General features: G+C 38.7%; 1 protein-coding gene and 1 pseudogene across 1 annotated transcript; both read right to left on the reverse strand.

Moving 5' to 3' along the window:
- Positions 1–20977: 20977 nt before the first annotated feature.
- SLC10A2 (solute carrier family 10 member 2) lies at positions 20978–38196 on the reverse strand. Its single transcript, XM_001493450.4, has 6 exons — positions 37708–38196; positions 31009–31127; positions 26780–26868; positions 25599–25774; positions 23732–23889; positions 20978–21118 (listed from the first exon to the last, which is right to left on the reverse strand). The coding sequence occupies exons 1-6, from the start codon at positions 38082–38084 to the stop codon at positions 20991–20993; spliced, it is 1047 nt and encodes a 348-aa protein (XP_001493500.1). The 5' UTR covers positions 38085–38196; the 3' UTR covers positions 20978–20990.
- Positions 38197–56285: 18089 nt separating this feature from the next.
- On the reverse strand, positions 56286–57609 carry LOC138918475 (zinc finger protein 709 pseudogene; annotated as a pseudogene).
- Between the last annotated feature and the right edge of the window lie 86570 nt (positions 57610–144179).

The raw sequence follows: 144179 nt of genomic DNA on the forward strand, positions 1-144179 counted from the left end.
CAGTAGTAGATGGAGTAACTGATGGGCTAAAACAGTAGACAAGAAACGTAGAAGGAAGACAAAGAGAAGTACAGGCTGGTATAGATTTTGGTTAATCCAGCATTGATTGCAAAGAAAACATTTGAAGCAATATCATTCCCAAAGAAATAGTTGAGCATAAATGAGGGGGACAGGTTTTCCTGAGGTACGTCAATCAGTCTCTGTTTGGCTCAGTTTGAGCAAGCTGTTAAGAGGACTGTGACCCTAAGAGAAAAGGCTGCCTGTTGGGATGGGTCCTGTAGGAAACTGTGGGAGTCATTACCCAGAGCACAGACAACACAGACAATTCACATGGTAGGAACAGTTTTCATAGATCTTTTCAAACACAATTAGGTAGATCTGAAATAGAAGTTTAAGCTCTCGCAGCACCTTGACATCAGAAAACCATGAATAAATAAAATTACAAAATCAGAATGCAATTCAAAAGGATTCCATGTGATAATGCCTTTTTCAATAAACATTGCAGAAAGAAAACTGTGTGATAAACCGTATCATTTCAATTTTCTCCTCGGGGATTTTTATATCCATATGCTTTTATGTAGAAAAATGTGATTAAAAAAAAGCTCGGTCACCATGACTCCTGAATCCCTGGTAAGCGTTCATGGTGGGACTAGGCGTGGAGGAGCTGCGGGGGACCCGTGCTAGGCTGGCCGCATTTCTGAATGACATTTCCTGGGGCTGGAAAGGCTCTGCCTCTTGCCTACTCCCTCCAGGGACTGTCAATTACATAAGATTTTCCCTTCAGGGATTATTCCCTTGGGTTAAGGTATATTTCTAGAAAGTTCAAGTTAAATTACAAATACATTAGCTGGGACAAGTGGCACGTTAATCCAGTTACAGGCATAAAGACCTTAATGCAAATTTTCCTAAAATGCATTCTACAGAATATTATTTCTGAGGAATATATATAAACAAAGGGGTCTATGGTCAGAGATGCTTGTCAAACACTGGGTTAAATAGAAACAAATTCTTCTTCCCTCTCTTCCTCTTATTCCTCCTCCATCTCTTGTTTGTATTTTTAGCTATGTTTTTCCCCAAAGCTTTAGTGTGTGTAGAGTGAATTTTCAAGAAGACAATACAGTCAACAAAGTTTCCAAAACTTATTTGAACATGAAAAGCTTTTTATTTGTGTGTTTAGAGAAGCACATTTTGGAAAATCCTGTCTTTGTAACCATTAGATTGTCACACTTGGAACTTGAGAGAGGAGATGTCAGAAACCAAGGTTCTGATTTTGAGGGAGGCAGGGGGCTGCACACATGGGGAGATGCAGAAGGTGGACCTGAATGCACAATCTACACCAAGAAGGCACTGGCTCTTGGGAGGGGCCATGTAGGACAGGTCAGAGAGCAAAGAAGGCAAGCCTTTCTCAGCTCCCAATTTTACCTCCTGAGGAAAGCCAGAGGAAAGGGCGGGTAGTAGAAAACAGGGGTTATGTACTTGTTTCGGAATTCAATTTCAGGTTTGGTTTTGAGTTCAACTCAGTAATTGCACGAGAAATCTGATCCGAGAAGATGTGGTTAGGGCTGAGTTTGGATCTTCTCTATATCGACTGGTCCTCTTGGAGAGTTGATTGGCTTTATGTTTCTTGGGATTTAGGCTCAGGGTGGCTTTGGGTTCCTAACATTGCCTTTGAGATTACAGGCTGGAAAGAAGACAAGCAGGCAGCATGACATAATGAAATGATCACCAATTTGGGAGTTAGAAAGAACAGGTTCTGAATCCCAGACACATACTTTAGTCTGAGCTCTGCCACTTACCCAAGAGAGGACCTTGCGAAATCACTTCAACTCTCTTGCCTCAGTTCTTTTCTTCAGTGAAATGTGAATATATAAGCTCAAGTCTCAATGGTTTCCTCTGTCAAATGAAAGCATCAGTGGCCTTTAAAATTATTTCTAATTCTAATGTTCTGAGTTAGGTTCTATGTATCTATATCTATATGTATATGTATACACATACGTATATATTTATGTATCTCTCTCTCTCCATACATACATATAAATAAACAGTTGAACAATTTTTTAGTAACAAAGAAAGGTCTAACATAATTTCTTTGTTCTAATGAAACTAATATTTTCTTCTGCTTACATTTTAGGTATATTTTGAATGACTGCAACAAAAACACAGACTCAGAAGGAAAGAAGGCACTTTACAAATTTGAGGTAGTATCTATTAAAATGATTTAATTAAGTAGGGAACTTTTAGGATTTAAATATCTAAATTTTAAGTTTATTTTTTGAATAACTAATGTGTAGCCCAATAATGAAATTCTGTTATGATTCCTGAAGTTCTTGACTGAAAACATTGAATTTTTAAAGGTTAGTTTTTCCTCTGACCATGAATACTTATTAATAATGGTTGTATGTCTCAGCATACTAATTTTTATTTTTGCATGGCAATATTTTTGCAAGGCTCCAGTTATTCACAAATGCTATTTCATTCATTTACAAATAAACGTATGAGATAAAGAAGGGAGTGTTTGGCTATTCTGGTTTTGCTAGGTGTGGAAGCAGGGTATGTAGCAGCGACTTTCTTGGAAACTTAGAAGTTATAGTTAGGACTGGGAATGAAACCAACTGAGCATGGTTGTTCTGGCTTCGCCATCATTGATTGGCCAACCCATGAGTAAAGACTTAGTGCTCTAGATTAATAATGAAGAAGAAGACGATTATAATAGTAATGCTTGAGCTTCTTATTTTGAGCAATTCAACATGCTCACTCCAAGCCTCTCATTCATTTCAAAAAAATGCAAATATGAGCACCAAATTTAGGATTCAAGCCAACTCCTCCCTCTCCTTTATTTCCAATCACTGGATACTGTTGCATGAGTCTTAGAAATGCCTGCTAGATTCACTCTCCCCACTCTCATTACAGTTTCCAGTCATTATTTTCATCGCACTATATATGGATTGTGGAAACAGCTTCCTAGATTGCCTCTCTGCTTTCAGCCTCATTCTTTTCCATTTCACCCTGTGCGCCATTACTAAGATATTCCAAAGACACCCCTTTCATTTTGTCGGTCCCCTCAGGAACCTGTAGCCTACTGTGTTCAGCCTGATCTCTCTGTCTGATTTGTGAGGCTTTCCCCGTTTGGAGCTGGGTTAGTCAGCTCGGGCTGCCCTAACAAAATGCCAGAGACTGGAGGCTTGAATAACAGACATTTATTCCTCATAGTTCTAGAGGCTGGGAAGTCCAAGATCAAGGTGACAGCAAGGTCGGTTTTATTTTGAGGTCACTTTTCTTGGCTTGTAAGTGGCACTATCTCTCTGAGTGCTCACCTGACCTCTTTGTGGGCAAGTGGAAAGAGAGCAAGCTCTCTAGTGTCTTTTCTTATAAGGGCCAATCCCATCAGACCACCACCTCACCCTCATGACCTCATGAACCCTAATTACCTACCAAATACCATCACATCAGGAGTTAGGGATTCAAGAGAGGAATTTGGGGAGGGCACAAACATTCAGTTCACACAGGGCTTCTTTAGTTTCCTGTCTCATTTCTGATACTTCTGCATGTGTACCCTCAGCTCCAGTTTTCTCACTGCCAGCACCCCTCCTCCATACCCAGTGATTTTTACCTGTAGACTTTTGCATCTGTTGCCCAGGAGCCCCCTTTCTCCCCCACCTCCTTTCCTAGTCCTCTCATCTGGAAGACTTTCTTCTTCCCCTGTACTTTCTGCAAGGTCCTGCAAGGTCCATCTCAAATTGCCACCTTCACCAAAGAATACTTTCTAATCCTCTCCAGTTCATAGTAACATCTTCTTTCTATGAACTCTTAGTTATAGTCACATCATAATTTAGCACTTCATTATTCTTTAATTCTTTTATAATATTAGTGAAATATCTTACTGGGATTTATGCTCTACAGGGTACTTTCACATCTATAGTCTCATAGGATTCTCTTAAAAACGCAGTGAGGTAGAAGTTATTATAATTTCTATTTTACACATAAGAAAATTGAGGCTCAGTGAGGTTAAATGACTTACCACTGCTTATAAAGCTGCTAAATTGGGATTCCAGAGCTGTTTTCTGACTCTCTAAGATCTGCAGTCCATCTACTCACTCCTTCTTCCATTTTATGAATCTCTATAGGAGTTCCTCCTTTTTTGCCTTCTAATTTAGGTTATCTTGTATTTTATGTATCTCTATAAGCTGAATTTAATTCTTTTTCAGGGAAAGAAACAAATACAATGAATTTCCCTGAAGGATTTCAGAGTTTATTCCAATTGAGTTCCTTCTCACTAAATCATAAACTGGGTAATTCTGTAATAAATAGTGGTCTCTCCATTTAATAAATGAAAAACCAACAAAAACAAGGACTTAATTTCTGCATTCTATCTACTGGATTAGGAAACTCCTCTATTTTTTTCCGAGTGAAAACTGTTAATGAGAAGCTGTTGGCAAAGATAACACATTTATTCAACAAAGCAATATGTCATTTTTGTTTTGTTGTAATTCCAGTGTGTGGATCTAACTTCTCCATGCCTGATCTCAGGATATTTTGGCCGCCCACACAGAAGATGAACTCTGAGGTGACAACCATGAAGTTGGGGTGAGGGAGTGTGAAATAATTTAATAGTGGAAACCCACCAATCACACCTAACCCCAGACTGTCCAGACATTAGTGCAAAGAAACCACTTACAAATTCTTTGAGAGTGATACCAAATCAGAAACATTTAATGTGTGCTGGAAAAGCCAAGTTAAGAATCAAGTTCAGACATGCAGAGGTGTGATATCTACCACCAGAGCCAAGTTAGAAAAGGGTTAGCCCTTCACATGGCCAAGTTAAACAAGACGCAATCGAGGATAACTCATCCCTCTAGGCATTTATAAACCTACACATGGGAACTTTTGAAAATGAAGTTAGCACCGATTGTGTCTTATTTTGCTTGGCCATTTCATGGGCCTACCCTTTAGGAATTTGGCTCTGACTGGGGATATCACACTTTTATGTGTCTGACCTCCCCTCTCAACCCCTCAACTCTCCTTTTTTTGTGTATATATAGAATTTTAAAAATCAGATATGGTGTTATATGCTTAAGTTTAATAAGAGCGAAAGATAAAAACAAAATATAAATAAGAACAGAATGTGCTGGAATAACAATGTAATTAGACTACCAAGGACTTGCTTCTTCCTTTCTGGTCTGCTTTACATCTTAGGGCTGAAATGCATCGTACTGGTCAAGATCGACGGTGAAGCTCGTTGGAGGAATTCCTGAACTCAACCTCGCCAACCCACTGCTGATAGACTCAGAAGCAGGCGTGCTGAAAAGGGGCCAGCCGAGCATGTGGGCACACTATAGCACGTATCGAGAGTCACACAGTGAACAGATAGTGTAGTTAAGTCTAAAGGTGGCTGAATGTCTTCAGCATTTGAAGCTAATAGATTGTGTGTCGTTCCTGAAGAGCTGGCAGTTCCTGGGGCTGTGTGCAGAGCTGGGAAAGAGGATGTTAAGAACATGAGGAAAAAATTGCTTTCAAGGGTGTTTTCCTAAGATGTTCTGTGTCATACCTGTCAGCAAACTTCCCCTGCTTTGAAGCTGTAAATTTAAACAGCTACTCGCCAATGCAGTGTCGGCTGCATAGATTATCAAGGAAAAATTTCATGGCATTTGATTAACTTGTAAATTTTTATTGCAATGTAATAAAGAAGGCATCTCTACCGAAATCCCTTAAGCACCCAATTCTGAGACGCTATCCCAGCTGACCTCATACTGAGATACATTTCCGCTGAAAACTATACTTTATTTTTGGGTCAATAACCCAGTAATTGTACTTTACCATTCCTTTAACAAGGCATTGAGTTGAAAGGGACATAAAGCTTAATAAGTTAAGATACATATTTACCCTACGTTTTCTGGATTTAGGTCCTGCAAATTGCTATTTTTTCTTTTAACGTTTATGTTTCTCAGCATTGCTGTGCCTGTGTGACAGATGCACTCAGCTACTTTTCGTGGTTTGATTTAAGGTCTTATCCTGGAGTTGATTATGACACAAAACTGGTGAAATAATATTTTCTACTGTCAGACATTAGGCAAGACTCAATGCACTGAGCTCAGGAAAGGGCACCATAAATACGTGCATTTTAATTCTTGCTCAGCCTTCTGACTCTTATGCAGCTAAGAGTAATTCTCTTAAAAACCAGTTGGCACTTTTTATTTGGCAGCTTCATGCTGAGGTAAATGTTGGCAAATGAACAAACTGCTTCTGTTCCAGCTTCCCTATGGTTCCATTCCAGGTCAATTCCAAGATTCTGGCATAATCTGAGAAGTTTCTGCTGGTCTCCACCATTTCTGGCCAAGGAGACCTCTGGGAGGCCAGCTTAGAACTGTAACTGCTCTGTGGTCCATGTCCATTGAATGACTTGTATGGTGATCTATTTTGCTCGGTGCAAAGTTCCTGTATCTAGTTATCTATTACTGAAATTCCTAGACACAGACACCGTTTATGATTTGACTAGTCATTATTTTTTGTTTGTGTGTGTGTTTTCCTAAGAAAACTGGGGCTAGTTTTGCTAAGCATCTGTTCTATTTGTCTTAGTCTATATTCCCCAGGACTCACTTCTGAAAATCAAAGACCTCTTTGAAGTGGCTCAAATGGTAGATCCCCCCTTATCCTAGTTTCACTTTCCACAATTTCAGTTACTCGGGGTGAATAGAGGTCTGAAAATACTAAATGGAAAATTCCAGAAATAAACAATTCATAGGTTTTAAATTGCAAGCCATTCTGAGTATCGTGATGAAATCTCATGCCCTCCCACCTGGGACATGAATCATGCCTTTGTCTATCAGATCCAGGCTGTAAATGCCAACCGCCCACTAGTCACTCTGTAGCTGCCTGGGTTATCAGATCGACTGTTGGGTATAGCAGTGTTTATGTTCGAGTAACCCTTATTTTACTTAATAATGGCTCCAAAGCACAGGAGTAGTGATGCTGGCAATCCAGATATGCCAAAGAGAAGACACAAAGTGCTTCCTTAAAGTGAAAAGGTGAAAGTTCTCCACTTAATAAGAAAGAAAAAAAATTGTATGCTGAGGTTGCTGAGATCGATAGTAATTTTTATTACAGTATATTGTTATAATTGTTCTACTTTATTAGTTATTGTTGTTAATCTCTTTCTATGCCTAGTTTATAAATTAAACTTTGTCATAGGTGTGTATGTATAGGAAAAAACAGCGTATATAGGGTTCAGTACTGTCCGCGGTTTCAGGCATCCACTGGGGGTCTTGGAACATATCCCCTGTGGATAAGGGGGGACTACTGTACTATTAAATGACTAAACTTTTCCTTCTCTCTTTCCGCAAACCCTATACAATTTTTCTTAGTATCACTAATGGCCTTTATAACTTTGCAATTGGCTTGTCTTCATAACAAAACTGGTGATGTGCCAAAATGTACTCTAATGGAGGATGATAGCATATTGGAAAGACTCTTCATGTAGAGAGATGAGAAATCAGAGGAAATTTTATGTACTCATCAGATATTAATTATACAGCTGCTCTGTACAAGGTGCATAGTAAATGCATATTTACATTTATATTTTAGGCTAGTCTAGATATTGTATGAAATTGATTGGAATGGCTTCTATTTGAGTGAACATCGAGACTGAAACTATGTGTACAGGGATTTCCTAGGAGAAATGAATTTATTGCTTGAATTTGAGAAAAGCGTCTTGATTTAGTAGACATAGAGGGGAAAGAACATTTCCCGATTGGGGCGAAGGATGGCAAAAAATCGTGAAGTAAGTAAAAGTTTAAAAGGGCTAAATCAAGTATGCGTTTATGGCATAGAAACTATGACTAACGGCCTTTAGCTAAGATAGAACATTTGATGTTTTGAAAAATATGGAGAGTTAGAGAATGATGTTGGAAGGGTGCTCTTATGGAATAATTTTAAAGGCCATGGTCAGGAAGTTAATTTGACCATATCAAATTGTTGAGAATTTGATTTTAGACTCTTCCTTAAGTTCAGGTTGATCTTCTGGAGTGCCGAGGTTTCTTTCTTTGATTTGCTAATCAGATCATTTTAAGAATTACAAATGTAAAAGGCAATATACAATGTCCTTAAGAAAGGCAGTTGATCTGCTCCCAATGCCCAGCACAATGCCTGGAATATAAGTAATGCTCAGATCAATGAGAGGTCAGTTCATCTCCTGGGCACGCAAGTTTATCGCACGCACTTATGGTTGATCAGCAATTCCTCTCTCTCGCTGAATAATTACTACTCTTTATATTTTGAAATCTCACTCTTAATCAATTCACAGAAACTCAGAAACTTTTCTGAATAGAAACACTCCATCTGAACAGTGATAAACAAGATGTTAACGTCTGCATAATGGAAGACAATTTATGCAGAGGAACTGTGTGCAATGACTTAGAAAGAAAAAAAATTTTGACAATTTTTAACCTACTCCTGCTTTAATTGTTTTGGCATGTGAGAATCAGAGAGTCACTCAGGCATGCAAATTTTAGCATCCCGGAAGACTGCCACTTGGCTGCTCAGATCCCTTTTTGGTATACTTCTTTGCTGCAGAAAAAACTCCACGATAGCAAAAAGCAAGTAAATGTTGTTATGTTCGAAATGACTGAAGGTGGTCTTGAACTTTTTCACTGGAACAAGTGTCATGGGTTAAACACTTTGACCAAGACTGCAGTGAACCATACAATCGTCTCCAGAACCCAGCGTATTGTTCATAACCAAGGTTGGATGCCCATCAGGAATTACAAAGTGATATTTGACAGTAAAGACTGTTGCAGTATCATTTGTTTGGGTTTTTAAAAGTGAACATATATATTGTGAATGTTTCCTTTCCTTTGTTTTTATTGCTTTCCCACACTTTTCTTTGATGAGTTTGGAAGAAAAACTTCAGAAAAATACAGTGATAAGAGTCAGTAAATTTTCTGCAGAGAGTTTAATGGGACAGTTAAGATTTCTTAAATAAAGAATTGCCTTTTGCCACAGACATGGCTGTTCTTCCAGTTATGGATGGAGGGAGACTGCTAACAACCCCCCCATCCTGACAATACCAAAAACAGTACTGACAATGGCTGATGGTGCCCACATTTTACACACGTAGCAACTCAGGCTCGTGGACAATAAACAACAATGCCGTGGTCACACTACTACTACTAGTAAGAGGCAGACCCATAATTTGATTCCAGGTCCTCTGACTCTAGACCACTCTGTTTCATTTATTAGACAGATATTTACTGAGTCCAGTTATTTCTTAGTACATGTATGATACTACTCATCTTGGAGGTTGAGTCCTACATTATAAGATGTAGCCCTGCTCTGAAGAAGCTTATACTCTTGCCAGGGAGATAAGAAATGTTTAAACAAAAAGTAACCAAAATAGAAAGCAGAAAAGAAGATGTGGAGACTTAAAAAGAACTCCACAAGGGAATGTGGATGAGAGAATTAAAAGAATAGGTAGGTATTTTAAACAATGTAGGCTCATATTCTGGGCCCAAATCACTTGTCTTTTGAAATATAAAACATGGTATCATTCTACCAGGATGTGCAAACCTACTTGACGAGAGAAGGCATAGCACATGCATGAATGTTACGGCTTTGCAGCATTTCGGCAGACTCTGATGTGATCAGAGAGGGCTCCACAGAAGAGTTGGAACTTGAATGGGACCTAGAAGGGTGGGTGAAATTTGGATAGTCGGCAGGCAAGAGGGAGATGTTGGAGGCTACAGAATTGGTTCTCATTTAGTTGTGGAGTCAAGAATGTGTGTGGAGAACTGTAAAATATTGAGAAGATCGGCCTTATTGGAGAATGAGTTTTCTGGGGAAGTGATGCAAGATAAGACTAGAAACTTAGAATGACCCTCTGCGAGCACCTGGCAGGAAGAGGGAAGCAGAATGCAGGGAAAAAGAAGACACACCATTCACCTCACAGGATGGCTTGGGGCTGGCTCTGTTCACATCTTAGTGTTTTTGTCTGGGATCTTTCCTCAAAAACTCTTATTTCATTATTAAGCACCAAAGCTAAATGAATACTGAAAAAATTATTTGAAAAAACAGGGGTTAAAGATTGAGGAATTATTTCCATAAACAGCAAGGTATTTCCTGAGGCCAAAAAATGTGAGTTATTTCCTTTATTATTTTTAATACTTTACTAAATGCCTGCTAGTCTTTGGAAGGTCAGAAATAAACTCTTATCTTCAGTCATTCTTCTTATCTTTGAAACTTATCCAATAAGAGCATTTTCAACTTCTCAGTTGCAGGAACAAGCATCCTTAATAAAATTATATGGTACTTTCTTTGATATCTGATTTCTATCTCTGTTTATTGTCTCTCTTTTGACGTTACTCTTACTGGATGTTTTTAAAAAACAGATTGTGCAGATTTGTTATTCTTAAGCACATAGAAAACCATCAAATTAAATACATTTCTCTGAATATTTATTATATAAGAACAGGAGTAAGTTTATATATATTTTTCCCATTTCAACTGACTGCTAATAAACAGAGTAAGTCAATTTTGGCATTTCAGGAAACAATAATAAGAAAGTAAAACATCCTGTTTCTAATTCTGATTTTTTACTTTTTTTTTCCTATTTCATGGTTATAAATGTAAGCATTTAGGAAGCTCTGCTTATAACGGTCCTCTTGAGTTATATGCTTCATGTTAATCAGTTGGTATAGAACACGCAGTTTTCTCTCCTTTCAGAAGCCTGTTATATGTAGATTTTGTTCTGCTTTAAAGTTTATTTCCTTTTTATTTTTCACAGGAAGTATACAAAGGTGAAATGAAGTGTGTAGAGAGTTAAAGAAATAAATGCCTAGTCCTTTAAATCATTGTAGTCAGTCAAGCAAAGATCTTAAGACATAGTGTCTGTTTTCTAGGATTACGTAAATCTAGCTGAGGGAAAAAGACATATGTGCAAGAAATAGTGAAGTGCCATTGTAGATTAGAATGCCAAAATTTATTGCTATTGTATAGTGACTGTTATAAGAATTCAGAGAAGATGGACAGCTAATGAAGGGCACAAATCATTCTAGACATCTCATCATGAAGGTAATAGGGCAAGTTTTGCATTTGTGAAAGAGGGATGGGTGCATTTCAGAGCTAGAGAAGCTTGAGTCTGGCCTGCTTGAGGAAAGCTGCTTGGGACCGTGGGATAGCTTGGAAATAGTGGACAAAAGTTGGAGTCAGACTGTAGACAGATTTGAAGTCTAAATTGAGACGTATTGGGACAGGAGTGACTACTATGAACTAAAAATCTAAGGGATATTGTGTGATGGGGCATTTGTCCATTAATCCATTCTTCCATTGAACAAATAGTACTCGACTTCTAATATGGGTTAGACTTTCTGTCAAATGTTGGGAGCACAGGATTTTGAAGGGAAGAGAAACTGGAGGAAGGGAAATCAAGATAGTTGTATTTGTATTTGTCCAGATATTAGAAAATGAGGGCCAGAATTGGAGTATAGTGATGGAAATAAAGAGGAGGGGCTGGATTTATGAGGTTCTTTGAATTAATACTAAACTAGTCATTTTAACTGGGTGGCTATAGAGGATAAAGGAAAGGGAAGAGTAGAAGATGGTTTCTGATATTCAAGCTGCGCTGAATTGGAGAATGCAACTGATAGGAAGAATGGAATCAGGTAAGTGGGTACAACTTCGGTGTAAAGAGGACAGGTATCACTTTAAAATAGCAGTGCCCCGTGTACAATCAGAGGTATAGGACTGGAACTTAAATGAGATATCAGGAGTGGAAATAGAGATATTAGAGTCATTAACAGCATGAAGGTAAAGCCACTAAATCTAATTTAATGAAACAAATTGCTTGTTTACTATAGCTGAAGACCATGGAGCCAAGAAATAAGCACTGGAGATGGTCACAGCTGGTATAAGGGATCGTGCAAAGATGAAGAGAAGACTTATAAGGAGCAGAGTAATTGGAAGAAAATGAGAGAAGCAAAATATTTCACGTGTCAATGTTTCCAACAATAGATTTTCATAGACCTTTATTTAACAAATATTACTGAGCACCTGTTAGCACTATTTTAGGTGCTAAGAATATGGGATTGAATACGAAAGCCCCTGACCTCATAGAGTTGTTTATTGGTGGAGGGTATGCATTGAAATACTCTAATGCCTTGTGATACAATACACAAACATTTTAATAAACTGATATGCAATACATTATGAAGATTCAAAATATGAGTGTAACCCCCAAATAGTATAAAAGATATTTTTAAATGGAAGGTTTTTTCCCCCTTATGTTTATGATTCAATAATCTCAATGACAATAAAATGGAGTCATAAAAAGAGAGATAAGATGGAGTGTGGAATGAGCACAACTTTAGGTGTGTGACTGATAGGCATCATCATCATCAGATATAACACAGTCTATTTACAAGTCCATAAAACACTCAGGTCCTTGAACAAGGGAGTTGTAGAAGAGGTGTGGCAGGGACTAGGTACTTAAGGCTGATTGCCTTGGGAAAGGAAGCTGCTGAGTAGATTTTAACTGTTAGACACAGCCTTTTCTGAATTGTCAGAAAAGAATGTAATAAACAAAGGGAAGCAATCTTCAGAAGATGAATGACACGTACCAAAGTTATAATCCAAAGGTCTCTTCTTTGCAAATATGCATCTTGCCTTTGCAAGGATAATATTGTTTCTCATGGAAAACATCTTCCCCATAAATACCAGGATCCTGTTTATACTGATTAGACATACGAAATGTGCATGTGTGCACACACACGCACACACATACATAATTGCAAAGTTTGCCCTTTGGTAATTAATGCCCATCCTTACTTGGAGGTCTTTCCAAGGGTTTGCCCCAAGAAACTTTTGGTATGAATAAGAAGGTGTAACTGTAAGAGGTCTGCTGGTGACTGTGTGTGGAGCCAATGTATGTTTTGTGAGTTATGAAATAATATGTTGTAGGACTAATGGATTTTTGAAACACAAGAATGAGAAACCTTTGGCCAGGTGGCATGGAAAAGGAATAAAGACACTGTAAGTCTTTTAAAGATATTTAATACTTTAATATATCCATTATTCAATGAATATTCATCAAATACTATTTATGAGGCTTGGAGAAGGAGAAAGAAAACTAACCAAACAAGGCTTTGGGAAGCGTCAAATGATAGTGCAGATAATAAAAACTTTGGGAGTTGAGAATGATGAGATAACCAAATCTAAAAATTAAATAATTTTCACTATCTTAGTCAATGTGGTGTATGTTATGTGAGATAAAATGATTCCTTTAGAGATACCAGTTAATGCTGGAGAAGTGATTTTATTCTCATCTCCTTTGGCTCTAAGTAGATGGAGGATTCTCTCAAAGGGAGACCGTGTTTGTTTGAAGAAATTTCTCGGGTTCAACAGTAGAATCTCCAGGTGAAGAAGAGATAAGTTTCTAGCATGAATGGAGAGGTAGGGGCTGGAAGAATTTGGGAAGACTACATAAGAGGTGTTTAGAGACCAAAAGTAGCAAAACTCTTTATGATGTTGGTGATTCATTCATGGTCCTTTGAGTCATAAAAATTAACACCTGAGTTATAAAGTTAATCATATTATATCACTTCAGCATTTTAGAGAACATCATTTGACACAGTACATTAAAATCCCTGGCATAATGAATATATTACTTTAGGATTCTAGTGAAGTCTAATGAATAAATATAGTGTTTAAGCACATTCCTAAGAACCTAGTCTAGATTCACTTGATAAAGCAGATAAGCTCACTGTTAATGGGTTTGTTCTGGTTGGCTGAGTTAATAATGAGTGCTTAAAATTGCACCTAATGCATATTTACTCAATAGTCAAAGGATAGTGTGGATGATAACTTTATGTGCAGCTGGAAACCCCATGTAATATGCACGTATTTGAAAGCTTTAATAACGATTACTACGCATCAGAATTAAGAAATTTTTATTTTTGTTTTCTGTCCTTCCAAGCCCACCTGATCACTATCTAGCAGGATTTCATTTTCTTTACAGCAAATAAATAATGTAATTATCCTTTAAAGACATTTGCATGGCTTAGGGAGAATTAACAAACTTTATAATCATGCCACGTACACAGTGAATATTTCAACCCACAGCTGGGCAGTAACTACTTGGAAATAACTAAAAAAATTCCTATTCCTTGTATCTGCAACTTCTGTGTTTATTACTTTTAAATTTAAGTCTATGGGCAAGATTCTTTTGGCTTCAAAATGAGCAACATTTTTCATAATCTGATTCGGGGCAATGTACTCAATTTCATAAGCATATATTGAGCCTCCTTTGTGATAAGAGAGACGGCAAACTAAATATTATAGTCATTGCCTTTACAGAACTTGCCCCCTTGTCAAGTCACGAGGAAAACTGCATATGGAAACTTTGTCTTGATAGCCCCCTACCACTTTCAGCCTGTTGTCCACTGCTTCCTCAGATGTTTGTTTGTGTGAGAACCTTATACCTGAGACATCTCCAGGTGTAGTAATCACCAGGTCTATAAGTTAGAAATGCTTCTAGTTGCAAGTAATAACATATCTGGGTGACAGCAGCAGAAGTAAGTAGGTGTTTATTCTTCTCAGTATCAGTAAGTCCAGAGGAAGGCAGCTGCTGGCATTGGTTCAGTGGTTTGACAGTCCTAGAGCTGGTGTCTTTGCTGTTCTATGTTCATTGTCTTATGGTCACTGTTGCAGCACCAGGCACCCATTTTCCTTTAAGGCAGAAGGATGTGGAGGAAGGTGCAATGCTGGATACATCTATTACCTTTATAGCAACATCAACAAAAAATTACCCGAGGCTTTACTAGAGTCTCCCGGGACCTTTCTACTTATGTATAATTGTCTAGAACTGTGGAATATGGCCTCGTGACTGCAAGTGAAGGTGGGAACATGAGTTTTTATCTGAAGTGGGCATGCGAGAAGGGAATCGGAAATGTGTATTGGGTTAACCACACAATAAAGTCTGCTGCACCTTGAGAGTCTGTGCTTTACCTCTTAGGAGCCATTGGGCCAGTTGGGGAGAGAAAGGGCACAGATGGCAGAAGCTGTTAGAACGGGTAGAGAGGTGTATCTCTCCCTTTCAGTCTTACTCGTCCAGATCTGTATGTTGACTTGAGGGGACCCATGTTAACTCTCAAGACTAGTCTTAATGTTTCGTTTTTTCTCTTGATTTTATTTAGTTCTCACATATCATATAATAGTAAGGAAAAATATTGAAAAATTATCTCGCAGTCTATTTCCCTAAAAAAAAACCCTTTTCATTTTCCCATTTCCCTTTAGATCCCTATCATTTGCATGCATTTCAGTATAAAGATAATTAAATACTAATTTATTTTTTCACTTAACATCATTTCATAACTCTTTCCCCATTGTGGTTTCATTGTTCTTAATGAATGTCTGTATCATCTTCACTGATTCCTTTAAAGGATTGGTGTTAGCGATACTGGCTTAGTAGCCGTAGCCATTATAATGTTCCTTAGTTCCAAGAGACCACTTAGAGAGGAGTCATTATAGCCACAGTAACAGAAGGACAGAATCGTATTTGTTATTTTTTAAAAAGCTGTTCTTTTTAAACTCTCCTGGTTTGAGAATGATGTATCCGTGATGACTTAAGAACTTAGTCATAACGTTTGGATCAGTAACTCTGCCGGAAACTCTACAGGTCCAACATGTGAGTAGTCTTTGTGTTTAAACATCCTAAAACACTATTTTAATTTTGAATAGTAACACTATCTCTCTTATTACTTTTAGCACTGCACATATATATATATATATATATATATATATATATGTGTGTGTGTATGTATATATTTGTGTTTGTGTGTGTATTTTATTCGCAGAAAAGATGACCATTCCTTACCTTCCCCTACCATCTTTATATACTGACCAGGCTTTTAAATACCTGGCTTTTAAGTACTTAGCAAGTTAATAGAAGGCTAGAAAACTGGAATTAAAAAAAAAAAGAAACTAGATTGCATGCCCCTAAAATAATTTTTCAAACTGATGTATACTTTGTACATACTCGACATTTGTCATCATAAGATTAAATAATTACACATTCAATTCCTGACAATAGTAGCAAACGCAATTTTGTAAATACTGAAATTTTAAAATTAAAGTGTTATGTCAATTTTAAATGTATCCCATGGACTCTGCATACTTCATAGGTATGATACCCATTGTCAATTTTCAAAAACGTGGACAAGTTCTGCATTCATTTTGGGGAATTTCATGTTGTTTTACTTTCTAATTGAATTTATATTTTAATTCCACTTCCACCGTAGGGTTTTATTCTAATGTAATGCATTCATGAAAAATTTGAAATTCCACGTATCTGTGGATGAACATTATGTGATTTAGCTCTGTGGTCAGCAGTGCAGAATACAGAGCCAGATTTCTTGAGTTCAAATCAAGTTTTGCCATGTGCCAGCTTTGTGATATTGAGAAAGTTACTTAACTCTCTGTGCCTAAATTTCCTCATCTGTAAAAGGTGGGGAAATAGTACATATCTCATAGAACTGTTGTGAGGACTAAATGAGTTCACAGAGGCACAGAAGTTAAAGGAAGCCAGGAAAGTAACAAGCACTATCTAAAAGTTTGCTGTTATTGTTAGCTAGACTGAGACAGGGCTCAGCATCTATTTTGTCCTTCTTTTTTTATTTTTATGGATTTAAGTGCCAATCGTCTGTTTTACATAAAGAGATAGATGACAGTGGAAGGCCTTTTGGTGTATAATGTCCCTCAGATTTGAACTCTTTCCAAGTTACATGCTAAAAAATACACAGTGGTCTATCATTAAAACATCTTTTTATTGCAGGGGTTGACAACTTCATAGGAACCTCTTTAGTTTTGTTGAAAACAATGATTTGGAAATACCTGTTTTTCAAAACGTTTCTGGAACTCAGGCTAGTCACTGTTTCAGTTTCTAGGAACAATGTAACAAAACACTTTCCTAGACTTGTCAAACAGCTCTTACAGCCTGTGACTCCTTCACTTAGAGGCTCAAGTATAACTCAATATTCTCAGAGAGGGTTGGGGAAGTGAAAAAAATTTCTCGGCTGCATCTTGGCAAATGAAAATTTTAATCAGCCTTATTAATGGTATAATTTACATAGAACAAAATTCACCAATTTTAAGTCTATGGGTCTATGCATTTTGACAAATGTTTAAAGTTGTGTAGCTACCACCGAAGTCAGCATTTAGAACATTTCCGTTACCCTGAAGTGTTCCCTCGTGGCTCCTGTGGTCAATCCCCTCTGCAGGTTCCTGGCTCTGACCTTTCTGTTAGCATGTTTTACTTCTAGTAACTGGGTAAATATCTAGGAGTGAGATTGCTGGGTTATATGGTTAGTGTGCAACATTTAACTCTATAAGAAACTGCAAACTGTTTTTGAAAGTGACCAACTGCCAGCAATCCAGGAGAGTTACTGTTTCTATCCTCATCAATGCTTACTATCATCAGCAATTGTTCATGTTAGCTATTAATTGGGTACGCAGTTGGTGTGTTATTGTGGTTTTAATTTGCATTTATCTAACTATTAATGATTTTGAGCATCTTTTCATGTATTTATTTGCCATTGCCATGTGCTTATTTGCTCTATTGTCATTCTTTGCTGAAGTTTGTGCAAATGTTTTTGCTCACTTTTTAAATTGAGTTACTTACCTTATGATTGGGTTATAAGAGTCTTTATATATTCTAGATCAATTATTTCATAATGTGCTTTTTCATCACGTGTTCAATATATTTTTTAAAAACTTGGAGCTGCAGATTTAGCTCATCCAATTTATGGAAAATGTCCTTTATATGCCCTAATTGTCAAAGCAAAGGCCCTTGTCAAACCAATCAGCCAGATCAGACTTTCTCTCTGTCAGAGAAAATATCTGACTTCATTTTTCAATTCTAGAAAATAAATCAACATGGTTGCCTGTGTTAATCACCTTGCATCCAAGTTCCAACTCCAAGATAGATAAGGTTCAGGTTATAAGTTTGTTATCTCTTGGATGAGAAAAAAATGGTGGCCTCGTACAATGTTTCTAACCAATGCTCCTTCATTGCTCTCACAGGATTACCATCAAGACTGTTGCTTTTTTGGGGTAAATAGTTAGGGGTGCAAGTGCTAGCATGTGAACCAAAATTTGTCTTCCCTCCCACTCCACTTTATAGTATTCCTGTATTCAAAATACTCCAACACAGGTAAAAATACTGCATTTTAGAATTCTTAAATAAATGTGTATCCAATTAAAAAGATAAGAAGCCTTTCTCAGACATCAATTTTCTGAATTGTTCCTTTAGTTGGTGTTCAAAAGTCTTTCCACCCTGGGCCAATGCACCATAGTAAGACTAAGTAGATTAGATAATAGGAAGATTAGAGAGTAAGGTGTGCCTTTTTTTAAGGGGAAGAACTCTGCCAGGAAAGAGGAGGTGGGAAGGGAGAGTTCAGGACAACTCAAGCGTTGGGGCATTTCAAGCTCTGTCTGTCTCTATCTCTGTCTCTCCATGTCTCTGTCTCTACCTCTCTCTGTCTGTTTCTGTCTCTCTCTCTCTCTCTTTGTGTCTGTCTCTATCTCTCTCTGTCTCTGTCTCTCTCTATCCTTTTTCACAGAAGGCGGGAGTGGCCTTCTAAGTATATGTAATGCTTTTATTATTATTTTAAATCAGCTATCATCATCACACCGTTTTTAAGAGTCTTTGATTAATGTTTCCCAGTATGATTTTCTCAGGGACAACCTCAATCTGTATCAGTAGGAGACCTAATCACTAGAGGATTTAATTAAGACTTTCTTTCAGGCACTTTTCAAAGAACAATTTAATATTTGAGAAACTCCACCTTATTTATATCTCTAGAATTGAATAGTGAAGAAATCTTGACAGTTGTCACAAAGACTCAAATAGGCCAAACATTATAAAAATTATTTTCATTTATTCAAGCCTTTAAAATAAAATATTCATTTAATATGATACTCACAGAGGCAATAAAATACATAATTTAATCGGCTTTTCAAACTCATTTAAAAATAGAGAGCTGTCATTTTAAAAAGCTCAGCTATTTTTCTTCCCTCTAGCACATTAGGAAAAAAATCCACAACTCACAAGATACCACATCGTGTTAAGAAAGCCAAGTTCTGTCTTACTCACTTCACTTGATCAACAGGGAGGAAAAACCTGCTCGCTGCAGCTGCTGGCATCCAGGCCCTTGGCTTTGGGTGTGTTGAAATTATGATATGAATTCATAGTGTGTCTTTACTGCACCTGCCTGTTTTCTGTTTGATGAAGAAAATGTAGGAGGCGCTTAACACAGAGACTGAAAGCTTTCCTTTTGAACCACTGGAAGCGTGTTCTTTGACACTCCCTAATAAGGAAATCTGTACCACCTCTACCCTACTATCTTTTAATAAAAATCCTTACTCCCTTTTAAAATATTTGTCTAATGATGGAAAAATATAGGGGCCTTATTTAATTGTAAATGTACCTTTCATAAAAAGGTACACATGTTATAATATTTAAAAGCAGAATTCCTCACCTCTCAATTGAAAGCTAAGTCAGGAGTTGATGTTCATGGTCCTGGACTGCTGAGGTGCACAAGCAGGGTCAGAATTCACATCACCCAAATGCAAAAGGCCATTTGGAGACCAAATATTTAAAAGGGAATTTATGAGGCAGCAAAAATTTGCAAATGAGAAATGAGTTATGAAGGTGCCCACATCTTGCTGTGGAATAAGGAAAAGGAGATTAAATTAGACCCATAATTGAGAACCCAACACTTGGCCAGTTGTTTTCCCCTTGCCATTAATCAAATCCTCCTGGCTTCCTCTTGTTACACCTAACTTACAGCATCCAAGGAGCTCACTTGGCAATGCCCTTCCTACTTCTGGAGCCCTGGGCTTATCCTCTTTTCCCTCAAATACTGTATAACACTCACTTCCCCCATGGCTCCCTGGTTTCATTCTTCTTATTGCGACCTACTTCTGCACGTCTAATTGACTCTAGTCATTAGAGTGGGCTTCTGTTATTTGTGCTTTTCCGTGTTTTTCCTATTATCTCACATTGAGTTGAATCCACTTACTTGAGAAGTGGTGTTTTCTTCCATTGCTTCTGCTGTCTTTGAGCCTCCTGCCACCTCCCTGCTCCATGATGCCTACTGTAGGGGCTTCCTATGAACCGAACAGCTGTTGTATTAGCCAATGTGGACCTGCAAAATGCAGGTAAAACTTGAGGAAGTTCCTTTGCAGGGCTTGAAGAGCTCTTTGCCAAATTCAAGACATTTGAAAGAATTCTGTTTTCATAAAATATCTAGTGGGTATCATTGGACTACTGAGGCAGAGCAACTGGTGTACAATACCCATGATAAGTTATGGGTTTGATTGTAATTTGGTTATTGAATTCTATTTAGTAACTCTTTTCTCTTATTTTTGCTTTTGGACTGTCATTGGAGAAGGCTAAATTTTTTTTTTAAGTACAGCAAGTCAGATATCTGCCCATGTTATTACAAAGTTATATAAATAGGTTGCAATGTTTTCAAAATAGTAATTAATATGTCAGTGGAAGACATTCATTTCAATCTTTTTACAATCATAAATATTGGAGAAATTCTTGATCACTTTATAATAATAATTCATTGCATCTATTTTAACATACAAAAAGGTGCTTATCTCTGGGTTATGAGATTCTGGGTAAGAATTCAGTTCAGGAGTTACAAGGCTGTCAGTGTTACCTGTGTCAGGTTTAGTCTGAGCTCTGAGGATATTTTGTTGGGCATATTTCAAAGACAGTACATATATATATATATATAAATATATATAAATATATACATATATAAATATTTATCACATTAAAGATTTGGAGCATAGTCACTTGGTACCAAAACCAGGATATGGATTCAATTAAATTTTCACTTTAACTTTTTCCTGACAAATATCTCATCAAAACAAATAATTTAGTATTATTATAGCTGAAGCATGTTCTTTAGAATTCTTCTTTGTTGTCCACTTGGTATCTATTTTTCATCTGGTTGAAAGCCTTCGTTCACCTTGTGGAGCGATGACTCGGAGACTTTTTCACCATCTTTGCTCTCTGGAAATTCCTCATTGTTTTTTCTAAAGTATTTCTTATATCCAAAATAAACTAGAAGACAATATACAGGAGGTTAGGCAAATTTAAAAATAATTATCTGCAAACTTACTTTGGATAGTGATTATAATTTATGGCTCAAGAGGCAGTTTGCAATTTCTGTAGGCTGGAGGCTACTTAGAGAAAGCAATCATCATTCTTAGTTCCAAGACCACTCATGGTAAGAAGGATGGCTGCTCTTCAGGAAGATGTAGCATACAACTTTAGGGGAAACTTTCTCAGGGCAATCACATGACTTCGTGAAGGCATCAACCTTGCAGGTGGTCCTCACCAATAACAACAGCAGCAAGCATTTATTCCATACCTACCACTTCCCAGTTAATGGGCGAGTCCTCAATAAATATGCTACAAGCTAAGTGCGTTGTCCAGGACCTCGATCTGTGCGGGAGGACTTGAACTGGAATAAGACTGTCTCTCCCTGCCTTCACTCACTCCTTCCCAGTATGGGGGAGCCTTGGCTGCTTGGTAATCAGCCTTCCTCTCTTCCGTGTAGCTGCTAGTCTCTCGTGGCAGAGTGCCCTGCCTGGACAGATGGGCTTGCAAGGGGAGACCTGCAGTGTACATGTGTTTAAGTGTGTTATATGCACGTGTGTGAGGCAGTGGAGAGGAGTGGTATTAACAAGCCCATTTTGCTGCAGTTTTCTTTTACCTCTCAATTGGTTGCAAAGTCAGCAGGGGAAGAGAAGGTATTATTTATGGAACTCTCAAATTCCAATACCTCACACTTAAAATTGGTGTAATAATATTGTCTATCTCATGGGGCAATTGTGAACTTTAAGTGGGATAAAATAGTGAAGTACCTGGCATGGCCCTGACAGAGAAGTAAGTGCTCAGTGAATGGTAACTGTCATTACAATACACAGCTGAGAGAGACAGTGTCCTGCTTCAAAGATCTTTATATGTCAGGATCAATATCTCCTTGAATTAGTCCCTGCACTTCTAACAGTGTTAACTTTGAAGCCACTGAGCTAGTGAATCTGGTAAATTGTGCTTATGGTTAATTAAAATATCTCAGCACTTTTATCATAATTATTTTAATCTGTGATTCCCTCAACTTATGCTTATGCCACTGATTTCATTTAATCAAACTTTTCTTCCTTCCTTTCTTTCTCTTTCTCTTTCCTTCCTTCCTTCCTCCCTTGCTCTCTCCCTCCCTCCCTCCCTCCCTTTCTTCCTTCTTTCCTTCCTTCCTTTCTTTCTTTTCTCTCTCTGTCTCCTTCCCTTGTTCCAAAAAGATTTAGACTTCTACTCCCATCACTAAAATATGTTTCCAGGCATTGCATGTACTTCATAAAGATGCCTTCTCTGTTTTCACTCTTACTGCTAAAACTCTGGGTAAGTATAAGACCAGTGCTGGTGCTCACCTTTGCATTATCCCTTCAACTTATCTATTAATCCCTTCTGAGTTAGTTATTCAACTAGTAAATCTACTTAATGGTACTCTCAACCAGTCCACTTTCTCTGGCTTGTCTAGTTGACATCACTAGCTAAATTATCTGGAGTAATCTCAAGGTACATCAAATTGGGTGTATTCTGTCATACAAGCAAACAGTGTAATTAGGCCATGGACCTCTGTCTCCTGTGTCAGTGATAAATCAGCAGAAGGTTTCCAGCGGATCCAGAGAATTCTCTTCTAGAAAACAACACTCTGCTTTGAGAATGACATCCAAGACAGCAGTGCAGAGAATGATTAACACTCAGAGGCAGGTTGAATACCAACTGGAGCTAAGTAAAAATCAAACCAAACCCAAACAAAACTATCTCAGGCATTTCATAACAACGTTCACAGTGCTGTGTCATTCACCTTCACCATACAATTTCTGTTAAAATGTCACGAAGCTTAAAAAGACAGTTTCTTTATTTAAAAAAAATAAAATTTAAAAATAGAGGTTAAACATCATCTGCCTTTAGAACACAAATTGCAGAGAAAATTTTCAACTGGGTCATGGCCAGCAGGTGGCAGGGGCTGATGGATCAAGGCCATATGCCACATCAGACGAAAATTAAGAATCAGGTTAGTTATCCTAGTACTTGAAATAAAGGACATGGCTGCTTCAATTGTTTCAATTATTTGGGTATTAAGAACGTATACACATACACACATACACATATCTATTTCCAACATAACTTAGCCTGATAAATATCCTTTGCATACCAATTTTCTGATAAATATCCTATACTTACAAAGCATATCAAGACTACATTTTGAAAAAACTGACCACTGCAGGGTTCCTGGAAGCGCGGAGGAAGACACGCAGTACAATGGTCCTCCCAGGTTAATAAGCCTCCCTACTCAGTGGTAGTCCCTAACTACTGAGGAAAAGAAAGTCACTGGAAAGAATTGAGCTCCGTTACTTTTCACCTAAAAATAAGCTTTACTAGAACTTTTTGGTAAAATTACAATCTTTTCATCAGCAGTGGGGAAGTCACAATAATATTATGGGTGGCTTTTTCCACCCATTTATTTTACTGCCAGAGAAGGGAATTTAATTTAATTTATATAATTCACTGACAGAAAAAAGAAATAAAAAAAAATGCCCTATGAGCAAACCCAGGATTTCTCAAAAAAGAACCTCATAATGAAATGTGATTAGCATTCTTCCTTACTTGCTAAGAATATTGCTGCAAAGACGAGCTGGAAAATGCTGTAGATGAGTGGGAATGTAAACACGTAGTTGAGCTCCTCGTAGGTGAACGATAGCTGGACTATGGTGGAGCACAGCTGAGTGTTCTGCATGCCTGTTTCCAGAGCAACTGTTCGGCACCTAAAAGGAATGTTAAGAGAATATATGTTTTTATTGGATTTTGTTTGTTTTGCTTTGTTATTGTATAATATTAAAAGCAGATATAATGAGAACAAGTACATATATATGTGTGTGTGTATATATATATGTGTCTGCTGTTAATGTATATATATTCAATGTATAATTTTATTTATATTGAATAAGTATATAACTTACTAATATATATTATATAATAAATAATAATATTCTTTATTATTAAAAATAAATTCTTTATTATTAGAAATAAATATTCTCTCTCTTTCTCTTTATATAAATAGATAAAATCTTGCTCTAGTCACTTTTTATGGTTGTTTTGATAATGAGGAAATGGATATGAAACTCTATAAAAGTTAAAAAGGCATATGCAAACTAAAGCTGCTGTTGTTTTCTCTTTTTCACATTAAAAAAAATCTGGACATTATAACATCTTTCTGTTCAGAGAGACAAAGAGTACTGACCAGCTTATCTTCCCCCTGAGCAGTGGAATATATCAATATCTATGACATCTATATCTATATGAGTATATACATACATCGAGAGAATATTTATTTATATTATACTTAATATGTTATATAATATTTATTAATAAGTAATATATATTTATTCAGTATAAATAAAATTATGTATTGAATAAATATATATACATTAAAAGCAGATATATACAGAAATAAAAGATACATATATAAGAAAGGAGCAGGTTCCTTTATATTAGCGTCCCACAAATGGCAAAGAGGATTCATTTTGCTCTTTTCAATTATGTCCTTGGTAACAGTGCAGAGCACAGAGAAGGGGCTGAGAAAACACTCAAGACAGAGTATTTGTTATAATTGTTTTATTGTTAAATTGGTTTTGTTTCTCTGATTAAATCTTGATAAAAATCTGTGAGGTAGGCATTACTGCCCCCTTCTACAGATAAGAAAAGTCAGAGAAGGAGGAAGTGCCTGGCCACAGGCCCCACGGTCGCTAAGTGGGAAGCCGAGTGCAAGCCCAAGCAGCCTGACTCACATGTCACACTCTTGCCACTGTCCTGTGCTGCTCGTCTCTTTCCCAGCCTCCTACATACGCCAGCCCCTGCTCTTCTCCCTGCCTACTGAATCAGATGGGCTGGTAGGAGAGGCAATATCTTTTCCAGTACCAAACCCGTAAATGCTAAACCCAGTTCCAACGTGCAGCACCTCTGGATGATGAGTTCATCCTGTTGCTGGCTGGAGAACCTTTGTATACTAGAAGACCAAACTAAGTGCTTTTGTTAAAGTTGCGCTGCTTGGAGAATAAGGATGCAGGACAATGATGGAGCTCAAACTGCCTTCTATGCGGAATGGTCCAGAAGAATTTGAGCAACAGAGAGGCAGGTAGTATTTTCTTTCTGGGAGACTTGCATAAATTAGTCCTTGTAAAAAGGGGAAATCTGATCACAAAGACATGCATAGAAGGAAGGCAATGTGAGGAGACACAGGGAAAAGACGGCCATTGACAAGTAGGGGAGAGAGGCCTGGGGCTGATTCCCCTCACAGCCCTCAGAAGGGACAAACACAGCTGACAGGTTGATTTTGGACTCCACAACTGGAAGAAAATACATTTCTGTTGTTGAAACTACCCGTTTGCGATACTTTGTCACAGCAGCTCTAGCAAACTAATACAACAGTCATTACAAAAGAAAATTCCTGGTCCAGTTTACCAAAACACCATACCTGTGCCAGGGCTGACCAGCTATTCTAGCCAGAAAAAACCCTAGGGAGTAGCCGGCCACAGGAAATATTGTTCCTATAATCCACAGCTTGGGATCGATGATCCAGGCACTTTGGTACAGTATTCCTCCCACCACAGCTATGAGCACAATAAGGATTGCACCTGTGATGGACCCGATCTGGAAGAAAGACACAAGCAGACGCAACCATTGCGATAATGCAGTTACCTCTCTGTGTATTCTTCCCCTGATGGCCGCCATTTGCCCACCAGAAATACTGGTGCTTGTCCCACGTTTTGATTTTTAAGAAAATAGGACTTCCATGCTCAATTAGCCTGAAGAAGATATTTTAGCTTGCAAATTATCTTTGCCTGAGAGGAAGAACCAGAAGCCCTGGCTCCAACATTCAACTCCTGCCGTCTTTCCTTCAGTAAATCCCAAAACCTCTCTGAGTCCTAGTTTCTTCATCTGTAATTGAGGATAAAATCTTGCCCTAGTCACCGTTTATGATTATTATGATAAGAAAATGCATATAAAACCCTACAAAGGTTTAAAAGGCATATGCAAACAAAAGCCATTTTTGTTATTTTTTCCTCCTTTTCACATTGAAAAAGAAATTTAGAGATAACATTTTGTTGTCCAGAGAAACAAAGACCACCAGCTAGCTTATTCTGCCCCCGATCAGTGGAATATGTCTATGTCTATATCATCTATCTCCATCTCCATCTCCATCTCATCTAGCTAGAATATAGTTGGGGAAGGGAATAAATGTTTACTAATTATATATATATATACGTCATCTACCAATTGCCAGGCACTGAACTGGCCATATGGATACAGAGATAAGGAAGATATGATCTATTTTCTAAGACAGCTGTTTAGATGTATTTTATAATACAAACCCAAGTAACAGAGATAAGAGCAAGGTGCTGTGGGAGTTCAGAGTAGGATAAAACCAAGAGGTGACGTGTGAATTGGGTATCTTAAAGGGTGGACAGGAATTTGCCCTGTGGATGTGAAAGGGAAGAGCATTCTAGAAGAGCATGCATGTTTAATAATTTTAAGTCCCCCTAGAAGGAGGTTTCTAACATAATGAGAAAACCAACTTAGGAGATGGAAAGACCTATCATTTCAACTCACAGTGTGAAGCATTTGACCCGGCAGCCTATGGCCCGGGACACTTACCTTAAGTATGATCTTGGCTTTTTGGGGCCATTTGTGATTAACGAACATTCCAATGGAGACAGGAACAACAAGAGCGACCAAAGATGTACCTAAAGATGACATGACAGAAGGGTGATTTCATCAACAGAAAACATAGCACACGAGAGAGGAAAACAGAAAAGTAAGCTGCCTGGAAAAGGCTTACATAGCATTTCAGTCGCTCTTCTTGAAGACACAACACAGAACTGGAACAACATCAAGCTCTCCTTTACCCCCTCCAGTACGTAATTTAGTAGTACCCGTGGAGAACTGATACTAATGAAGATATATGTATCCCTTCCCTAAACCCTGGGTTAATTTTTTAGAGTTCCTTACGCTGCCAATCAATCTCTTTTAGTTTCAGTTTCTCAAAATATTGGCTTATTTGGTCCTTGGATCTTTATATCCTAGGGAAAATACTTTTCAAAGTTTGTGTGTATATGTGTTCTTGGGGTGTACGTAGATGATATTTTACATCTGTCTGTTACTCCACAGTAGTAGAAACTTTTTAAAAAGTTCAGAATTCTCCAGGCATTCTGAAGCTAATGACTTCTGGTTAGGATTGACTTCAGTTAGTCAAATCTACAGTGGAGAGATGAGAGAATGGGTGGAAAAGCACGCTTTAAATTTTCTGCGAGATAATATATTTGGCGACCTCTCAAGTAATTATAATTCTTTGCAGGAACGTGCTCACCCAGCCAGATAAAAGAGTCATACTTTAATTTCACTGTGCCAAATTTACTGCTGTTCTCGTGACATGTGGTTTGTTTCGCCATATTATTTTACACTCATTTGTCCAACAGCTGCTTTTACATAATATAGCACCAACAACTTCTAACTTCTTATGGGCTGTTTCTTTTTCAAACATCCTTTAAAAGTAGTAGGAGAAAGTGGAATTGAATAATGAAATTCTGAGAGTGGATGTTGCTTAGTATTGGAGTAGATTGAATGAGGACTGGAAAAAGGATTCTAGATTCCAGGGCTGTAAATATGAATTTAAAATAAGTATAATAGTGATGAAAACAGAATGTCTTTGTAGGCTTCTGGCCCTCCTGGCAATATAAGGATTGGAAATTACTTTTTCCCAGGAATTACTCCATGGGATTAAGTAACAGCTAAGGATACCAATAGCAGGAAAAAACAAAAAAGGATGGGAGGAGAGAGTAAGGAGAAAATGGTGGAACAGAGGCTATGGAAGAGTTGTTGATAGATGTACTAGAAAGAGCCCCCAGAAAAATCCCCTCTGAGTATCCTAACATTCTACTACTTTGGGAGGAGACTTCCTCCACTGGGTCTGCAGACTCCTTCCTAAATTGTGTAAAGTCTGGAGGCCTTCAGTTAAAACCATCTTGACACAAATTGTACTATGGTACTATGTACTTAAGTCTAGGTACTAATACTGTGCTTGGAATGTAAGCGGGCTTAGGTTTTGTAACATGTTTTTAATGGGTTGGATCTATGACAGTGCAGCCCATCTGCCACATTCAGCCACTCTTGCAGAGTCTTTATCTCCTTGGGGCAGCCCGAAGCTACAGTATAAACACGAAAGCAGGACCATGTGCCAAAATCCGTGGCAGAATTGCGTTTCCTCTCCTGACTGGAAGAGGCCAGATAAAGCTTTTCTGGGACTTGAAGTTGACTGGAAAAGACATTCGTTGCCCTTGGTCACACTCCCGCCTGGAGAGGTGGCTTGTAATTCTCCAGTGAGCGAGAGGTCCCACTCCTCTCTTCCCCCAGCTCGGTTCAATTTTCTTCTCCATCACACGTCTGTGCTTCTGTGTCAAACACCTGTCTATTTAGATGAGAAAGCATCTGCCTACTGTCACACCATTTGAAACCTAACTTGGTCTTTAATCAAGTTTACACAGCAGGTGTAGGAAGAAAGAAAAGTAGAAAGAAAGAAGAGAATGTGATGGTGATGAACAGTCACACAGTGCAACCTGGAGCCAGATGGACTCGGAGCTAAACCTTATTCACAGACGGTGGGAACTGGGCACATCACTGCAGCCCCCGAGCCTTGGGCTCTCCTGGGAGCTGAATAGAATGATGTTTATCTCACAGTGCCGCTGGGAGAATTTGACGATGAAGTGGCTGTAGTTTGTGGTCCTAGACACTAACAAACGTAGGACAGAGAGGGGTGGGAAGAACAACTGGCTGCAGCGTGTTTTCAGTGGTATCAGCCGTGCAGCCTCCTCCTCCTCCATACAGATGTCATCATCTGAAGGGGCTCGGAGGGTGTTTATTGAAGCGTCAGAGCACAGTGAGCACCGTGTGGAAACTCTGCCTAAACTCCTGCCCCACAGAACATAGTGGAGAGCAGACCGCGGGGCTAATTTCAGCTCCCCAGTCATCTTGGACAAAGTAAACATTTGAGCCTTAAACATCCTGTGAAGCAATTGGGTTGTTTGTTTTCTATGTTAAAGGACTAAGAAAACCAATAGCAAGAAGATTAGATGGGAAAATAGGCCTGGGCAAAACAGTGAGTAAGTGGAGTTAATATCTTTGGTAATCAAACTTTCATTTAAATTTTTTTTAACTTTTCCTCTTCTATTCCATTTTCTTTTTTCTTTTCTTTTTGCCCTTTACCTCTTCCATGATGACCTTTTCCTCCATGGAGGTGCTAATTACTCTTTCTCGCTTTTTCTTCCTATTAAAATTTATTTACATTAAAAGATGTGATATATATCATTCACACCATAATTAGAATTACTCAATATTGCCATAGGGCATTTTCCAGAGGAGAATGAATATCAAAAGGAGGATATTTTAAGGCTTAAATTATTTCCTTAAACAGTAAATAATGCAGAATTAATACTCTTCAGTCAGCCGGCAGTTTCTTTGAGAGGCCTACAATGTACACCACTCACACAAACTATATTCTTTAACTATAAGGAAGGTGTCTTCTGAGGGAGCAGACTGAGAGTTAGGCAGCAGGAGGCATATGTAAGTGGTTGTGGAAGGTCCCCTACAACCTGTTTGCAGGACATTATGTCTGATATGAAGGAGTTCCCCAGGGTCAGTAGAAGAACCTTGTACAGGGAAATCCCATACTTGAACAGGGTGTGCCAAGGAGGACTACTTTTTTCTTTTGCTCTAATAGCCATGGTAGAAATAGGAAGGGAGACGAGGCTATCTAAAAATATTGCATGACAGATTGTCCCCAATTAGTGTTCCCAAAGTTTGTTTTAATTCAGTTGTGTGGGCTCTGAACCATGTTTTATCACAGAAACAATCTTTCTTAGAAAAGGAAGGGATTTTAGATGTCATCCAGTCCAGCTTCCAATGCCAACAGGAATTCTTTTTACAAACATCCTGACAAGTTACCATTTAGCTCTTGCTTACATGCTCCCTTCAATGGGACACCCACACCTCTTTGAGACAGCCCATCGGGGAGACATTCATCTCCAAGGTTAGCTGAAAAAGACAGTTTAGCATGTAATGTACCTGATGAATGGTACTGATGTCCTATTTCACCTCCACGTCATTTTTCATGAAGATAATTCTATGGGAACTGCCTGATTTTGGTAGACCAGGAACCATCTTGTCCTTCCTTTGACCCCATGTTACACCACCAACTAAGTTTGTTCTGCCAGAAACAGAAAAAAGCTCCTTTTGGATAGGGGTGAACATCTGGGAGTTAAAATGAGTGGAGACAGAGTCATAACTCCTCGGGTGTGACACACAGCCTGTGCCAGTAAATCAACTTCTGAATCAAGATGTGGCTCTCAGTCGAGTGTTATGAACGGGTGTTTCATCTGATAGTTTCCTATTGCCAGACTCACGATTGCTTACTTGGTGCCCTCTCTTTCAATCACTAGTGGAATGTGCTTTGTATTTCTTCAGTTTGAGTGTCTGGGTGCAAATTCCTGTTCCCATGGACTAGTTGCACTCTGGGTTAAGGAGCAGGTGGAACCTCTCACGCATCAGCAACTTTGGCCTCCTCTGGTCCAGAAGCCTGTGCCAAAGGATCCCTTAAGTGGGCCCCTCTCCCTGGTGATTTCAATAGAGGAACAAAACAGGCTCTCCCATGGGGTCAAGGTTTGGAATTTAGATTCTTCCAACCCTCATTCAAATGAAATACTCATTGGGCATAAACAGCTGCTGGTGCAAGAGGTAAACACCAGCTGGCTCTGAGCCTGGCCTGAGATCAGCTGGGAATAAGCACAGAGTAGGGAGGTAATAGTCAGAAATCTTGCAGAGGAATGACTTACCTATGTTATCATAGGGAATTACGATCGTCCCAGAGTCGACCCACATTTTGGTATAGATATAGAGGCACAGCGGCATCATCCCCAGGGCCAGCAGCGTGGAGCATGTGGTCATGCTGACGCTGAAAGGAAACGGGTAAATTGGGTTTTCTAAGGGAGAATTTGTTTCATTTTTCAATTCATGATTAGAAAGTCCTGCAAAAGACTCTCTCAACTAGCAGCACCCTCCGGTCTGAGGGACAGAAATATGCATGTGCCTGCGTTTGTGCAGGGCCCGGCCTTGGGCAAAATGGTGAGACCTATATTTGGTGTCATCCAATTGTGTCTTGTGCCATCCCTCCCTCCCCACTGGTTCTTAAGAATCAGAGAAGATGTTTAATGACTGTTTAAATTCATTATTCGACAAGGTACAAGGTGCTTGGACATGCCACCCTTTGAACTTCCAGTCAGAGAATAGCACACACATTTCTACCAGCCAGGGCATCAGGGGCTTCACTGTGTCTGTCTGTGTTGGGATGAGGTAGGCCTCCCTGGGCCCTTGGAGGAGAGCACAAGTCCAAGTGAGGAAGCTTCAGTGTCTTTCCCTAAAGCAGTGTCTTTCCCTAAATTATTGCCCCAGTGCGCATAGCTTGAGAAAAGAAGAGAAAGTTGACTTAAAAAACCAAAGAAAACATGCAACCAGGCGTGGATTCTGTTCCTGCTGAGAAATTTACCAAATGTTTGTTCACAAGAACCAGGGTCTGGTACATTCTTCCTGAGAGCATCTGTGTTTTAGGGAATGGACCTGGCTGAGCAAGTGGACTTTGGCTTTCAATATGGAGGGATTAATCTGGAATGATGCTATTTCCTGCCCTGTGACGGTGGATAGAAGAGAAAGTTTTGGATAATGGGTCTTCTTACTTCCATCAAAGTTTCCTGTGCAGAGGGGCAAGTCCTCTGCCCGGGGAACAGTGTTGTTAAATGGCTGGGTCAGACAGTAAAGGCGGACACTGCCTGGGTTGGAAGCAGGTATGGCCACTTCCGACACGACTTTGAGTAATATACTTGACTTCTCTTTGACAGTTTCCTTAACTGTAAAATGAAGATCATAATTGTTGCCACCTAATAGGCTGTGAGGACTGAATGAGCCAACGAGTCCAGTACTTAGAATAATGAAAGGGGCTCATGAAAAGCTAGTTAGTGTTATTATCAATCCAGCCATAGTGTGTATGTGTGTGTGTGAGAGAGAGTGTGTATTGTATTCCAGCATAATACAGTATTAGGAAAACAGAGAAAATATTCTGAAAGGCCCTTTCTTCAACAGCTATAGCATTGAGACTATCAGAGTAGTAATTTCTTAAAGGTGTTATATGTGGACTTGGAGGAAAATGCTAAACTACCTACATCACCCACCTCCTCCCCAAAACAACAGAAACAACCACCCTATACAATGCTAAGGAAAACAGCTGGAGGGGAGGAATTTCATTTCAATGCACCTAACTAAGCACAGTTTTGGCAAAATAAGGAGTGGAGGCATTGTTTATCAGGGAGCTTTACTTCCCTAATTATCCCTTTCTTAAAAACCAGGAATGACTTCGCTTACAATGTGTTTAAAAGATTTAGGAAAAAAATGCTTGTTTTAGTAGAGCTAAAATAGTATAACAATAACCAATCCTGGAGGTGTGCATAAAACTTGTCTAAGAAGTTCAATTTATCATGGTGACAACTTAACACCATTTACATACAAAACAGGATGTGAAGGCAGAGCCCTACACCAGAATAATCAGTTAATGTGTTACAAATAATGCTTTGTCCTACTTACAGTTAAAGTATTAGAATTTGTCAATGCTTCTCCCCTCTCTCCCTTCCTTCCTCACTTTCTACGTTATTCTTTCTTTTTACTTTTTATTTTTTAAAGTAAATGGGAATGGATTTAAAGTTATTCCCATAGTAAAATCACTTTTATTCCAGTGTCTGCAATATGATTTCTAGATTGGAGAGAAGCGGAGGCAGGGTGGAGGAGGGGCAGTATTCATTACCTGGATCATAGTGAAGAGAAGACTGAGAATTTTTTGCTTTAAACCATGAGAACAACTTTTAGAAGAAAGTCTGTTTCTCTCCTTGTTTTTCTTTCAGATTTCCTTGTGAAGGTTTCAATTCTGAGTTATTGCTAATACAATTTATGAAATTGTATCATAGTTTTGAGTTTGGCAAGAACGGTTTCTTAAAGACCGCAAGGCGGGACAAGACGGGAGTTGGAGAAGGAAATGGTTTAGATTTAGCGAGCCATCTTGCCTGGGGTGCGCTGCAGAGGGACAAGAGAATAGGTAAGTGGAAGTCTGTGCCATTTGAACTAATATGAGAACAACATCCAACCACTCAAAATGAGATGAAAAACAATTCACGGGTAAATAATTTGAAGGAACAATGTAGGGGAATAAATTAGCAAAAGAAAAAATCATTTTACATGAAGAAAATCAAGTTTTATCAAGAGCATAGATGTCAACAATGGAAATACTACCATAAATTTATATCGGAATAAGAAAAAATGCAAGAAAAGAAAAAAACAATCTCTTGGCTTATTTTATTTTATTTTTTTAAGAAAGATTAGCCCTGAGCTAACATCTGTTGCCAATCTTTTTTTTCTTCTTCTCCCCAAAGATCTCCAGTACACAGTTGTAGGTCCTTCTGGTTCTGCTCTGTGGGACACCCCCTCGGCATGGCTTGATGAGTGGTGCTAGGTCCTTGCCCAGGATGTGAACTGGTGAAACCCCAGGCCAGCTGGGCGGAGGGAGTGAACTTAACCACTAAGCCATGGGGCCTGCCCCTTCTCTTGGCTTTAATTCTTGGCTTTGGCTCTATTAACCACCAGGGAGATTTTTTTCTTTTCCTTTTTGGAAATAAAAGAAAGCAATCAATGAGAATTCAATGAATGTTGAGGAATTTGGTGAAGTTAGTGATGAGGAATGCAGAAGATTGTAATCATTTTAGAAATGAAACACCAGGTTTGAAAGATCAAAAGAATTGTATATAGGTGGTGCTAGAACGTGGAGGTGTGATAAGTGATAGAAATCGTGTTGAGCAAGAGTTAAGAGTCTGGACAGGGATAAGTGGACAGGTCTGGATTCCAATTCTGACTCTGATGTGTACTGACTCTGTGATCTCTGTCAAGGTTAGGAGCCTTAATTTTATCACCTATGAAAAGCAGAAAATAATAATATTGACCTCAGAGGATTATTCTGAGGATGAAAATGCATGTAGAGTACTTCTTTACGTGGCTTATAGAGTGCCTACTAAATATAACTAGTAAATAAAAACTACACGAGGGAAACAAAGCTTGGTAACTTTGAGGGAGAATAAAGGAGAAGTCAAGTAGTATTGGTTTAGTTCTTAGAGTAGAGAGCAGCTGTGCATTTAAGTGGTAGAAATGGGAGGGATTGCTTAGAATTTGTCATAAGCTAGAGGTCAGGGATTTAGAACAACTGAAATAAGAGGGAACACTGAACTGGAAGATGCAAAATGGAACAACACTTGGCCAAAGAACAAAGGATGTGGTAGGAAAATCCAGAAACTGTTAAATCTAGAAAATAATAAAAGGAGTGTAGAAAGTGCATGGCAGTGAAGGAATTGGGGGAAACCGAGGAAAGCATGCATAAGCAGGGATTCCCCAAAGAAGTAGGAAAATGAGAAGGAAAGCCTTTGTGTGGTATGGCTGAGGCCACTGCAAAGAAAGCAGAGACGTGAAAATAGGGACTCTCTTGGGATAGAGTGACACAGGGAGGTGGGAGTTCTCTGGCGCTGAACCATGGGCCCGGGCCACCAGCGGATTCACCTGAAAACGCCACCTTCATTCTTCCCTGAAACATGTTGTCCATCATGTACCCGCGGCACAGCGAGAACAGGAGAAAATACTTGTGTGCTGATCAGCATCCCACAACAGCTTTCTAGGCTGGAGTGGTCTGAGAAGGAGCTGAAATATCACTTGCTGCTATTTCCATGAGCAAGGATTCAGCGAACAAGGTCTGTTATTTTTATTTTTTTAAGTCACTAGAGATTGTAAAATGCAATGGCTCCCCAGATTTGGAAGAGATGACAGGGTGAGGAAGAGATGATTTGTCTTCTCCCAGGAACCACATCCAGGAAAGTTCAAGCCAGGCGGAGTTGTCGTGCTGGCATTGTGTGTTGTCTGCTCAACTAGGCCAGATGCCTGTTGGGACCAACAATCATGTCTTGGCTGCCATTGCTAGAGTTCAAGTGGGAATGAAGAGGGTAAAGTTCCAAGAGGACAGAATTGAAAATATGAATGGTGGATAGGATTGCATCTAAATTATCCTGAGACTTTAGTTATCCAGTGCTCACTCCGAAGAATAAAAGGCGTTGGAGATCTGTTTCCCGGTAGCTGAGGTGTTACTCTTAATTTGTTATAGAGAAATATTTGAAGTTTTTCCCCTAACATATGCAGCACATAATGTCATCATCATATATAATGGCATAATTAACGATTATGGGTCCTTGTGATAAACATTATTATTATTTGCTCCATTAAAGTACAGCCGTATCTCCTGGGTGATTGTGATGACGGAGCTGTTTGTCTCTAAAAATAAGTGGTGCAGAGGCTGCTGTGCTCTGAGAGTTGTCCTCTGTGCTTTGTCTTCTCTCTTGCGGTCAGGCTTTTGGGGCCACTTGCTGCTGCAGGACACCGGCCTGCCTCTCTCGTAACCCTCCCCACTGCTTGTTTCTCATCCCCTGTGCTGGGAAACAGCACAAGAGAGCTTTAGAATTTAAAAGGAGAGTAAGTAGGTCCTTTGTGAGGAAGGTTTATGAGATTAAGTGGGCTTTATTTTGGGTGTGCAAAGTCCTTTACTGGATCTTGTTTGAGTTATGGATAGGTGAAATTGCCCGAGAGGTGACTATTGGACTGAGAGATGTTGAGGTTATTTGCAAGACAAGGGGGAGCTGTGGAGTGCACACTTTCTAGAATAAAAACTAAAATTTTCAATGCCATGTATCCCATTATTGGGCTTATTCTGACTTGCTGAAGGATTCATATACACTTATTCAGCTGGATGTTTTCCACCAAGGTTTCAAATTCGACTTTTGGTTCTTATTTCTTAATATTTTTATTTTTACTAGAATTGTTACATGAGGTAGACAGGGTTACATAATCGTCTTCTGTTTCAAGAGAAATAAGATTTCCCTAAAACCACAAAGGTGTGACTTGGAGCTTTTAAATTAGGTTTTTATACTTTTAGCTTGCAGAAGGGAATCCATTTCAACAGACAAACGACCCAGTATCACACATATTTTTCTATCTTACAAAATGATTACATGTGTGGCATTATGTTGAGGTATAACACTTTTCTGTTTGGTTGAAAAGTTATAAATATTATGTAAAAGCTGTTTAGTGGAAATCAAAGCCACATATACAATTTATTTCAATCCCCTTGCTTTAGCTGGTGCTAACCTTTAGAGTTCTTACCTCTGTGTTCCTAGTTCCTCACGTCAAACTAAGTTAAAGTCTAAAAAGAACTTATTGCTATATTGTGGTTCACAGATTAACCAAACCTGAACAGCACTTATCATTCTTTGTTCTTTATGAGACTTTCCTTAAAAAAAAGTCTATTGCAAGGAAGATACAGTATTTCCTTATGTGAAAAATATGTAAGGTGAAGCTACATAGTTTGTATGGCTTTTCTAAAGCTTCTGGAGAAATCAGTACCAGCTGAGAGGAGGTGGCAGGCTCCCAATTGCTCACTAGGCACTGGATCAATCTGGAATACTGTTTAACATTTCGTAGTGGTTACATTTCTACACTTTGAGCTTCTCTCTTTTGAGTATAGTAGCTGGTGATTAACAGAGCTGATTGCTTACTGTACAGTATTTAATAAGCACATGTTACATTAACACCTGGCCGGTTTGCAGAAATGCATACCTTTCACAGGAAACGAGGAATTGTGAGGTTAGGAAGAAGACATTTGTCTATTCAACTTGCAGCATTAAAATTCTCAGTCTTGTCACATTAATGCTTCGTCTTATTTCTATTACTTTTTTCCCAGTGCTAGTTCAGACTGGCACAGGATGAATTGGGCAAACATTGCAATTTAGATTACTCTGTGGTAAGCAGAGAAATCATTTTCTGTTTATTTTACAGTAAGGTAAGCATAATTTTTTTTAAAAAAGCTGCCACAGGTTCTTTTTTTTTCTTCTAATGCCAGTAGAAGTGAAGCAAATGTACAAATTCTTCCTTAGATTTTATACCAGGAAAAAGCTTATCCAAAGAACTGGCTGTGTCCATTGTGTCTAGTGTTTATGAACAACTTGATTCATTGCGCTCAGAACTCTTCATCGTCACAAAGAAACATTTTCTTTTTCTTTTTTCTTTTTTTGCTGATACCAACAAGGAAAACTTTCTCGGCAGCAGCTTGTGGCTTGGAAAGGATTTCTTTTTTGAAAAACTTTGAATCTTTTCCCAAAGATAAACAGCAATTATCCAATTCCCTGTTAACTGAGTTAGATTAAAAAACACAAACACAAAGTATAACCCTCAAATTCCAACAGCTAAGCAGCTGTGTAGGAAGGTGAGTGAATGCATTCCTTTTCTTCTGTTTAGTTCTTTAGTCTTATCCCAGATCAACGGCATATCAGATGGACATTCACAATGCATAGGCTTCTGAAAAGATTCATTAAATGTAATTGTGGTATGTGGAAGTTTAGATATCTTACCTCAGGTCCATGTCGCCATCCACCCAATAGGCCAAGATGTTGGAGGAAGTTCCCCCTGGACAGCATCCCATGATGAGCACCACTACAGCTTGGATGGGGAGGATGCCAAAGGCCACTGACAGGATGAATCCTGTGAGGGGCATGATTCCAAACTGACAGAGGAAGCCAATACATATGCCCCACGGCCGCTTTATATGCCCTAGGAATTTCTTGATTTCCACATTGCATCCCATGGAGAACATTACCATAGCCAGGAGGATGGTCAAGACCGTACTGAGGACCACACTTAGAATGGCATTGAAATCTCCGGGAGATACAACACAGGATGCACCATCGCAAACTGTTGCATTGGCCGAACAGCCCGTTGAATTATTCATTGCTTGCTTTGTTGCTCAAATGGTCACAGAAGTCCACAGAAGCACCAGTCCTCCGCTCCTTGCCGGACAAGTAATGCCTAGTCCAACCACGTCAAACTTTTAAACCCTTCCTAAACATGTCACTTGATGTCTCTTTCAAAAGCCACCTCAGAGAAGCAATAAAAAACAGTAAATGCTAGTATGTCAGTTTCAAGACGTAACATTACAACACAGCACAAATGATGAATCATAAAAGTCCTGCCAAATTACTGGTCCAGACAGAGAATTATAATTAATCATTTATTGGCATGATAATGAGCCATGCCATATAAAAAGAGCTGTGTTAATGTTTAATGCTGGGAAAGTTTGTTAAATATTTTCAGTTAAGTGACCCTTAAAATCAACTCAGAATATTACAGAACATTGTAGGGGGTGAGCTGTAGAAAAGCATGTTGCTTACTCATCTCCTTTAAATAGGGGAGATCGGGACCTGAAAAGTCAAGTGCCCTGTGCCAGTTAACTTGCAAAATAGTGTCGCACTCTGAGCTGGAAACCAGACCTCCGATTTCCTCCCCAATAGTTTTCCTACTATACCAATCTGTCTGCTCCTATGGGTCTGTAGTGTTCATAAAGTACGTGTAAATTCGAGAAACTTGTAGGGCCTTGATGCAAACTTATGGGAGAGTGACATTCAGGAAGACAGAATGTTTTCTGTTTTGTCTGATGAGGAGGCGGCTGACTAGGAGAGCCATCCTCAGTTACTTACACACACAATTGTGTATGTGTTACCATAGCAACAAAGCACTTTACAGGTAGAGACAGTATAATTATTTAGAGGGATGAACCTCAGAGGATTAGGTCAAAGGAGCTCTTTGTGCTTAGAGTCAGGAACTGAAATTAGAATATTTTGAAAGGGGAGCACAGTCAGAGGTTTGAAGGGAGGTTGATTTTTGTAAATGTTCAATCGTCAACCTCATTATGGGCAGAACACTGCACTTGGTGTATAGGGAAGATAAGAAAGAGGTAGAGGAGAGATTGTTCCTGTTCTCAGAAGGTTATAATCCAATTATTGAGTCCAGATGCAGCATAAGAATAGAACTGAAGGGGCTGGTCCCGTGGCCAGTGGTTGAGTTCATGCGCTCCGCTTTGGCGGCGCAGGGTTCCACTGGTTTGGATCCTGGGCACGGACATGGTACCACTCATCAGGCCATGCTCAGGTGGCGTCCCATGGAGCACACCCAGAAGGACCTGCAACTAGAATATGCAATTATGTATTGGAGGGCTTTGAGGAGAAGAAGGGAAAAAAGAAGATTGGCAACAGTTGTTAGCTCAGGTGCCAATCTTCAAAAAAAAAAAAAAACTGAATATTTTGATCATGATTCACAATTTATAGGATAAATTCTAATTTATTGTTCAATTTAGTCATCTTAAATTAAGTAGGACTAGTATCCCATTTCACAGATGAGGACTTGAGGGTCAAGGAAACGAAGTGCTTTATTCAAAGTTACTCAGCTGCTAACTGGAAATACTGAAACTCAGTTTGGCTTGGCGGAGATTTAGAGAAATACCTTAGAACACAGCTTCTCAAAACTCAGCGTGCACCTGAATCCCCTGGAGCGCTTGTTAAAATGCAGATTCTGATTCTGCAAGTCTGGAGTGGGCCCTAGATGTCTGCGTTTCTGACAGGCTCGGAATTGATAGTGATGATGCTGGAGTATCAAGGTTTTAGAATACCAATGTCAGGATGTCAACAATTGTACCCAAGCTGGTAAAAACCGAAGTTACTGGTCACAATTGAAAGCAGCATCTCCAGAGCAACTCAGTACGGAAAATTAACCTTTTTCATAACTTGAGGAAATACGAGCTGTGGGCAGTGGAGTGGGCCACCAAGCACAGCAGTCAGTTGAGCCAATTGTCCCAACTGCTGGGGGCCTAGGGCTGATGTCCCTTTAACCTGGAACTGAGCTGCTGGAAAAACCCTGAGCCATCTCCTTCGAGGTGATAATGATTCACACCCACCCACCGCTGGTGCAGCTCCCATCCCAGGAGTGCTCCTCGTCAGCTGTCACCTCCACCGCCTGCCTTTCCTTGTAGGGTGGGCTGCCATCAGCTCTCCCTGGCTGCCTGCCAGTTCCTGGGAGATCTTCCTGTCTCTTCTATCACCCTTCTCACTCCCACAGTGAAATGATTAGCTGGGTAATCCCCATAGGGGCTCCCCTCTGACTCTTGGGCGTGGAATGACTTGGCCTTGCCCTGCTGGCCCCTTCCACGCATCTCCTGACCTCTGGCCCACTTCTTGGCTCAAACGCCAGCCAGACAAGGGCAGATAAGCCGAATACTCCCCCTGCTGCTGCACCTTGGCACCTGTCAGCACTGGCTCTTCTCCCTAGGCCTGGGTGAGGCTGAGTGCAGACCTGCAGAATCCTGAGTCTGCCTCGAACGCCGTGTTGATCGGCTTTCAAAGCAGCTGCTCTGCTTTAACCCCAAATGATACCTGAGAGCCTCTTTTTACCTCACCGGGTCTGGTCTGCTATGGGAAAGTTGAGGGCTGCAGGTTAGGGGGGGTGATTCGGACTTTTCCCAGGCTGGGTTTCATGTTCTGGCCATGCTTGGGGTTGCCAGGTGAAAATTGTACTGAGCCTTTTGTCCACACTGCTGGAAGCAGAGAGGAGAAAGTGAAGAGAGCAGAAAGCAGGTTCAGAACAAAGCTCTTCTCAAATTTCAGATGACACAACTGCTAAGGAGATTTGAGGCTCCCAGGGGCAGAATGCTTTGCATATAGACAACTTGCAAATGAGCAGTCTGTTTGACTAGACAAAGTGCTACGGTTCTGGTTAAAAAAATGTGCCAATGCATTTCTAATTTTCACATTGTTTTTACATAAATTTGCACATTAGGCTCGAGAGGACTTATATTCAAGTATTGGAGTGATTCACAATTAATTAATACCCTTAACTTCAGCTGCATTCAAATTCAGGCATCAGACCAGGATAAATGAAAAATATCTAAATATGTAAAAACCACCCTCGTTAATTACAACACAGAATCGGGGAACAGATGCGCACCTGAGTGCGCCGTCAGGAGGTTGGGGCTTGATTTCCATTGTCATCTTTCTCAATCTCTTCTGCTCAGTTTCTCGAGGCCCTGGGCTTAGGTACAGGCGATCTTCAGGAAATCAGCAGCAGATTCCTGCTCCTGGCTCCTGAGTGGAGACACAGTGGGTTGTGGGTTAATTCGACTGCTCAGGCTTCCCTTTGGTCCGGTGTACCACTTTGGAGAAGTGAGGGTTTAATAGCTTTCTAAGGTGTTTGCCCTAAAGTTCACATGATGAAAGCCAGCTTTCTACTTCTTATTGTGTTTAGTCAGGGACGGCTGTCTTCAGATCAACAGTCATTTGCGATTTGAGTGATTCTGTGAACAGTTCCCTCTGACTGAAATGATCTCCCTCTCTCCTTTATCCCATTCTTTCCTGTGGACTGAATTGTTAAAGAACCTGAAAGTCCCACAATGAGAGTTATTATTTGGAGTCTCCACTGACCCTCTTTGAGGCAAAAATACCCTGGGGAGAAGAGCCTGTGAACGACTAGCTGCGCATTCATCTGAGTGGCATTAAAGGAAAATGGCAGCAGAGTACCGCGGAGAGGAAAGTAGTGTGGTGGGTTTGGAATCCACCGCATGTAAAAACTGCTGGACTTGGAATCAGGAGATCTGAGTACTAGGTCTGCTTCTTTTGGGAATTCTTTTGTGCCAACTGTTAAGGCTTTTATGAATGAATGCTAAGGCTTCTTAGAAGTCTGGAGGATGGTACAACCACTTTTGAAAACTATTAAAGCTAAATATACTCATGCCCTATGATCAGACATTCCAGTCCTAGGTATAGATCTAAATAAGTCCATAAATGGAGTTCCCCAAAAGATGTGAACTAGAATGTTCATAGGAGCCCCACTCATAATATCTCCAACCTGGGACCTATCCAAATGTCCATCACGAGTAGAATGGGTGAATATATTGTGATCTATTCACACAACATAATTCTATACATTGGTTAGGATGAATGATCGACCACGACAAAGCTAATGCTGAGTGAAAGAAGCCAGACACACAAGAGCAGATACAAAAACAGGCCAAACTAATGTATGGTGTTGGAAGTCAGGATGGCCATTACCTTTGGAGTGCGAGAGAGTGGAGACTGAAAGAGGTTGCAAAGATGCCATACCTCAATATAAAGTTAAAAAAAAGACCCACTCTGTTCTGGTAAAAACAGACTGGGGAGAGATACACGTCCCTGCCTAGACAAGGCAAGAGAAAGGAAGATAAGACTGGAGATGATGAGGTGGGAGAATAAAGTGGGAGGTAGAAGTGGGGGTCTGGAGGGGAGAAGGACCCGGAGGGAGGTAGGGAGGTGGATATTTCAGTCTCATCGTTTAACAAGGATTGGTTCTGTTAACCATCCCATAGCTTAGTAATTTTGTTGTTGTCAATCAAACATTTTCTAAATGTCTAAGAACACTAATCTCTGCGAACCTTTAGTAAAGGACTTTTTGGTTACTCAATTCTAGTAAACCTTCAAGCAAATCCTCCTTATAGAGTCAATGCTTGTGTTCTTTTTGGTTCATTTATAACTCATAATCTTAAAGTGGAAAAGTGAGTCATGCATTTTGCCAGTATCTCCTGTTGTCTCTTGTGAACTTGATAAAACTTTCATTCCTTACATTTTTGACTTTGCATTTAGATTCTTGATGAACAGTACATTCTAGGAATCCTTGACATACTTTGTGGTAGATTGTATTTTTGCTCTCAGTTAATTGCTTCCTAGTCCTTTGTGATGGGATTACACAGCCACGCCTGTTGAAATTGACTTGCGGCACTTCCCTCTTGAAGGAGGTACCCCATTGTTAAGCTTGGGTGTCAAAGGCACGTGCATTGCTTTGATCAAGTAAATGTTAGTTGATAGTGATGTACATGGAACTTCCAAGCAGAAACTCTTGAGAGTCATTGTGTGTTTACACCACATTTTCCCCCCTTTTCCCTTTGCCATGGGAATGGCAAGTCCTAGGTAAGAGTTGCTCCTTTATCTGTTCCTTGAATGAGTAAAATGCATGGAGCAGAGCAACAGCTGACTACAGCCACTATATATAAAGAGGTAAACCTTGATGTTATAAACCACTGATACCTGGGGGGCTTTTGTTACGTAATACAACCTAGGAAAAACAGTTGCTTATCTGCTGTAATTTTCAAGCCAATCAGATACGTTTCCTGTGAGTTTATAGGAATTGCCCCTGGATGGGGCTGATGCATGTCTCCTCTCCTCCTCCAGTGAATATGTTGAAACCCTAATCCCTGTACCTCATAAGGCAATCATATTCAGAGATAAGGTCTTTAAAGAAGTGATTAACTTAAAATGAGGTCATTCAGGTGGGTACTGATCCAATCTGATTGGTGCTCTTATAAGAAGAAGAAATTGGAACACAATGAGAGATACCAGGAGTTCAAAGACCATATGAGGACACAGAAAGGGGATGGCTGTCTGCAAGCCAAGGAGAGAGGTCTCAGAAGAAACCAAACCTACCTACACCTTGATCTTGGACTTCTACCCTCTTGAACTGTGAGAAAATAAATTTCTGTTGTTTAAGCTGCCTAGTCTGTAGTATTTTGTTGTGGCAGCCTAACAAACTAACACAACTCTTAATGAAGTAAATGCTCTCAAAATGATGCTAAATTTGAAAGATGGCAGGACCTCTGAGGGGATCAGGGGCTTGGCCACTGCATACCAATTGTATGTCACTCATGTAAGGAGGCCCATGGTCAATGCTACTTTGGAAAACAAAGTTCAGGGTAATAACCTCTCTCATAAAACATGTACCTTCCCAAACCAGAACAATGGGTTTCTGGTAACAGACCTTTCCAAGAGGCAGGGAAGGCTGATCGAATGGATGAAGCCACACTGGAATGTGCTCTTTAGTTGTGCCTTCTTTTTCAGATTTAATTCTCCCTTTGGCTCCTTCTGAGTATCACCTTCACCATCTCTTCACCATCTCCGCGTACTCTACCTCCTTTCAATCTTCTAGGTTGGGGAAAACTAAGACAAAAAAGTGGACAGACAATCTTTCCTTGTTTTCCTCCATACTTCTGAAACAGGTTTGGCTTTTCAGAGGGAGCTTTGTTAAACACTGAGAGAGAAGAAAACAAAATCAGTGAAATACAGGGAAGTCTAAAAATAGGGCAGTTGTCTGGGATTTTAAGAAAGGAAGGTGGGTATTGAGGCTGGGAAGATATAGCGACTGAGGTAGGACAGGCTGAAGGACAGACTCTCCAACATCTGAGTGATGTGGGAAGGAATCGGGACTTCTTTCTGTATAGGGCTTTTGATCACGGCAATGGAATTGAGAAACAGAAATGGATTTGAGACACTGATTAAAACTAGAAACAAAGAGCATTTGATAACTAGGTGCCTTGTTAAGACAGAAGGAATCAAAGATAGATTTAAATTTCAAGTTGCAATTTGATAAGCATGACTTATCCTTGATGAAGCTGAAGAAAACAAGCTTGGGATAAAAAGGATAAGGTGAGTCATTTTTTCCTTTTTTTTTGGATATATGTTGAATACGAGCTACTTTTGGGTTATTTAGGGAGAGACACCTCACTAAGCAGTAATTTATCTTTTAAATTTAACTTTATAATTTTTATAACTGATAAATATTTATTATAAAAATTCAATTAATGCAAAGAAGTTCAAAGAAGGAAGTAAAAAAAATCCAAATATCAGCCCCTAGAAATTCCTGTGTTATGTGAAGTGAGGGTCAATCCAGATGTGTTCCTATGCAGATAAATGGAGGGAAGGGTAAGGTCTTTCTGTCTGCGTAGAAAGAGATAAGCTTACAAAAATGGGACCATGTATGTGAACTCTTGTAAAAATTAGATGTATTAAAATTATTTCATATGAGTTTGACAGAAAAATATCAAAGGAATTATAGAACTTCAGATAGATATAGAGAGGCTTCTATGGAAAGCATAAGATGTGAGATGCATTTACAAGTGCTATTGAATTTCATGCAGTGTTTCCTCCTTGGCAAAAAAAGATAAGAAAATCGACATTGCCACATTTCTTCCCTGCCTGACTTCCAGCTTCTAAATTGTATTAATTCACATATGGTGAGAACCAACTATGGGCCAGGAAGTGTTCTAGGTGTTTGGGACTCATCAGTAAATACAATGGACACTAAAATGGATTCTTGCTTTGTGGAGTTTATAGTATATTCAGGGGGAGACAGAAAATAAATAAAGATAAGGAAAACATGAGAATAACTCAATAAATAAAAACAGACAAATAATGAGTAAGTAGGAGCAGGAGTGCCAGGTGTGGGAGTGAGAGAAGGTTGTATTCTTAAATAACTCATCATGAAGGCAAGATTGCAGAGAAGAGGTGGGTGGAGTCAGATATCTGGGATAACCATTCTAGGCACTGGAAAGCTAGACTAAATCCCGAAGGGCATGCCTGGAAGTTCTAGAATCAGCGAGGAGGACAGCATGGCTGGAGTGGAGAGAGTCAAGAGGAGACTAATGGAAGAGGACAGATGTTTACAGGACAGAAAGGCCAATCAAGTAGAGTCCTACAGGCCATTGTAAGGACTTTGGCTTATGCTCAAGGTGAAATGGGAGCCATTATTAGTTATGATATTCTTTTTCTCATTGCAATCATTATAATATTTACATTCTGCTTCATAACTATAATTTTCACAGATGTTTAGTCTTTTTTTTTTTTTTTTGAGGAAGATTAGGCCTGAGCTAACATCTGTGCCCATCTTCCTCCACTTTATATGTGGGACGCCTACCACAGCATGGCTTGCCAAGTGGTGCCATGTCCGCACCCAGGATCCGAAGCAGCGAACCCTGGGCCACCAAAGTGAAATGTGTGCATTTAACTGCTGTGCCACCGGACGGCCCCTGTTTAGTCTTTTAAAATGGATTTAGTGTTTACTATCAATCTTTCTATATTAGTGTTTTAGTTTCCTAATGCTGTGGAACAAAGTACCAAAGCTTAGTGATTTAAAACAATAACCATGATATTATTGCCCATGATTCCATGGTTGACTAGAACATATAAGGTAGCTCACTCGTGTGCGGGCAGTTGATGCTGGCTGTTGGCTGGAAGCTCAGCTGGGGCTATTGACTGGAGCAATTACAGGTTGCCTCTCTGCATGGCTACGACTTCTCACGGCATGGTGCTTGGGTTCTGAGAGAGCATCCCAAAAGTTGCCGGTTCTCTTAAAGCCTAGGTCTGGAACTGCCACAGTGCTGTTTCTACTGTAGATTCCAGGCAGAGGAAAAAAGTCCACCTTTCACTGAGAAGAATGACAAAAAAATTGTGGCCTATTTTAATTCACCACAGATGACTTCTCTATTTTTGAGTTCTTCTTTTATGTTTTTTTTGATTTTGATTTTTCTTTTTAACTGTGTGTGTTGCATTGATTAGCTTTATCTAGAAAGGCTCATGGTGTTTACATTCCCTATGGTTCCTGTTTGGGAACGTCTATCTTTTTGCCTTCCTATTGGAATAACGACTTGACTGGGTTGTTTCTTATTCTTATTTTATTAAATAAGGTAATTTACTAAATTTTCTTATTTTATTAAATATTTAAATACTAAAATATTCTTATTTTACGTTATTTCCTCAGACCTTTATGCCATTACTATATTGTGTTCTGGCACTAAATGTTGCTGTGGGGAAGTCTGAGACTGGCTTATTTTTTTCCTCTGTATAAGCAGTAATTTTTTTTTTCTATCTGAAAACTTGAAGAATTTATTCTTTGCCTTTGAAGTTCAGAAATCTAATCAGAACATATCTCTGGGTTGGTCATACTATATTGACATATCTTGGAACACTATATACTCTTCATGTTTAGACTCAAATATTCCTCTTATGTCAAGAAAATTTTCTTATATTTTATCTCTGTGTACTTACCTTGTTTCATATTTTAGCTTTTATATTTAAGAAAAAAATCAAAATTTAATTTGGATTAACTGTATTGGCCCTCATTTCTGTTATCTATTCTATAATTTTAAAAATATCTTTTCCTCCTTCTGTTTCATTTATAGCGATTATCTCAAGTCTTTTATGTATCTGCTTGATTCCTTGTCATTTCCGAATTATTTTTTTACCACGGAAGTGATATATTTTTGTCTTCAAATCGTTTCCTCAGTTCTGCAATATCCATTTTCACCTAATTCTGTATTTTTAGTCTGTTAAATTTTATTTTATTGAATTTGTTTTTAGTTATTCTAAAGTGGGAAGTGCTCACACGGAATTTCATTCTGTTCCTTGAGTTCGATTTTCTTCCAGAATCGGTTCTTCATCTGTGTCTTGCATGTACTGTTCTTCTCCTTTCCTTCCTTTTTCTTTCTCTCTTTATACTTTCCTTTCACTTCTTTCTTCTTTCCTCCAATCCTCTCACATTTGTATCTTTAATATGCCATTTCTTCATATTTTACTCATGTTTGAGTATGAATCTTCAGGAGTCCATATCTTATATTTCCTCTCATGTAATTTTGCTGATTTTTTATTTACCTTTAGATACTTTATCTGGCATATTTTTCTTTAATTCTCTGAGAGAGAGTTTTTGAGTTAGTATTGTTAAAGGTTTTGTGATCCTTAAGGTACAGGAGGACTTGGGGGAAGTGATGCATTAAAATACCTGGGTTCTGTTTCCTTTCCAGATTTTGCTAAATATCCTTGCCAGAATGTGTTGCACCTCTTGAGGAAGGCATAGTCTATCCTTTAACTTTGAGTTGTTCCCCAGTTCAATTGTACTTAAAATAAACACATTGACACAGGCCCATGTGGTTCATATCCTCACATCCACCTCTTTCTCCTGATTAGAAAAGAATCTGGATATAAAAAATATAAAGATATCACTTGAGCTTGCTTGCTTCCTTATTTCAGAATATTAGGTACCAGTTTTAGGACATTGCCTCCTCCTTATGGGAATAAGAATGGATGGTGGTTGAGAACAGGTTTAGGAACCCTGCTGCAACAGAATCTAGAGTCTTCTTTTCCTTATCTTTAATACTACACGTTGAAATTCTTAGCTTTTAGTTATGTATCTCAACTTCTTTGTTTCCCAAGAAACAATGGTTTTCTGGGGGAGGGGGCTGGGGAGAATGCTGGACTTTATTTTTTGAACCAAAATGTTACATTTTGAGATCTGTTTCTAGACCTCATTACATTTTCTCTTGGCTATGAGTCACATTTTCCTGTTTCCTCACGTCTTACATGCATACTGTGTATTGTCTGTTATACATTGCAGGAGCCCTAGTTATGGAGTCTTTGAAAAGTGTTGTTTATTGACCCAGCAGGCACTTAAATTACTGACTTATTACGTGCAACTTGTACGGGTTTCTCACTTTGCAAGGGTGAGCCTCTTGGTTTTGCGCTTAGTCTAGTCTTATGGCTGGACTCTCGGTCCCGAGACATCAATTTTATTCCTGAAGCGTAGCCCTGCTTTGATTTTGATGGAAACCTGAGGTATTTACAAAACCCCTCTAATCTGGAAGAACTCAAATGCAAAGTTGTTTCTTCTGTAGTGGGCAGTTCTTTCAGACTTTCAGCTCTTGTTTTCTGCTTTTCCCCTTGAAGTCTTCCCTGAACATGAGCACAGGGGTCATCCAAAGATTTGGGGGGTGATTATAGGAAGAATTGGGGAGCACTCCCTATATCTTCCTTCTTATTAGGATTTCTCCCTTAATTTTTAGATTCTCTGGCAATCTCAAACTCTATTCTCTGGGATCACAAATCTGTATGACTTTTTGGTTTTTTTTTTGTTTTTTTTTGAGGAAGAATAGCCCTGAGCTAACAGCTGCTGCCAATCCTCCTCTTTTTGCTGAGGAAGCCTGGCCCTGAGCTAACATCCGTGCCCATCTTCCTCTACTTTATACATGGGATGCCGACCACAGCATGGCTTGCCAAGTGGTGCCATGTCTACACCCGGGATCCGAATTGGAGAACTTAGGGTCGCCGAAGCGGAACGTGTGAACGTAACCCTGAACCACGGGGCTGGCCCCTGACTTTTTGTTTCAATTTCACCATACCATGCGGCATGGATGGATGGCTTCCTTCAGGGAAAAGCTTTGTAATCATAGGTTTCACACAGAGTGGTTCTCTTTTATCAAGGTTCAAATCCTTTTTGATTTCTTCCTGCCTTTGGTAGTAATTCAAGACCTTCGAACAGTTCTTTTTAATGTTTTCCCCAGAATTTATAATTGACATCTGCAGGAGGATGAATTCACCCTGAGCCACTCTGCCATTACAAAAACCGGTTGTCCATCATTTCTTTTATTTAAAATGCAAAAGGAGGAACAACTAGACTCTGGTCTTCAGGGAGATATGCTTACGTGGCAAGGTTTTAAAGACAAGCAAGGGATTACCTTGAAAATCAGGTCAACTTTGCAGAGAGGAAGGGCGTGGTGCTTGGAAGGGTCCACAAGAGGGCTCCTGGGGTGCTGGCGATGTTTCCTTTCTTAACCTGAGTAGTGGTTAAATAAATCCTCACTTTGTGGAAAAATCAATGGACAGTATATATATATATTTTTTAACTTTTTATTGAGATTATGATAGTTAACAACCTTGTGAAATTTCAGTTGTACATTATTGTTTGTTAGTCGTGTTGTAGGTACACCACTTCATCCTTTGTGCCCGCCCCCCACCCCCCTTTCCCCTGGTAACCACTATTCTGTTTTCTTTGTCTACATGTTTAACTTCCACATATGAGTGGAGTCATACAGAGATTGTCTTTCTCTATCTGGCTTATTTCACTTAACATAATACCCTCAAGGTCCATCCATGTTGTTGTGAATGGGACGATTTTATCCTTTTTTATGGCTGTGTAGTATTCCATTGTGTGTGTGTGTGTGTGTGTGTGTGTGTGTGTGTGTATATATATATATATACCATATCTTCTTTATCCAGTCATCAGTTGACGGACACTTAGGTTGCTTCCACATCTTGACTATTGTAAATAATGCTGCAATGAACATAGGGGTGCATGGGAACTTTCGGAGTTGCTGATTTCAAGTTCTTTGGATAGATACCCAGTAGTGGGATGGCTGGGTCATATGGTGTTTCTATTTTTAATTTTTTGAGAAATCTCCATACTGTACCAGTTTGCATTCCCACCGGCAGGGTATGAGGGTTCCTTTTTCTCCACAACCTTTCCAACATTTGTTACTTTTTGTTTTGGTTATTTTTGCCATTCTAATGGGTGTAAGGTGATATCTTAGTGTAGTTTTGATTTGCATTTCCCTGATGATCTGTGATGATGAGCATCTTTTCACGTGCCTATTGGCCATCTGTATATCTTCTTTGGAGAAATGTCTGTTCATGTCCCCTGCCCATTTTTTGATTGGGTTTTTGATTTTTTGTTGTTGAGTTGTGTGAGTTCTTTATATATTATGGAGATTAACCCTTTGTCAGATATATGACTTGCAAATATTTTTCCCCAATTGGTGGGGTGTTTTTTGTTTCAATCTTGTTTCCCTTTGCCTTGCAGAAGCTCTTTAGTCTGATGAAGTCCCATTTGTTTATTCTTTCTATTGTTTCCCTTGTCTGAGAAGACACGGTATCTGAAAAGATCCTTTTAATACTAATGTCAAAGAGTGTACTGCCTATATTTTCTTCTAGAAGCCTTATGGTTTCATAAGAAGACCTTTAGGTCTTTGATCCATTTTCAGTTTATGTTAGTGAATGCTGAAAAAGAATGGTCAATTTTCATTCTTTTACATGTGGCTGTCCAGTTTTCCCAGCACCATTTGTTGAAGATAATTTCTTTTCTCCATTGCATGCTCCTTTGTCAAAGATTAGCTGTCCATAGATGTGTGGTTTTATTTCTGAACTTTCAATTCTGTTCCATTGATCTGTGCACCTCTTTTTGTACCAGTACCATGCTGTTTTGATTACTATGGCTTTGTAGTATGTTTTGAAGTCGGGGATTGTGACGTCTCCAGCTTTCTTCTTTTTTCTCAGGATTGCTTTAGCAATTCAGGGTTTTTTGTTGCCCCATATGAATCTTAGGATTCTTTGTTCAATTTCTGTGAAGAATGTCATTGGGATTCTGATTGGGACTGCATTGAGTCTGAATATTGCTTTAGGTAGTATGGACATTTTAACTATGTTTATTCATCCAGTCTATGTGCATGGAATGTCTTTCCATCTCTTTACATTGTCATCCATTTCTTTCAGGAAAGTCTTGTGGTTTACATTGTATAGGTCTTTCACTTCCTCGGTTAAATTTACCCCAAGGTATTTTATTTCTTTTTGTTGAGATTGTGAATGGTATTGTGTTCTTGAGTTCGTTTTCTCTTAGTTTGTTATTAGAGTATAGAAATGCTGCTGATTTATGTAAGTTGATTTTATACCCTGCAACTTTGCTGTAGTTGTTGATTATTTCTAATAGTTTTCCAATGGATTCTTTGGGGTTTTCTATATATAAATCATGTTGTCTGCAAACAGTGAGAGTTTCACTACTTCATTCCCTATTTGGGTTCCTTTTATTCCTTTCTCTTGCCTAACTGCTCTGGCCAAAACCTCCAGTACTATGTTGTATAAGAGTGGTGATAGTGGGTATCCTTGTCTCATTACTGTTCTCAGGGGGATGGTGCTCAGTTTTTGCCTATCGATTATGGTGTTGGCTGTGGGTTTGTCATATATTGCCTTTATTATGTTGAGGTAATTTCCTTCTATCCCCGTTTTGTTAAGAGTTTTTATCATAAACGTATGTTGGATCTTGTCAAATGCTTTCTCTGCATCTATTGAGATCATCATGTGGTTTTTATTCCTCAATTGTTGATGTGGTGTATCACGTTGATTGATTTGTGGATGTTGAACCATCCCTGTGTCCCTGGGATGAATCCCACTTGATCGTGATGTATGATCCTTTGGATGAATTGCTGAATTAGAGTTGCCAATATTTTGTTGAGGATTTTTGCGTCTATGTTCATCAGCAATATTGGCCTGTAGTTCTCCTTTTTTGTGCTGTCCTTGTCAGACTTTGGTATGAGAGTGATGTTGACCTCATAGAATGTGTTAGGAAGAGTTCCATCCTCCCTAATTGTTTGGAATAGCTTGAAAAGGATAAGTATTAAATCTTCTCTGAAAGTTGGGTAGAATTCTCCAGGAAAGCCATCTGGTCCTGGGGTTTTATTCTTTGGGATGTTTTTGATTGCTGTTTCAATCATTTTCCTTGTGATTGGTCTCTTCAGATTGTCTGCTTCTTCTTCAGCTTCGGGAGGTTGTAGGAGTCTAAGAATTTATCCATTTCCTCTAGGTTATCCATTTTGTTGGCGTATAGTTTTTCATAGTATTATCTTATAATCCATTGCATTTCTGTGGAGTCTGTTGTTATTTCTCTGCTTTCATTTCTGATTTTGTTTATTTGAGGTTTCTCTCTTTTTTCCTTTGTAAGTCTGGCTAGGGGTTTGTCAATTTTATTTATCTTCTCAAAGAACCAGCTCTTTGTTTCATTGATCCTTTCTACTGGCTTTTTTTCCCAATAGCATTTCTGCTCTGATTTTTATTATTTCTCTCCTGCTGACTTTGGACTTTGTTTATTCTTCTTTTTCTAATTCAGTAAGGTGTAATTTGAGATTGCTTATTTGAAATTTTTCTTGTTTGATAAGGTGTGCCTGTATTGTGATGAATTTCCCTCTTAATACAGCTGTTGCTGTATCCCATATGAGTTGGTATGGCATGTTATCATTTTCATTTGTCTCCGGATATTTTTTGATTTCCTCTTTAATTTCTTCAATGATCCATTGCTTGTTCAATAGCATATTGTTTAGTCTCCACATCTTTGTCCCTTTCTCGGCTTTTATCTTGTAATTAATTTCTAGCTTTATCGCATTATGATTGGAGAAGATGCTTGTTATTATTTCAAATTTTTAAAATTTATGGAGGCTTGCCTGTTTCCCAACATATGGTTTATCCTTGAGAATGTTCCATGTACACTTGAGAAGAATGTGCATTCTGCTGTTTTTGGATGGAGTGTTCTATATATGTCTATTAAGTCCAACTGTTTTAGCTTTTCATTTAATTCCACTGTTTCCTTGTTGATTTTCTGTCTAGATGATCTGTCCAATGATGTGAGTGGGGTGTGGAGGTCCCCTACTATTACTGTGTTATTTTGGATAACTTCTTTTAGGTTTGTTAATAGTTGCTTTATGAACTTTGGTGCTCTTGTGTTGGGTGCATAAATATTTATAAGCGTTATTTCTTCTTAATGTAGTGTCCCTTTGATCATTATATATTGCCCCTCTCGGTCTCTCTTTACCTGTCTTATCTTGAAATCTACTTTGTCTGATATAAATATTGTGTCACCTGCTTTCTTTTGTTTGCCATTAGCTTGGAGTATTGTCTTCCAACCCTTCATTCTGAGCCTGTATTTGTCATTGGAGCTGAGATGTGTTTCCTGGAGGCAGCAAATTGTTGGAGATTGTTGTTTGATTCATCTTGCCACTCTGTGTCTTAATGTCGGAGAGTTCAATCCATTTACATTGAGGGTGATTATTGATGTATGAGGGCTTAATGCTGTCACTATATCACTTGTTTTCTGATTTTCCTGCAATTCCTTTATTTCTCATCCTGTGTGTTTTGCTCTACCCATCGCATTCTGCAGTTTTTTATGCTGTGTTTCTTAGTTTTTCCTTATGTATTCTTTGTGTCTGTGTTTTGCTTTTTAGTTTAGCGGCTACCCTGAAGTTTGTATTCAGAATCTCGTCCATAGCATAGTCCATTTTCTGATGGCCTCTTATTTCCTTAGTTCAAACTGATTCAGCCCCTTTCCTCCTCCCCTCCTAAGTTATTATTCTCATATCTTATTCCAACTTGTGTTGTGAGTTTGTGGTTAAAGTGACAAGATTGTCTTTGTTTTTGTTGTTTTCCTTCCCTTTAGCCTAATGTTACAGTTGAATATTTGCTATCTTATTCTGATTTTATCTGTCTCCTTACTCTGTGTTTTGTGACCCCTTTCTCTCTTTTTTTCTTTTTTCGGTATGAGGGCCTTCTTGAGGATTTCTTGTAGAGGGGGGTCTCATGGCTATAAAGTCCCTTAGCTTTTGTTTGTCTAGAAAAGATTTAATTTCTCCCTCGTATCTGAAGGATATTTTTGCTGGATAGAGTATTCTCGGCTGGAGATTTTCATCTTTTAAAGTTTTGAATATGTCATTCATATTCCTAGCTTGTAAGGTTTCTGCAAAGAAATCTGCTGAAAGTCCAATAGGGCTTCCTTTGTAGGTTATTTTCTTCTGCTTGCTGCCCTGAGTATTCTTTCTTAGTCATTCCTTTTTGCCAGTTTTACTGCTATCTGCCTTGCAGTAGGTCTTTTTACATTGACAAATCTAGGAGATCTGAAAGCTTCCTCCACACACATTTCCCTCTCATTCCCTAGATTTGGGAAGTTCTCTGCTATTATTTCTTTGAGCACGCTTTCTGCTCCATTCTCCTTCTCTTCACCTTCTGGGATACCTGTAATTCTTATGTTGCATTTCCTCATTGAGTTGGATATTTCTCGGAGACTTTCTTCATTTCTTTTTAGTCTCAGTTTTCTCTCCTCCTCTGTCTGGAGCAATTCAACATGTCTATCTTAGATTATGCTGATTTGCTCTTCTATGGTATCCACACGAGCATTCAGGGAATCCATATTTTGTTTGATCTCTTCCATTGTGTCTCTCATCTCTAGTACTTCTGATTGATTCTTTTTATAGTTTCAATCTCTTTTGTGAGGTAGCTCCTGAACTCTTTAAATTGTCTCTCTATATTCTCTTTTACCTCATTGAGTTTTTTGACGATAGCTATTCTGAATTCACTGTCATTTGGTTTAGTTGTTTCTGAGTCCTCAGGACAGAATTATGCATATTTATTGTTTTCTCTCTGGTCTGGAGTTTTGATGAACTACCTCATGCTGGAAGAGCGGGGTTTTCCCATTGTGCTATTATTCAGTTGCAGTTACAGCCTATCACCAATAGATGGGAGTCAAGAGCTGCATATTCTGTGCCCTCTGCCTTCAGCCAAGATGGAGCGGTGCGGCATGGTGGTGAGGGGTGCGCTTTCTCCTGCATGTAGTCCCTGGTTTCCCAATCAGCTCTCACTATCTGGTCCCCTGGGGTCTTGGCTTGATGAGGTCACCTTGTGTGAAAGCTTTTGCCCCGTTAGAGGCCTTTCCTCTAGGCTGCAAGGGCCCTAGGGAGTCCTGGGTGATCCTGCAGATGCATGACACTCCCCCACTTCTTCCCTCACAGAGCCTCCTGTGGCAGCGATCCCAGTCTTTTTGGGAGGGAGCAAAGTTCTCTCTTACCCCATTCCAGCTCCTCTGAGAGGGGTTCCAGCCTCTCCGCCCTCTGTCTTGTGGCTGCCGTGACTCTCCACAGATTCCTGTACTCTTGGGGCATTTTCTGTTGGAATATGGTTGCTCTTTTTTTGTATGTTGGAGGGGAGAGAGTCCTGGGCAAGCTCACTCTGCCATGATACTGATGTCACTTCTAAACAATCAGTTTTTGTTGTTCAATGGACAGTATATATATATATATATTTTTTTTTCCAACTGTTTAATAGTACAGAAAATAAAAACAGGCTCCTCAACCCACAACCCACCAAAGGGAACTTTCTCTAGAAAATGTACAATATATACAATGAATGAGGCTCATCCAGGAAGTGTAATACAAGGCCAGTAAGAAAATCACAACAAATAGAAACTGTCTCTTTTCAATAGCCCCCTAACACAGAATGATTAAAACATTATTAAAAAAAACTAAAGATAAAATATTATTAACTGATTTCAGGGAAATGCACTACCTATGAATCTTATTTACTATTTATGAAGGATGACTAGCAGAATCATCTCAACTCAATATTCGTATCTGCAGTAATTAATAGAAATCCACAGTCCAATGTTGCACTTTAGGAAAGAGGCTTGATAAACACAATCTATTTATTACTTATATAAAAACTCTGTCATGTTGAAAGTTTTCCACAACCTCATATACAAATTAATTTCCATGAAGCTTTTTCACATGACTTAGATTTACATTTCTTTTTGGTGGGAGTTTCACATAGAAGGATGTAGGCCAATTGAAGAATTTCTCATGCTGTTTACATTCAAGACGTTTTTATCAAGTGAGTCCTTTCATGACTTCAGGAAGAACTGGGATGACAAAAGTCTTTCCCAAATTGTTTATATCTACGTGGTATTTCCTCTAGTGTGCACATCATCAAAAGGTTGCACGAGAAGTAAAGCCTGTCTCACTTTCCTGACATTCATGAGGTTTTCTCTCCACTGTGATTTCTTTCATGGACCTGAAGAGAACTGGAAGCAGTGAAGACTTTATTGCATATTTTACATTCATAGGGTTTCTCTCCAGTGTGAGTTCTTTCACGGACTCCAAGAGACTTGGAAAACGTGAATGCTTTACTGCACTGTTTACATTCAAAGGGTTTCTCTCCAGTGTGAGTTCTTTCATGTATTTGAAGATAACTGGAAGCAGTGAAGACTTTATTGCATATTTTACATTCATGGGGTTTCACTGCTGTGTGACTTCTTTCATGTTTTGAAAGCAGTATAACCGAAGGCTTTGCCACATATTTTACATTCAAAGGGTTTCTCTCCAGTGTGAGTTCTTCCATGGAGTCTAAGAGACATGGAAAAAGTGAATGCTTTACTGCATCTTTTACATTCATAGGGTTTCTCTCCAGTATGAATTCTTCCATGTCTTTGAAGAGAACTGGAACAAGTGAAAGCTTTACCGCATTTTTTACATTTGTAGGGTTTCCCTCCAGTGTGAGTTCTTCCATGCCTTGAGAGACAAATGGTAGAAATGAAGGCTTTACCACATATTTTACATTTAAAGGGCTTCTCTCCAGTATGAGTTCTTTCATGTATTTGAAGATAACTGGACGAAGTGAATGCTTTACTGCACTTCTTACATCCATACTGTTTCTCTCCCGTATGAATTCTTTCATGTACTTGAAGATAACTGGAACAAGTGAATGCTTTACTGCGTTGTTTACATTCATAGGGTTTCTCTCCAGTATGAGTTCTTTCACGTGATTGAACTAAAGTGAGGTAAGTGAAGGCTTTCCCACATTCCTTACATTGATGTGGCTTCTCTCCATATTTTTGATACTCATATGTTGTATGTTCAGTGTGACATCTAATGTGCGTTTTAAGCAATGAATGATGTGTGAAGACTCTTCCACATGCACTGCATCCCCATGGTTTAGCTCCTGTAGTTTTCTTGTTCAGACTGAGATTTGGAAGAAGGCTGACGTTTTCTCCACACTGACTACCCTCTTTGCTTTCACAGACTCTCCCTACCATATGCTTTCTACTGAGGCCAGGTGCCTGAAGGTTTCCCACGTCACATCTCTGTAGAGTCTCATCTGTGAAGGATCCAGTAAAGCCCACTCCTCTGGGGTGAAGTTCACAGCCACGTCCTCAACGGCCACTGAGTCCATTTCTAGGGCTCCTGGGTCCCCCGAGTCCTTCCTACGACCCCCATGACAAGTACAGGTAAAACGCTGAGAGAAGCTGCGGCACAGCCACCAGGAAGCACTCAAGCACTGGACACGCGATGCTGAACCTTTACCCGCCGGGCTGGAATCTGTCCTTTCTCGCTCGTTTGCATTGAAAGCTAACTTTGGGCTGACTCTGCTCTTCCCGCAGCTTCTGCAAGACGACTTGTTGCAGGTGTGCACAGGGAATCCCTGATTAGTTTCAAGAAGGAGCAAGTACAGACGAAGGTGGCTCAGGCCAGGACACACTGGAAAACAGGCTCTTCGGTCCTCAGGTGAGCCAGCTGGTCCACTGCTGGGTGTTTATCCCGGGAACTTGAAAAGACAAATGCATCAAGATACGTGCACCCCATGTTCACTGCTGCATTATTCACGGTGGCCAGGACTTGGAGGTGACCATTTCTAGGGCTCCTGGGTCCCCCAAGTCCTTCCTAGGACACTGCAGTCGCTACAGGTCACAACTTGACACCTCAATGGACAGTATATTTTTAATGCACTTTTCTGTTTGTGTAGTATATACCAACACTTAAAAAGTGGTGTAAAAGAAAACTGGAACTTCCTTATTTTTTAAAAAATTAAACTTTGACCAATCTCAGTGTAGTTTGAGATTTTATGCAGTATGTGCCATGTACAAAAGATGTAGTTTGAATACAAAGTATCTTAGTTTGTTTGGGCTGCTGTAACAAAATTCCACACCCTGGTGGCTTAAATACTGTGTGTGTGCATAGGCTTTCTTCAGTGTGTGCTCACGGAGAGAGAGAGAGTGCTTTCATGTTTCTTCCTTTTCTTATAGGGCACTAATCTTATCATTAGGACCCCACCCTCATGACTTCATCTAAACTTAATTACCTCATCTAAACTTAAATACTGTCATACTGGGGGTCAGGGGTTCAACATATGAATTTTAGGGGGATGCAAACATTCAGTCTATAATACAAAAACATAGATTGGTGAAAGTAAAAGGATGGAAGATATATGACTAATAAGCATAAGGAAGCTGATGTGGCTCTATTACTATCATTTAAACTAAACTCAAGGAAAGGAGCAATGCTACCAATAAAGGAAATATTTCATAATTATAAAGATTGCATTCATCCATGAGATGTAGCAATCTCGAACATGTATGCACCTAATGATTTCAAAATATCTAAAACAAAAATAGAACTAAAGGAGGAAATCCAGAAGTACACTCGGTAATTCTTAACATCTTTCCCAGTAATTGATAGAACATGTAGCCAAAAATTAAGTGAGGATGTATGAGATTTTAACAATATTATCCGCTATATTCACCTAATTGACATTTTTAGAATACTATACCTAATAAGAATAGAATACACACTTTTTTCAAGTGGACCCAGAACATTCGCTAAGATAGGTCACATAACAGGACAAAAAATGTGTCAACAAATTTCAGGAGAACGAATCTTTTATAGTATGTTCTCTAACCACAAGAGAATTAATTATAAATAAATCCTGATAAGACAGCTAGAAAAATTCCAAATATTTGGAAATTAAAAAACATTCTAAATAACCTATGGGTCAAAGAAGAAACCACAGGAGAGAGTGAAAAAATATTTTGAAATTCATGCAATTAAAAATACACAATATCAGGGGCCAGCCCCACAGCCAAGTGGTTAATTTTGCACACTTTGCTTTGGCAGTCCAGTGTTCACTGGTTCAGATCCTGGGCGCGGACTTACGCACCACTCGTTAAGTAATGCTGTGGCACCATCCCATATCTAAGAGCTAGAATGACTTGCAACTAGGATATACAACTATGTGCTGGCGCTTTACGGAGGAAAAAAAAAGGAGAGGATTGGCAACAGATGTCAGCTCTGGGCCAGTCTTCCTCAAAAAAAAATAAAAAAGGAATCCCACAATATCAAAAGGTAGAATGCAGCAAAAGCAGTGGAAAGTTAATAACCTCAAACACTTACATTAAAGAGGAAAGGTTTAACATCAATGATCTAAGTTTTAATCTTAAGAAGATAATAAAGAAGAAATACTGTAAATAATAATAATACTAATAAACAAGATATTTATGAAAGAGAATAAAACAATGGAGAAAACTAAATTGGTTCTTTTAAGAGATAAACAAAATTGATAAACAGCTAGAATGTCTGATCAAGTAAAAAAGCCTCAATAATAAACATCAGCAAAGAAAGAGGCAATATCACTACTCATCCTGTAGACATTAAAGGGATAATGGTGAAATATTATGAAAACATTTATGCCAATAAATTAGACAACATAGATGAAATTGGCACATCCTTAAATCACATTATTTATCAAAACTAACTCAAGAAAAAATATAAAATATGAATAGTTCTATACCTATCAAATAAATTAAATTTGTAATTCAAATATCTCACAGAGAAAACTCCAGGCCCAAATGGTTTCACTGATGAACTATTATTATGATGATTATTATTTTTTAAAGATTTTATTTTTCCTTTTTCTCTCCAAAGCACCCCAGGTACATAACTGTGCATTTTTAGTTGTGGGTCCTTCTAGTTGTGGCATGTGGGACACCTCCTCAGCATGGCCTGATGAGCAGTGCCATGTCTGTGCCCAGAATTCAAACTGGCAAAACCCTGGGCTGCCCAAGTGGAGCTCACGAACTTAATCACTCGGCCACGGGGCTGGCCCCTCACTAGTGAATTGTTTTAAATACTTAAAGAAGCACTCCAAATATTCTATGAAGCAAGAATAAAAGTGGCTGCAATTTTCATATTTTGTAAATTTTTTGTCAGGTTCTCCATTTTACTTCTCTATTTCCTCATCTCTTTAGATGGATCTATAACTAGATTGTATGATTTTATTCTCTTTTAGTAGATGCATTTTCACTCTGAATTGCTTTAATTACATTCCACAAGTTTTGACAGGTTGTGTTTTTAATATTGATTAACTAAAAATATTTTCTGCTTTTCATTTTAATTTCTTCTTTGATATAAGGTTTATTTAGAAGTACATATTGTTAATTGCCAAATGTATATAGTTTCCTAGCTATCTTTTTAAAAATTCTTGCTTGAATTGTGATTAAAGAGCATATTTTGTTTCATTTTAATCCTTCGAAATTTGTTGAGATTTGTTTTATGCCTCCACATATGCTCCATGTTCATGCCCTTGATGAGAATGTGTATCCTGCAGTTTTGAGTACAGTGTTATTTAAATCAGGTCTATTAATCATGCTTCTCAAATCTTCTGTATTTCCACTATTTTTTTGCCTGCTTGTTCAATTAATTACAGAGAGAGGTATGTTAAAATATCCTATGATAATTATGAATATACTTAAATCTTCTTAAAGTTCTGTCAATTTTGGTTTTATGTATTTTGAGGCAAATTATTAAATTATAGAAATTTTGAATTATGTCTTCTTAATGACTTGAAACTTTTATTATTACAAATGTTTCTATCTCTGGTAATGCTTTTTTCTCATAAAGTAAATTTTATCAGTTATTAGTATGACTACAATAAATTTTTTCTTGTTCGTGCTTGCATGGTTTATCTTTTTGTATCCTTTTATTTGTAAATCTTTATTTCCTTATATTTAAAATGTCTTTCTTGTAGCAACTTAGAGTTTCATTTTGTTTCATTTATTCCAAAAATTCCTTTCTCTTACATTTATTGTGATTTATTATATATTTGGGTTTAAAATTTAATTATACTAAATGCTTTCTATTTGAATACATGCTTGATAGTCTCTTTTCTTTCTTTCTAGTCTTATTTTGGATTTATTATTTTCTTTTATTACATTTCCTTTGCATGTTAAGTTGGGAGTTTTACCCATTGTTACTATTTTTATTTTAGTGGTTGCATTAGAAATGACGATATGTACCCTGAATTATCAAACCCAATTTTATTGTTACTTTTGTTCTTCCCCAGATAGTGCAAGTAACCCTTCCTGTCGTATGCTATTGATGTTGCGAAGTTTATATTTCTCTATCTTAGTAAAAAAAACACAGTTATTTTCATCTGATAGTCAATATTCATTAGAGTCATCCAAATACTTAATATTTTGTTCCTCTTCATTATTTTTTGTATTTCTGAGCTTTCGTCTGGGATAATTTTCTTTCTACCTGAAAACAACACAACATTTTACTTTTAATGAGAGCCTTCAAGAAAAAATTCTTTTAGTTTTGATTTTCATCTCCATTCTTGCAGGATATTTTATTCTAGCAGTCATTTACTTTCAGCACTTTGAAGCTGTGACTCTATTTTCTTCTGAATTCCATTGTGTTTGTTGAGAAATTAGCTATATATCTTATTGTTGCTTTTTTGAAAGTAATTTGCCTTTTCTCCCCTATCTAGCTGATTTTAATATTTTCTCTTTGGTTGTCAGCATTTTACTTGAAATGCTTACATACACTTTCCTTTTTATTTATCTTACTTGGGCTTCATATTATTTTTAAATATGTTGTTCAATATCTTTCCTCAGTGTTGACAAACTGTCAGCCATTATCTTTACAAATATTACTTCTATCCCATTTTTTCCTCAAACACAAATTGCATACACTTTAGGCCTTTCATTGTGACTTCTAAGTTGCCTATTCTCGTGTATATTTTCTATAATATTTTCTCCATTGTCTATTGTGAATCTTTTCTTCTTCTCTATCTATCAGTTCACCTATTTCCTTTTCATTCAGCTGTATTTATTCTGGTGCTAAACTGCTTCATATCTTTCTAATTTCACTTATTGTAGCTTTTACTTCTGGAATTTTCATTATTTTTAGATTGTCCAGTTTTTCGATGAAAATATCAATTTTATTTGTGATCTTCTTGAAAATAGTAACTATTTATTTTAAAATATAGACTCTCCAACATCTGGAACCACAATGGATCTCATTCCATTGCCTTTTTTTCTCTGATTGGGTTTCATTCAGGTTGTCTTGCATCCTTGAGTTTTTGGTTATTTTTTATTATGTGCTAGGCTCCAATCACTGTACTGCATCCTGAAAAAGTTGTCAACTGTACAGCTAATCCTTTCTACTCTCCCACAATTCCAGGGACCTTGGGGAAAAATGGCCTCTGACACTTGTTTAACCTCATTGTGTTATATTGCCTATCTTGTTAGCTCTGATATCTTCAAGCAGATTTTTAAAAGAGTGTTCACACTTATTTTAAGCTTGTTGGGATGTTGGTCAAAGTTGCTTACTCTGCACTAACTTTGGTATTTTGATGTTGATTATCAAATATTTCTTTAGTTTCCCTTCTTTTTGTCCTTCTCTTTTATTGATTAATATTTATATACGAATTTATTTCCATCAATGCATTAGTCAATTTGGAATTGATAACTTATTTGCGAGCTTTATTCTGAAAATAACGTAGCACTATGTTCTACTAGTAAGCACCATGTCAGACCTCACACTACAGTGTATTGCTGTCTGCTGTCTGCTTTCTGTCTTTTCTGGGCTGACTGGGTTTTGCTTCATGCTCATGAGGGCATTAAATATTATAGTTATGACTGTACTTAGATTTTATTTTAGCCTATCCTCCTTATTGGACAGAAGTGGAGGTTGCTATTGCATATCTTGAGGAACACTACATTTCACCTTTTCAAGCTATCCTTCTCTCATAGTCAGAGATGATCTCTTCCAGGAAGCCTAATTTCAACCAGGCAATTGACAGGAAAGAGGGGGTAGATATGGAAACGTCTCACTCAGTATGAGTTGATTGTCCTGTCTTCATATGGTATAATCCACCAGTAAACTTGTCTTTAAAACATGTTGATATGTATGACCCCACAAGAAGCTGTAATTCTCAAGTTTCCTAAGAAGAAACATTAGAGAAGTAAAGAAGAATGTGATATGTAATTTAATGCTATGGAGAGCAAACATTTTTATTTTTATGCATTAACTGCACTAAATGTTGTCACTATTGCCAACTCCTCTGGCATTTGGGACATATTAATTGAATCTAATTATAGAGTGACTGAAGCTGATGACATTGTGTGAGAAAGCCTTGTTTGAAAACATTCTTAAGTTCTGGTAAAATGCATACTTTCAAAAATCAATGGATGTCAATTCCCATAAAGAGATGTGGAGGCACCACAATTTACTCACACATGTGCTTGATTTTTCTATGGCGTATCTTGTTTCCACAAGCAGAAAATCTCATTGATTTGGAAGTCATCCATCAGAATGCCCTGCCCTGTTCTTGAGGACCTAATAGAAAGAGCAGAGCTTCTCAGATGTGGTAAGTACTCCAAAAATCTCTGCTACATCTTGAGGAATATTATTCTGGAATTTTGAACTGTCTGTAAGTTGCTGTAGTCCCAGTAAATGTTTAAATACTTAACTATAACTTATTCCATCTGTTTCACTGAGGATTATCTTAACATTTGATAATTATTGAGGAAAGCATTTTGAATTTTTTTCACGTGTATGGCAAAATAATTTTTGAGATATTATCTTTTTTGTTCTCACTATTAGAATTCCACTATACTCCAAGCAAATGACAACTTTTTAGGTTTCTGTAACTCAGAAAATGGTGGAGGGATTACATTGCCAAGCAGGAATCAGGGTGAGGGCCATGGAAAGAGGAATGTAGAATGGATAGCTTGGGCCAATTCATTTTCGTCAATGGCTCTGGCCTTTTCTCAAAGCTGGTCTTAGGGACATAGTACTTTTGCTTTTCAGCATGCTTCCCCTTGGGCTCATCCTTCTGTGGCCTTTTAAAGAAACAGAGAACACAAATTAAATTAGGTGCTATAGGAATATGGCTGAGGAGCCACATTGAGTTGTTTTAGATTAAAAGTTGTCAAACAAAGTGTTAAAGAAATACAATGTAATGACTCCCCCAGCCTTTTTTGGAGGTGGCAGTAGATACTATAGATAACTGGTCAAAACTAGGATTCAGAGTCCTGCTCAACCCTCCTCCCCAACTCCCCATCAATGACCACCAAGATGTCAGACAAAAAAAAACTGAAAACAAACAAAAACCCAGAAAAAAAATAACTGCAGTCAGTGACAGATGTCTGTTAAAAATCCAGAAAGAGAAGTCAGATCTGTATATAATCTGAGCTTCTGACTTGCCTGGTTTCTGTTTCTGAATTTTACTTAGCCTACCTTAGCCTAGCATACCTACTGATTACTTTATTTGGTTCCTCTGCCATCTGACCATTCGAATATCTCTATGGTTACTCCCAGGAACTCAACTCACTGCGGTGCCTGATCACAGAAGTTGAGGCTTAACATAGGAGTAAATTTAGGAATCCGCTCAGTAGAGTTAACTTCACTTTAAGGTGTAAATGACTGATTTTATATTTATTTCTAAGCATTGTCCCTAAAAATTGGGAGGAAGAGAGATTCGCATCAAAGGATAACGGGGTGGAGATGGCAGACGGCATTCTCTCACTGATTGGAGAGAGTGTCAAAGATGCTCCTTCCAGCTCTGCCTATTGTGGCTTGGAACTGTCTAAATTATTTCTTCATTTTTATTGAGTGTCCAGGTTTTAATGACTGCACCCGTGTCCTAAATTAAGTTTTATCTTGTACTGTCCCAGTTTCCGCCCTTTATCTTAGGTTGAAACCAATTTCATCTTTTCAACCTTGGTAGATCTTCCCACTTAGACTCATTCTTTATAATTATAGGATAGGTAGATAGATGGATAGATAGATAGATGACTTTTGCCTCTATACAGAAGTTAGATACTGAAGACAAACCTATGCTAGGGCTCAGCTGCTCATGGAGTATGCGTTTACTGGCAGAATTTTGGTGAGGTCCCTCTGCGAGTGTCTTGTCTTCTGGTTTGCTGGTGCAAAGTTGTTGGAGTTTATCAACTTTCCAAAGACTGACACTTTAACCCAACTCACAAGAGAGTGATGTGTGAATCACAGCGATAAACGATTAGTGATTGACAATGGAGAACATTTATATCCAGCGGCCTCAGTCCAGGCTTCTCTTTTGAGGTATCAGGGTACAATATTTAGGGGTACTCAAAATTCTGCTTGTTGATGTCTAACAAAGAGAAATAGTTAGTCTTGAGGGCTGTTTTTTCCAGGCTATGGAAAATCCAGGGAGCTCTCTCTGCTTTTAAGATTTCCCAGCTCCAGAGAGCAGCGGGTTTCTGCCTCAGGTTCACTATTATTTTTCCTGAATCATACTGAATAAACCCTGGAAAATTTCTCTGTTATGCATTTGCCTTTCTTTAGCCCCTTGATGTCCATATGGTGTTCCTTCAGAATAATCATTCTACTAATGAAGCAAAAGTTTCTTGATACTCACTTGTGATGGTTAAAGAGTCAGCTTGACTGGCCGTGGGTCCCCAGATTAAACATTGTTTCTGAGTGTGTGTGTGTGAAGATGAGTTTGAAATTTGAATCTGTAGACTCAGTAAAGTAGGTTGCTCTTCCCAATGTGGGTGGTCATCATCCAACACATTGAGGACCTGAATAGAAGAAAAGGCAGAGGAAGGCGGAATTTGACCCTTTTTTCTGCCTCAGTGATTGAGCTGGGTCATCTCATCTCCTCTTCTTCACAGTTCATATCAAATATCACCAAAGAATAAAAATATCTGAGTTCCTTTCTCAAAAGAAGAGAGGAAGAAGCTCTTTCCTTTGAAATACAAATTGTGTTTCTGTCACTGGCAGGCTTTCTTGAATGAAGTCTTGAAGTAAAAATGGGAAATATTTACTTATTGGTGGGGACCAGAGTATTCCGTTTCCAAAGCCGGTAATGGAAGAATAGCTGGACTGGGCTTTGTCTTTGGAGGACTGTGTAAAGCAGTGCCGAAGGCTTGGTTTGGTCCCAGCAGTGGCACTAATCTGTGTAGGAGGTGCCAGAGGAAGGCTGTCCCCAGATATCCCTGGATAATGTTAAGAGCCTCTGCCTGGGTGCCAGTGTGGAAGAATTGACAGTTGAAAAGAACACAGAGCAATATGGTTAAAAAAGGGAAGTCTTGAGCTTCCTCAAAAGATTAAAAATAGAGCTATCATATAATGCAGCAACCTCACTTTTGAGTATATATCCAAAAGAATTGAAAGTGGGATCTCAAAAGGATGTTTGCACATGCATATTCCTTGCAGCATTATTCACAATAACTCAGAGGTGGAATCAAGCTAAATGTTCATCGATGGGTGAATAGATAGACAAAAGGTGGTATATACATACAACAGTATTATTCAGCCTCAAAAAAGAAAGAGATCCTGTCCTATGCTACAACATGGATGAGCTTTGAGGACATTATGCTTTGTGAAATAAGCCAGTCCCTAAAAGACAAATACTGCGTGATCCCACTTACACGAGGTACCTGGAACACTCAAATTCACAGAGACAGAAAATAGAATCGGGATTTCCAGGGGCTGGGGAGGGCGAAAAGGGCAGTTGTTCTTCAACGGATATTCAGTTCAGTGGGTTTCAGTTTTGCAAGATAAAAAACTTCTAGAAATCTGTTGCACAACAATGTGCATATAGGTAACACTGCTATGCTGCACACTTAAAAATGGATAAGATGGTAAATTTTATGTTATGTTTTTTAGCACGATTTAAAAAAAAGAAAAGTCTCTGATCATAGGACATTTCCCAGCTCCAGAACAAAGACAGGACACTTGCTGCCCTCCTTCAGAGCTCTGTGCTGTTCCCACTACTCATGACACCTGTTCCTGACCTTCCTCTCATTTTGGATCAATTTTTTTGTCCATGAGCCTCAGTTCACTCAGTGTGCTTCCCCAAGGGCCCAAATTCTCTTTCTAAGGGTTGGATGACAAAGTGGGTGGAAGTTAAAAGAGAGATGAAAGTTTTGTTTGTTGTGGGCAAGATGGAAAGCAGGTGCTTCCAGTGTCCCTCCTGATCTTGGTCCCATTTTCTTGCTCTATCTTGCTTTATGTCAATAGGTCAATGTCAGTGATGATTTCTGAGTAGAAACGCAGGCTACAAACTCCTGGGTGATACTGTACAGTTACTCATAGTTACGCAAGAACTGCCAAACTGGGGAGAACATACTAGAGAGCATATGAAGACTTGGGGTAAGCCAGATAACCTTTAAATTTCCTTCAGCCTCAGATTCTGTTGTTCCCTCAAGTCTATTTACCTTTATTGTTATAAACACAGGCTTTTATGACATGTTTACTCAAAAAGTCTCTGCTGACATTTTATATTTCTCTAAATGTCATACTTTTTTTTTTAAAAGATTGGCACCTGAGCTAACATCTGTTGCCAATCTTCTCTTTTTTCTTCTTCTTCTCCCCAAAGCCCCCCAGCATATAGTTGTATATTCTAGCTGTAGGGCCTTCTGGTTGTGCTGCATGGGACGCCGCCTCAGCACGGCGTGATGAGCCATGCCATGTCCACGCCCAGGATCCGAACTGGCGAAACCCTGGGCAGCCGAAGCAGAGTGAGTGAACTTAACCACTCGGCCACGGGGCCAGCCTCTAAATGTCATAATTTTATCAATTGTATATGAAGTTCATATTAATTTATGTATTGGACAGTTTACCCAAAGTAAGAGGATTTTGTATATTTTGGGGATTTTGAAACTTTTGATTTATATAGGTATTAAACAAAATTTTCTATGATAACTCCCCATTTCGGTACTATCTTCTGACTCTGAAAGTGAAAGAGGCCATAGACTATATTTTACAGTTAACAGATTTTTAAAAATTGTGAATGGAGTCTTGGCTTTTGTATCACTATGCCGTATAGGGACAAACAGCTCTTCCCAACAACTTTAACACATAATTTATTAGCCAAGATTGTACTAAGCTAACCTTCCTCTGATGTTATGCACTAAAGCAAGAGGGACATAAACCCTGAGACCAGACCACAACAGCCTCTGCAATTAACCCTGATAATGAAAATCTCTTCATGAGCACTGTCAGTTCTTCATCTCTTTCCATAGTAAAAATGTTTTTTATCTGGTTCCTATTGGTATCCTAGGCAGCTGAAATTTAAATTTTGATGAATTTTCTAGAAATCCCAGCCACCAAATAGTGGGATGAGGCTGTACCCTCTTTAGAGAATGAGGGCTTGGAGTGTTTCCAAATTAATATCTTACGTTTTAATATCCTCATTCTATGCAAATGGAAAAATGGATATTTTTAACATTTATCAAGTTCCCTTATACGGATCACATTTTGGATGTCACTAAGACTTTAGAGTATTTAGCATTCTTAAGTTTGCATTTTTATGTGTCAGGAAATCAACATACAATACTCAATACTAAGTACATCTCTCTGCATCATGCTTAGTTTTCTGTAAATTTTCTACCGAATTCTTAAGGATGTTTTTACTTATTTTAGCTACCTGATAACTAATCTTAAGTTAAAGTTACTTGAAAAAGCTCTCATGACTGCTTTCTCAAATCACTGAGACCTGCTGTTGTCCAGGTATGTGCACAGGGTTTGCCCTTGGATCCAGGCTCTAGACTGTAGTACAGACCAGAAGGATTTGGGCAGACAGTAATAAAAGAAAAGATAATGGACTAACATATGCTTTCATTATATAAGATGGCTCAGTTTTTTTTTTTTTAAAGATTTTATTTTTTCCTTTTTCTCCCCAAAGCCCCCGGGTACATAGTTATATATTCTTCGTTGTGGGTCCTTCTAGTTGTGGCACGTGGGACGCCGCCTCAGCGTCGCTCGAAGAGCAGTGCCATGTCCGCGCCCAGGATTCGAACCAACGAAACACTGGGCCGCCTGCAGCGGAGCGCGCGAACCCAACCACTCGGCCACGGGGCCAGCCCCTAAGATGGCTCAGTTTTAGTTTTGTCTTAATGTTTCTTCCCTTGAATTGTATTTGAGCCTACATGGTTCATTTGTGGATCATTAGAAAAATAAAAAGATTGCTCTTTTAAAAAATAAAATTTTAAAAAAAGAACATATGAAGAAGCTTATTTAATTTTAATTAAGATCCCCTCCATCACAGAGTGGCAATACAGCATTCTGGAGTCAGATTATTGGGTTTGAATGTCATCTCCACCTTTACTATCCATGTGATTTGCGGCAAGTTACTGAACCATTTTGTGTCTTTGTTTCCATCTTGGGAAATTTCATGTGGTACCTGTCCTCCAGTGCTACCCTCACAGCACTCTTCCCAGAAGTCACTAGATGATGATAAATAGGTACCTGTGCAATGGGAGGCACCTGCTCAACTGCCTCCTGGAGGGCATCCTGAGCAGGCACTAGGTAAATAAGCAGAGAAGCCCCTTTGGAGCTGGTTTGAATTCAGTCTTTCTTCCATGACTTTGATCTCTAAACAGTGACAAATAATTTCTTTTTTAAGATTTTAATTTTTCCTTTTTCTCCCGAAAGCCCCCTGGTACGTAGTTGTATATTTTTAGTTGTGAGTCCTTCTAGTTGTGGCATGTGGGATGACGCCTCAGCATGGCTTGATTGAGTGGTGCCCTGTCCACTCAGATATTCAATCTCAAAATGGCATTGGTCTACACTGGCCTCAGTTCTGCGTGCTTTTCAATGTCTCAACACATTCAGTTCTTTCACCAACTGTGTGAAGTTGCGTCTATTGTATCCTCATGGCACAGTGACGCTCCTGAAGCAGAAGGGGATGAAGTGACTTGCTCCAGGTTACATAGCCAGAGAGCAGTGAAGTTAGAATTTAGCTTACAAAGAAAAATAGGAGAAAAGGCAATCATAGAAGTAAGTAGTCAGGAAAGTTGAAAAATAATAAAGCCAGTGTTTCCATTTTAAATAGAAATGTAGGTAAAAATTGCACGTGGATATCATCAAGGACTCATTATATTAACTTAAATAAATTGTTACTCAGATTGGGTACTTGCAAGATGAAGGTTCAGTTTTCAAGCATATATGTGTTTTTTACAAACTGTATGCATGAGCATGTTAAAATTGGTGTGGGGGGCTTTTGGTGTAAATTTGTTTGACCTGGATATTTGTTGGCCTGTTACTTTTACTGAAATTATACTTAGGACATAACAATATAAAGATTTGTTTTTCCTTTTGCCAAACTGCTAGACTTTGCCTGCAGCACTGCAAAGGGAACAAATGCATTTGTCTCTACAATAAATGGGCTCTTGGCTATCGGACATTTGTTCGGAAGGACATTCAAGATGTAAGGCACATCGAGTGCAAGTCCTTACGCATCTGTCTGAGGCAGCTCTGTAAGGGCAAAGCCCTCATTAAAGACACTGAGGCTGAAAAGAGCCTGGTGGATAAACGTGCTTTGGGAGCTTCATGCTGAGCCATGGGAGGGAAACTGCTCTTCCAGGAATAGAAAGTGATCCTTGTTGCTCTGACACAAGTAATTGTGAAATCATTTTCGTGAGTCTTTGAGAGAAAGTATTGGATTCCCTCCCCGATAAGCCAGACTGATACTTTGAGCTAACTTCCAGAGGGCCAGGAGCATCAAGGCAACGGTCTCTACTAGAGTGCAGTACAGTATCTTTCTGAAACTAGGCTCTGAGTAAACATGTTTGTTGAATGAATGTTTGTTTAGCATTGACCTTTTGTAGAATATAAATGTCGGTGTCTTACAAATATTTTTTGTACAAATGTCTCCCAGAAGCTGTCAGGTGCAGCCTACTTCTATGCCTTCTGTAGAAGTCCATTTTATCCCCTTCCCTAGACTAGGAGTAGATCCACAAGGCAAGCTTGGTCCATGCTTATGATGGTGAATCATCAGGCAAAGTTTCCAGGGACATCGAACTTGCATTATTGTTTTTCCCTAAGACTTACAAGCCCTTTTCAAAGCTGTGCCAATCTCTGATGGTTCCCATGGAGAGTTGCTGGCTTCTCTTCTCTGCTTCCTCCTCCTAGTTGAACTTTCCATATAGCTTCTCTCATTGCTGCCATCCTCCTTTAGGAGTGAGCTCCATTTTCTACGAATCTACAGAGGCAGCTGGGTTAGTGGAGGTGGGGTGCAAGAGATTAATGGTAAATGGTAATCCACACCCCAGAAATGGAAGGTATGGCTGACTCAAAGGTGACGTTTATATGAATTAAGTGAGCATGATGAATATGAATGTTTCAAGCAATTTATTATGGATAAGGCTGTTCTCAAAAGTCTAGACAGAGTAAGATGGGTCACCACTCTCCCTTCCCCATGTCTTGGTCCTAGAGTCTTTTTCAGCCCAATGCTTTAGCATCATGCAGTTTACACTGAAGTTGGTACATGAGTTGACAACTATTTATTGGCTTCGTGAAAAACACTATTTCTTGACCTGATGGCATTAGACTTACTGCTTAGAATTACACTTATAATTACCACTATGTAAAGGTTTCTTTTCCCACTCTGTCCTTATAATAGAAAGTGCAGTTGATTCTTATTTATTTGGGGGAATGAATATTCATTTTCTTTTATTCTTCTAGTTGAGTTATTTTGACTCTTGTCTGCTTATTAACACTTCATCTATAAACATGGGTAGTAGAAGGAGAAGGAAATCAAACTCAATTTATTTAAGTGTGGCAGATGTTGTGATAAAGAGAAAAGGGAAGGTTTTTGGAAACAGGATGGAGTTATTGGGTCATTAATTTCAATTATGTTGTTACCTATTACCACAGATAATTAAAAGTTGGCTGTGCATAGGAACTTAACAGGAGACATCAACATCTTTAGCGAGTGGCTACTCACAAGGCTTACATTGCTTGTATGCAAAATATTCACTTTCAATAATAACAATAGTACATCTAAAGTTCTAGTTGTGATCAACAATTAAAGTTTACTTTCACTTAGAAGGTTAATTCTTTCAAAATCTGGAGGGAATATCTTGAAGTAGAAAATTTATGACATAAGCCACTATCTCATTGGATATGCAGGGTAATCATCTCATTAAAACTGTAGTGTGAAAGAGATTCACTTCATGTTTTACCAAGGTCAAAGGCAAGGGGATTGAAAAAATGTGGGAAGAACGAAGTTAAGCAGAAATGCTCAACCTGGTGTGCTATTACTTTTATTTATTTATTTAAAGATTGGCACCTGAGCTGACAACTGTTGCCAATATTTTTTTTTTTCTTGTTCTTCCCAAAGCCCCCTAGTACATAGTTGTATATTCTAGTTGTGAGTGCCTCTGTCTGTGCTATGTGGGACGCCGCGTCAGCATGACCTGATGAGCGGTGCCATGTCCCTGCCCAGGATCCGAACTGGCAAAACCCAGGGCCACCGAGGCGGAGCCTGCAAACTTAACCACTCAGCCATGGGGTTGGTCCCTGCTTTTATTTATTTTGCACCAATAAAATATCAGGGAAAAGAGACAAATTACTTATCACCACCTAGGGACAGAAGAAAAAAAATCAGGCTATCTGATCTGGAGCCCACATGACTATAGCTGCAGTGACGTAAGCAGTAATAAGCCAAGAGTTACTGGCTGATCTAGTGCTTGGTTAGACTTTTTTTTGTTTTGATTTAGAGGGGAACATTTGTTGAACATGTTCTGTGCCAGGCACTACACTATAGTGATTTCTTACCTGCTGAATTATTTGATTCTTCTAATAACCTTGTGATTACTGACAAATGAGAATGTTTACTTTTGTTAACATTCACTAGTAGATCAGTCAGTGTTGATCAAGTGTTGGGATATTGGTTATAATATGCAGGTACAGATCTGAGGAAACAAGGAACAAAGACAGAATGAACTAAAATGATTTCAGGTGCTTTCTTTGACACCATACTTAAGTCTAAAAACATATGTGAATCATTTTTCGTAATGCAATACAGCCAGACAGCTAGTTGGCAATGGTCATTAGTTTAATCTTCTTGTAGGATCATTAGCATCACTCTATTTCATTGGTAGACTCTACGCCTAGCAATCTGTCTTGTAAATACCTAGTCTCTAGGGAACTAGGGAAACCAGGTGTGGTGATTTTAAAATCTGCCCACAAATTCGTTGTCACTTTTCTCTTCAAAAGGTAGAGCATAATTCTGCCCCTCTTGAGTGTGGGCCAGACTTAGTGAGTGAGGTGAAAATGACAGTGTGTGACTTTAAAGATGAGGTCATAAAAGACGTTACATCTTCCTCATTGCTTGTTCTTGCATTACTCACACTAGAGGAAGCCAATGGCCAAATAGTGAGGACATTTAAGCAGCCCTGTGGAGAGATCCACATGGTGAAGAACTAAGGCCTTCTGCCAAGAGCCAATGACAAGCCAAGGTTTCTTGCCAATAGCCATGTGAGGGTGCCATCTTGAAAGCTGATCCTTTAGCCCCAGTCAAGCCTTCAGATGGCTGCAGCCCTGGCCCATATCTTGACTACAACTTCGTGACAGACCTTGAGCCAGAACCACCAGCTAAGCCACTTCTGAATTCCTTACCCACAGAAACTGTGAGATAAAAAATGTTTATTGTTTTAGGCGACTAAGTGTTGGACAATTTATTACACAACAATAACTAATTGATATGCCAAAAGAGAGGATATATGTGTCAGCACAAATTAATCTGTGTTTTTGGAAGGAAACAAGTTATTTTTACCCAAGAAAAGAGAGCCTGAAGTCAAGATTGCCTGTTTTTGCTTTATTGCATAATACAATCTGAGGGAAGCAAGAGTGAGGGAAAAAGGAAAGTGAGGCAAGAAAGACAGGAAAAAGTTCACAGTGGTGCCCAACGAAGCTGGCTACTGCTACCATTTCTCGAGATGACACTGTTGGTTGCTCAATCACCGGGGACATCTCCAGAAAGGTGGAGAGGTGGTATGCAACCACTATGTCTCAGAGCAGTCAAGTGGGGAGGAAGGGAGAGGAATTTATCTGCTGGCTTTTGCTTGTATGTCATAGGTCAAAGTACTTCCCATGAGGCATTAACTCTTCACAGTCCTTAGTAGTATTATTTTGTCACTCTGGACAGCCATTGGAAAAGCCAGACCCTCCATGGTCTCACCATGTTTGATCTCAGTACTGGGACTGTTGTCGCTTCTATAGTGATGAAAAGAATAGAAGCTATGACAAAGCCTGACTCTTACCCTCTGGGGAGGCTGAGAAAGTTAATGGTGTTCGGAGAAGAGGAGAAATGACTGCAGAATTGTATGTTTTTACTGGAGCCATTATGGCCAGGAGATGAAGCAAGTGGCTGAGACCCTGGAGGCAGATGGGGCTGAGTGGATCTGGGATGATGAATAAACTGGTCTGGTAAACAATTCCAGGCACATGATACTTGTTTATGAAGACTAGTGCATTGTCAGGGAACATAAGATGATCCTAGCAGAAGCAGCATCTTGTAGTGATGAGGAGTTCAGCCTCTGGAGTTTGAATCCCAGTTCTTACATTTCCCAGTTATTTTACATTGGGCATTTTTATAAGCATTATGGGCCTCAATTTTCTCAACTTTACAATAGAGATTATAGTAGTACATATCATTTAGGGAATTTTAATGAGTTAATAGATAGACAATATTTGCAACAGTGTCTGACACAGAGTAAGTGCTAGATAAACAGTAGCTATTGCTGATATTACTGCCCACTAGGAGCTAATATGTATGAAGAACAGAAAGAAAACAGCATAAAACATGAAACTGATAAGTGAGTGGACAAAAATACTTATAGTGAATATAGATCAAAGCCAGATTAAGAATTTTTCATGTAGCAGGCAAGGAAGATATGTAACTGGAATGGCAAATTAACCCCTGAGTGTTTCTCTTAACTTGTTTTTGGGAATGCAAGAGTGGTGGATTCTTCTTTTTATTTTTAGCTCCGTGATGGCTGATTAGTTGAGAGTATAGAAACAATAACACGTGGTTAACTACCACCTATGTACCAGGGATTGCCTAAATTCTTTTGCATGTTATCTGAGTTGTACAGTCCTGCCAAGGGAGAAAGTTCACTTTTTCCTGCTCTCTTACTAATTTGGTTGGATTTTGGAAATAGTTTAGTTCAAAGCACCAAAATAAAAAGTGAAGTAAAGAAATAAATAGGCATCAGATTGGCCTTAAACTACATAGCTTACCCTCTGAAGGAAGCAGAGGCAATGATGAGGAAACAAGGTCAATCAAAAACGAAATCAAGTTTGCCTCCAATCCCATCCGGAAAGCTGAAGGCTGGCGTCAGGAGTGAGGAAGAAATCACGTATCTCAATTCAACAAACGTTTCATGCCGATGGTCATTATATACCGTGCATTTTGCTAGATTCAGGTTCTAAAAATAGGAAACACAAAGGTTCTCAACCTCATTGTCGTCTGGTGGGGGGTTGAAGATTAATGTTTAAAATGGTTATAATTCAGTGATAAGTTATACAATAAATGCATGTAGACGTGTGTAGGGATTCCAATCAGGTAACCATGATTACAGATTTCATTCTATAATCAATGAAAATGCTGCTCAGTATGTAGGAAATCCTGTTTTCAGGTATTTGACACTAGGCAGCACAGTCCTCTGACGTCTGAAGAGGGGAAACTAACAATGTGAGTCCTAGAGTTGCCTCAGATTCCTGCCTGACAGCGCTTTCTGGACTGTGGTGCAAGGAGAGAGAACACAAGCAGAGCATAATGGTTGCACTGCAATGAGAAAACAGAGGAGGAGGAAGCTGGAATTTGCAAGGCAGAGTGCTGGAGAGAAGAGAGCCGCTGGGAGAAAGAGCTCCAGAAATCTTTATGGTCTGCCATGGATCTTTGGCTGACCTCTAATCCTCATGTGCACAGGATGAAACTCCCCAAGGATAACTACTCTGGGGCTGTAACTGATAATTCCTGGAGCTGACACAGCACTGTGAGACATCTCATTTCTAACAATTTGGTTGGAGAGACTTGTTGAGTACCTGGGGCATTCAGTTAAGACTCCAGAGGTTATGCGTTTGTAGAGACTCCAAAAGTTCATGCCTCAGTAGTAAAGCTAAAATAGCCCCAGAGTGAAGGCTGCCCTAGACCTGCTGTCATGAACCCTAAAAACGAGTATTTAAAGGACAAGCTGATATCTAACTTAAATATCTACTAAAAGAAACACAACACTCTTTAAGGAAGACAACAAAATACAATAACACCATATTCACAAAATCCACCATCCAATGAAAAATTAGACATGAAAAGAAGTGGAAAAAATGTGACCCATAATAAGGAGAGAAATAAGTCAATAGAAATAGGTCCAGAAATGACAGAGATAATGGAATTAACAGACAAGGACTTTAAAACTGCTAATGTAAATATGCTCAAACATTTTTTAAAAACCATTAATATAATGAGAATAGAAATTAAAGATATAAGAAGAGCCAAATGTAATTATAAAGTTGAAAAATATAATATGTGAAATAAGAAATTAGTTAGTGGACTTACCAGGTGATTAGACACTGCAGAAGTAAAGGTCAATGAACTTGAAAACAGCAATATGAACTATTCAGACTAAAGCACAGAAGACATTGATTTCAGTAATTATCACAAATCTATGAGACACATATCAATATTATACCCATTTTGTAGGTGAGGAAGCCAAGGCACGGAGAGGTGAAGAACTTGCTAAAAGGTGACACAGTAGTAAATGTGGGGGAAAAGTGTAATGGGACATTGGGTGAGAGAGAGAGAATGCTGAGGGGACTTATGAGAAATTACAGGGAGAATTAAGCGATATGTACCCTGGGTGCTGAAGGACTCTTAGGACTATTTTGCTCACTAGGGAAGGAAGCAATGACATTCAGGCTGAAGGAATAAGTGCAGGCAGAGAGGCATGAACAGGCAAGAGGGCTTTTTTCTCATATTTTAACTTCTCCAGACATGGTTACTTAGTTGGAAAATCACGTAGATTGAGTAGAGAATCAGGCAGGTTTTTCTCAACTCAGAAAATATCCCCTTTCTTCTTCCTCATTCTCTGTGTGAATCTTAAAATATTCTCTCTGGGTTCCATACTCCTTCAATGAGAACACACAGTACAGAGGGAGTGGGAGCGCAAGAGAGCCTGCCTTCTGCCTCGCTTTCTGCTGCTGTTGCTGAAGGGTTCATCGTGTTGTACTTTTGGCTCCGTAACCTAAACCTCAACTTGTACAAACATTTTCACGTGATGAGTCAAATGTTGAAGTATTTCCATGCTTAGTGTGGCTCCCCCGAACCCAGAGATGAAGAAATAAATTTAAATGGGATTTTTTTCTCAATTCAGAATTTTTATTTTCCTCAGCTCAAAATTTATAAAATTTGTAGATCAGAGATAATATCATAGGTTTGATCTCATTGTTCCAAATTACTCAGAATACGTAAAATCTATTACCACTTGCTATGGACTGGATTATGTCGCCCTCCAAATTCATCTATTGAAGCCCTAACCCCCCAATGTGTCTGTATTTGGAGACAGGGCCTTTAGGAGGTCATTAAGGTTAAATGAAGTCGTAAGGTGGGACCTTGATCTGATAGGATTAGTGTCCCTATAAGAAGAGACACCAGAGAGCTGTCTCTTTCTCTGTAACCCTGGAAAATAGAGATTCCCCCTCTACCCCCATTATCCCCATTTTCTATAAAGGAAATCGAGGATCAGGGTGGTTCAGTAACTAGTAGACAAATAAGTGGCAGAGAAGGCCTGTTGAGGTCTAAGTCCTGAGCCCTGAGCCAGCATGCTCCACTGAATCATGACCATGAATCCAAATTTTGAAAGCAACTTTTCATTGTCTGCCATTCATTTGCAGCTGCCGCCCCAGGGTGTCTCTTCTATCAGGCTCTGCGTTTGAACGTTTGGTGTAGCACTTGGAGGCCTGCAGAGACTGACGCTGTTGATACATGTCATCTCCTCTGAGCGCCAGTTGGGCCCAGCTTCCTTGGATGTGAATGACGCACAGGCAGCCTCTGACAGTCCCATGACAGAGTGGTGAGTGCCGTGAGACAGCTATTTGTTTTGAAACTGATCTCAGTGCCACAGATGCTTTGTCATCTGTCTAAAACGGGTACTGCTTTGTTAATCAGACTGCCATTTCTGTAAGGACAGCATGGTGAGACACATACCTACCACTGCGATTGGTTACCTGTTAATTTCAGTGGTGACTTAAGTAGCGAGTGTTCTCTGGTCAGCACTGAAGACCAAAATGTGTACGGTGTAGACACAAAATGTAGAACGGTATAGACCAAGATGAAACAAAGAACGGCCAGCCTGGAGGTAAAAGGGAAGGAGATGAGGAGAAGAGGCAAGCTGCTTTTGAAAATATTTCCAAGAGTAGAGACTCTTTAAGTTAATGAGGGCCCGTGATCTTCAAAAATCATGTGAAACCTTTTGTGTGTGTGCACCTACGTACCTTTCTCTGATTCTTGACGCTGTCTGTGACTCTCAAATGGTAAACAATTCCTGCCTCAGCAGGAAGAGGCAGGGATTCTTTGCTTGTCACATCTGAATTGAAGTTTGACTTGCCAAACTAAAGGGGGCTACCAGCAGTTACTAGTCCCAATGACTGACATTTAGAGAGATGAAGGCGCTGTTCCTATTGGAACCAGAAAAGGCTAACATTTTCTGAGTAGAAGCAGTGCCACACATGAGCCTGCATGGTTCCTGCCCTCGAATGTTTGCATCCTATGGTTTCATAGCCCTTATGGAGCAAAATTTGAGACCTATTTCAAGATTCCACCTTTAGGGGCCAGCCCGGTGGCCAAGTGGTTAAGTTCATGCACTCTGCTTGACGGCCAGCGTTTCACTGGTTCGCATCCTGGGTGTGGGCCTAGCACCACTCATCAAGTCATACTGAGAAGGAGTCCCACATAGTAGAACCGGAAGGACCTATAGCTACAATATACAACTATGTACTGGGGGAGTTTGGGCAGGAGAAGAAGAAGAAGAAAAAAAAGAAGATTGGCAACAGATGTTAGCTCAGGTGCCAATCTTCAAAAAAAACCAGATTCCACCTTTAACACCTTGATATCTATATAGCTATATGCTATGCATATAAAAATACCATATATATACTCATACACCTCAAATATATGTACACACACATATACAAGTATATATATATATATACACACACACACACACACACACACATTTCCTAGGAAATTGTGATTTTATGGAGTCTGTTTTCCTACTTCTATAGGTTTCAAAACTGCACAAATTTTTCTGGGAGCTCCACATCCCACCTTATGTAACCGATGGTTGGATGAGTTGACTAGAGAGTCTTGGCGAAGGACAAAAATGTGAAATAACCAGTTCAAAGTCACCGCTTAAGTCTGGTATAGGGCCTCAGCTGCCTCTGTCGTTGAAATTCTTCATTTACAAGGCAGGGCCAGGCCTCTCCGAGCAAGCGCCTCCTGGGACAAAGGTAAAATGCCGCACAAAATGACAGCACTTCAGCCCTGGCAGTTCGTGAGCCCATTTTATGCATAATATGAGAAGTTATTTCTCCTAAGGACCATCCTTAACTTAAGCAATGTGTCCTGAAGATGTCTTACAAGGGCAATCAAGATTTAGCCAGGGGGCTAAGTGGGAGGAAGTTACAACGTACAAGGTGAGTCTTTAGAGACTCTGAAAAACCCATTAACGGAGAAGTTATTAATGTCTTTTTTTTATGCAGCTATAGTGCAGAGGCAGACCCCAAAGAAACCAAGCCACGTTATGAAACATCTTACAGAAATTCATTTTTAAAAATAGGAGAATGCTATAAATGAAGTCTTGAGATGGGAACCGAATACGTGCCTGGTCTCCTGGGCCAGCTGTGGATTTTCTAAAGAACACAGGGAAATTCTCCTTAGCCTTCACTTTGAGACAAAGAAATAGAATGAAATCTCCTACTGTAAAATTTGATTATCTTAATTTTTCTTGTTCTCATATTTAATTTTCTTCCTTTCTTTCTTATATTTCCCCTTCCCAACTCTAATATCTTCCAGCCTCTGTTAATTTGAATTTAACTTAAAAGATATCAAATTACTCAATCTTCATTAGGCATGGATGTGATACACGGTTAAGTGAGGCCCTCTAAGAATGGCAGAATATTCAGACATTAGTAGAACACGATGGTAGGTTATTCACCTGTGAATACGATGCCTCTAAACTATTATCAGAAGGAATAAACTTAGATATTTTTTCTCCACTAGAGGTGACAGATTTACATTCATTTTCGTTAGACTAAGAGCTCTTTGTATACAGAAACTGTGACTTATTCATCTTTATATCCCTTTATCATAACACATACCTGGTACACAATTAATGATCAATAAGTGCTTGTCGGGTTAATAAATTCTAAGTCCATTAAATCTTTGGCTCAATCATTACACAACCAGAGACTTCCTTCTCTATGTCCCAACCTGTGCCAATTGCTGGGTCTTCAGAGATGAATAAGTGGTGGTCCTCACCTTCAATAACCTTAGACCTTAGGGGTCTGGTGGGGCCATGGGGAAGAGGGGTGCAATTTCTGCCAGTGGTGGGGTCAGAGAGAAAGAGGAAATATAAGCAGTTCTTGCCAGATAGACTGAGGAGGAAGGGCATTCCCGAGAGAGCGAGCAGCAGGACCAAGGGAGGGAGGAATGAGGCTGCAGCCCAGGGTGTTTAGACACTTCACTGGCCAACGTTCCTCGTGCCCATGGCAAGAAAGCTGACAAAGGCTAAGGTTGGCAACTGTGAGTTGGGGGGGTGGGGTCATGGTGAAGGACCTGAAGACCCTTGACCCATAGCCCTGACACTCCAGCATGTTCTGATCAGGTAATTTAATGCTGTCGAAGAACATCTTTTTAGACGATAATATGCACACAGACACCGAAGAAGTGCATGAAACAACTGATCAACATTAAGCAAAGGCAAACGAGTTTCTTGAATCCAGTTCTCTTAATTCCCAGGGCATAGTGATAGGTAGAAAGAAAGGTGATAAAACCAAATAAATATCACCAAATTGAATTTTGAAAATCTTTACCTGAATTTGTTCAGTGTTGGTTCGGTTGCCACTCCATGCTTTTATGCACCCATAATATCTTTAAAGGCAAGCCCGGAGGGGAATACGTTCTGTCAGGAGCCTGTTAGCAGCCCAGCAGGCCATGCCTTTGTCTAATGACTCCTGCTTGCCCGCTTACCCTAGACAGTAGTCTGGCTGCTGGTTTTAAGATGCAAGACGGAGTGATCAGACAAAAGTTTAGTTGTATGGTTGATAATCACTAATTATTTTCACTTGTTTAAAGAGAGTGTTGGAATAAGTGATCCTTCTAGCTCTTAAATTCTTGGACAGTAACGATTTCTTATTTGATCCTCATTTTTCTTTATCCTTTATCTTTTATCTTTATCTAGCTGTTCATTTGTCTTATACGCCAACTTTTGTTTTCTTCCTTTCTCTTTGTTTCTCCTTTCTTCCCCTTTAATTTTTTTTTCTTGAATACAGGAAAAAAAAAGGAAAGAAACAGAAACTCCTCTTTGGTTACAATTGAAGTTAAAATATAAACATGAGAAAGATTATTTTTAATAGTTTGAGCTGTGCTGGAGAGTTTAAAGAGGATGTTTCTGACTCAATTGAATTTTAAACTTTACTAAGATGGGTTTTAAACTTTTATTGAGAATCTGATAAAAGCTGTTTCCACCTCTGCTCACTCTCCCCAATTTTGCATCAAATAACAGGAAACCATCTCTCTCCCAAAACCCACTTGGGGACCCTGGGTTAGGAGCCCTTTGTATATCCCAAAAGTGGGCCAGCGATGGGAGATTGTCCATGCACATGCCGAGTTCATTTTAGGCACAATCTGCTTTTCCTTTTTCTCTTTTGCTTTTTCCAACTCCCCTCCACAACCTCTAACCCTCACATGGGGGCAATTCACAGTTTCGTCAGGTGGCTAGTTAGAAACCGCACGTGTGCACCGTCCTGTGTGCTCCTTGGAGAAGGGCCATAGCCCCTGCCGTGCGCCATTCAGCTGGGAAACATCTCCCGCAGATTTCAAGCTGCAGGAGAAATGCAAACCAGGTTGCTGTGCTCCAAGAGAGGAACAGAATAGTAATAAAATGTGTCCAGGAGCGCAGCCGTGGGTAGGTCTTCCCATTTAAAATCGTTTTATTTTGTGAGGTATCCTAAACTGCCTGCTCTGTGTTTTATAGGATAAGCTGGAAATCTCAGATTCTACCTACCGTGTGGGAAAGGTGGGGACAACTAAGTTGGATGTGTGTTGGTTGTCTTTAGCACAGCAACGATTCCTCACACAGTAGTGAGTGTTCTGGGAAGATAAAGTTTGCAACCTGTGGGTTTCAGTAGGGAGAGTTGGAAAGCAGTCTTTCGGAGTGATATGGCGTGATGGAAGTGTGTGTGTGCGTGTGCGTGTGTGACATTCACGAGCTGGGCTCTGCCTGTCGCTAACGAAACTCAGGCAGCCTTTTTACTTCTTCATTTTTAAATCTTCAAGTAGAAAAATGAGAACTTAAGACATTAAAATAGCACCCAATATTACTCAAACATCTGGCTAATCACGAAGACTTTTAGGAGATAAAGATCTCTTTCTTAAGAAGGAAAGGATTTCATTTTGCAACTTTGGAATGTCAGCTATCGGCATTGCTTGCATTGCACCTCCTAATGCTCAAAACATTGCAAACAGGAAAACAGTCATTCTTACTGAAAGAACATCCTTCCAAATACCACATGTCATAAGGTCTGAGGGATACTCCCCGAAGGTTGCACAATATTATGATGGAGAGAAGATTCTTTTGTCCGTTTTTCACCCTGGAGAATGGTATGATTTGTGTTCATTCTCCAAGTTTTAGTTTTGAAGTTTTAAAGGAAATAAGAGTTCTCGCATGCAGACTTGTATTAGAAGGGAGGATTCTAAGAGGTCAAGTGCACTCCTGTTGTTTGGGCTGTCAAGGAGCCCCCTTGGTGACGGTCTGGACTCTGGGCCACTGAGGAATTTCAGATGGTCCTTCGAGAACTCTTACTAAGCCACCTGCAAGTTTAGATGGAGGGATCACTGATTTGATTGATCAAAGATGCTCATCTCAGTAACCTCCTTCCATCTCAAGTTATCACCAGATTTGCTATGAGTGCCACCATACCAGCAACGTCATAGGAGTTACAGCTGAGTGGGAAATAAGGTTATTATCTCCTGCTCCTACTTTGTTCATTCTCCCAAGAAGGCTTTGGCTAGTATGCTGCTGTTAGCTGCGGTAGGCAGGCATACTCGTTTCTGTACCAAATAACTGCACACTTAGTGGGGTCAAACAAAAAAACAAATCTGGACTTGGGTATGGAGGCTCTTTATTCGAAAGAGGGGTGGAGGCACTATTGCAACAGGGAGAACTCTGTCCGTGACAGCTGCAAGCATCTCCCAGGTCAGGCAGAAAAAGGCTTCTCTTTTATAAGGAGGAGAGATCAGGCTGGAAAGAACCAGGTGTGGGCAAATGGGATGAACAAAGAGGGTGGCATGTTAGGACAGCAGGTCATAAAATGTTTCACTTTGAGGTCACCATATACTTTGGTGGGGACATTAAGGAGGGGCTGTGTGCTGGCTTTGATTGAGGGTGAGCCAAAGTTCAGGGGCCTAGAGAGAGAAGAGAAACCTAACTGATGTTTGGTTAAGACGCATTTTGTTCCAGTTGACAATGTAGACAAAACGGTTCAGCTAGTCATTTAGGAGGCAAAGAATGGGCATTTGGAGGGTGTGTCTGCCTTGTCTTAGGCAGACAAAGGGGCATCTGCGAGTCTTGTTTAAGCCACACGAGAAGGGGGGTTCTTGGCAGTGAGCTGTTTCCTGGAGCACAAAATGGTGGAGTGATTTCTTTTTTCTCGGGGCAGTAATTTAGATTACTGCTTTGAGACCTTCCCTCTTTTCTAATGAAAACATTTAGTACTATACATTTCTTCTTCTTTGTAAAATTGAACTATAATTGACATATGATGTTATATTTGTTTTAGGTTTACAACATAATGATTTGATATTTGTATATATTGTGAATCGATCACCACAATAAGTCTAATTAACGTCTATCACTATACATAGTTAGAAATTTTTTTCTTGTGATGAAGACTTTTAAGATCTACTCTGTTAGCAACAGTATTATTACCTATAGTCGCCATGCTGTACGTTACATCCCATGACTTATTTATTTTGTAAGTGGAAATTTGTACCTTTTGATCCCCTTCACCCATTTCACCCCCACCGCCCAACACCAGTCAGTTCTCTGTAACAATGATGCAGAGCGAGTTCTTTTCATACATATATATATATAAGTTTCAGGTGTATGACATTATAATTTGGCATCTAATACACTGCAAAGTGATCAGCCTCGAAAGTCTAGTTACCATCCAGCATGTGAACCCCCTTCACACATTTCACTCACCGCCCCCCTGCCCCAAACTCCTTTCCCCTCTGGGAACCACTGATCTGTTCTCTGTATCTATAAGTTGGTTTTTGTTTTGTTTTGTTTGTTTATTTTTTTAGGTTCCACGTATGAGTGAAATCATACCCTGTTTGTCTTTCTCCTTACTTATTTCACTTATCATAATACCCTCAAGGTCCATCCATGTTGTCACAAATGGCAAGATTTCATTCTTTTTTATGAGTGAGTAGTATTCCATTATATATATACACACCCTATGTTCTTTACCCATTCATCCATTGATAGATACTTAGGTTATTTCCATATCATGGCTATTATAGATAATGCTGTAATGAACATAGGGGTGCATATATTTTTCCAAATTAGTGTTTTTGTGTTCTTTAGATAACCCAGTGGTAGAATAGCTGGATCATATGGTAGTTCTAGTCTTCATTTTGGGGGGAATCTCCATACTGTCTTCCATAGTGGCTGCACCAATTTACAAGGCCACCAACAGTGTATGAGAGTTCCCTTTTCTCCACATCCTCTCCAACACTTGTTATTTCTCGTCTTTTTGACAATAGCCATTCTAATGGATGCGAGATGATATCTCATTGTGGTTTTGATTTGCATTTCTCTAATAATTAGTGATGTTGACTCTCTTTTCATGTGCCTTTTCAGGTGTTGGTCATCTGTGTGCCCTCTTTGAAAAAATGTCTATTCAGATCTTCTGCCCACTTTTTAATTGGGTTGTTTTTTGTTTTGTTGTTGAGTTGTGTGAGTTCTTTATATATTTTGGATATTAACCCCTTATCACACGTATGATTACAAATATCTTCGTCTATTCAATAGTTGTCTTTTTGTTTTAATGACGATTTCTTTCACTGTGCAGAAGCTTTTTAGTTTGATATAGTCCTATTTGTTTATTTTTGCTTTTGTTTCATGGAGAAATTTCTTAACATTGGCTGTTTTCCAGGATCACAGGGTTCAGGTAAAATTCAACATTGTCAGTGGCTTAAAACAACACCAAATTGTTATTTTATAATTCTGGAGGTCAGAAGTCCGACATGAGCACCACTGAGTTAAAATCAAGTTATTGGTAGGGCTGTATCCTTTCTGCAGGGTCCAGGGAGGATCTGTTCTTGTGGGGTTTTTTCAGCTTCTAGAGGCTGCTGCATTCCTTGCCTTGTGACCTCTTCCAATCTTCAAAGCCTGGAATGGCTGGTAGAGATTTCCTCATATCACAGCACTCTGACACTGACCCTTCTGCCTTGCTCTTTCACCTGGATAATCAGGATAATTTCCCCATGTTAGAGTCAGCTGATTAGCAACCTTAATTCCATCTGCAACCTTAATTCTCCTTTTCCACATAAGGTAACATATTCCTAGGTTCCAGGAGGTAGGACTTGGACATCTTAGGAGGTGTTATTTTGTCTAGCACTGTACATATCTTGAATAATTTGTAGAAGATACAAAAATACCCATCGTATCAAATACTACTTTTTTGAACACATACTTTTTTTGACTTAAGGCAGCAGCTCTTGAACTTGTCATTTTGGGTCCTTTCTACTCTCGTAAAATTTCTCAAGGATCCCAAAAAGCTTTTGTTAATGTGGTTTATATCTATTGACTTTTACTGTGTTAGGAATTAAAACTGAGAAAATTTAAACATATTTATTAATTCATTAAAAATGTCCATAATAAACTTGTTAAATGTTAATATAAATAATATTTTAGTTAAAAATAACTATATGTTCGGGGCTGGCCCCTGGCTGAGTGGTTAAGTTCACGTGCTCTGCTGCGGCGGCCCAGGGTTCGGATCCTGGGCACGGACGTGGCACTGCTTGTCAGGTCACATTGAGGCGGCGTCCCACATCCCACAACTAGAAGGACCCACAACTAAGATATACAACTATGTATGGGGGGGTTGGGGGAGATAATGCAGGGAAAAAAAAAAAAGATTGGCAACGGTTGTTAGCTCAGGTGCCAATCTTTAAAAACAAAAACAAAAACAGAAAACTGTATTTTCTAAAACAAAATTTTAGTGAAGAAAGTGGCATTGCTTCACATTTTTTGCAAATCCCGTTAATGTCTTGTTTGATAAGAAGACACCTGAGTCTCCTATTTGATTTTGCATTCAATCTATTGCAATATGCTGTTTCAGTATATGAAGAACATCCAGCCGCACACAGATATGTACCCGGAAAATGGGAGAGTATTTCAATGGCCTTTATAGATAATTATGTGTATACATCTTTGATACTACACCAAAATTTGACAAGTAGGACAAGAGGTAGTTTTTAAAAGGTTAATTACAATGTGGGATATGAAAACATATCAGTGAGCTTTTTGCAGTCTATTAATGTAAAACCCAGTGGTCTTGCACTTTGAATAAATCTTTTACCCATGCATGATTTTTAATGCCGTTCATTGATAAAATTAGGAAAATATTGATTCACAGGGTTATGAAGATCTTCCAATTGTCAAATTTTTAATACAATTTCAAAAAATTACATTTATTACTATCAGTACTAATTTCATCAGGAAATTCCTTAAGTATTAGGAAGCTCACATTGGCAATACAAGTTTTCTAAATTTCCATTTTTCTCTTGAAAAGTCAAATTTTATCACTGGCAGCAAATCTGCTTCTTCCCTTTGTTGATGTTTGTGCTAATAGTGCAAAAGCAGTGGTGAGTGGAACTCCTGGTACCTGAGCACGAGTCATGGCCGTGACAGCTACCTGCACTGACAGGCAGGACATCCTTCACCACCACACACTCATGGGAAAAGCAAAGCAACAAAAACCAGTTTTACTTAAATAGGTCCATGATGAAGCAAAGCAATAAAAAGATTAATTTTATTAAATCTCAACCCTTTATTACATGTTTTAAAAATATTCCTTATAATGAAATAGTGAGTATGTATTTGACTCTGCTACTTACCAAAGTACGGTGGTCATCTCCAAGAAAAGACCTTGTACTGTTTGGTGAGGTTTTTTTATGGAACAATATTTTTACTTGAAAGAATGGTAGACAGACAAAGTATCATTTTTCAGACTTGGATATTTGGCATATATTTTTTTAAAAATGAGCAAAATGGACCAGTCACTTCAAAGAAAACACAGTGAAAAAGGCAAACAACATCTTAGCATTACTATGAAAATGTCTTGGCCATATGGACCCCTGAAAGTTCTTGGGAACTTCTAGGGTTGCTGTGGGCCACTCTTTGAGAACTTCTGACTTAAATTTTTATCTGTATAAGAAGAATAATGTTACTTTTGCTTACATTAGTATCACCATGTTTATCAGATTATCTAGTTACCATATTATCTAGTTGTCAGATTATCTTTGTCATGAAGGAAATAGGCAGGACACAGGCAGGTTATGGTTAAGAAATTGAAATCAGAGAAGTTTTGGAGAATGAGTGAGACCTAAGATATCAAGATAGGAGGATCCAAATTATCTGCCGCAATAAAGATGCTCTAAGTAGCCAGGGAGCAGCCTGAAGGCAGCAGGTTCCTTGTGAAGTTGGAAGGAGTAGGAAAAATCTCAGGAAAGGTTCGTCTTTGCTCACTTGCTTGACCTAAGTGGGTGAACTTTTCTGGATGCGTGCTTGCTCATATGAATGGGGATTACGAGCTCTACCTCCCAATTTGCTCATGAGGATTCAATGAGATGATGAGTGTAACTTGACTCACGTGAAGTGGGTGCTTAACAACGGAAGCTGTATTATTATGAGTTCACAGACTCGCACTTTCTGTCTCTTGGCTCTCCACGTCTTTGTTCAGACAGTGCTCGTTGTTGTTCTGAGACCCTGTGGTGTTTAGGACCCAGATGCGCTAGGCAAACAATTCCTCCTCCTCCCTGGACCCTGACTCTGCATCACAAGGTAGGTTTGCCTCATCCTAGCTCCCTCCTCATTACCTCAGCCCCAGATGATGCCTGGTCTGGGGAAATCCGCTCTTTAGTGCTCCCTTAGAGGGGGATTCATCCCCCTGATCAAGAACAGTGCACCCTCCTGGTCTAGCTGACCTTTGTCTTTACCAATTAGCCTGTTCCTTGGCATGAGCCAGGACCTTCCCGTGTCAATGTGTTTTGTATTTCTCAGATCTAGGATAAAAATCCTCTTTAAATGGTCTAAACTATTTTTTATGATAAAATTTAATCTTGAATGTATATTTTCCTCATGAAGGAAGTATTGGTCACATTGTAGAGACTGCCAACGATAACTACCCCAACTACTACTAATCATCACTATTAGAGCGCCAAGCACTTTGCAGCTGTCATCTCATTCAGTCCTCCCTGAGCCCTGCAGGGGTGCTGTCGTGAGGCCATTTTAACCCATAGAGATTGAGGCTGTGCCATATTGGTGAATGGGTTGAAGCCATCCTGCCAGTTTTGAAGAAAGTTGGATTTCCAGTTGAGGTCTGTCCCACTTTTACAACACACTGTCCCTCTTTCCAAAGAATAGCTTGTTTCTAGAATTTTCTTCGTCTACTCAGTACAGTCACAATTAAAATTCAGGTTTCTTTCCATAATGTGCTTTTCATCTTTGTTAAATTAGAGGTTTCCTGACATAATTTCTGACCAGAGCCTCTTAATCAAGTTCTTAGCAAGTTGGGAAAAAAACCCTTCAAATCCTGTCTCACTCACAGTATGATGACATCCAGGTACAGGCAACTTGGCTTCACTTGTCCCTTGGGTGCATCAGGAGTTGATGGTGTCTTGGTGGCACTGTCCCGGCTGAACAATTGCTCAGGTCCTGGCTCCCAGATACCACCCTTTCTCTGCCGGTCTGTCCTGAGCCAGCAGTGGTGAGGTGGTAGTCAGCTCTGGGTTCCGACTTGGTGATGGCCCTTGACCAGCGTTCATGACACCATGAGTCTATGAGGGGCCAAAGAGTCATCTCCCTGGAAGGAATGCAGAAGGATTGCTTAGGCACACTCCTTGGTGGAAGTGTGTTCGAAAGCATTGCTGGCCTTGTTTCTGCCCTGAAGCTCCTCTGAAAGTTTGGGTTGTCCTAGTAAAAATAACTCTTGGGTTAAGGGGGCGTTTTCCTTTTTGCACTTTCACTGATGTCAACAGAGCAGCGTGACAATGCTGCAGGGCGCTGTTGGACATCACCAGGCTCAGCCATACTGTTGATCTGCTTTGACTAGTCCATGCAGAATTCAAATGCTACCCACTTTAAGCAATAAATACAATGCAGCCCAGAGAGACTTTATTTATTTCAGCAGCCAGGTGTTCTGGCCTCAATACCTCTTCATGAACTGGAAAAATACTATTTTCCTATTTGTCTCTCTTCAGCTAATCTGAAATTCTTCAGGCATTATCTGTAACTGCTGAGTCTTAATGCTTCCTTTCAAACTTTAATCAGCTACATGAGGCAGATGTGCTTGTCTCCTGCGAGTTTCTCGTCATTTATAAGTGCCAGTGTGTAGTTTTAATATCATCTCAAATGTCAGGGCTCTGGCATGATTCTAATTTTAGTCCCTTTCTATCTTTCCTCCATTGTTTATAGAAATGGCAGAAACACTCTTCTGCTCAGTAAGGATATGCTAAGCATTTTGTCCTATGTGTCTTAAAGTTCTGACTTCCTCTGGTTCCTTGAAGACTCGTTTTTTTTTAATCTCAAGGGGGTTTACAGTGTCAACAAGAGGCCTTTGTTTGGTTCCTATGAGAAGATGTTGGAAGAGCAAGATATGTTCCGTTGTACAGGTTTTTCATGCTTTCCAATTCCTCGGCTTCGCAGGGTCATGAAGTATTATTAAACTGTAATTAATGAGCTGTTTGGCTTATCGATTGTTATAGTCTGCCTGTAATTTGACTTAATCAAGTAATGCTTTATTTCCTCTTGTAAGGCAAAGTCCAGGATGGTCTGAAGGTTATGTGATGTCCTATCTCCGAGCTGCCTCCCATCATTCATCCTCCCGCCCTTACTTTACAGATTTTGTTTTCCCACCCACCACCTTGTGGTTGCAAGATGGAGGCTCCAGCTCCAGCTTCATATTCATACTCCAGGCTGGAGGAAGAGGAAGAGCCAGGAGGCTGCCTCCTTCAGAGGCTTTTTGTCTGTTCTTATTTGGGAGAAGATGAAGTCTCCAGGGGTTTTTGCCTACATCACAGGGGCCGAAATGATCTTGTGACCCTGTTCCCCACCCCTGGACCCCCTCCCTGTGCCTGCAAGGGAGGCTGTGAGACTGAGTGTTTCTAGAGGATGTATTGCTGCCCTGAACAAAACTGGGATTCTTTAGTAAGCCATTGGAATATTTGGTGCACAATCTGCCTAGGATATCTATCTTAACTTAATTCTCTTGAGTCTAATGATTGATCTGTCTTTCATCCGGCCCTGCCTTTGGGTAGTTTTGGCATTCTAGTTTCTGATACGTGCCTCCCCAGACTCTCAATGTTTTTCTAATTAACTTTACGCCATTTCTCACTCAGAGTTCTTCACAGGTTGCACGTAACTCGCTACAGAAACCTCAAGTATCTTGACTCCTTTTTCAAGTCTGTTGTTGCATTGCCCAAACTATATCCACGGCTCTTCGTTCTGGAAACTGAGACATATTCCAGGCTCATCTTATATCCATGAGTCTCCTAGCTTTCCAGTTTGGGTGTCCACATTGATCCTTGGTATCTGGATTTTTATCAGATTTATCCCCTTAGAACCTCAGCACTTCTATCACCTATTCTGAAGTCAGTTTTGCTCTATGGACCATTGGAAAGCTATACATCCCATGACCAATAAATACCTCTTAGAAAGTCTCAAAAGCTTTAAGTAGTGGTCCTCCCGGGAGACCACAAAAGGAAGAACTTGTGCCATATGTTTCTGTATTACGTGCATAAACCCTGAGTGCTCTCTAACCACATTCCTTGGACTTGATGTATCTGAGTTGTCAGGGGGACCTGGAAGAGGCTCAAATGGAGGATTTTCCCTCCAGTCATTGCTGCTATTCTGGTATGATCTATGGTCAGGGGAGGACAGATGCAATTATTTAGACAGGAAGTCTGAATTAGTAATTTTCTTTCCAACTAGGGTGACTGCTGGGTAGAAACTTTGGATTCTGGAGCTAAAAGGGGACCTGGACACCACTGGTCGAATGCCTGTGTTTCTCAGATGAGGACGCCTTGCTTCAGGGACAATGAGTTGTTAGAAGTCATATTGAGGGGCCGCCTCCGTGACTGAGTGTTTAAGTTTGCGTGCTCCGCTTCGGCGGCCCAGAGTTCTGCCGGTTTGGATCCTGGGTGCGGACATGGCACCACTCATCAGGCCACGTTGAGGTGGCGTCCCACATGCCACAACTAGAAGGCCCCGCAACTAAAATATTCAACCATGTACTGGGGGTATTTGGGGAGAAAAAGCAAAAAAAAAAAGCAGAATAAAAAAAGAAGAAGATTGGCAACAGTTGTTAGCTCAGGTGCCAATCTTTTTTAAAAAAAGAAGTCATATTGATAATCAGAGTCAGATCCAAGTATTTTCATGCCTGATCGTAGGACTTTGCCCCTACATTATCTTTTAGGGGAAAGAGTTTATCTTTGTACCCCTGTCCCCTTCACTTAGGAAGCCCGGAATCACCAAGAAGCCTGACTAGCTGAAAGAGCAGTGAGTACCTCTGAGACACCCAGCCACCTGGTAGCAACAGGTAGAATTGCAACAGTTAGTGAAGACACTAAAGGATCTCAACTAAATCTTACATTTTCTACCACGTCAAGCACCTTAGTCTCCCCTTCTCCTGCACTTTAAAACTATTTTGTTACTACGTGTTATATCATTGCAATTACTTTATATAATTAACCTGGAAGGAAAAAAAAGGGTGTCTGATGTCAAAGGAAAGTCAGAAATGTGTTTAATTCACCTTAGTGACAACTTTATTTAGCACAAAAGTCTTCCATATACAGAGAGATCAATCACATAGCAGGTTTTCTTAATTTCACTTTACTCTTGAGTGCGATTAAAAGCGTCAGTGCTGCCCTGTTTAACGCTTATATTCTAAGGCTTCATTAGCAGGTACTATGGATGGACCTCTATGCTTGAGAAGGTGCTTTTAAAAGATATAGAGACCTGAGTGCCACTTCCCTTTTCTACACCATCCAGATTCTGGATTAATTAGTCTCAGGTGTGTGCTGGGTATTGGCATTATTAGAAGATATCAAAGTAAATAACAGCAACAACAACAAGACAAACTCCCCAGATGATGCTAAAGTGCAGAGGGGAGGGGATGAACATTTTCATGTGTTTATCAAAACATTACTTAAATTTAAGTAATCAGGTTTCACAAACTTTAACATGCATTTTGTTTTTCTATGTGAAATGCCATACATAGGTCATTTAGTCTGATTTATCTGAATACATGATTATGATATCCATGATAAATTTGTATATTGTGCTCAATGGTATCTCATCTACAATCATGGTTTTGTTGTAACTGCTTTTTAGGGCAAACTAATCAATCAGACCCTATTGAGGGAAAGCTGGACTGACGATAAGAAGAAGAGGTGGTCAGATTTCATGTGCCATTAAATTATCCAAATCATTATTTAACAAAAATAATTAGTTCTCTGGCAGATAATGATGGTTCCTTAATATCCATTCTTCATTCTCCTTTAATCATAGAACTTCCAAATGCTAGCTGGGCACGTAATTTCCCGGGGAAGAAATGAAATTCCCCAATCTCTTTCACACCTGGTATGGCCATATAATTAAATTCTAGGCAAAGTGATGTGAATGGAAGTGGTATAGTCATCTTCCAGGAAGGATCCTTAAAGGGAAGGAGTATGTACTTCTGCCCTTTCCTCTCCCCTTCTGAACGTGTTGCTAGAGCTGAGGCAGCCATCTTGATCAACAAGGTCACTGCCATGTGCTGAGAATGGCTGAGATCCTAGTGATTGTGGAGCCCTCATGCTTTGTCTGCATGAGAGAGAAATAAATTATTTCTTGTTTCAGCCACTCTTATTTGTGTTTTCTGTCTCATTAAGCTGAACTGAATTCATCGCCCATTCTGAATTATAGTTGGATGTGTCAGTACTGATTAGGGGAGGAACAAACTGAACAGAGGGTCTGACTAAGTCCATAATATATTCTGAAAATATCAGGGCCCTAGGAAAGCTCATCTGATGCTGTTGATGTTTCCTCAGAGTCCCTAGTCTTCATCCATACTCCAGTCTGTTTTGATTATATCTTGGCTTCTCTGGTTGTTTTAATATTTCCTCTGTCCATTTTGAGGAGTTAATCAAAGTTGGCCAACCCAGGAGGCAGAAGAGGTGATAAGATTTGTTGCCTCAAGTAAATAAAATTGTTTTTTGAAGGGCCTTGGATACCACTTCCCCAAGGGCCGTATCTGTCATATGGGTTCTGAGCACAGTGTGTCTCAAGAATAAAATTGTTAGTTGAGTGGATTAGGATTGAAGATGAACAGAAATTACTTTTCAAACTAGATCCAGAATTTGAGTTCCTAAATTAAAGTAAGCCCTGAAGATGTTGGTTTGTGACATCAGTGATTGCACAGTGGCTTTGATAAATTAGAAATTTGTGTATTGAAACAAAAAATACATACATGGGACCAAAACCAAACTCAGTTAAAAGATATTGAAATTATCTAGACAACGATGGCAGGAAAATAGTCAAATCCCAGAACATCTTCTGGTCAGAATCAGTCACTCCCTATCACTGCACAGGTGGCCGTGATATGGGGATGGGCACACTAAGAGCCGGAGAGACGACTGAGAAGTGGTCTTTAAAACCAGTCAAGCTATTCACCGACCAATCCCCACTGGCCACTGTGGAACTTGTACTTGTCTTGCACTCGATTTGTGTAGGAATACTAGATGAAATAATGTATTCCTGAAAATGTTTGTCTCAGACTTTATAAAAAGATTGAAATCAACAGTGTTCAACATGAGCAAAAAAATGTGTTAAAGGGTAAGAAGTGTGGGTTATATAGGAAATTGTAGGGATTTCACACTCAGTTGGAAAAAGGAAGTTTAAGACATGTTAATGGTTTCAAAGCATCTGTTGACATGAAACCCTGAACAAAATAGTGTGAATTAAGATGCATCACAGATTTCTTAATTTACACAGAATAAGGTAAATTGGAAGACTGTGCATGGTGGACGAGAACAGTGAGAAAAAGATTTTACTATGAATTGAATTTTAAAATTTAAAGTGATTAATCAACTTATTTTGATAAAGAATGATTAATAAAATCTGATTGACTCAAACCTTTGGCTGAGGTAAACAGTTTATTACAGAGACTAGTTAGAAGACAGCAGAAACCACTTCACTGGATCAAGTAGTGATGTCTAGCTCAAGTTTTACAAATATATGGGAAACTGCAAAATTCTTCTAATTTTTAAGTATTGAAAGTCAGGGCAATGATTAATTAGATTGGGAATTTGTCTCTGTAGTAAAAGATGATCTTGACAATAGAGGGAAATAATGAAGTTTCTATTTTAAGAAAGATTCTCCCCAAAGCAATCTTGCCTTTACTGGGACTAGGTAAGCAAATTTCGAAGGTATTCCCTTTAGATTCCCAAAGAATAGTGAACTTGTGAAAATGAAGAAATCTCAGTTTTAAACTTTCAAGTAAGGAAGAGATAAGGGTAATGTGTATGAGATGTAAATGCAAACCCACCCATTGGGCCTTCGATTTTATTTTACTGAAATGATTGGAAAGATTTTCTTTTCTATATCTACCCAGGCACAGAGCATTAAAGAAATAGAGTCAATTATTTAAGTCATATATATTTGAAAGCCTGTTTTGGGGCTGCAGTTTAGCCTGAATGCCATTAATCAGATCTTTTGCATACTTTTCCTTTTTAAATTTTATTCCTCTGTGTAATTGCAGATTACATATAATGACAATGAATTGGTTTGTTTGTTTTTCGAAAGAGACAAAGTCAATGATCATAGTCTGCAATAATGGTGTGAATTGATGAATAACTATCTGGCTAATTTGCTCCACCTGAACAATTTGAATGGCCAACAACATCTTAGCTCACTCCTCTCCTTGCTAAACCCAGATGATATGAATCTTTCTCAAATCTAAGCAAAGTCATAGATAATACCCATCCCCCTTTTTAAACTCAAATGATATGGGTCTTTTCTCAGCTCATCATTATACATTGCCCATATAGTCAGGCTAGATGAAAAGCTTTCTTTCACAGATATTTCAAACTTGTTAAAAATAATTTGTAAGGCTTGCTTTCCTTATTGAAGAGTCTAAATAATTCGTAGAATTTTCATGTATGTTCTAAGCAATCAATTATTTTCATTCTTTACATCTTAGTATAATTTTAGAATAAGCAGGGGGATTTTCTTCATAGTCCACTGTACTGAAACAAGAAGAGTAAAAATATACCATAAAGCTTGATTAAGGATACAGAGATTTAAAATTCGTGGTAGGCTGTCAATAGTCTTAAAAATGGTTTAGATGCATATGGCTCCCTGATATTTAGACAATAATTGTGAGAAACTGAATGGTGACATTATTACAATCATAGAATCATTCGTAACTGGAAGTCACTTAGAGATTATGTCAACCTCTCATTCTACTTTTAGATTAATTAAAAATGATATTTATTTTATTGCCTCTTCATTTATATTAATAAATTCTCATTACAGAAAATTTGGGAAGCACAGAAAAATTTAAAGAAGAAAACATCAGAGAATCTCACCATCCTGAGATGCTACAAATATTTTCTATTTTTCTTCCCATCTCTCTCTCCCTTTCTCCCTCAATCACCTCCACATTTCTAAATCACAATCCAAAAAGATATTATTCCACATGGCAATAAAGTGTTTTATCACACTCTACCAATATTATCAGTATTATATTTGCAAATTTAATAGGTACAAGCAGTGTTGCATGATTGAACAACCACTGCTTTAACTACTGGTCATGATGCTTTTTTTCCCAAAAGTTTAGCCATTTGAATCTTCTGTTTCATGAATTTCTAATTATGTTTGTTCTCCAATCACCCACTAGGATCTTAATATTTTTTGTAATTATATTTGTAATTTGTCATATATGTTGCACGTATTTTGCTAAAATTGAAAACGTCTTAGTTGATAGTGTATTTTATTGTCTTAGTGATCATGTTCTCTTTTCTTGCTCTTTTTTATGAAATACTTTTTTAGCAATCATCAATTTTTATTCTTTCAAATTTTTGTATTTTTATAAATTATTTTGTTAAGTTCCAAACTTGATATTTTAGTTGGAATTATGTTTAACCTATATATTGAGTTGCAAGGAATCAAAGTTTTCTCTCTACACATCCAGGAACATGGATGCTTCCGATAATTTATTCAGATTTTTTTACATTCTTTAGAAAATACTGTAGAAAAAAAAATTTTCACAATAAAGTAACTAGAAAAAATGTCAACAGTTTTCAATGCTTTTGTAAAAACTAAAAATTTTAGTGCAAGGTTATTATTGGTATATTAAAAAAATGATTGATTTTTGTGTATTTATCCTGTATGTATCCACTTTGCTGAGATTTCTTATGAAATGGAAGAGGTTTTTCAGTTTATGTTGATTTTCTAGCTATACAGACACGGTCATTAGTAATGATACTAGAGTCTCTCCCTAATTGTTGTCATCTATTTTTAGTTTCACCATAGCATCCAGAAGAATGCTAAGAGTGATGATTACAACCTTTAATGAGGTTGACTCTCATTGACTTAATGATGGCAATGGCTTTCAATATGAGATTGTTAGTCTCTCTCATGTTTTTATTCCTAGATTTTTTAGAGCTTATAAAATCAAAAATAATCCTTGAACTTTATTAAATATCTTTTTTTAACCAAAAATAGAGCTGACTGCAAGGTCTTTTTTGAGTTAATAATACGCTATATTTCAATGCTAAAATCTTAACTAGTAAAGCATCCAAGCATTTGTTCTTGATTTTAGTGGACTATAAATTTGTTTGTATTTCAGTTTAGACTTTTATATATACATACAGAAATGCGTGAGGTTGATCTCTAATTTCTGTTTTGTTCATTATCAAACTTTGGTTATAAGGATTATGGTAAATTCATAAGATAAATTGCTCAGCTTACCTTTTTTCCTAGGTGTTGAAAAGGCATATAAATATCTAGAATGATCTAATATGTTAAAAGTGGAAATAATTCACCCATGTGCCCAGAGACATTTGGATGTGGTCTTTTCCACATCCATTCTTTGTTTAGAGATATATTCACCATTTCTACTCACTTTTAGTTGAGTTTTGCTATTTTATATTCCTCCAAGGTAACCTCCATTTCTTTGAAATATATTAAATTATTAATATGAAATTAAGCAAAGTATTCTATATTTGTTATTTTAACTTTTTCTTTATTTTTGATTATTTTTTAAATTTATTTAACATTCTCTAAGAATCAACTTTTGTATTAATTATATATTAATTTTAATTTTTTCCTGCACTCATTTATTCTTTCTTTTCTATTCACAAATCTATTGTATTCTGGTTAACTTATTTAGTATTTTAAATATTTACTTCTTAAATAAATTATATTAGCAGTTTTTCTATTTAAAAAAACATTATATAGCATTTTAAAGTTTTAAATATTCCTTTGGAGGCCTTCTTGTAGTTTTATTATACAATATTTTTTGTCTCATTACGTCTTTGAATAATTTTTTAATATTCAAGAATTTTTTTATGTCAACAAATTAATTACAAACTGTAATATTACCATTTTATAATCAGATAATCTGGCCTCTATTATTTTTGCCTCTATAATTACAGAACTGGGATTTTTTTGGCCAAGTTTAAAATCAATCTGACAAATTTCTATTGATGATTTTTCAGTAGAATGCAAAGCTAGACTTAGTCTGAGTAAGGTTAAGTTATTGATTACATTATTCTAATGATCTATGTCTTTTAATCTAACTGACCGATCATATATTGACATTAGTGTATTGAAGAGGTTTATGTATGATTATTTAAAAATAAATAACATAGGGGCTGGCCCCGTGGCCGAGTGGTTAAGTTTGCGCGCTCCGCTGCAGGTAGCCCAGTGTTTCGTTGGTTCGAATCCTGGGTGTGGACATGGCACTGCTCATCAAGCCACGCTGAGGCAGCATCCCATGCCACAACTAGAAGGACCCACAACCAAGAATATACAACTATGTACTGGGGGGCTTTGGGGAGAAAAAGGAAAAAATAAAATCTTTAAAAAGAAAATAAATAAATAAGATAATTTGTAGGGTTACATATAATTGGGTTAACTATAATACAGAATCTAATTATGATACTGTATTATGTGAAGCGTACATTTGTTGACTGTCTTACAATGTGATTACCATCAATACAACATGATGATTCTCCTTTTTACTTTTAATGAATTTAATACTGAGTATGTTTTTGGTATGAATCTTGTCTCCCAGGCTTTTTTGTTGTTGCTGTTTGTCTCATATCTTGTGTATCTTTTTAATTATTTATTTTTACTTTTTTTGTGTGTGTGTGTGTCGTTTAGTTTTAGCTGTAGGCCCCAAACTAAATAAAGTAAAAATAAATAAAGAAAAAGTCAATCCATCAGTCTTTGTGCTTTAATATCAGATTTTTAAGTCACTAGTAAACTGATATGCTTGATAACTCTTTCCGTTTTCTGCTTCTTTTTAAGTTCTTATCTATCTCATAGAGACGTTGGAAGGTTAAAGGAATTAATGGTGCGGTTCCTGGCATATCGTAAGCTCTCAACAAACACAGAGAGGAGGCAACATGTTCTGGTGGCTTAACATTAGCTCTGAAGTCCAGCTTCCTGATTTAAAATACCAGTTCTAACACTTACTAGCTATTTGTCATTGAATATATTAGTGAATCTTTCTGATCTTCAATTTCACTCCCTAAAAAATGGGAAAAATCATAGAACTACCTTATGGATTGGTTGTAAGGAATAAATAAATAGAAAAATGAAAGCAAACATGAATAGCACCTGGCATGGAGTGGGGTTAAATAAATATCAGCTATTTTTATTCTTTGCAGATTGTTGAATCTTCCTTTTTTGTTCTGTAGTGATTTTGAAAACAGGTGTGCATCCTGTTTTTAATTTCAGTGATGATTATCTTTTAAGATTTCCAAAAACACAGTCTGATGTAAATTTTTCTAATTATCAATGAACAGCAGTGTAATAACTTCTTAGTCTGCCCTATGTAAAGCTACACTCTCAGCACAATTTCAGCAAACTTTTATGTTTTTATCATTTTGTTAATAAATCTGAATTTTATTGACATTATTAGTCAACTATAGGATTTCCTTTTACATTTTGCCCTATTTTGTAGAAGATAATTTTAAAATTTTATATTAATTTTATCTCATTTACAAAAAAATGCTTAGATGTGTAACTACTTGTTCAGTTTTGTTCAGTGTTAAGTCTCAGATTTTTCTTTATGCTGTCCTGCATATTTTTGGCCCTTTAATTTTGATTAAATTCTTGGTCATCTGTAATACATTCTGCAGTGTGGTTTTTAGGCAATTACATGAAAACTGTTTTTTCAGCTTCCTAGCATGTCTGAAAAAACTTTTCCTTCCATTTGTAAATAACCAGCTAGTGATGTGAGTGTGTGCCACATTGCAAAGATGCCCAGTCACTTCTTTTTGGATCTATCCCCACCCTCCTCTGCCTGCTACCTTGTCAAACCCACAAAGTGAGAGCCCAGGGGGATAGGGGGGTGCTTGGAGGGGAAGGGTGAACATTTCTTGAGCTGCTTTGGGCCAAGCACTGTGCTCGTCATTTTACTTATATTATCTGATTTAAACTTCACTACTGTCCAATGAGAAAATCCACTGATTATATCACTGGTAAAGATGTGGAAACTGAAGCTCAGAGAGCTTATGTAGCTTGCTTAATGTCAAATAGTTAATAAATGAAGTGCTAGGATTCAAACTCAAATTGGTCTGAGTCCAAATCAAGACATCATTTCCCTACCCCATCCTATCTCTTGCATTTTTAGTAGTCTTTATTTAACAGTCCCTATTAAGAGTATCTAAGTGTCTACACATCCCCAATTCGACAGTATGATGAATAGGAAGGGATTACAGTATATTGGATTAGGAAGGTTCTAGAGTACAAATTATTGTCTATCACTTTTATCAGGGTAGATGTTCAAGTCTACCCTTCAGTAGTTGTGTTCACGACATAAATCTTGAAGGTCTTTCCTACCTTGTCCAAGGTGGGAGAGCACAGTTTTCCACTGCAGGAGTGAAATGATGAGATTAAACTATTATCAGGTAAAAGCACCTGCAGTCCCAATTTCAAAATATTTCTGCTTTCAAATGTGTTCTCTGGACGAAAAGGGGCTATAAATCCCCTAAATAAATAATAATAAATGTTCTGGTCTGTGTATGTATCACAGGGAGATTACTTTGGCATGCTGGCACTTAGCAAATGAGAAATGTCAAAACAAATAAACTGCTTAATCCATATTGGATCATGACAAATTGATCTGGAAATCCTGTTTTCTCCTATCAGGTGCTGCTTCTGAGATGGATTGTTTCACATTTTTTATACTGGCTTTGAGGCCTCTGACTCGTGTTATTGAGAATAGAAAGGCAATTTAGCAGTTCCTGGAGGTATCTGACAAAATGCTTTAAAAAAAGTTTTTATCATCCTTTTCCTGAATTGATATTTTATGTCACCTCTGTACAGAGTCACAGTTACATCGACTTTTTATGCTGGGAAAAATACTCTAAATATCTGTAACCATTTCCATCATCTCCCATTTTTCATAATTTCATTCTGAATATCTATAAAGAAAGGATCTACTTTAAAATCATGCAAAATCCTAATGACTTTGGTAGCTATCATTGTTAGACTGAAGACATCCTTAACAAATTATTGTATTTGAAACAAACTTATAAGAAGCTATTTTCTGCCCTATCAAATTCAGACTTTTAAGTTAATATTTGTGGCCATATTTTTAGTTATTTTCTTACATTGTTCTTAGTCATCTTCTCATAAACTTAATAATAATAATAGATAACATATAAAACATACTTCTTTTGTGTCATCAAATCCCCACCTGAAACTTGCAACAACACTGTAAGGTAGACACTGTTATTATCTGCATGTTAGAGATGAGGAAAGTGATACACAGGTCAATAGCTTGCCCAAAGGTCATAGGGGATGAATGACAGCACCTGGATTTGCACCTAGGTAGTCTGATGGAGGAGTGCATGCTCTATTTCCTTAATAAATGAAGGAAGGAGGCTCTAAATCCTGTCTTCTGAGTACAAGTACATTTTCAACAGCTCTATTCCTTTTTACTTTACTTCCCAATTTAACATGAGCTCAGAGCACTCCAAATACATAGAATACATATTTTTCAGGCATATACTCTTATTTTTTTAGCAATGTTGTCACTTCAAGGGCCCACAAGGGGAGTCACTAAATCAAAGCCACATGACTAGTGGTAGGCAGCGTCAATCAGTGGGACCAGACATTACTGACTAAGGAGTTGGGGTTCTACTCTAGTCCTCCCCAGATAATCAATTATGAAATGCCAACCATCGCTTCAGCCTGTTGCACTTTCACTCTGACTTCAGCTGCTCAACTCGGTCTGTCGTGTTCCTAACTATGGAAGTAGTCCCAGGATGAGTACACATGGTGAAACCCTCACACCAACATTGTGTGGGAAGACAGGACCAGCACTGACAATGTGAAGAATCCTAAGAACAATGCTTTATGCCAGAAGTTGTAAACTGGTGACCACAGGCCAAATATGGCACATAGATGTGTTTTGTTTGGCCAGCTAAGTGTTTTACTTTTTAAAAATTAGCTGCCAATGTTTAAAAACTGGAAGCTTTCACATGCATTCAGATCTCCTTCTCACGAGACATCAGAAGACCTGGCAACACTGGGCTCTCATCCACAAATGCCACCAACGCATAGGACCTGAAGGCAGCTGCATGTTTGGATGAATCCTTCGTTCTCCAATTCACCCCAGCCCCCACCACTGGGGGAGGGGGGCTAATTAGGTGCCACTTTCTTACTCGATTCACTCATTTTGTGTATTAAGGGAACAAACGTTGGCATTTGAATCTGTGACTCCTGTCTATGTAAAATTTTTTGTTCTGAGTTCTTATGATAAATAAATCTCTGTCATGTGGTTGACAAATTCAATTGTTTCTTGGTTAGATTTCATAACAAAAGCATTGTGAAAAATTGGAACAGGGCTTTGGTGTCAGGCAGATCTGGGTTCAAACTCGGACCCTAGAAATCACTGGTTGCATTACTTTGAACAAGTTCCTTGCTCTCTTCGACCATTAGCTTCTTCTTGTGTAAAATGGGAAAAATACCACCTGAGAGAGAACTGAGTACATAATTGGCTCACAATAGATGTGGATTCTCTCAGGCTTTACTACTACGTGTGGTGGTGTAGAATCTTGGGGGACAAAGATGAATAAAACTTGGACCTTGTTCTCAACACTTTCAGTCTGGTGAGGGGGACAGGCTAGTGGCCCACGATCTGTGATGTTAACTCACCGCTTGCTTATTGTGGTTCCAGTCACATTTATCCACTGTAAAGTTACCATTTTCCCCTTTGTAATTTAGTATATAATTTGTTGGGAGGTATTTAGGGACATTGTGAACATATTATTCCTCATCAACTTTCTCTCAATAGTTTTAGGATCCATAAATGATTTTTGCCTGAATAAATTCTTAATATGATGGTGGCCAAGACAACATTTGAACAAGGTGTTGGGAGTTAGAGAGTATAATCCGTATTTCCCCAGAAAGAACCTAGTCATGCCTCTTCTGTGCCTACCGTATCACAGGACACCTCTGTTGCTATCTCGGCAGTGAAGACAAGCCAACCCGCCATCCATCTTGGCACTGCTTACTCATTAATGACTTGGGCCTACGTCAGGAAGGTCGAGTCCCCTCACTGTGATGGAGTGAGGAGAGGAAGACCTGGGCCATTTTGCTTCCTTGGTTGGATGTGATGAACTGACCCCCACCAACACACGGTCAGGGAGGCCACATAAATGCTGCAAAACCACACAGAGCATGTCACCCTGGCACACCTTTAAAATCTCTTATGTATTGAATCCCATGTCTTTCTCAAGCATTAAGTTCCGTATCTTTCTCAGTTTTGGAAGGGTCCTAAATAAGTCTCTTTTATAAATTCTAAACTTTAAAAAGTCACTGTATAAAATGTAAATTATGATGGACATTTTTGTGTCAATATTTAGCAATTCACTTGTAAATATACATTCCTATAAAATATAAAAAATTGAGTTCTGTATGAGAGCTAGAAGAAAATAAGTACAAAAAGAACAGGAACATTAGATCATTTTATTTATTTTCTGCCAATTTCTAAGTAGAAAATTTTCACAGACCTATTTTCCATTATAAAATTGGTATAATTTGTTACACGGAGGAAAAAATAAACATTTCCACAATTTCACCTTGCCTAAAGATCCATATTTAGCACTTTCTTTTTTTTTTACAACACATTCTTCTTTTATAACACGTCATTTTGTACTGCTTTCAATCATATTGTATATATAATTTTCACTTTACATTGTATCATAAATTGTAATTTTATTTCCATAACTATTGTATAGCCTATATAATCCTTACTTTTAATATCTGCATGAAATTTAATTGAGTGCATGTAGCATAGTATACTTAGTCACTCACATATATATACATCCAATAATAATCCATGCTATTAATCCACAATCTAGTAATAAAAATAATCCAATAATAATCCATAACACAATAATATATATCCAAACATCTTAAGGTATATATATGTGTATACACATATGTGTATATATATACTCATATATTGATATATGTTGGATTATTACAAAAGATGTTTGTAAGATGTTTGATTATTACAAAAAATTTCTATAGTGAACATTGCTTTGCATAGTGTTTTTACATGTTTAAGACTGTTTTAAGATAAGGAAGAAGTATTTCACAGTAAAAGACTGAATATTTTAAAAACTTTTAATGTATATGATTAAGTCAATTTCCAAAATACTTGGGCCATTTTGCATTGCCACTGGTAATGTATCAGCCTGTTAATTTAATAGTGTTGTTAAAAATATTTTTTACTACATTGCTATATTTTTAAAAGTATCCCTTGAATTTGAAATTTTTATTGCCATTGATGTTGAACATTTAAAAATGTTTCTTATACGTCTTCCTTTATAAAATTTATCCTTTGTACATTTATCTATTCAATTCTCAGTGTTTTTTTTAGAAGTCTGTTCAAGCTCTTCATATATGAACCTCAGATATTCCTACTCTCATCACCCTATGGCTACAAAACAAGACCTCCTTATTCTGAAATAATTTTAGCGTGGATGGAGTCATTTTGGTTTGACAGACAGAAATTAGCCACTCTCCAGTGCCTCCCATTAGGAACCTCCAGAGGGGTCCCTGGCATGGGCTCATGGTCCACGTTGCCAGTATAGAGTCGATATACAGCTTTGGTGTGCTCTCAAGCCCATGTCCAGGAGACCTCTTAGAGAATCTTCATCTGTCACTGGCTGTCAGAAGAGTGCCCAGGGCCATGCCAGGGATGCTGTCTCCAGATGTTCCCAAACTTCTATCCTTCCAGATATAAAAGCATTGCTAGATCCAGAGGTTGGGGAGAATGTTCTTCTTCTCAGTTTAACACTTGGTCCCTAGACTTTGGGGGCCCAATGTCTTACAAATTTTATTTGGACTATTCCATTGGATTTTGAGCTTATTTCCCTGACTGCAGGCTCAAAGCCTTGACCCAGGAACATGAGTGGAACAAAGGCCACAGCTTCTGTTCCAGTCTTTTCTCCCTCCTTGAGGTTCCTCTCCTCCAACCAAAACTTCCTCACTCATGAAACAAGAGCTGCTGAATCTATCAACAGATAGAAGCAAATACAATGACCTAGAGGTATGATAGGTGCAAATCATGTTAAAACATAATAGCCACAACCTCTTGTCTTTTTCTACCATCTGGAAAGAAAGGAGCCTTTGCACATTTAGCTACTTGGCCTTTTTTGGGCTAATTCTTGTGAGTGGTAAAGACAAGCACTAGAAAATTGGAAAGAAGGTCAACAAAGAAAGGTGAGGGAATATACAGATCAGAAAATATGATCTTGGTGTAGGGGGTTTAGATGACTGATCCAGAGAGAGGAAGGGAGAGTGAGGAGGAAAAGAGCTTGGAGTAGAATTTTAAGAGCGTGAGAAGAGTTCCTATGAGTTGTGGGAAATCCGGGTCTGTGGTTACCTTGGTAATTCTAGCTGTGGTCGGCCCAGTGTGCATTTCCTTTTCTACTTCTGTGATCTGGGAACCTGTTTCTTATACAGATGAACCAAATGACAGAGGGAGACACAGAGCCCTAAGGACACCATTGAAGGCTCTAGATTCAGCCATGACAGAAGCAGGTCCACCCCTGGACTTTCCAGGTAGTTGAGAAAAGAAATTCTCAGTTTTCTCATGCTAATTTGATTTGAGTCTCTAAAGCTTGTCATCAACAGAGTCCAGACCCCTCCAGGGTGAGAGATTAATGACAGAGTTTATAGAAGTTTTGCTCTGAACCTATGGTGTCATCTGAGGTCACTTGGTATCCTCAAGACTACTTCAGTAAAAATCTGTTACTGTTCAAGGTTTTTGGAGCTGACTTTGCATCTCTTCTGGATGATCTTTAAGGATGAAGCAAAAAGCTTTTCCAGGCTACAGAAGTGAAGTGTTTTGTGTATTAGTGGTCTCTGGGCCCTAGTTCAGCCAGCTGGAAATACCTAAAAAATTATTAACCCTTGCAGCAAACATTGTTTCCTAAATTATTTGCCAATTTTCTTCCAAAGGGATTTGAAGGGCTTAGAAGATTGAACATTGTGGAAAGAAGGACAATTAGGTTGAGAAATATGATCAAAGGGAGTAGACGTTTCCAGACAGCAGAAACGTGTTCTTATTTATAACTAATCATTGAATGTATCTTTAAGTTTCCTGGCAGCTATAGACAAAAAGGAAAAATGTTGGATTATAAAGTTATTTTTCCTGACAAAATAAATCATAGAAGTTCATTCAAAGACAAACGTTAATCTGGAAGTAGATGCCGATGGGATTGTAGTATAGAAACCCAGCTACCCAGCTCCCTGGATGAGTTACATAAAGGAATCGCATGTTGTGTTCCTCAAGAAGTGGACTCTGAGATGGAGATCAGCATGCAGAAAGTTCATTTAGGTGCATTCTTGGGATCAGCACCTATGGGAGACGGGAAAAAGCAGGCTTGGGGAGAGAAAGAAAGCAGGCTGTGATGTACTCGGCAAGGCCGTAGGCAAATTCCGCTAGGAGATCGGAAGCTGGATAACCGTTTGGAGCTGTCCTGAGTTGGGAGAAGGGCCTGGGTCACCCTGGGAAGGAGGCATATCTTTGTCAAAACTGCTTTCTTCAGCTAAACAATTCCCAAACAGGGCTGACACCTGAGGGCTGTCTGTCAGCAGCATCCCCAGAAACTGCAGGAAAATTCCCTGATTCCTGAAGGGGGCACTGGGCTTCCCATAGCCTCCATGACAAAACAATAATCTCCTCCAATATAGTTCTGTAAAACACAACAAAACAGAAACCTACAAACTTCTTTAAGTGAGACATCTTTGTATGCACGGATTATAAAATGCTGCAGTTGATATCACAGACGCACATACCATGAGGTGGTCCTTTCCAGGAGTCTCCTGTAGCCATCAGGCCAGTCTGGAACCTTCAAAAGCAGGACCTCTTTTAATGCTGACCTTTATTTCTTTATGACGATAATCAGTCCTCCCACCCCCAGGTATTATAACTATTTAAATAGCTGTCATCCTTCCCTCCCAACTAGATGGTAAATTCCAGAGTCTGGAAGCCTTGTTTTAAAGAATCTTTCACTGCTTAAAGACTGTGGGCTGAAGACAAAGTAGACACCCAGTAAAGTAACGTGAATACAACGTGGTTAGAGTATTGAGGACAATGTAAAAATAACACAATCAATATCAAGAAAATAACTTTGTTTCTACCTTTGAAATATATCTAAGAACTGAGCAACTTGCACTGCCTTTTCTGCCACTACCCTGATTCAAGCCACTGTCACCTATCCTGGATGGCTTCCCAAGTATTTGCCTGCTTATATCTGTTTACACCCCTGGTCTCCTTCAGCGTTGTACACAGAGTGGTGGAACCATCTTGCTGAAATGTAAGTCAGATAATGTCTCTCTCCTAGTGAACACCTCCACTGGCTCCTGATTTCTTTCAGAGCAAAAGCTAACGTCCCCGCAATGGCCTGCAAGGCCCTGCACAGTCAGTGCCCTCCCCCTCTTCCACCACTCTCCCCCATGCTTTTATACCCCGAAGCTGTCACAGGTATTTTTATCTTATTTATTTATTTTTTATTGAATAAATTTGATGTGTAACATTGTATAAGTTTAAGGTATATAGTGTGTTCCTTTGATACATTTATATATTGTAATATGATTGCTGATGTAGCAATATTTATCACATTGTATAATTATAGTATAATATTATTGTCTATCTTCATTATACTGTGCATTAGATCTCTATGCCTTATTTACTACTTGTTACAAGTTTGTGCCCTTAAACACCACTGCTCTCACCACCATTTCACTCTCTGTTTTTTTTTTTTTTTTACAGGTTTAACATTTTTAGATTCCACAATCTAAATGTTGAAATTTTAAGTTTTAAAGTAGACTTTTCTCACATGAGGAAAGATTTTAAAGAAGTAAGGAGGGAGCCATGTGGATATGTAGGAGGAAAGCATTCCAGGCAGCTAAAACAGCCAGTGCAAAGGCCCTGAGGTTTGCACACATGTTCAAGAAACAGCAAGGAGGCCTCTGTTCAACTAACTGAGAGGGGAAATGAGATCACCAGGCTGCCTGAGGCCACCCCTATGGTCATGCACAGAGGCCAGGAGCATTGTGTAGGGAAGGAGAACTGCCTTCTCCTTAGGAACCACTTTCAAGACCTAGGTGCATTTTGCTTCTGTTGCCTTTGTTACCCAGGGCATTTCTTCTTCTTTTTCTGAATCCTACACTGTTCCTTGTTCTGATAAGCATAGCAAAGAAGCTCAGGCAATGCTAGTCCACTGACTCTAGGGCGCAAGAAACACGTTGGAAGAGGGCCAGCTGGGCACTGCCTTTCATCTCTCTGATGTGATGTAGGCCTCCTTGTATTGTGAGGCTGATTGAGGCCTTAGAATCCTCCTTGGTTGTCACTGAACAATTTTCCCTCTGTTTCTCGTACAGCCTGCTCAGCCCGTGGGGGCATTGCTCTCTGCAGCAGACAGGATAAGGAGCCTGCTGGGAATGAGGCAGCCCGGGCAGCTCCTTAGCTGTCCTGATCAAAGCAGACCAGGGAGCACTAAGCGGCAATCAAGTTCCTTTAAGACCTGCCTTGCCAAGGGAAGGATTGGTTTGTTCTGGTTTGTACTTGGCTGGCATAAAAGGAATCGCAGGGACTAAAGTAATGCTGTTCTATTGTGCCTTGTCCAAAGCAAACTGAGCAAACAATTTACAACCACTTGTTATTTTTTCCCCTTAAAATTACACTTGTGGGTGATCAGCATTATTGGGCTTTACCTAAGCCTGGCTCCATGCCACTTTTCCTCAGACTTATAAGATCAAAAGATTATGTAAATTTGTTGGTTGTTAAGTCTTGGATGTCTTCTCATGGGGACTGAGCAGGCTTGGATAAGAGACAACAATGAAGTTCCAGGTCATTTTCTGAACTTTCGTTCAGTCTGGACATTTTGTCCTCAATAAGAGGGAATTTTAGCTGGAAAATTTGCTGCATTCGTGGGAAGTGTCCTCAAATGTTGAGCTGCCTGTGTGCCGGGGGGGCAATTCTATTATTCTAGGGGTACTTTTGATGAACTGTGAAAGGGGAAATAAAAGGCATCCTGACACTCTTGTCGGGCTGCACAGGTCATCGGACAAGCTGACGCCTTGGGCTGACGTTTTATATAAAAAAATGTAAAGCAACGCACTCTCGCACAGTGAACAGCACCGTTAAGAGTGAACCAAGGGCCGGGAGCTAACGTGAACGGTGAAGAAATGCAAAGATTAATATACGGTGCCCGAGGTACATCCGGAGATAAAGATGTCAGCGGATGGGACCCCTCACAAGGAAGGGGAGAAGACAAAGTCTGGAGGAGAGTCCTGGCCTGAGAGTGACAGCCGGAAGCTGCTGAGCTTATGCCGGTTGCAGGAGTCCCAGGCGGAGCTCAGTGGTCGGTGTCAGGGGCGGAGAAAAGGAAAAACACGCCAAACCTGGACTGGGTTCAGCTGCCGGAAAATGCAATGGACCAGCTCCCTTTCCCTCTTTCCTACAGTGGAAGGGAAATCAAAGACAACAACAACAATTGGATCAACATCTGTGTATTTCAGTCAACTTGGAGCTGTTACAATATTTTCTGGGAGTTGCTTTTAGTGGAAATAGTCCTAGACCAATTGCGTGCTCCTGATCTTGTCAAATAATGCTCCTTGCGACATCCCCAGCCCGGGCTCGGTTTTATCTGCACAACTTCAGTTAAGATGACATGAACAGTACTGTGCAAGTGCTCTTTCTTTCACGCCTGAAGTTTGTGTTTAATGATGTAAATCTCCATTTTAATGCAATATCAATTTAAAACTCAGAGAACTGCCAACACAGATGCTAATTTATTTCCCATAGCTCTAAGAGGAGAACTTAAATTTCCTGCGGGAGGAAAGTCACACACCCCTCCCCCTCTCCTGCCCTTTGATCTGTAACTTATTTATCAAACAACCTCAGCTAAATGGAATGAAGAAAAGCAAGGAAAGAGAATTAGTATCTACTGCAGGTCTCTTATGCTTCCATTAGTTTAAGTGTCAGTGGATTTGACGCTGTGGTCCGCTGAGCTCTAACTTATTTTTTCCCAATTATTTTATTGGAACCATAAAAGTTTATAAGAGTAATTTTGAGTGTACAACATTGGTATCAATTTCTGTATATTTTGCATCATGCTCACACCAGTAGTCTAATTTTATCTGTCACCATACATGTGCCCCTTTACCCCTTTTGCCCACCCCACAACCCACTTCTCATTTGGTAACCATTAATCTGGTCTCTTTATCTGTGTTTGTTTATCTTCCACATATGAGTGAAATCATATAGTATTTGTCCTTCTCTGGCTTATTTCACTTAATATCATACCCTCAAGGTCCATCTACATTGTTGCAAATGGGACAACTATGTCTCTTTTATGGCTGAGTAGGATTCCGTTGTATATATTTACCACATCTTCTTTATCCATTCATCAACTCATGGGCACTTGGGTTGCTTCCACACCTTGGCTATTGTGAATAATGCTGTAATGAACACAGGAGTGCATCAGTCTCTTTGGATTGTTGATTTCAAATTCTTTTTTTTTTTTTATGATTTTTTCCCCCTTTTTCTCTGCAAACTTCCGGGGTACATAGTTGTGTATTTTTAGTTGTGGCTCCTTCTGGTTGTGGCATGTGGGATGCCGCCTCCGCATGGCTTGATGAGCGGTGCCATGTCCACGCCCAGGATTCGAACTGGTGAAACCCTAGGCTGTCGAAGCAGAGCGCGTGAACTTAACCACTTGGCCGTGGAGCCGGCCCCTGATTTCAAGTTCTTTGGCTAAATACCTAGTACTGGAATGGCTGACTCATATGGTATTTCTGTTTTTAGCTTTTTGAGAAATCTTCATGCTGTTTTCCATAGTGGCTGCACCAATTTGCATTCCCACCAGCAGTGTATGAGGATTCCCTTTTCTCTACATCTTCTCCAATATTTATTTTTTGTCTTGTTAATCATAGCCATTTTGACTAGTATAAGGTGATATCTCATTGTAGTTTTGGATTGTATTTCCCTAATAATGAGTGATATTGAATAACTTTTCATGTGTCTGATGGCCTTCTGTATATCTTCTTTGGAGAAATGTCTGTTCATATCCTTTGCCCATTTTTTGATTGTTTTTTTTTTTGTTGTTGTTGAGTTGTATGAGTTCTTTACGTATTTTGGAAATTAACCCCTTGTCGGATATATGATTTGCAGATATTTTCTCCCTGTTGGTGTGTTATCTTTTCATTTTTTTCATGGTTTCCTTTGCCTTGAAGAAGCTTTTTAGCCTGATTTAGTCCCACTTGTTAATTTTTTCTTTTATTTCCCTTGCCCAAGTAGATATGGTATTTGAAAATATGCTGCTAAAACCAATGTCAAAGAGTGTACTGCCTATATTTTCTTCTAAGAATTTTATGGTTTCTGGACTTACATTCAAGTCTTTAACCCATTTTGAGTTAATTTTTGTGTATGGTGCAAGATAATGGTCTACTTTCATTCTTTTGCAAGTGGCTATCCAGTTTTCCCAAAACTATATATTGAAGAGACTTCCCTTTCTCCACTGTATTTCTTGGCTCCTTTGTCAAAGATTAACTGTATTTAGATGTGTAGTTTTATTTCTAGGCTTTCAATTCTGTTCCATTGATCTGTGTGTCTGTTTTTGTACTGGTACTGTGCTGTTTTCATTACTACAGCTTTGTAGTATATTTTGAAGTCTGGTATTCTGATGCCTCCAGCTTTGTTCTTTTTTTCTCAGGACTGCTTTGGCTATTTGAGGTCTTTTGTTGTTCCATATAAATTTTAGGATTCTTTGTTCTATTTCTGAGAAGAATGTTATAGGGATTCTGATAGGGATTGCATTGAATCTGTAGATTTCTTGAGGTAATATGGACATTTTAACTATGCTTATTCTTCCAATCCATGAGCATGGAATAGCTTTCCATTTTTTTATATCTTCTTCAATTTCTTGCAATAATGTCATAGTTTTCAGTGTATAGGTTTTCATCTCTTAGGTTAAATTTATTCCTAGATATTTTATTCTTTTCATTGTGATTGTAAATGAGATTGTATTCTTGACTTCTCTTCCTGCTAGTTTGTTATTAGTGTATAGAAATGCAACTGATTTTTTAAGTGGATTTTGTACCCTGCAACTTTGCTGTAGTTGTTGAGTATTTCTAATAGGTCTTTTAGGGTTTTCTATATATAGAATCATGTTATCTGCACACAGTGAGAGTTTCATTTCTTCCTTTCCAATTTGGATTTCTTTTATTTCTTTTTCTTGCCTAATTCCTCTGGCCAAAACCTCCAGTACCATGTTGAATGGGAGTGCAAGAATGGGCACCCTTGTCTTGTTCCTGTTCTCAGAGGGATAGCTTTCAGTTTTTCACTGTTAAGTATGATGTTAGCTGTCGAATTGTCATATACAGCCTTTATTATGTTGAGGTACGTTTTCCTTCCATACCCATTTTATTGAGAGTTTTTATCATAAATGGATGGTGGATCTTGTCAAATGCTTCCTCTGCATCTATTGAGATGATCATGCACTTTTTACTCCTCGTTTTATTAATGCAGTGTATCACATTGATTTGTGGATGTCGAACCATCCCCGCATCCCTGATTTAAATCCCGCTTGATCATGGTGTAGGATCCTTTTAATGTATTGCTGTATTCAGTTTGTCAATATTTTGTTGAGGATTTTTGCATCTACTTTCATCAGCAATATTGGCCTATGGCTTTCCTTCTATGTGTTGTCTCTGCTTGATGTTTTGGTATCAGGGTAATGCTGGCTTCATAGAATGAGCTAGGAAGCATTCTGTCTTCTTCACTTTCTTGGAATAGTTTGAGAAGGATAGGTATTAAACCTTCTTTGAATGTTTGGTAGAATTCTCCACAGATAAGCTATCTGGTCCTGGACGTTTGTTTTTTGGGAGGTTTTTGATTACTGTTTTGATCTATTTACTTGTGATTGGTCTATTTAGATTCTCTGTTTCTTCTTGATTCAGTTTTGGGAGAGTGCATGAGTCTAAGAATTTATCCATTCCTTCTAAGTTATTCAATTTGTGAGCATATAGTTTTTCATAGTATTCTCTTATAATCTGTTGTATTTCTCTGCTATCCATTGTAATTTCTCCTGTTTCATTTCTACTTTTATGTATTTGAGCCTTCTTTCTTTTTTTCTTAGTGAGTTTGGCTAGGGGTTTGTCAATTTTGTTTATTTTCTCAAAGAACCAGCTGTAAGTTTCATGGATCCTTTCCACCGTTTTCTTAGTCTCTTTCATTTATTTCTGTTCTAATTTTTATTATTTCCCTCCTTCTGCTGACTTTGGGCATTGTTTTCTTCTTTTTCTAGTTCTATTAAGTCTAGTTTAAAATTATTTATTTGATATTTTTCTTGTTTGTTGAGGTGGGCCTGTATTGCTATGAATTTCCCTCTTATAGCTATTTTTGCTGCATCCCACAATAGTTGGTATGTTATATTTTCATTTTCATTTGTTTCCAGGTATTTTTAAATTTCTCCTTTAATTTCTTCATTGATCCAAGGGTTGTTCAGTAGCCTGTTGTTTAGTCTCCACATATTCATGACTTTGCCAGCTTTCTTCTTGTAGTTTATTTCTGGTTTCATAGCAATGGGATTGGAAAAGATGCTTGATATGATTTCAATTTTCTTAAATGTATTGAGGCTAGTTTTGTTTCCCAACGTGTTGTCTATCTTTGAGAATGTTCCATGTGCACTTGAGAAGAAGTCGTATTCTGCTGTTTTTGGATGGAATGCTCTCTATATACCTATTAAGTTCATCTGATCAAATGTTTCACTTAAATCCACTATTTCCTTGTTGACTTTCTGTCTGGATGATCTATCCATTGATGTAACTAGGGGGTTGAGAACCCCTACTATTATTGTGTTGCTGTTAATTTCTCCCTTTAGGTCTGTTAATAGTCGCTTTATATACTTTGGTGCTCCTGTGTTAGGTGCATATATATTTATAAGTGTTAAGTCCTCTTGGTGGAAAGTCCCTTTTATCATTATATACTGCCCCTCTATGTGTCTCATTGTCTTTTTATCTAGAAGTCTACTTTGTCTGATACAAGTATGGCAAAACTTGCTTTCTTTTGCTTGCCATTTGCTTGGAGTATCATCTTCCATCCCTTCACTCTGAGCTTGTTTGTCTTTAGAGCTGAGATGTGTTCCCTGGAGGCAGCATATTGTTGGGTCTTGTTTTCCAATCCATGCAGCTACTCTGTCTTTGCATTGGAAAATTCAATCCATTTACATTTAGAGTGATTATTGATATATGAGGGCTATATTTCCATTGTTTTTCTTCCTTTTGTACTGCCGACTTCCATTTCATTGGCAGCCATTGGCAGTAAGATGGTTTTCTCTTTTTCTGTGAATTGTGACTCTGTTATGATTTTTTGTTTCATGGTTATCTTGAGGTTTGTATAAAACATCTTAAAGATGAGATATTCTATTTTTTTATAACCTCTTATCTCCATTAGCCTAAGTATTTTCCATCCCCTTTTGAGTTGTTGTTGTCACAAATTATTCTGTTTTGTGTTGTGAGTTTGCCACTAAGTTGAAGTGTTTATAGTTACTTTTGATGCTTTCCTTCCCTTTATCTTTTAAGTTATAATTAAATATTTGCTACCCTGTTCTGATAGAGAGCTTCAGTTTTCTGATTTTGTCTGTCTATTTATCTCCTTGCTCAAAGCTTTGTAGAATTTTGACTTTTTATTTGAGGCATGACAGCATTCTTAATCTTTTCTTGTAAAGGAGGTCTAGTGGTAGTGAACTCTCTCAGCTTTTGTTTATCTGCAAGAGCTTTTATTTCTCCTCTGTACCTGAAGGATAGTTTCACTGGATAGAGTATTCTTGGCTGAAAGTTTTTGTCTTTTGGTATTTTGATTATATCATTCCATTTTTTACTAGCCTATAAGGTTTCTGCCAAGAAATCTGCTGAAAGCCTGATAGGGGTTCCTTTGTAGCTTATTTTCTTCTGCCCTGCTGCTCTTAATATTTTTTCTTTGTCATTGACTTTTTCCAGTTTTACTATTGTATGCCTTGGGGAAGGACTTTTGGTATTGATGTAATTAGTAGTTCTATTGGCTTTATGTATTTATAAGACTGGTTCCTTCCCCAGGTTTGGGAAGTTCTCAGCTATTATTTCTTTGAACAAGCTCTCTGCTCCTTTATCTCTATCATCTCCCTCTGGAATACCTATAATCTTTATGTTGCTTTTTCTAATTGAGTCAGACATTTCTCAAAGAATTCCTTCATTTTTTTAAAAGCTTAATTCTATCTCCTCCTCCACCTGAAGTATTTCCCTATTTATATCCTCTAAATCACTAATTCTTTCCTCCATTGTGTTGGCTCTGTTTTTTAAGGATTCTAGATTATTTTTTATCTCATTAATTGTGTTCTTCATATCCAGAATTTCTGCTTTTTAAAAAAAAATAGTTTCAATCTCTTTGACAAAGTATTCCTTCTTCTCATTAATTTTATTCCTGAGCTCATTGAACTGTCTTTCTGAGTTTTTGTGTAACTCATTGAGTTTCTTTATGACAGTTATTTTGAATTCTCTGTCATTTAGATCATAAATTTCTGTGACTTCAGGGTTTGTTTCTGGAGATTTGTCATTTTCTTTCTGCTCTGAACTTTTGCTGAAATTTCTCATGGTTTTTTTTTTTTTTTTTTTTTTAAGATTTTATTTTTTCCTTTTTCTCCCCAAAGCCCCCCTGGTACATAGTTGCGTATTCTTTGTTGTGGGTTCTTCTAGTTGTGGCATGTGGGACGCCGCCTCAGCGTGGTCTGATGAGCAGCGCCATGTCCGCGCCCAGGATTCGAACCAACGAAACACTGGGCCGCCTGCAGCGGAGCGCGCGACCTTAACCACTCGGCCACGGGGCCAGCCCCTGAAATTTCTCATGGTTTTTGATGAATTAATCTTTTGCCAGCACATTTCTGGTAATATTAGGTCTCAGATTCCAGCTGCTACTGCTGGAGGAATGCAGAAGCTCTGTTTCTGATCCCACCTCATCTGCCGGAAGTTGTGTGGGTGTGGTGGGTGCTCCTACCAGCTGGGAAAGCATTTGCATGCAGGCTCCAGCTGCCGCCATGCCAAGTCACATTCCCACTTGTGGGGCTGCAGCAGTACCATGGGCCCTTGTGCCACCTGGGAAAGTGTTCACATGTGCACGAATATCTGCTGTCGCCTCTTCTAATGGTCATGCTGGCCATTGTGCTTGGTGGGCAGAGCTTCTTTCTGGGGTCTGAACTTGGGTCGCTCATTGAGGGTGGGTTCTCCCACTGGCAGGGAACACATTCATGTGAGGGCTCAGGGCTTCTGCTTCCCTTTCCAACAGTTGTGCTGAGGTGCATTCCCACTTTCAGGGCCACAGCAGTACTATGGGAACTCGTGCCAGCTGGGAAAGTGTTCTATTGCATGCATGGGGCTGCCTGGGAAGGGTAGGAGAGTGCTCACTTATCTCCATCACTTCTCAGGGAGCCAGTCCATCCACTTTCAGATGTATAGCTGTGTGGATCTCTCAGGTGTCCTGCTGTGCTGTGTGAGTATCCTCTGATGTGGATTAAGGCCTCCCCAGCTAGAGAAGCCCAAGGTGACCTGGCCTACATGCCAAACTATATGACCCGGTGGATTTTATGATATGAATTAGGGCTGCCCCAGGGAGAGAAGCCCAGGGCATCCTCACCTACATGCCGATCTATATGACCAGATTCATATCTAAAGTTATACAACTGCGCAATAACCAGACCCCATCTGCCCTGAAATCATTTAATGACTTTTTACATCATCTTTTCTTTTTCCAGTAAAAATAAGTCACATACCCATGCCTTATAAATTTAGCCCTAACCTTCAACTCAGGGCAGCAGCAGCAGCTCTTCACTGCCCATGGGTCCTGTCCCCATGCCTGCAGCTCTTTACTGCCCATGGGTCCTGTCCCCATGCTATTCCGTACTATTCTCTAAATAAAAGAGCACTACTGCCAGACCTTGAGAGTCCAAGAAATCTTTCTTTTGACTCCTCGGCTCACCAACCCTGCATCATCCTCCATTGGTCAATGAATATCCATTTAGTTGTAGTTCAAAGGGGGAGAGATAAAGGGAACAGCTCACTCTGTCATGTTGCTGATGTCACTCACCCTGCTGAGCTCTAACTTCTGCTGAAGTTTCCTGGGGATGCTTCATTTTCCCCTCTGAAGTTCCACTGGACTCGTTGTATCTTGGGAATTCTTGTCATATGTGTTTAAAAAATGGTTTACTCTTGCTTAAAAATAAATTTGAAAACTGTTTCTATACAATGCTTAGTTTTCACAACATTCCTATGGGTTCTCTATCATTACTTCCATTCTATAGATGAAGGAATTAAGGCCCAGAGTAGTTAGCTGGTGTGGGGTCACAGAGTTTGGTAAATGGCCTCCCCCAGCCAGTGGTTCTCCAAACCTCTTTCCACTGAATCACTTAGAAGTAAGAAAAGAAGACTAAAATAGAGAAGTTCTTTAAAAGTTCACACACCAAAGCTAATGCATGTACCTTATAAAGGAGCCCCCGACTTTCATTCATATCTTCATCTACCCCTTGGATGATGGATATGATTACCAGATTTCTAGCCATTCACTCTACAACATTCAACAAATGTTTGTTGAGTCAGGAGTCAAATAGAAATCTGCTTAAACTCAAAGCTAGGCTGTGAGGGTGTAGGCTGAACAGACAGACTTTGCCTGCCTTCTGTAAGCTGTGGAGCTTACAGAATAATGGGGAAGACAGATAGAGAGTAAACAAGAAACCACAAATTTATCTTCAATTTTAAGAAGTAGCAGGCCCTATTCAGACAAGCAGTATTGAGTATCATGGGAAGAAAAGAGCTGCTCAAAGCAGATCCACTGAGAGATGATGGCCTGACGGCAAAGATGAAGGCAGAAGAGCCATAGGAAGCAGGTGGAAGGCTACAGATCTAGGTCTTTTGTGTAATAATAGCAGCTGTCTCTTATTAAGTTCTTATTATGGTCTTCTCAGTATTTTTTAATTCTCCCAGCAGCCCTGTGAGAAAATGGTGATGATGAATGTGCATTTACAGAGGAGAAAGCAGAGTTCCAAAGGGTCATATAATGCCCTGAGGTTCAAGGCCAAGGAGCGGGCAGCAGTGTGCTTAAGGTGCTGTAACGGTCCAGCTCCGCAGAGCTGTTAGCACCACTGGAGCCATGCAGAGAAATCACAGTCCTTTGTCCTGCAAATCTAGTTCCTCCTGCCTGTTGGGCCTAAATTGCATCCCCACACGCCCTTGCCTGTCTTGCTGGAAGCCTGAGTGATTCTCCCTGGTTCCTTTCCTCTATAAAGCTCACAGCATCCCCATAAGCCATGTCACCATCTCACCTGGCTCTCTACAACTCACTCCCCAAGACAAATGCGGGGCTCTGCAGTCTAATCTGAGAGCTCTCATCTCCACAGGGATGCAGGCAGGGAGGAACTCACCAACACACCTGCTGCTGCTGAGCTCGGGGAACTTCAGTGGTCGGGATCCCGGTCTGCTGACCACGGCCACTCTGAAAAGACCATGACCGCACGGCTCTCAGCTCTTCTGCTGGAGGCTACATCTCCTCACAGTCTTTTATGCCTCACTGCCTCACTGGAGATGGCAACTGACAGCCACGTAGGTGATTACTCCTCTTGTGAGCAATTGCAAGTTTTAAAACTTTTCAGGGTCCCTGCCTCACACCAGAATATTTCACCTTGGGAGATTTCCACAAAGTTTGTTTTCCTAGTTTAAAAATAAACTTAGACTATTTTTAACATTATTTATGCACTCCTCACCATAAAACAGTAATCAGCAATGGTTAAAATTCTAAAATGTATATAATTTTACTGGGAGAGGTCACATATAAATGTGTTCACACACCCTTGTATGGATTCTGTGTCACAATAAATTCCTCCAGGCTCCACGTCCATCTTCACGATGTTAAATCAGAAGTTTTCAAACACCTTACCCAGGGCGCAAAGCTTTTAACATTTAAGGGAGAAAACTATTATCTCCATAAATGTTATTTTGATTTATCAGGAATCTCAGAACAAAAGCTGGGCAGCAATTATTTTGGGTTTATCATTGATTTATTACTTATTAAGCATTTCACATATGTAGGCACTGAGGGGACCCAGCAGTGACTCAAACAGACAAGATACTTGGTTTCATTGAATTTATATTCTAGTGGAGGGAGATAGATAACAATGTAAAAAAGAAATCAAAAGAAGATTAATTTCAGTTAGTGAAAAGTGAGAAGAAAGGTAGTGTGACAGAGACCAATTTACAGCTGGAGGAGCGGAGTCTAGATTAGGCAAGGCAGTTAGTAATGGTGGCCGTCCAGCAGAGACCTGAGTGAAGAGAAGTGTTAAGCCTGGAGGGAAGGGTGTTCCAGGCACAGGGATTATAAATGCAAAGACCCTGAGGTTGGGATGGGCTTTGTGATTTCAAGGAACAGAAGGGCTCCTGTGGCTGAAGTGACACATGGTGAGTAGAAGGAATTCTGGAAAAGCTGAAGTAAGGGAGAAGCCTGAGCCCAGATACAAGACCCCAATGTGGCAGTTTGTTTTTATTCTATATGAAGTGGGAAGCCATTGGAGAGTTTTATTCTGGAGACCAACATAATATGAAAAAGGTTAAAAATGATTACTCTGGATTGCAGGGAAGTAAATGTACAAGCAGAGAGATTGCCAAGTGGTTCAAAAAGTGGAGGCAAGATAGGCTGGTTGTCGGGCCAGGGAGGAAGCAGTAGAGGTGAGGTGAAGTGAGTGAAGTCCAGGTATATTTCAGAAGTAGAACTCATGGGATTTGCTGGTGGGTCACATGTGGGGAGTGAAGGGAAGAGAGGGAGGAGTCAAAGAAGATTCGCAGGCTTCTGGCTTGAGCAACTGTGGATGGCTGGTGGTGCCGTTTACTGAAATGGGGAATCCCAAGAGAGGATTTGGGGTGTCGATCACAAACTCTGTTTTGCAATGTTGAATGTGAGGTTCATAATACGTATCAAAGTGGAGATCATGGGAGGATGAGGAGAAATGAACAAGGGGAAGCCAGGAAGGGGCAGTCAGTAAGGTAAGTGGAAAAACTAGAGTGTTGTTAGAAACCAATAGAGGGAAGTGCTCCATAAGGCAGGAGTGGCCAGCTGAATCAGACATTTGTGGAAGGTCGAATATCGTGATCGTTGAAGAAGGACCATTGGATCTTCCAACATGAGGATCACTGGTGATCTTGATTTGGCCAGTTTATGGAGAGAATAGAAATCTAGTTGAAACTCTATTGCAATATTGGAAATCCCACTGGAATTCTATTGCAAAATTGGAAATTAGATTGCAACATCAATTGTGGAGAAAATGGGAGGTGAGAAGTTAAAGGCAGCAGAAACAGTCAGCACTTACTTGGGGTTATGCTGTGAAGGAGCATAGACTATGGCTGTCAAACATTTATGTGTTGAGTGTAAGGTGGGAGATATATAGTATATTTGTATTTTAAAGGGAAAGTTCTAGTAGCAAGGGAGAATTTAAGGATGTAGAAGAGAGGAGAGATGAGACAACTTCTGATGATAGTTGTGTAAAGTCTTCATGAAGGTACGTGAGGATGGGATCCAGAGCACCAAGGAGGGGTAGATTTTGATACATTCTGAGGCCCTTGATCCAGGCCATAAAGAAGGAAGGCAGAGAATAAATGAAAAGGCTGATAAATTTTGTGGTGGTGAGATGAAGGAACTCTACTCATGACTTCTATTTTCTCACTATAACATAATAAGAAACAGATCTAAAAACAGAAATATTTGTAGATAGGTTTTAGGGCAAAGTCTATCTAAAAATGTAAAGGAGTGTGGGGAGCAGGTTGATTGCTTAAAGTGGTAAACCATCAAGCTATCAGAAAGGACCCACGTCCTTGGGGCTCTGCATGACTGAGGTTTTAAGCAGAGGTGTCTTATTAGACATCAGCACCTACTGGTAAAGTCTGGACACTGCAGTCCAGAACAGCTGAACATTAACAGTTCAGAGCTTCCTACTCCAAAGACAATAAAATCCAAATTCCATCTCAAGGCCCCATGTTTGGGCTCAGCTTCTTTTTTTCCCCTCAGCTTTTCCAGAATGTTCTAGAGAGAAATTTTAGCATCAGAAGGTAGTTTAGTGGAGACCGTGAATACGAGAAAGATGCCAAAAGAAAGGTGATTAATAATTAAGAAAATACTCTTTTATCTGATTTCCTAGAAAAACATATGCTTTGGGAATAAAGTTTTCATTTTATATACATGTGTAAGATAGAAGAAATTTCCAGAACTATAGATAAATGCAAGCAGTCTTGATCCGTTAGTTATTCTGTCTTCCCTATATTTTCAACTTCTGCTCAGGTGGGCTTTATTTACTCAACGTACAAATACATTCAGTACCTCCATCTCACGGAGGAAAACTCTTACTACATTCTGAAGTCAGACTTCCGTTCCTTAGCAGCCCCTTAGATATTTATGTTACTGAGGACTTGTGTTTGGGTATTTTTCTCTCCACACTATGCACTTTTCCTGGACAATATCATCCACACCAGGGGCTTCAGCTATCACTCTGATGACCCAGATATCTCTGTTTAGACCTCTCTTTCCAACTAAAAACTGGGTGTGGGTGGCCAATACCTCATGGACATCTCTTGTGAGTACTCCATCATCAATTCAATCCAAATCAAACTGGATTTGTCATCCTCCCCACTTTCAAAACCTGCCCTACCTGAACAGTTAGCAAATGCAATCTTCTTTACAGTTCCCAAAGCAAGAAATGAAGGAATTATGACTTCTATCCAATACGTCTGACATCTGTTTGGTCTTCGGTATCTCTCAAATCTGTCTCCACTTTTTCTTGCCTTCTCTCTTTCTTGCCTGGACTTTTGCAAGAGCAGCACTGGCTGACTCTTCTGTGTCTAGTCACTGTCCTCACATTCCTTCCTGCATTACCTACCTACTTCTCTAGTCCCATTTCTTGTTCTTCCTCCATAAGGAAACACAAATTGTGGCTTAGCCAAACTACTTACCTCTCTATGAATAGGTTAAATTCTCATCTCCATGACTGGCATGTGCCTGAAATACTTTTATTTCTATTTAATTCATTAATCAATCAATTCATCAGTTAATTAACTCATCTGACTTTTTAATTTGTGTTATTTTACATTTTTAGTCATTTATTTCTCAGTGCCAAGGCTATTTTCTAAAGCATGGAGGAGCCAGGAGGACCCTCACTTTCCTTCAAGATTCAACTCAGGATGGGATTGCCGGTAATGCCTCTGGGACCCTCATCTGACCCAGGCTGAGTTGGGTGTCCCTCTTCATGCCCTCACATCTCTCTTACACATCGTCATTACACTACTCAGCACAGTACATTATGGTTGATTTCCTTACCTGAAAAGCCTGGAAATTGTGATTCAGGGGTCTGTTCTTCATCTCTCTGTTCCGGCCACACACATAGTTGTGGCTCAATAATAAATACTGAATTTGTGAGGACAGGAATGAATGAAGGGATGTTTGCATAATCTTTTTTCCACTTTTTTAGTAGCTTAAAAACTATAGTGTTTTTAATGACCCATTTATGTTTGTTTCCAGATAGCCTGCTCTAAAAGCACTGATATTAGATCAAGGGATCAGGGGGCAGATTAGATGGTCTGTTAAAAGTTCCTCTCAGTTCCCTCCTGGTAATATAGCCATGGTCAGGGAGGGTTATCCAAGGTGATGAAGCTGACAAAAGATCTAATGCAATCCTGGGCTGCATTAATAGAGAGAAGAATGGTATCCAGTTCACAGAAGATAATAAGCTGCCTGCACTCAGCACGACTAAGGCCACGCTAGGCGAATTGTGATTAATTCTAGGTGCCTTGTTGAAGCAGGAGAGAACCTCTTCGACCTCTCTCCAGAGAGGTCAGTGGGTAATGAACTCTGTCTTATATAAGCAATGGCTGAAGGTGCGGCGGATGTTCAGCGGGAAAAAGAGACATCAGCACAGAAACAAGCCTTCGTGCATTTGAGGTCTGTTATGTAGAAGAATTAAATTTATTCCATTAAGTTTTCAGAGCTAGGCTATTTAGGTAGATTACCCACAGAGTAGATTTCACCTAATTATAAGAAAGAATGTTTTAACAATTGGAATAGGCGTCCTTTTATATTACTGAGTTTCTCAATGCTAGTGGTGTGCAAGAAGAATAATTGCGATTTGGTCGGTAGATAATCTCTCCAGTCTCTTCCACATCTACAGTTCTACTATCTAACATTGGGAGCTTATTTTTCTTATCTCCAAAAAGAATTCAAGAAGAAACTGAATGTAAGTACATTAGGACAATTTAGGTAACAAGGACAAAGAAATTCCTGAAAGACAATGATATTCATGATTAAGTCCATCAGAAGCTTTAGGAAATCTCAATTGCAGATTAACCTGAAAAATAGTTTGGATAGTCATTTATTAAAATAATATAAGTACCTGCATTCAAAATCAAGAGGAAGCAATAGGCTTTTATCATCCCTGACTCCCGGTTTAGCTTTGACCTGTATAATGCCTTTCCTCCTAGCAAGTTTTGAGCATTGGAATATTTTAAATAAGAAAAACAGTAACAACAACAATAAACAGAAACAGAAAGAGTAGAGGGGAGATTAATGGTTTATCAATTCATCAATTGTATTGCTAACTATATGCATCAAAGAACTTGACTGTAACATCTTACGGAATCCAAACTTACTGCCTTGTTCTTAAAAAATTATTCTTGTTCTAATAAATCCAGGTATTTATTCATTTTTTATCTTAATTGTCTCTATTGCCAAATATTTAAGTATTTTGAAATGTCTGAATGTTTTTTTCTTTCAACTAATTTTTATCTTGTATGTGGCATTTATGCAGACTGTTTTAACACATCAACAAATGTATCTTTTGTGTGTGAGGAAGATTGTCGCTGAGCTAACATCTGTGCCAATCTTCCTCTACTTTTTATGTGGGATGCCACCATTGCATGGCTTAATGAGTGGTACTAGGTCCATGTCCGGGATCCCAACCTGTGAACCCTGCTGAGGGGCAGTGCATGAAATTAACCACGCCACCGGGCTGGCCCCAACAAATATATCTTTTATTTTGATCTTGAGATATGAAATTCCAATCTCTTACCACATGCATATAAATTCCATTATCATTAAAAAGAGTTATACAATGAAAGCATATAGTCATTAGTGTCTAATGCACTTCTCAAGGTTATCCTAAGGTGCAGGAGTTTAATGAGTACCTAATGAGAGCTCTAGTACCACTGATTAAGAATATCTATCATGTCTGTGATGTGGATATCACAATCTAACATTGGGAAGCTAGTACAAAAAAGTTAAGTCCCAAGTAGCCCCTTTTGTTATTAATCACATGTGTGAAAGGCACTTTGTGTTGACAAAGTTATGACCTTTAATTTAGTCCATTAATACTTGAAATATGCTAATCTCATAAGTAATTCATCACAATTTAAATTTTCATGCAGTATATGACACTTTTGTGATAAATATTACGTAAGACTAGAAAAAACTTGGGTCATGTTTTAAAATAGAACTTTCACATATTAAAAAACTGCCTGCTTAAAATTGGGTTGATTTTTTGATATTGTTTGAAGAATGATATAAAATGGAGGAATCAATAATCTGTGACTACAGTGTGAGTGAAGTCAATCTAGGTAATTCAGACCAACCTTATTATCATCTCTTCATTAAAAAGCTTCTTAATTGTATGTCTTAAGGAAGAGAAAAACGTTTTTAATTGTGGAAGAATTCTGAAAACCCCAACTAATGGTTTGATTGGAACCTTTTAATCTATTTTATTTGTAAGTTTTACAAAATCAGATAAAATATAAAGTGGAATTGTTTTAACACATTTCTCAGCAGCTTTGCACATTTTCAATTGAACAAAGTTTTTGACATTTCTATTGTTCTTGACCTTGTGCTACAAGCAATGCTTCCCATGGTAACGTTTTTTTGCTTTTGTTAAAGCGCTTCCTGAAAAGTTCCTTTGCTGTGGAAGTGACAGGTTAATGAGTGTCCTCCTACATTAGGAAATGGTGATTGTAACGATCAAACGAGTTAATATATGTTAAAGTGCCTTATAACCATAAAAGTCTTTATAGGTATGTGATTTGTTTTTGTTGGATATCAGCGAGGATAGTCTGTAAAGTCAAAAGCTTCTGAGTGGGAATTTGGTAGGTTGCAGTAGATGTGGAATGGTTAGTTTCCAAGACACAGGCTTCCGATGCTTGCTCTCTCTCTCTCTTCCTGTGTCTCTGCTTCTTTTCTTACCTCTCTCTCTTTCTACTTCTGTCTCTATCTCTTTCTCATGTATACATATACCCACAAACACATTTCAACTGATTGTATTTTTGTACTTACTTCCTGTAAATAGACCTAAATCTCACATAGACTGAATTTTTTGGTTAGAAAAATATATGTATTGTCATTCAGTTTGATACCTAGTAGATTTCTTAACCCACAAGGATCAAGAGAAGCATGTGGGACCATACAACAGGTGTCTCAGGAGGTGGGATCTGGGAAATCAAACTATAAATGAGTGAGTGAGTATAGTGGTAAGAATTGATTGGCTCTACCACATCCTTTCTAGAGCAAAAAGAGGAGAACCATGCAAGGGGGAAGTTCTTTGGTACAACACTTAGGGTAGGAAAAAGGGAAAATCAAGAGTAACGGACTGAAACCATTATTAATAGACCCTATACAGGGGACATTATTTTATTTATGAATACTTTTTGAGTGTCATGCAAATGATTGAGCATTAGAATGAATCCTGGAATCCCATTGATAATCACGAAATTTCCCTTTGGGAAATGTATTTTTACCTCCTTTATAATGAGAGATTTTTGGTACATCCATTATGGTACAAAGTGTCAGGTCATATGGTCCCATTTTTCCTTCTCTCGTCCACTATCTGGAAAAGGATCTACTAAGTAGGAAATAGTTTAAAGATGGAAAACAGAGCGGAAGAGAAACAAGATGCCTAAGTGAACCATAGACAAGATCATTACCGCTTGTAATGAATTTGACATGTATTTCAAAACATACAGGATTCAGTGGATTTCTCAGCTTGATATGTGGGTAAAACATTTGTATCTATAGCCTATCTTCTCATCTCTTCAGTTGAATGGATGAAGAAACCTTGAGTATATCACATATTGGCAGAGCTAAATGTGTTGGAGAAATAAAGTTACTGCTGAGCCTCATACCAATATCACTTATTAAAAACCATTTAAAAATAATTTCTTGGTTATAATTTACATATCCAAAGCATACAGAGCATAATTATATGTCTCAATAAATAGTCACAAACTGTACCCACCACCTAAATGGGGAAATAGCAACCCTGATGAGAATACATGTAGTAGTACCAATCTTCTCTCCTTTCAAATAACACTATGATTACTTTTTAAATGAAAAGATAATGAGATTTATTGAACAAGCTGATCCAAACAAGTCCATAGCTGAAGAAATTCAAGAGTTAATTGTGAAACTTTTCCAGTTGATGACTTTTATAGCTGACAACATTTTCTGTACGTCTTCTTGGTCATTTACACTATCTTTAATAGTTCTGAGCATTTGGCATTTTGCCCTCAAAATGTTGTGGAAATCACATCCAGATTTTTGAAAGCAAATCTGTTAGGATCAGCATTTTTCTGAAAAAGTCTCAAAGAAGTGACTCAGTCATTATTTTAAAAGTTAATGTGTTTGGGAGTGAGAGACTTTAAAAACATTAATTTGTGGACCAGGTGCAGTGGGATAGCTTTTGTGAAGTAAGAGGCATAGGTCAAAATTTCAACCTCTGTGACTTGGGGGATATTCCCATGCATAAAAAATTGTACGGTCTAAGCTGTTCAGAGAATTCATAAAGTGATAGGGTTAAGATGAAAATCTCAGCCTTTTCAGGAACTTTTGGTTTCCTGTTAAACTCAGGGAAATGAGAAAATCATGACATTCATGGAGAATGAGTAGCACAGAGAGGACTAGTGAAAACCATTATAGTCTTTTCTTAATTCTTTGCACTTATTTCTCCCTATACCATAACAATGCTCTTGTAAGATTCTATTTACTTTAATTCATGAAAATATTTTCTTTCATAGGCTACTGCCAGAACTATAGGTTTTCTATTTAATGACACAACAATCAACTAAAAAGTAGAAAATGTATGATCAATTGCCTTTTTTCTTTTAACTTCTTTTCTTCTCTTGTTTGTTGACTTAAAAATGATAATTGAACTGAGTAATCCTTTAGGAAATTCATCAATGTCCAACATTTAGCTAATTTACCTTGTACAAGTATTTAGATAACTTCTTTAAAATTTTGCAGCTGCACAAACACATGCAATGTCATGAAACAAAACATAAATAGAAACATTATACTGGCTAAGAATAAAATAAAGGTAGACAAGTCAGATGAACTTAGAAGGGAAGTTAGTCCAGAAAAGTCCATGTAGCAGAGTTTGTTTACTTAATAAAGTTGGGCTAAAAGCTCTGAGTTTCCTTAAAAATAAAAATTAAACAAGAAAATACCCTCAGGTAAAGATTTTTCCTGTCCCTAAGACCATCTGGCTAACAACAGACATTACCTGCTAGTGTCCAGTGAGGGCCCTAATATCTATGGACAGCTTCTTGAGCTTTTCTGTCTTGTCTAGGTGTTTTAAATGTATACTTTCAATACCCACAATAATTTTGGAAGGAGATATTATCATTTCCTTTATGCAGATGAGGAAATGGAAACTTAAAGAGCTTTTGTAACTTACACAAAGTCACAGAAGCAATAAGCTAAGGACCAGTGGAATGAACCCAAGTTTCTCTGAGGTCAAAGTGCATGCTTTGCCCTCTTCGTAATTCTGCTTTTCAATCCACACGTGTTTTTTTTTTTAGCACTTTGACCATTTCTAACTTAATCACTCTACAGTTCAGTGGTATTAAATGCATTGTTAATTTTGTGCAACCATCACCACCATCCGTCTTCATAACTCTTTTTGTCTTGTAAAACTGAAACTTTATATCCATTAAGCAATAACCCCCTATTCCTCCCTACCCCAGTCTCTGGCAACTGCCATTCTACTTTCTGTCTCTATGATTTTAATTACTCTAAGTATCTTATATAACTGGAATCATAGAGTATTTGTCTTTTTGTGACTGGCTTATTCCACTTAGCATAATGTCTTCAAGGTTCATTCATGTTATAGCATGTATTAGAATTTTCTTCCCTTTTAAGGCTGAATAATATTCCATTATCTGCGTACACCACAGTTTGCTTATCCATTTATCTGTTGATGAACGCTTGCTTTGCTTCCATATTTTAGCCATTGTAAATAATACTGCTGTGAACATTGGTGGACAACATCTTTTCAAGAACCTACTTTTAAAAATTATGTTGGGTATATATGCAGAAGTGGAATTGTTGGATCATATGGTAATTCTAGTTTTAATTTTTTGAGGAATTGCTACTATTTTCTATAGTAACTGTACCATTTTCCATTCCCATCAACAATGCACAGGCATTCTAATTTCTCCACCAAACACTTGTTCTTTTCTTTCTTTCTTTCTTTCTTTGATAGTAGTCATTCTAATGGGTATGAGATGGTTTCTCATTGCAGTTTTGATTTGCATTTTCCTAACTATTAGTGATGTTCAGCATCTTTTCATGTTCTTATTTGTCATTGGTATGTCTTCTTTAGAGAAATGTCTACTCAAGTTCTTTGCCTACTTTTTAACTGGGTTGTTTGTTTTTTTGTTGTTGAGATTCAAGAATTCTCTCTCTATTTTGGATATTAATCCCTTATCAGATATATGACTTTGAAACATTTTCTCCCATTCCATGCGCTGCCTTTATACTCTAATAGTGCCTTCTGATGCACAAAATTTTAAAATTTGCATGAAGTCCAATTTGTCTTTTTTTTGTTGTTGTTGCTTGTGCCTTTGGTGTCATGTCCAAGAAATCATTGCCAAATCCAGTGTGTGAAACTTTTGTCTTACAGCTTCTTTTAATAGTTTTAGGTCTTACATTTAAGTCTTTGATCCATTTTAAGTTAATTTTTGTATATGATGTTAGATAAAAGTCCAGCTTTATTCTTTTGCATGTGGATATCCAGTTTTCCCAGTACCATTTATTGAAAAAACTGTCTTTTTCCTATTGAATGGTCTTGGCACCCTTGTCAAAAATCATTTGACTATATATGTGAATATTTTTTTTCTGGACTCTCTGTTCTATTCTACTGATCTAGATATCTATCTTTATGCCAGTACCACACTGTTTTGCTGTCTTTAGCTTTGTAGTAAGTTTTGTAGTAGGTTTTTTAGTAAGCTTTGAAATCAGGAAGCGTGAGCCATCCAGCTTTGTTCTTCTTTTTCAAGATTGTTTTGACCATTCTGGGTCCCTTGAGATTCCATCTGAATTTTAGGATGAGTGTTTCTATTTCTGCCAAAAATGGCACTGAGGTTTAGGTAGGGATTGCAGTGATAATCTGTGGATTGCTTAGGGTAGTATAGGCATCTTAACAATATCAAGTGCTCTAATCCATGAACATGGGATGTGCTTCTATTTATTTATGTCTCCATTTTATTTAGCAAGGTTTTGTAGTTTTCATTGTAAAAGTCTTTCCCTTCCTCGACTAAGTTTATTCCTAAGTATTTTATTCTTTTTGATTCTATTATAAATAGAATTGTTTTTATAATTTCCTCTTCATATTTTCCATTGTCAGTGTATAGAAATGCAAACAATTTTTGCATGTTGACTTTGTGTTCTACTACTTTGTTGAATTAGTTCTAAGAGCTTTTCGTGGAAGTTTTAGGGTTTTCTACATATAAAATATATCATCTACATACAGAGATAATTTTACTTCTCCCTTTCCAAATTGGATGTCTTTTATTTCTATTTCTGCCAAATTGCTCTGACTAGAACTTCCAGTACTACGATGAATAGAAGTGGTGAAAGTGGACATCCTTGCCTTGTTCCTGATCTTAGAGGAAAGCTTTCAGTCTTTCACCATCAAGTATAATGTTTGCTGTGGGCTTTTCATATATGGCTTTCGTTACATTGAGGTAGTTTTCTTCCATTTCTAGTTTGTTGAGGTTTTTTTTTTTTTATCATGAAAGGATATTGAATTTTATAAAATGCTTTTTCTGCATCAATTGAGATGATCATGTGGTTTTTTCCTTCATTCTATTAATATGGTGTAGTACACATGATTGATTCTTACATATTGAGCCATCCTTACATTCTAAGAATAAATTCCATTTAGTCATGGTGTATAGTCCTTTTAATATGCTGCTGAATTTGGTTTAGTAGTATTTTGTTAAGGTTTTTGCATCAATGTTCATAAACGATATTAGTCTTTGGTTTTCTTTTCTTGTAGAGTCTTTGGCTCTGGCATCAGGGTAATGCTGGCCTCAAAGAATCAGTTATGAAGTGTACCCTCCTTTTTGACTTTTTGGAAAAGTTTGAGAAAGATTGATATTAGTTCTTCTTTAAATGTTTGGTAGAATTCGCCAGTGAAGCTGTCAGATCCAGAGCTTTTCTTTGTCAAGAGATTTTTGATTGCTGATTCAATCTCTTTATTAGTTACACATCTATTCAGATTTTCTATTTCTTTATGATTTAACCAAACTCCTCTTTGTCTGCCCCTCTGGGATCAGAAGCAGCATCACTAATCAGAGCACAGATTCCCAATATTTGGAAGACAGAGTCTTTTTTTCACCCCTGGGTCCCACAAGCTGTGTGAAAGCTGCTCCAGGAACACGTGCACAGCCGCCTGCCATGGGACTAGGGTTGGAGGAAGGGTAGCTACTGTTGTACTAGGAGCTGAAATTGACCAAGATTAACCACGATTTACCATCCAAGCCCTCTCCTGGAAGGTTCAAGGCTTCAGTAGACTCCAGAGTTCCAAAATAGTTACATTGGACAGATTCTGCCAGTGCAATTGTTCTCTAGGTGGGAAGACAGATTCCTGGTGCTTCCTACTCTGCTATCTCCCCTGAATCCTCCTCAGTGTGTCTTCAGTTGTGAAAAGATTGTGATTATCATTATAAGTTGACTCATTTAGGCTTAGGTGAATATTTTTTTGGAAGATTTAGTTGCTTTGATATCAGTATCTATGCTTTATATTAGTCAGCTGTGGACTTTTCTTCAACAATGTATCTGAGATCAAGAAATCTAATCAACATATTGTCAGGAGGGTCTGCAATAATCCAAAGATTGCCTGAGTGCCTAGATGTGGGCAAGGGATAGTGTAGGTTTTCAATTTTCAGTTTTTACTCTTATAAGGCTTAAAAATCTGTTAAGTCCTAGGTATGGAGAAATGTAACAATAAAATATTTAAATAACACTTAAATACAAAAAATAGAAGAGCTGTCAAAAAGCAGTATAAAATAAATTGACAAATGAATAATACAGGCCATAATTGCTAGAGGATTTCAAAGAAGGGAGATATCACTTTTATGTAGCTGATTGGAAAAGGCTTCATGAAGGTAGTAGAATTTTTAAACGCCCATCTCCAATTAATGCTCAGATTTGTTTTGTTCTTAATCTTTTTCATTTATATAAGTTCAACAGAAAACTCCATGATGAATCCTAGACCTCAAGAAACGATATTCAAGATATTAGGCTGTGCACTCTAATGAGCTTTTAGGAGATTTTCAATAAATGAAACTAGGATGCATAGATATTTTTGGGCCTTGGAAATTGCGAATAATTGTTTTGAGGTCTATTGACACACAGCAAAGAAAACCATAAGATTTAGTACTGGGCAGACATAAACAACTCCAAAAGATACCCTTGGGAAGCAGTGAAGCAGAATTTTCCTCAATGAATAGCTGAGGAAACTGAAGGATAGAAGCAGCCATCAGTGCTTATACATGTCTACGAAGGCTGAAGAAATCAGTTTGAAACTTTGGCTGCTGATTTAGTGTCTTGAACTTGAAAGGGGCTGGACCTTTTAGTAGGCATGTTGTCTTTATAAAACCCATTTCAGTCATTATTTAGCTGTCTTTGGTATGATGTATTTCATATTTGTGTTATAACGAGAGTAGTACATTTTAATTCTTTTTGTTGAATGAAATGAGCAGCTTTATCATGGGTTAATTCCCATGTTGTTAACACCTTATAAATTAATGGATATTTAGGATGAGAACATCTTGCATGATTCGTTCTCTCCTCTTTTCGAAACCATGCTCGAATGCCTTTATCAGACAGGTGTCTGAAAATTTATCTTTTCACGTCCTTGAAGTTCTGCTACTATAAGCTGGTAGCAGACTGAGGCCACCATGGACTTTTAAAAATTTTTAATTAGACATTTAAATGGATTTTTAGAAGTTTTCCTTTCACATGGAGCCATATGTGACTAGCTTGATTATAATTCCTCATTTTTTGAGAGATTTCCAGAATAAAGTGAAGAAAGTTAGAAAGCCAGTGAACTGGCCAGGTAAATTCAGTGGGCTTCAAGAATATGCTCTGGTGGGAGAACATGACCAGGAATGGAAGATTCATTTTGAATAGAAATCTGAGTAGAAGTTTTGATCTTCCCTTTAATGTTCTCCGAAGTACCAGAAATGTCTGAAAGTCGGACAGCTAACAAACATAAGTATGAATCTCAAATTTATTTCCTTCCCTTCTAGGTAGACAAATCTCATTTATCTTTCAAAATCTGTGTGAGGGTATCCAAAGTCACGACACTTTCTAATACACCTCCAGCCCATGCTTGCTTCTGGCCCAGCACAGCTATCTCTTGCTGCCCACATCCCACATACACATCTCTCGCTATCCTCATTTACCACCTCTCTCCTTTGCACTTCACTCACGCCATTCAACCCTCTTGCTGTTCCTCAAATTTACTGCCTCAACCTCAAACATCACTGCCACCTCAGGGCCTTTGCATGTGCTTTCCTCTTTGCTCAGTGTGTTCTTTTTGTTGGCATCTTTGGTTCTCTATTCAAATATCAAAGTTCCAGAGAAATATTTTCTGATATTCTATATGAATAGCAACCAATCCCAATTTCCAGCATTGCCTATGACTCTTGCACTCATAGCATAACTTGATAAATTGAATATTTATTGATTTGATTTCTGTCTCCTTCCACTAGAATGTTACCTTCATGAAGGAACAGTCTTCGTATCTTTTATTCACTGCTATATTGCCAATGCTAACAGTTGCCAGGTACATAGTACATGTGCAATAATATTTGTTGTGAATCCAATTGTACATATCCTTCCTTTCTGAATTATATTAGCATGACTGTCAGTATCACACAATTTCACAATTGACTTTAAGTAGACTTGGGCGTTCATGAAGCTATTGTTACTATTTCTCCTCTTCCTACTTCACCTCTGAACGTCATTTATCTGGCATGTTACTCCATTGCAGTAACACAGCAGGGCTGTAGGGAGAGCTCGATGTTCTGGGATCATGATGTTTTGGATGCCTTTCTCATGAACATTGAGGATCTACACTGTAGTGACATGTTCAGCCATTATCTTTCTTGTTATTTTAATTCACAATTGAATTGTAAGTTCTGTGAGGGTAGAGAACATGTTATATACACTTTGTGTGTGTTTGCTCCTGCAGTGTCTTTAGCACAGATTGGGCCCATAATTGATGTTTAAGAATTATCTCTGGATAGCAGTATTAGAGTAAGTGAGTTATTTTAGAACAACAGCTTTTGTTATGTATTTTAGAACAACAGAATTCTTAATTCTGTGAAATGAGTAAATATTTGGAGAATGGTGAATGACTACAGTTTCTAAAACTTTGATTTTAATTTTTCAGAGTCATAGTTAACACAGCATTTCACACAGAATAATGCAGAGAAAAACACTACAAAAAACCCCCACTACTCTACAAATAGATAAATCTCTGATAAAATTAGAGTTGAAATATTCTTGCTTATTCTGCTGACCTTTCTGTGATGATGCATTAACAATTATCTCAATGACAATTGAGATTATCTCAATTTAAATTGCTTTTGGCTTCCTAATATTCATTTTGACAAACCAAAATTATACATTTATTTCACGTTTAAACATGGAAATTGTGATAGCAATGTTACAGTTTAGCAAACTCATAGTCAAAGACATTTTAAGTTTCTTCCTGATTTGATAAAAAAGCAATTTTCGTGTAATGTGTTTTGGATTTACTATCTTGCACATTTCACTGTTCACGCTACTTTTTTCAATGGAAATCTATGCTTTGACTAGACTCAATGACTTTAGCAGTAGGAGTGTCTTATATTTGTAGGCCTCTGTCTCTGCTCACCTTTTGTATGGGCAACTTGAGTTGCATTACAAATGGTTCACTTATTTGTTAAGTACTTCTATACATTTGTGGAAAATAATATCTTATTACTCACATTTTCTTAAGAGGGAGCTAAAACGCAACTGGGTCATGTGGGTGCTCATGTCCCAAGATACGCTGAGCCGGTAATCTTGGATGTGCTGAGATACGAGGTGCCCCAGAAAAGCTTAGCTCCTCCAAAGGAACCCTGTAACTCCTCCAGAAGGTTTTATCTTTGTGTTAAACAAGAGAATTTTCATCATTCTCACCTTTAATGTGCAAATATTTCTGGGGAGAGTAGCCAATTAGGCCATAAGGATCTATTGTGAATTGTTTTGGGCAAGTTGAAAGTCTTGGAACACTAAAAAGCCAAGAGGTGAAATGTCATGTTACACCTAGATCAAAGTCCCTTCAAATGAGTTTGTTTTGACTGTCCTTCACAAACTGTATAGTTTGCGTTTTTCAGTAGTATGTCCAATTTACCCACATCAGAAAGACTGGTGTAGTACAATGTTTCCTAAAGACCTGTTTGTAGGAAACAGCTATTTCCTTTTAGGAAAAGGAAAGGATTCCGTAGTCAAAATAATTTGAAAAATAATAAAGTAAATAAAATCAAATAGAGTTGTTTTCTACAGGTCTTTGGAAAATTCTGGAATAGTCAAAAGATATGACACTGGGGTAAATCAAGTTATATTAACTACAAGTTTAGCTGTCAGAAATGGAATAAATTAACGTGATATGCCTACATTCTCATGTATAAGATCCCATCTCACGTCTCTATTCTTGTAGAGAAATGAGATCATTGATATAAAGCACTAAGTTTGGGTGTCTGGAACATGGTGGATGCTTCCAGAATATTGGTTTTCTCCTTTCTTTACTTTTTCTCCTTTTGCTCTTTGGAAAATTGAGAACTTCATACCAGTACTAAATAGAAATTAACATTTTATAATTTTGACTTTTTATCGATTGCCCTGCTGATCTTTCCAAAGAACTTTTGTTAGCATTATTTAAGTAGAAAATATTTTAATCATTTCCTATCATACACTTGATTAGTATAGTGCTTCTGTGAATTTCCTGTAAGGTATTTTTATACTAACTTATATGAGTGAATATTAATATTTAAATGATATTGTAATAGTTCTATATAAAAGTATATGGTAGATTCGAAGTGTTTTTAGAATGATTATGATTTGTCAATGTTATTTACTTGGATTGTATGAAAATTTGAGATAGAATATTAGATAGATGATATTTAAATTTATTTAGTGTATATTGCAGATTACCTTAAATTAGGTATAATTTTCCTCTTGTTTAAAACCAAACTTTTTTAGATTGTACTACGCTTTAAAATTTTAAAATTTAAATTAGATTTTGTCTGGTCATCTGACGTGAAAACTGGGTTCCCAAGGCATGCTTATGTGCATTTCTTAGAATTCATTTTTAAAATAAAATTGAGGTCAATGATTATAAGAAGTGACATTCATGAACATTTGATGAAAACTAAAAAGTTCTCCTAAATAAGTAACTATTTTGCAGTTATTGAAAAAGACTATGTGGCAAAAATAAAAATTATATATATATATAAACTTTTTTGAAGCAGCAAATTTTTTATTTTAGTGTAATTTTTTAGGGTATCTCTTAGTCAACATGGCATTTTCTTGAGGTTCAATCTAAATTAACACCCAGGTAACATATTTTAAAAGATGATGGCACTCTGCATGTTCTGGCCTTTTTAAGTGCCCCCTTCATTATTAATTCATTAGAGAGCTATCATTTCCAACATTACTTTTTAATTGTTCCAGCCACAGTCATGGAACAAAAAGCTCTTTAAATGCTCTTAAAGACAGCATTGCAAGAAGATTGGCACAGATTCAGAATAACTAGATGTGTACGCTCTTTTGATAAAGAGAGCGGTTTTCAGAAACATTTCTCAGCTCATTGTGCAAAATTGTTGACATTTTGCCATTGTAATCCTTTTAATGTGGTAGCCCTTTGAAATTTGTGTAAAGGCTTTGCTTCACATGAAAGTAAATGAGAATATAAAGAGCAACCAAAATTAAAATCTCTGACAGCAAGTCTGGTATTGTAGGGATTTATGATGGTATCACAACATCTATGGATCAGTGAACACAAATTTGTTAAAAATAAAAAAAAGCATAGTTACTCAGAGAGTTCCAGTGAGACTGCCTAAAGCATGGTAAAACAGAATCCACTCATGGAACACACTAGATTTGTAATAAATACTACAATCTATGGGTTTATTAAATTTGCCGTTGGGTTTGGCTCTATAAGGACATGTCAGCATGAGGCAGAATGAAACCAGGCCCTATGAATCACTTCAGTCTGATGTGGTCAGTTGTCCTGTATGTAGTTGTTAGAGTTTGAGCTTTCTGTCCCAGGGTCTCAGGGAGCTATGGGGGAGGCCCAAAAGTGTCATATTTAAATCAGGAATCTAGGAAGAAGCTATTGCTATGATACCCATAGGATACTGATGCTGTAATTTCTAGTTCTTTATCTAGATGAGTCAATATACTCAGGTTAAGCCCTAACTTTTTAGAGCTTTCTCCGTTCCAGCCTTCTTCTTATGGATGAAATTGCTCCTCCAATCATGCAAATAGGTTTCTTTTGAGAACTTAGAAATCCATAATCTAAGATCCTATACCTTGTCCCTGATTGACAGAGGGACTGTGAACCTTCTATCTTTGCAGCCAGGCATCAACTCAGGTGTTTCCAATTCAACTAGCCTCTCTCTTCCCCCTTGTAGCCTGTCTTACGTGACTTACACGGGGGTTAGGGCCAACTCCCTCACTCTACACTGCTGATATACCTTATGTTCTAAGAAATCTCAAATATTCAGTGCAACCTTGTCCAACTAATAAGTATCATGTAGAGGATACAGTATGACTTAATCATCTTGCCCCCAAGCTTTGTCTCTTTTCTCTCAGAACACACCTGCTCGTACTAACATTCACATACTACGCTAATGACTTGTTTTGCCATTTCTCTGTCATCCCCAATACTTGATATTGACCCTTCTGCCACAAGCTGAGTCTGTTTGACTCTTCAGCAGTGTTTTTATTTATTGATTTACACTATGGCTTCTCAACCTCAGCCTCAGTGACATTTGGGACTGGATAAATCTTTGCTGTGAGGCTGTCCTGTGCATTGTAAGATGCTTGGCAGCATCCTTGGCCTTCACTCACTAGATGCCAGCAACACCTTACCCCAGTGTGACAAAGATGTCTCTGGACATTGCCAAATGTTCCATGGGGGACAAAATCACCACTGCTGAGAACCGCTGGTCTACACACACCTGCAGAACTCTGCAGACATCTGGGTTGATTGGTTTGTAGAGCGGTTCCTTGGATCAACCTCCACATCTCTCCTGCTGGTCGTACCAGCTCTCTGGGAACTCCCTTCACCCGAGTCAGGAAAATATTCAAGGCACCAACTGTGAGGTCACCTTTTGCCCTCTGGTCACCTCAGAGCCTGTGGGAAGTTTTCACTTCCTGGGGCTCACTGGCTTTAACTTGTAACATCCTAGAGCTTCATAGCTGGTTCCTTGAGCAATTATCATGCTTCAAGTCCTTGCTTGTGTGGATTTCTCTGAGCACAGAGGGTGATCAAACAGAACACTGGACAGAACATGGGGGAGAAAAGGTCAGAGAGAATCTTGATTCAGTTTCATTTCTGGGGTAAAGAATGAGTTTTATACGACTATTCCTGTTACATCTCAAGCCTGTTGTTCCTCTACATGTATCTCTTGGATTCCAATTGGAATTTAATGGGAACAATAGAATGAGGTCCAAATCTGTGAAATGTTTGCTCCCTCTCCTTGCACTTCATTCGTTAGGCACCTTGGGTGCATTTTCACCGCATACCTTCTCCAAGGGTTGGCAGTTATTTCTTATTGCCCTTCTAATTATGTTCTGAAGTCTTTTACAGTTCCTTATTTGTCTTGTTTTTCTGGCCTGGTTACAGCTGGGAATATATTTTCCACCTGTATTTTAACTGTGTTTGCTTTTGCCACCTAATAATATTTGTTGTGCACTGATTATTTTTCAAGATTTTTCCCCAGGAGTCAGGCTTCCCACTGTCTGTTGTGTGTAGATGACTGTGCTTTTAACTCCTCTGCTGTTTCTTTTGTCTCTTTGACAAATTTAGAGCAGCAGTTTGGAATATTTAGTGTTGTGTTTCTCTCATTGAAGTTAAAAAGGAACTGTCTCTCTGAAGCTTCCTTCTAAGGTTCATGGTGCATCAGCGTTTTCTAAACAGGTTCTCTCCTGGGTAGAGGCAGCCGTGGGTGGTGCCCCACTTTCTCTGAGATAAAAATGTCTTTGAGAGTCTTGTTAATTCTCTACTCATTTTCCCCTGATACCATTTCTTCAGTGGCTTGAGAGATTTTAGCACTGTTCTTTACACACACACACACAGTACGACATAGGGATGGTATGCCCCAAATGCACAAACAGGTGACCTCGTTTCAACTGTTGTTCCAGCCAGCATCTGAAGGTAGGGGTCCTGTCTCCCACTTCTGTGGGAGGGGAGGAGCTGAACCCAGACGGTTTTCACATGGACCACTCCCCTGTCTGGCTTTTTATAGTTTTTCACTTCCCCGACTCTTCTCAAGCTGCTACTATTCCTCTCTCTACTCCCTCCTTCTACCTTTAAAGTGCCCAGTCACCTCCGTACAAACTGAAGTTGAGTTGAGTTCATACCTGTCTCTTTTCCCTGTTGCAATAGAACGTCACTGACTAAAATCTGTCATTACCGTTTTAAATAGTATTCACCCTTGTTTATCTTTGACAACGGTTATGTAGACCCCATATCCTGTGTCCTTCTGAAGCATCCGTTTTTTGACACAACATGCAATGAAAATAAAAGGAAACAGAGCTTCTGAAGACAGCATATCTAAATACCATGATTAGATGATATCCAGCCTAGCGTGGTTGGATAGTTAACCTGCAGTTTACCAGCTCCACGCTGGCCTGACTCCTTAAGGCTTTATGTGGTGTCATCACCCAACTCCCACTCCGCCCACCAACCTTGAACCTTCTCACAGGAGTTTTAATTTTCCAGAAAGCAATAGACTGCTCTATCTTCCATTTTCAAATTAGCTTCTATGCTGATGACCTAGAAACGATGGAAATATCCTTGGATACGTTTTGTGAAATCTAATTTAAGAGAATATTCTAATTCAGGAGATATAATCCCCAAGAGCTGCAGTTTTGGGCTGAAAGCGCTCCTTTATTTTTTTCCGCTAGCTCTATTGAGGTATGATTGACAAATAAAAATTGTATATATTTAAGGTGTACAACATGATGTTTTGATATATGTGTACATTGTGAAATGATTACCACAATCAAGCTAATTAATATACCCATCATCTCACATTTGTCTGTGTGTGGTGAGAAGACTTGAGATCTGGTCTCTTGGCAAATTTCGAGTGTACAATACAGTATTGCTAACTATAGGTGCCACGCTGTACATTGCGTCTCTGGAACTTATTCATCTTATAAACGAACGTTTGTACCCTTTGACCAACATCTCGTTTCCCCACCCACAGCCCGTGGTAACAACCATTCTACTCTGCTATTATGATTTCCACTTCTTAGATTCCACAGATGAGTGAGATCATGCAGTAATTGTCTTTCTGTATATGGCTTGTTTCACTTAGAATAATGTCCTGCAGGTTCTTCCATGTTGTCACAAGTGCCAGGATTTTCTTCTTCTTTAAGGCTGAAAGAGCTCTATTACCTTTCAAGTTAGAGTGTCCTAAGAGATCAAGAACTAAAATTCTGGAAAACTTAGTTCCCTAAATTTCAGCCCATTGCTTAATTTTCTTTTTAAACAATGGCTCCTTGATTTAGTGATATTATCAAAATTCACTATACTCTTCACTTCTCTATGCCATTGGTCCTCAAAACTTGGACGTGTTTCAGAATCACACGAGGGATTATTAAAACAGAGACTGCTGGGACCCATCTCCCGAGTTCCTGATTCACAGCGCTGAGGTGAGGCTGGAAATAAGCATTTTTAACAAGTTCCCAGGTGATCCTGATGGTACTGGGTCAGGGGCCACGCCTTGAGAACCACCATTCTACACAGATCTTGATAGTAAGAGGCAACATTTTAAAGCATATTTTTTTGGGAAAGGAGAAACTGAGAGATGAATATGTGGAGCAAGGGAGGTAATTGAGAAAATTGGATCTTAAGGTGAGAATCTATGAGACTTGAACCTGGCTATGGAGGGTCTGGGGGTCTGAGGGACCAGCCAAAGCTTGAACACTCTGGACTCATGGAAATGAAGTCTAGGGTGCAGGCTGGGGCGTGGGGTTGGGGAGCTCCTCCCAAAGCTGCTTTCAGGTGTAGGTGGAATTGATGGGCCCCATGAGTCTCGTGCATCAAACTTGCTCAGAAGCTCTAGGCCGGGTTCACAATCTTGGCTGCACTTTGTAATCACCTGGAGAGCTTTAAAAACTACCTGTACCCAGGCCCACCCCAAAGCAATCAAATCAACTTTGGAGGCTGCTGTGTGGGCTGTGGAAGCTTTCAAAAGCACATCTCTCTGAGGATGGCTAGGCCCCACCTCAGAGATTCTGGTTCAACTGATCTGGGGAACATTTTGAGAAATATCCATTATTTGTCATTTTTGAAGCCATGTAGGTAACTCTAATGCTCAGGTAGGTTAGAGAACAACTGTGTGGGGGTGAACTCCACGAGGCCAAGGGTTTTGGTCTCTGCTGTGTATATTCTTAGTGTCTGAGACAGTGCTTGGCTCAGAACAGTCCTTCAGTAAACGTATGTTGAATATGTTAAGTAATGATTGCTTTTGCATAGTGTTGGGCACTTTTGAGACTGGGACACTGGCAAAACAACTTAGAACCTAATTCTCTTTCTCTCTTTGTCAACCTATGTTCCCTATGATTGCCTCATGTTTTGATGACAGGCAAGAATATGAGACGCAGTAGGAATATGTGGTATTTGCAATTCTTCTTTCATTTAGACCAGAGGTGGGTAATTTACAGCCTATGGGCCAAATCCGGCCCGTTATCTATTTTTGCACAGCTTGCAAGTTAAGAACAAATTTTACATTTTGAAGTGATTGGAAAAAATCAAAAGAAAAGTAATGTTGCTTGTGAGATTTAAATTTTGATGTCCATGAATAAGTTTTTTTGGAACACAGCCATGTCCATTCATTGTCACATTATCTCTGGCTAATTTGGTGCTACAGTGACAGAGTTGAGTAGTGATGACAGAGATCATGTGATGACCTACAAAGCCTAAAATGTTTATGATCTGGCCCTTTACAGTAAAAGTTTGCTAACCCTTCACTGAGAGCATTAATCCTCCCCAGAAATACACTGGTTACAATTTAATGTTGTCCATCTTGGTATCTCTAGATCTCCTAAGATGTTTACCAGTAGAGTTCTTTTCAAGCAGAAAAGGACAGGAGGATTGTTATATTCAATCAGGTCTCAATGGACCTCTTTGCAAGGCTTATTGCATCACTTTTTGTTTAAAAATTGAGGAACGTTAAAATCTACGGACCAAAGACAATATGTGGTTCACAAACCCATGGTCCCTGGGGGATTGTGAATTTACCAAGCGCTGTTGAAGATTTGAGTGAGTGCTGCTCTTTAACTTGGAAAGACAACCACTCAGATTGTCATTTAGCTGCAGACAGCAATCTTTCCTTTCCTTTGCCTAAACACTCTTCCTGTCTCTTGCTCTGCACATGAGCAGTGTGAGGAAAAGGTGATTGTGATTTGCAAGCCATCAATGGCCACTTTCCAAAGCATCTTTCCAAACACCTCAAAAAAACCTGGAGAATTACAGGCCTTTTGTCTGCAGGGCAGTTAGACACCACAAGCCACTTCACGGACTCAGACTCAACTGGTGGGTAGTCCTTTTAATATGCTGCTGAATTTGGTTAACTAGTATTTTGTTGAGACAATATCTGAGACTGTTTCAGACATTTCAGAAATGCTTCTAATCTCTTCTTTTGTCTCCTCTTAACACTGCTTTTGAATATTCCAGCTCCTCATAATTAGCTGCTTTGCCTTCATTCCTGTTTCCCTATACACTGTCTTTCATGTGGTCTTTAGAATTTCTTCCAAAAAGGCAAATTCCAGCAGCTACCTAAAAACTTTCATGTCAGGGCATGCTGAACTGGATGGAAAGGAAGGCTCGTGGTCTGAGGCTTGAGGGTCAATATCTGGACACATGTGTAACCATTGCATGTCATTGAGAAGCTCTGACTTCTGGGACTAACCACTGACCAAGATGGCCTTAATGTTCCCCTCAGCTTGGTTATACTTTAGACAGGTTTCTTCCTGACTACAGGCACCTGACCTACCTTTTCTTAGAGTTTTTACTTTAGAAATTTGCAATTGTAAAGTTTTTCTCTGCCCCTTTGAGATGGAAATCTCCCACAACTCAGAAATGTCTTTCTCAAAGACCTGGGAGCCATCCCTTTGAAATGTAATCATTAAGAAAGATAGTACCCCCATCTCTCAGTCTTTGTGGGGTAGGAGCCTAACTTTCATGAGCACAAATCAGCAAACACAGATGCCTCATTACATTGACCAACCTCCCCCTAATGTCCTCTGGAGCTTTTCCACTAGCTCACCCCAGCACTTAAAACCTCTCCCACCTTTTGCTTCAGTGGAGCCGAGTTGATGTCTTCCCTGTATTGTAATAGTCTTGACCTCTATTGCAATAATCTTGAATAAGGTCTTCCTTACCTATTTAACTTGTCTGGTGCAATTTTTGTTTGACACTGGTTACCTTGGTGTTATGGGTTGAATTGTCCCCAGAAAGGTATGGTACTTATGAATGTGACCTTATCTGGAAATAAGGTTCTTGAAGATGTCATAAAGATGCGTTAACATGAAGTCTTATTGGAGTAGAGTGAGCCCTTAATTCAATATGACTGGTGTCCTTTCAAAAAGAGGAGAAGACACACAGAGATACACATAGAGAGGAGAAGGCCATGTGAAGACAGAGGCAGAGACTGGATGATGTAGCTGCAAGCCAAGAAACATCAGGGATTGACAGCAACTACCAGAAGCTAGGAGAGAAGCATGGGACAGTTTCTCCCTCAGAGCCTGTAGTAGGAACCACCCCTGCTCACACCTTGATTTTGGACTTGTAGCCTACACAACTGTGAGAGAATAAATTCCTGTTGTTTGAAGCTACCCAGTAGGCGGTACTTTGTCATGGCAGCCCTAGGAAACTAGTACACTTGGGATACAGAGACTTTAACCAGTCAGCCCAGTCTCTTGCTGCAATTTCATCTTTCAGCAGTTTCCATCAGCACCTAGTGCTCATATCTTAATTTCCACACTGTGCCATCTCCCATTTCCATGCTTTTT

This window comes from Equus caballus, chromosome 17 (assembly GCF_041296265.1).
Source record: "Equus caballus isolate H_3958 breed thoroughbred chromosome 17, TB-T2T, whole genome shotgun sequence".
Taxonomy (NCBI): Eukaryota; Metazoa; Chordata; class Mammalia; order Perissodactyla; family Equidae; genus Equus; species Equus caballus.

What these genes read in the sequence shown, in the direction of transcription:
- SLC10A2 (XM_001493450.4), bottom strand. Translation starts at nt 38,084, where the DNA reads ATGAATAATTCAACGGGCTGTTCGGCCAATGCAACAGTTTGCGATGGT. An exon ending in AAGCCAAGATCATACTTAAG is followed by an intron (nt 25,775 to 26,779) that starts GTAAGTGTCCCG and finishes TCTTTCTTCCAG; the next exon opens with ATCGGGTCCATCACAGGTGC. An exon ending in TGCAGCAATATTCTTAGCAA is followed by an intron (nt 21,119 to 23,731) that starts GTAAGGAAGAAT and finishes ATTGTCTTCTAG; the next exon opens with TTTATTTTGGATATAAGAAA.